The sequence below is a fragment of the Pituophis catenifer genome, unplaced genomic scaffold (genome assembly GCF_029215685.1).
Source record: "Pituophis catenifer annectens isolate HBS135680 unplaced genomic scaffold, rPitCat1.0.hap2 SCAF_3, whole genome shotgun sequence".
In the NCBI taxonomy this organism is placed as follows: domain Eukaryota; kingdom Metazoa; phylum Chordata; class Lepidosauria; order Squamata; family Colubridae; genus Pituophis; species Pituophis catenifer.
In genome coordinates, this window is record NW_027256883.1 from 31,794,798 (window position 1) to 31,938,976 (window position 144,179).

The 144,179-nt window shown below is 37.6% G+C and overlaps 1 protein-coding gene across 4 annotated transcripts; it reads right to left on the minus strand.

Moving 5' to 3' along the window:
* Positions 1–8,110: 8,110 nt before the first annotated feature.
* On the minus strand, positions 8,111–103,622 carry RALYL (RALY RNA binding protein like). Of its 4 annotated transcripts, XM_070942157.1 has the most exons (9): positions 103,352–103,622; positions 33,205–33,280; positions 29,677–29,709; positions 21,832–21,879; positions 20,267–20,430; positions 19,956–20,069; positions 17,535–17,707; positions 9,208–9,253; positions 8,111–8,199 (listed from the first exon to the last, which is right to left on the minus strand). In XM_070942157.1, exons 1-9 carry the CDS (start codon positions 103,605–103,607, stop codon positions 8,111–8,113), a joined length of 999 nt encoding a protein of 332 aa, XP_070798258.1. In that variant the 5' UTR covers positions 103,608–103,622. The 4 variants fall into 4 exon arrangements, with proteins under 4 accessions (XP_070798258.1, XP_070798259.1, XP_070798260.1 ...); XM_070942158.1 differs by lacking the exon at positions 9,208–9,253 and having other exon boundaries at positions 8,182–8,199; positions 103,352–103,607; XM_070942159.1 differs by lacking the exons at positions 9,208–9,253; positions 29,677–29,709 and having other exon boundaries at positions 8,182–8,199; positions 103,352–103,607.
* Between the last annotated feature and the right edge of the window lie 40,557 nt (positions 103,623–144,179).

A 144,179-nucleotide genomic window follows, 5' to 3' on the forward strand; every position in this document is an offset into this window, starting at 1 on the left:
AAAGGTTTTTCCATGGACTGGAGAGGGTGTGGCTTTGCGTGCTGCCTGCATCTCACGGATGGGGCTTTGCTTGCTTGCGTGGTTCGGTTGGTGGCATGCTGCAGCCTGGTGCCAGTCCATGGAGTGGGGATTGGGGATCCCTGAGGCAGAATAGAACTTCCAGTCTCCACATATATAGAGCTTGTTTTCCAGGCTTCTTGCTCTTGAACATGATGAAAAAAATCAACTAATATTTCAAAGTTACCTTTTGTAGGTCACAGGTCTTGCCAGATTTTATTTATTTATTTAATATAATTTGTTTTTACTGACAGAATTCATGGTGTTATCTCTGCAAGTCTCTGACACTTCTTCTAATGGGGGCATAGCTAACGGGAAGTATATAACCAGAAACTAAATACATATGTAAACTGGAACATTATCAATATTGCCCAATATTTTATTTGAAGTTCCTGAAGGACTTTTTGGATCAAATCATATTGCTTTTGACTATATATTTTGTTTGGGAAGAAAGACCAGGCCTTCCCAACTCTTACAACATTGCTGCTGCTTCTTTATACTGGGATTGAGATTCTTGTCAAGAAAATACTCATGGCTGCCCTGCTCACCCCACTTCCTGCCCATAATTTTATATAATTCTTACATATAAGTAGTTATTAGTAATTTATTAAGTATGTTTCTGATTTTGTATTGTTAATTGATTATCCTGGCTTGCCTGTACTTGTTACAATTCTTGCAGGCTCATGAGAGTTCTTGGTTTAGTAAACAGCAGGAAAATCTACTTCTACTCAAGTGTCTTGATTGCTCAATTAAAAAGACACAGTAACAGCCCAGGTGACGTATGGGGTTACAGTGAACTTAATCCTGTTTGAAGCAGGCTACTAGCAGGTCTATGTTTATGCTGAAATGCCTTGAAGCAAGACAGTTAAGCAGGTTTACTTGTTTTAGTAATTTACTTTCAGCAGTTTAGCTAAAATCCCTTATGCAAAATCGCTGCATTACTGTCATGCTTTAGGGATTTAATTTAGGAACTCTTAATTTTCAGCTACAGAAGCTGTGGGGAAATGGGAGCATAGAATTCAACTTTTTGTTAGAGAACTTGAACACAGTTCCAACAGTATAAAAAAATAGATTGCGCATTTACCAATTGGTACTTATAGCACTGGGATTATAATGCATATCTTTTATAGCTATCTTAGTTATTAGTGATTGGAAATGTTCATAGTTGCATTCTTAATATTCCTAGAAAATAGATTAGGGAGAAGGACTGATATAGAAGGTTTAGGGACTCACATTTTTAAGATAGATTTCACAATTCTTCATCTAACACAAACTTTTTTTTTTCTGGGATTTGAATTGTTAAAACTAAAAATTGGGTCTAAACTTAAGCATGTCTTTTTAAATTTTTGAAAATTCCTGCAGGGCAGAATAGTATTTCTGAAGGTGGGGTTTTAATGTGGATTGCCATTGCAAAGAGAGCTGCAGTTAATCAATTTCACTTGGTACATCAAACCGTCTAGAATAGGTAATATTTAAAGCCCAAGACTTTTCACACATGAAAGTGAGATATAATTTAATGCATGTCAGCCCTAATTTAACACTTTTGATCAGAACATCAAATGTTCCATTAGTGACACTTAATTTTCTCAGCCTGTTTGATGATAATAATTGCTAGAAGCCCAGCTGTTACTGACTGAAGCTCCTAACCAGTCTGCTTTAATTTCTCATCTTTAGGAATTTCTTCCATTGTCAAATTAAGTGAAGAAGTATGATTTCTTTGAACAAGAATACTAAAAATCATGTCCCACTTCAAAAAGTGATCTTCAAGAATTGGCACTACTTAGAATACCTACCATAGTCTCGACTTCAGGAAATCTAAAGTCACTACTGCTTAATTTTCAAATGTTTCTTTTTAGTTAAAAGGACATTATACATACATAGGCAAAATTCTCAAAAAAAGAGGAAGACCCTCAGCTCATATGCTATAAAGTCAATCCCTTATTTAATTTATTTGCCTACTCTTCATCATAAATTTCACTCTTTTTCTTAAATTGTGATTTCCTGTAGACTTTTAATTCATCATAAGGAGTTCATGTCAAGGGATGGGCCAAAAAGACTACACAATAGGAAGATGTTGAAGCCTACTACGGCTTAGGTAATAGAGTGGTCTCTACATCTTTAACGTTTTTATTTGAAATAAGTTATCTGATCTCCCCCGTTTTCAATTGTTAAACCCTTGGGAACTGGTAAGCCTTGCTAATGTATGGCACATCATTTCAAAGAATTGTCAACAGACTTGGATCTTCTCTTGCCTCTGGACAACTCCAAACCAGTCTTCCAGAAATGCCTATCAAAAGAAATGTCATGCTAGCAAGAAATCAGGAGTCATGGGCCACCTTGAGAGTACTAACTAGAAAAGGCACTCTAAATTCATACCATAGTATTTCTTGACTGGGTTTGCAGATTTCACTATGTCACAATATTTTTTCAAACATTGCCCTAATGTCTTGTGTTAAACAAGCCACATTGTTTTCCAAACCTTAGTTTATGAATTAATAAATGACTCTGGACAGCTCCTCAAATGCAGAAGAGCATTTTCATAAAAGCAAAGACATATCTATAAAACAACAACCTTTCAAAGAAAAAGAAACATTCATCCATACCTGACTCCAGTTTAAAGGAACAATCCATCTTAATCCAAATCCCAAATGGGGAAAGAGCCAGTTTGTAAGTACTTGAAGGCTTATACAACAGGGATATGATGGGATTTGTCTATCTAGGACGTTATGGTTGATTGAATTATGCGTACTTATAACAAAGCAGAATTTAGCAAAGTTATTGCATTTCTTTCTTTTATACAGACCACTACATAATCCTGAAAAGCTTAAAGTTTCCCACATAAGCCAGAGATTGCAGTGTCCAAATAAATCCTAGCATAGATGAATTATTTTAGATTTTTAAAATTATGTAATTAAAATATATTCAGTGATCTGGAATAACAAGCAATGGTCATATAACACAAGATTACATTGTTACCAACTGAAAATTTGCAAGAAATCAAAATATTTAACATTTAAAAAAGAAGCCCCTGGGCAAGATGCAATATTAAACCCCCATCCCCAGAGTAGGGGAGTTCTTTAGACTACAAGTTGGGATCCCTTAGTTAGCACAGTATGTAAACCTAACCATTTTTTTCTTCAATCAGTCTCTTCCACTGAAATACTACATAGGATATTTTATTGCTCCAATATTTCATTAAGTCTGCTCAGAATAGCACCAAATGATTGCAGCATGGGTTGCTCTAGTCTAGTTATATTGTGCTAGCTCAATTTTTTTTACTGAAGTCAAAGTTTGCTAGACTAAACAAAGCAAATAATACACAATTCTTTATATTGTGAAAATAAGCCCACAAATCTGTCCTCCACTTCTGCTCCAAGTAAGAGATGGCAACTATATACTGTACATTTCAAATTTTTTTTTGTTTCACTTTGGCATTAGAATGATTCATTCTGCTTGGATGAATTGCGTGTTTTTTTTTTTTTTAAATTGCCGTTCAAGAGCTGGTGAACTTTCCATCTGACAGAACTATTGGGTAGAATTTTCTTGTCAAAACTATCCATGTGCAATTACATGACTACTTTTCTTCCATCTCATTTCTTCTCAAGTTATTGATCTGCCGCTCTTATATACCCTGTTAGAAATCCAGGATCAAAACAAAACAAAACAAAAACTCCTAATAAATTTGCCCACAAGACCAGAATCAAACTGTCGACAAGGGAGGTATGCCACTTTTCTGCAGGGTGGACTTTGTACTTAAAAAGAAAGTGAAATTTTGACATAAATGTGTATATAATCAGAGGAAGAAACAGCCAGCTAGTCTAAAAGGCGACTCATGCTTGAAATCAGCGTAACTGATTTTATCAAGTTTGCTTTCAAAACCTATCGTAGATTTCCAAAACCCTTGATCTCTGAAATGTTTCCTTAAATAACAATGCTTTTGGACCTACCATCTTCTTGATATGGTATATTGATTATAAGATTCATGTATTTGGAATATCTGTATCTATATATTTGTTTCTTATGCAGAACATGAAAAATATATAATCAATTTGAAGCCTTATATCACAGTGAGAAATTATTGCTACTAATCAGGGCAACAGTGCAGTATTTTGGCTTCAGAGGCTAAAAGATATTTTGGAGCTATCAGATCATGAGACATTTAGGATCTCTCTGCAATTTCTAAAAGCAGCTGTGATTTTCCTGGGATTTTATAATTCTAGCAGAATTTGGCTAGAATTTAGGATTACAGCTCATGCCTCTTAACTAATAAAAGCCTTTTAAACTGTTTTAATTATCTAACAGAATACCCTTATCAGCATTATTAGAGGGGGAAAAAACCCTCTATTCACTCTTGCTTTCTCAAGACAATTATCAGGATATTTTTCCTTATATATTCAGTTTTCTGAGTAGAGCCACCAGGACCTCATTTTCTTCCCTTTTATTTTCAAGAATTGCCATCCTGCTTAAAGGAACATTTTATATGGAAGGTCAGTCTCATATTCAAAAACACCTATTTCCATTTAACTTCAGTTACATGGTATTGTTTAGAGATCACATTCACAGAATTTGTAGTACCAAGGTGACATGAAAAGTCAATCTTATTTGAAATTGCAATGGTTTATAGTGCTGAAGATTTTTAGTATCGTCTTATTGCTGCGGTTGTGACTATTTTTTAACTTGCTGAAATAATACAGCCTTTTGAAAGATGTGTTGAGATGTCCTGCCTATGAATTACTTTCAATATTGCCGATAGCCATTGAAGGTCTATCATGATAAATGATTATCAGAAAAGTTGTTTTCTAATTTAGATAGCACCTCAGATGTTAGCACAGATCTGCAGTCACTTTTCAACTGATTTACAGCCTGGAGATAATTCAACCATTTTGATAATTAGCAATTCCCCCCCAACTCAAGTTTCAGAAACAATGGATGGAAACTAAGCAAGGAAAGCAGCAACCTGGAAATAAGGAGAACGTTCCTAACAGTGAGGATAATTAACCAGTGGAACAGCTTGCCTTCAGAGGTTTTAGGGGCTTCATCACTGGAGGTTTTAAAGAAAAGACTGGACAGTCACCTATCTAAAATGGTAAAGGGAGTGGTGGGATTCAGCCAGTTCACAACTATTCGGGAGAACCGGTTGTTAACTTTCTAAGCAGTTCGGAGAACTGGTTGTTGGAAGAAATCTTATTTTATTTTTTTCCACTTTACAGGGTTAATCCTGTAAGGAAGGCAGGAAGGAAACATTCTGGTGTTGTTTCTAGCCTAATCTTTATTGCACTGCTTACAGAAACTGCCTCTCTGATTAACCCTTATTACATTGTAACAGCTAAGGCGAAGTGCCCATTGACGTGATGTTGAGTTGGCCATGCCCACACGGTCACATGACCACCAAGCCACGCCTACCCAGTTGGTCATTAGGGCAGAGAACTGGTTGTTAAATTATTTGAATCCCACCACTGGGTACAGGGTCTCCTGCTTGAGCAAGGCATTGGATTGGAAGACGTCCAAGGTTCCTTCTAGCTCTATTTTGAGTGATTGATTGAAACCATAGCATAAATTTAAAGATGTTTACTTAAGAATAAAGTTTTGAGTTTACACAGTATGTATATTGGATGTCAGCCTGATTTTTTTTCTGGACCCCCTGTTAATTTCCACTAGTATTTTTACAGAGGAACTACTGAAGAGAATTAGTCCATTAATCAGAGGAAAATATTTATTTACAGGAATGTAAAATTTATGTTACAGCATTTGAAATAAAATTGTATTGAATGTTGACACAAAACCAAAATGTTAAGAAGATGAATGCAAATAAACATTCTGTCCTATTATTGAAAACCTCCATGGCTTTTAAAAATGGCTGTAGAGTTCCCTTATGGATGTGTCATGTTTTAGATTTAATTCAAATGAAGTGTTCTGAAATTTGTAGGAGCTGAAACTATTTCCTTTCTGCAACTCATTAAAGCAGCTCCCTCATGTTCTGAAAAACCCCTTCCAAATTGTATTGTTCAATTCTATATTTTATCAAGTAATAATACTTTCCATGGTCTTTAAGATTTTTTTTCTCATTTCATAGAAGAATTGTTCTAAACCAAAATGCGATACAATTTAATGCATATGTTTAAAAAAGAAGGGGAAACATCCTTATGACAATAGAATCAACATTCCATCTCTTTTTCTGGATTCATTTGACTTGCATGCAAGGATATTTGGCAAAGAGATGCAGAAAGCAACCTTGCACATTCTCTTCTTTCTCTTGGTACTTTTATAATCACTGCATGGAGTGAGAAAAAAATAATTTATACAGAAAATAGCTTTTATGGGAACATTGTAATAATGCAACAGACAGAAGGTCAGGGTGAAGGAGCTCTCAGTTCAAGTAAAACATGTGTTCTACCTACAGAAAATTCCAGCTTGAGTCTCTGGCATCTGAACTAATGCTTAGATTTAGCAGATGGCAGCTTCACATTTTATTCGCAGGTTTAATTGAGCAACAGGCTGTTCCTTTCCCATAGCTTTTAATCTGGAGATACAATGCTGCATTTAGAGATGCTTTACAGATAGCATACTGCATATTCCTGCCTGAATCCTTATGTATGGACATTGTAAGAGTCACATTCAAGCATTGTGAAATCTATAATGCCCAACTGAGGCAATGTACAATTGACATCTAAATCTGGATAATTCATGAATTGTATGCGTAAAATGATGCAGCAATGAATTCATGGAAGCCGGATTTCCAAAAATGAAGACTGAAGAAATATTTGTGAAAATACTAATTGAAGCCTTTGAAGAGGTTTGGGGGAAAGATCATATACCCAGTCAGTGAACACTTACCACAATCAAACACATCTTCTATTTAATTATCAATGTAGACACGATTGAAGTTTTGATGGTTCCTTTGGGTCCTCAGAAAAGTGCTTGCATTTGGTAATGACGTCCTATTAATTAAGTTGACAAACTACATTTATCCTATTCTTATACAGATTAATATGAATTATGATCATAGAAACAATCTAGTTTCAAGCCTCGTTCTCTAAGCAAAACTGAAAAAACAGGACAATGGCATTAATTAACACTTTTTGTATGTTACTGAGAAGAGAGAGATGATGTTTCTGTGGTAAGTCACACATATACAGTATATATGTATACTGTATAGTGTACGATATGGTCTATTCAGTATGATGCACTCATTTTGCAATTCAACTCCAGAGAAACCAATGTATCTATCTACCTGTCTGGCTAAAATAGGTTAAAATTAGAGTCTCCAGTCACCTGAGTGAAGAGCTAAAAAAAAAAAGATAGGCATCAAACATGCCAACATGGCAACACTCATAAAAGTATTAAGAGATTTTTGAACCATACTGATCTATAGTTTATCCAAAATGTGCTTATCTGAAGCTAAGGGTAGCAACATAGAGGTTGGGGCATATTGACATTAATAATAGTTTTCTACTGATACCACAGAAAATGGTTTACAGAATATATTCAAATTATATCCATTTTAGTGTAATGATGCATTGAAAATCTTCAAAGACAAATATTGATTTGTTCTTTTCTAAAACCCACTAATGTATGTATTTGCCTTAAAGCAGGAATAAAAAATAATTTATATATATATATATATATATATATATATATATATATATATATATATATATATATATATTGGCTCATAAATTTTTGATGATCTCATCATTATGCTGTAAACATTTAAGTGCAATATCACTTGACTGTAAATATGATGAACATAAATCATGCTAATCATAAAAATAGCTTTTACAAATATACATTTGTATACAGTATTTCTTTTGCTTTAAATATGTCCTTCATATTATCATACAAGTCATTGGCTATCTGACATCAAAATAAAAAAAAAATACCAATGATTAGCCAGGAGAAACACATTTACAGTCTAAACCATAAAAGTATGACAATCGCATAGTTTTAAACATATGTTTTAAAATTTTGAATGGCAGTCTCCATTTCCAAAAGTAAATTCAGTTCTTCATACAAATTGAGTCAAAGATGTTACGAGCTGACAATAAACTGTAGTTTACATTTTCACACAGGGAAGTCTATGAATTATCTTCTCAGCTTCCAAAAGGGTTGTGTAAGGGTCCCAATTCATTTGATCTGTAGAAACTATAACATAAAATATAGTTGTGTTTTAAAACATTTCGAAGAATAGATAATAACATATGTAATTAATAGGAAAATTTTTATTTTATAGAAAGCAATTGATTTGGATCAGTTTTGTGGAATGACAAATATTAATCTTTTCTCCAATTCAAATTTACTCACCCGAATTGATATGACATGTGCAAGAACCTACAATTCTCTAGTTTTCAGCACCGACTACCTAACCAAGTGCTCTTAATGAGGCAAAAGTAATTCTGAAGTTTCTTATTCTTTTTCCAAGTTAAAAGCAGGAGTGAAATCCAAATTTTTTTACTATCGGTTCTGTGGGCATGGTGTGGCTTGGTGGGCGTGGCAGTGGGAAGGATACTGCAAATCCCCATTCCCTCCCCACTCTGGGGCCAGCTAGAGGTGGTATTTGCTGGTTCTCCGAACTACTTAAAATTTCCACTACCGGTTCTCTAGAACCTGTGAGAACCTGCTGGATTTCACTCCTGGTTAAAAGTAAATTAAAAATTGACCTATTTCCTAATTTGGTTCATCCACACAATGGCACTAAACTTGGGTAAAAAACATTTGACATTCATTATTAATGCCGATGTACTTAAAGTTTGACAGCTATACAAAAACTTTCTGCTTCTCAAAGTAATGTACTACCGGTATATGAAGAACAAAATGAAGTGCTGAAAGTAGGTTCCTGTGAAATCAATTAACAGACTGATCAAGTAATCTTTCAAGGGTAGAGATAGAGTTATGAAATTAGAGGCATTAACATTTTCCACATATTGTATGAAGGTCAACTAGTCTGTAGAGCTACTATTATACAATTCCTATTAATGAAGTCACTTTGAAAACTCTTATCTGCAAGCTCTTTCTATTATTTGTAGTACCAAATTGACAGAACAGCTGAACAGAAGAGGTCTATTTTGTCCTCCTTCAGTTTCTTTCCTGTATCAGAGGCAGCCCTGAAGATAGTTGAAGAGCTCTGTTGCTCTTCTTAGAATAAAAGCTCACCTTGCAGTTTTTGTTTGTTTTTCTTTGTTTTCTTGCTTGTCTTTTTCTATTATATAAAAGTCAAAAGCCAGGTATTACTGAAGATACATTTTTAGCTTGTTATAAGTACTAAAATGCTTCCTTATGCTTAAGAGCATTGTAAATAATCTATTTTTTTTTTAAAAAAAAAACCCTGCTTTGCTGTTGCTTAAGACCTTAAGAGATGGGCACCGGCAATCTCAATAACTAGCAGAAAGTACATAAGGATATTTGCAACAAACAGGTTTATTTTAATGAAATGGGAAGGAAATCCATCTCAGAAGTTCACAAAGAATTAGCAATGTAAATTGATAATGCCATTATTACCAACATTCTCAATCTACAGTAGAGGTCTCTAATATATTCATATTACGACTCCTAGCAAAATCAACTATACAAATGATAGGAGCAGCACTTTAACACATCTGGAGGCACTCATATTGGATAAAGCTACTTTATTAGATTTATGCTTAGATTTCACCACTGTATGCCAGTCTCCAACTTTTCTGGTAAAGAAAGAACTACTTTACTGGGTCCCTGAAAATCTGGCCCCTGAAACCTAACTAGGAGTTTTTGGTAATACATGTCCTGGGATTTTGCTTGCAATTTTTATGCAAAACATGAAGTACCGTATTTTTTTTTAATCCAGGAAAAGCTGCTCTTGAGTGAAAAGTTAAGCATTCATATGAGAACAGAAAGATTTTACAATAGAAAGTTTCATTATATTCATTAAAAAAAAATAGATGGGATTTGAACATGAGAGGAAAGCAATTAAGTCTAGCACCATGCCTAAGAAGTTTTTTTCCAGAATAATGGACAGTTGAAATAAATGAATTGAACATTCATTTGTTAGTTCATTTATACAGAATGGAGCAGTAATCTAGTTGAGTGCAATGCTAGCTATATTAAGCACAGAACGTCTGATTTTCACTTTTTGTAACGTAATTTTTTAACAGTTATAGTTTATTAGAAATATAATATGTTTAGAAAGTCTGACACAACAATACTTTCCAAGTGATCAAAAACTTATTTTTAAAAATTAGTTCTATTGATATTTATCTAGAGAACCACAAGCTTGAATTATTCTATAATAGTTCCACACATGGATGGCAAATTCATTTAGTTCACAGTTGAACACATTTTCAGAACAACATACAAAGAAAATCATTCAACCTTTATAGTTCTACAAATTGTGTATGGCAATTGCATTTTGTCTGCACCTACCATACAATTCTGGGAAAAGATATGCTTTTACTTTCTCTCTCTCTCTCTCTTCCCCCCCTCCCTCTATCTACTATCTATCTATCTATCTATCTATCTATCTATCTATCTATCTATCTATCTATCTATCATCTATCTATCTATCCATCCATCCATCCATCCATCCATCCATCCATCCATCCATCCACGTGCTTTCGAACTGCTAGGTTGGCAGAAGCTGGGAAAAGTAACAGGAGCTCACCCCGTAATGTGGTACTTAGGAATTCGAACCGCTGAACTGCCGACCTTTCAATCAATAAGGTCAGCATCTTAGCCACTGAGCCATGTTTACTTCATCATTAAATGTTTACTTCATCATAAAAAAAACATCATTAAAAATGTTTACTTCATCATTAAAAGGTACTATCAAAAGTGCTGGAGATGTAGTTTTAACCAGCCAGTGGAACACACTGAATCTGAAATGGAAGAATTGGGGTGAACTACATTTTGCATCTTATAAGATAGTCTGTGGTATTTATATATAAGTTTGTTTATTTATTTATTTATTGTTCCAATTTATATACTGCCCTTCTCCCGAAGGATTCAGGGCGGTGAACAGCCGAAGATAAAAATACATAGAATACAAAATTTAAAAATAGTTTAAAACAAATTAAATAGTATTGGCCCACGACAATTAAAACACCCCCAATTTAAAATCAAATTAAGAACTAAATTACTCAATTAAAAGAGTTAGGCCAGCCCGGCTTGTTGGAATAGAAAGGTCTTGAGGGTGCGGCGGAAGGTGCGTAGATCTGGAATCCTCCTTATCTCCGGGGGCAATTTGTTCCATAGGGCAGGTGCCCCCACAGAGAAAGCTCTCCCACTGGAGGCCGCCAGCCGATACTGTTTGACCGATGGCACCCCGAGGAGCCCCTCTCTGTGGGACCGTACTAGCCGGCGGGAGGCTCTTGGTGGCAGAAGGTGGTCTCAAAGATACCTGGGTCCTAAGCCATGGACTGCTCTAAAGGTGGTAACCAGCACCTTGAATCGCACCCGGAAGACTACCGGAAGCCAGTGCAGCTCACGCAGGAGAGATGTTACATGGGAGTGCATGTTGCTCCCACAATCACCCGCGCGGTTGCATTCTGGACCAGTTGGAGCCTCCGGGTGCTCTTCAAGGGGAGCCCCATGTAGAGAGCATTGCAGTAGTCCAGACGAGAGGTGACGAGGGCATGAGTGACCATACATAAGGAGTCCCGATCCAGAAACGGCCGCAACTGGCGGATCAGGCAAACCTGATAAAACGCCCCCCTGGCCATGGCCGCCACATGTTCTTCCAAGGACAGCCATGCGTCCAGGAGGACACCCAGGTTGCGAGCCCTCTCTGTGGGGGGCAACGACTCACCCCCAATAGTCAGTGATGGCACCTGCTGACTATATCGGGACGCCGGTAGCCACAGCCACTCGGTCTTGGAAGGGTTGAGTCTGAGCCTGTTCCTCCCCATCCAGACCCGCACGGCCTCCAGGCAGCGAGACATCACATCAAGGGCATCGTTGGGGTGGTCTGGGGTGGAGATGTACAGCTGAGTGTCATCAGCGTACTGATGGAACTGCACCCCAAAACCACGGATGATCTCACCCAGCGGCTTCACAAAAATGTTGAACAGGAGGGGCCTCGAGGTCAACCTCTGTCCCACTGTCAACACAAACTGCGACCGGTCAGAGAGAAAGGAGAACCACCGCAGCACGGTGCCCCCCACCCCCAACCCCTCTAACTGGCGCAGCATGACACCATGGTCGATGGTATCAAAAGCCGCTGAGAGATCTAAAAGGACTAGGACAGAGGAACAACCCCTGTCCCGAGCCCTCCAGAGATCATCAACCAATGTGACCAATGCCGTTTCTGTGCTGTAGCCAGGCCTGAAACCCGACTGGAGCGGATCTAGATAGATCGCTGGTACTGGGGAAGTTGTCGCGCCACCACACTCTCAACAACCTTCGCCAACCTTATTATTTATAAAGTAATAATAAACATTTCACCAGGCGCTGATATCCACTGATGTAATTCATAGTTATTGCAATAATACATAAATATTACCTATTACATTAATCATTTCAATATGATTGTGGCTCTGATTGAAAATATCCTAATGTCAAATAATTCATCAGATGTCCTTTTTATTTTACAAAAAGGCATGGCATCAATTATCTGCAGTGACTAATCCTCAGGCATAATAGCCTTTCAAAAGAAAATCCATGATAGACAGAACTACAATCACACCTAATAAGAATTATTATTACAGTATTAATAATATTCTGTTGGTATCATTCCAAAGAATAACTTTAAAAATCCTAAAAATGTTTTATTGACATCATTTCTATTTATTAAAAAAATATAAAACAGCACTTTAGAACATGCTACTATTATAGTTGAATACTGCACTGCCTTTTAAGTTGTGTTCATGTTGGGTACCTAGGATATATTCTTGCCCTCTCTAATCACAAAGGCAAAGTCCTGAATTCCATGAAGAATTTATCTAGTTTCATTTCATTATTTTGCTCAGGGCAAGATGGAAACTCGAGAAATGTTTGTTTTCGGGGTAACTTAGGCTAAAGGAAGACTAATAATCAGCAGCAAGACATCATGGAAGAAAGTTCCGTTTTTGGAAAGCAGGGCAAAACTAAGGAATTGCATTATATAATCTAAATTGTTCAAATTAATATTTCTAAGAAATAACTTCCATTACAGAAACCTTTAACTTTTCCATGTTTTCTTGAATTTTGTAGGGCATAATGCAATCTGCAATATTAATATAAGGCTGTTAAGAACCTGACATTTGACCTTTAAATGCTTTGTGATTCCAATCTGAGGTTGCCCCAAACCTCTGTTCTCTGAAGAGGCCAACTAAACAGCCATCCAATATGTTGGGAGCTTATTGTGACTGTGCAAATCTTTTGTTGGAAGAAGCTTTGCAACGTTCAGGAAGGCGCAGGCATATAAAGTAGTCACCTCTTTTCCCTGGTTCACCCAGCTGCTTTGCAAACTCTACTTTCTGATTCGGCTTGCAAGAAAAGTGAACCTAAATAGTGGTGCACATACACAGATGAGAAGCAGCTAAGAGCAGTTGTTTCCAAATAAGCCACAGCAATTTTGAAAAAAAACAACAACACAGCTGCATTACTGATTCAAAGAAAAGTGCCTTGTAAGATTTCCCATGCATTGCAAAGTACCTTTTTAAAAGAGAGCTTGCATATTATCACCATGAATATGCCTTATTCCTAAATGTCTTCTGATACGTTACTGACCCAGTGTGTGTGTGTCTATAATGACACAATCTTTTTGAGGTAGCTAGATAAGAAGCAGCTCCGAGTATCTTACTGAAATTATACTTATGACTACTGAATTTCAAAACATCTGTTTTAGTATCCAAGGGTTTTAGAAGGTCTCTGTCTGAGTTATATATTTTTAAAAAATAGCTCAGTTTATTTTTAACAACCTGCATTTTCCAGATGTGTTGGACTCAATTACCCAGCCACTAGGCAGTTAAAGTTAAGATATACCTGGAAGATGTCAAGCTATGAACAGAACTATCTCTACACAACACCGATTCCACTCCCTAGGAAGGGATAGAAACAGGAGTGAAAAAAAGTCAATCTTGAGAGAAAGAAAGAGAAATAAATAACCTTGTTATAGGGACAACAAGTATATGTCTCTGTTAAAAAAAAAGTACAGAGAAGATTTGTGTTGGAGACAGAGAGCACATCTCTTGAAATGTTTTTTTTATTAAATAATGAAAAGAAAACAATTCTAAGTAAACATAGCTTCCTTCCTTTAAAAAAAAAAGATTAAATACTTGCATGGCAATCTCTTTTACTGCTTTGTTTCTTAATTTCAGTTAGCCCTCTTGTTTTATAAGTATAGGAACAGAAATCTTTTCAGGCAGTGCAATATTTTGCTGCAGGAGAGAAGCCCAGCTCTCTTGCTTAAAAAATAATAATAAATCAGATGCTGAGAAATGAGGATGTCATCCAGTTTTCATCCCTTTCTAGGAGTGGAATTAGTATTGCACTGGTGTCAGTTCAAATCTTTCTCCCTCCAGCATTTTTGTGTGTGCTTACGTCTATGTACTAGATAGGGTTGAGAAGGGAGATATCTTTATATTTTAATTCAGAATGGCTGCAAGATAAAAGAAATAACAAGGCCACACATTTTCTTCAAGGTTAGCTTCAAAAACATAGGGACACTTGAAATTTGAAATCACAGTAGCCTATATACTTTTATATATTAAATCAAACATTTCATTCATTTCAAATTTAATCCACCATCTTCAGGAAATAATCTGTGGTACATTCCAACTGGCTAGAAACCCTTTCAGCAGCTGTCAGTCGAACACATTAATTGAAAGCGAATTCCACCACAATCCAGAAGAGCTATGCCCAAGCAATTAGGTCTATTGCTTTGCATTAATAACTTGACAAAAAAGTCATTATGCTTTAATTTGCCCTGTCTAAAATATGCAATTGAAATGCTTTCAAGCTAGTTTCAGTAGGGGAGATGTGATGGATATTAAATTTGCTATTAACGTTACTGCAAGCATTGAAATAATAGTATTCATAAAACATTGCTTCTCTCTAACAAGTCAGCAAAGAGAGTGCAGGGCAAAGAAAAGGCATTATTGGTGTAGGTGACAATGATAGTGATGCAAATGGCAGCAGTCCCTTGTTACAGATTCTGTCATTGATAGCTAAATAGGAGCAGAAGGTACATCCATCCCCCATACCGTCTTCACATTTTCCAGGGCAATTTAAACGCTTCCCAAAGGTTCTTTCACAATTGCAGCAGATTGACTCTGCACCCCTGGAAAAAAAATATCTTGACAAAACCACTTTGCGTAGTTGTTTGTTCAGTTGATCTTTAAGTCTTTTTCTATGCAACAATTTGCTCCTGAAAAACTCTTTAAAGAGAATCTTTTTGCTTTTTTCAGAATCACATTAACAATGCATAGGCATAGTGCACATCACAGATTACAAAATCTGATGACTCTTGTGTTTTACTTCTCCTACAGCTATAAAATAGTTCCAGCTATTCACGGAGGTAAGAGATGACCTTGCTGAACTCTTTTATGCTGCTGATTTTTGCTGTCAGCAATAATTCACAAGAGAAAAGGAACGTAGCTCTATCCTTATTCGGAAGCAGAAGCCATATGACTGCTATTCCATAGGCTAATTGTAGTTCTGCTTATGACAGCCTTATACATTTAAGATGCACAAATGAGGAACAGATTCCACCATCTCCTTCTGTGCTTTGGTGCCTCCTTAATTATTGCCACTAAGTGTTGATGTGCCACTAAATCACATTATCAATAAAGAAGATTGCTTAGGACGGATGTGAGATGCTCCCCTGTTTAGTTCTTTGTCCAGCTCACTCTATTAATTCCTCTCATTGGCCCGCTCCAGCTTTTGGCACCTTGTGAACATTATTTAGAAGGCAAGATCAGTGTGATAGGAAAGTATCACCCCTTTATCACTTCCTTTTGGCCAATTTGCTTTCTTGTCTTGTTAAAAAGGTTTGCAAATTTGGAGAGTTCCATAAAATGCCTTTGTTGGAGAAGACAGTTTAAAGGAAAAAAATGCAGACATTTGATTGGAAGTAATAAGTACGATGTGACTAAACACATTATTCTCAAACATACACTCAACCACAACCCCCAAATCTCTATATGTAATTTTCCTTTATTCCCAGATATTGACTACACTGCAGGCTTTCTTTTGCCATCAATAAGAGATGAGTCAATACTATTTTGGCAACGTGTGTTGGATTTGACTGAACCTAAATTTTGAGTAGAGGCAAATCTGTAGTTTAATGAGGCAAAGCAGGATCTACAGGAAATAGCATAAAATCAGACCTCAGTGCTTTGTGAATGATTCAGGATGCTGAAGATAATGAACTATAAAACACTGAGGTAGAATGAGAAGGTGGGAGAAGAATGTAATGATTTGTAACTGCAAATCTTTCTTCTACTTAAAAACATTTTATGGGGAGCTCTATACTCATCCCCTCTTTTGTTGCAGATGACTCAGAATTCCTCTTGAGCATTTTGGATAAGAAATATGTGATTGCAATAAATATATTTTGAAAGTTAATTTATATTTTGAGAAGTTCACCAAATTTATTCCATCATTATTTTTTAAAATTAATTTTCAGGTTTGACAACACATCTAGAGAGTATATTGGATACATAAGTATCAGCTGACAAATGTGCATTTGATTTTTGACATTTTTCAGATTTATCACTAATAATAATATTTTAAGTTAATATGTTGCCTAACTCCCAGTGCCTCTGGGTGGTTTATGCTAGTTTTGGACAGTTTTGGAATAAGACACTTAGAACTTAACTCATTTTAGCTCCTCAGTTCAAGAGATATTAGTGACTTCACTGAAATCCTGGTTATTTGAATGGTTGTTTCCACAGGGATCAGATTCAAAGCTCACTTTTAATTTTGCAGGACACATACAATATATAAAATATGTTTTCATAGCAGAAAACCTCCGCTATGGGATAATCTCAATTTAAAAATAAATTTGGTATAAACTAGACCTGATACAAGGTTACTTTGGTTCAATTTACATCTAAGGAAGCCATTTTAAAATAACACAGAATTTAAAAATTAGTTTGATTTAGCCCAAAATACTTACTGGCATTATAGTCAACTTAAGCACTTGTTATTTGATTTATTCAGTAGAGGTGCAATTGCTGCGTTACGTTAAAGGTTTTAGAAGAATTATCCATACAGTGACCTTTTTTAAAGGAAGATTATATTAATTATTTACTTAACCTTTGGAATAATGCTTGAAAACCCTATCCTGGTAAGCAATAAAGAGTTGCATTAAAGGTATAAAATTCATTTCCTATTATCTTAAAATGGAGACTATAAAGCAACAAAAAAGTGCTTTTATGTATTCTGGATATATCAGATAATATTTATTAACAGTGGTTATAATCACTCTGCTACTGTAGATTAAATTGGAAGATGGAACATGGTAGCCACCTCTTGTTATTCTGTTTCCCCTTTTCTTTACTGTACATAGGACACTTGTAATTTCTTACCAGCTCATTACTACCATCCTCATCAAAATCTTCCTCTATCCCATCTGTCATTTCTTCTCCGTCCCCATCCAGCCCTCCTTCAATAGGCTCTTCTGTAGAGTTGTCGGCATTCTCTGATGTGCATTCTTCTTGGATCAACTCTACACAGTCTTCTATTTGTTTCTTTTGAATTTCTGGAATATACAAATTACCATATAATTCCACTTGCATGGAATTATCACATTTATAGATTATTAAAAATTATCAGAATAAAGGACTATTCATATAATTAATAGCACATTTATCAATTAAACCACATACCATATTTTTCGGAGTATAAGACGCTGCAGACTATAAGATACACCTACCTTTTTTGGGGGGGAAAACAAGGAAAAAAAAAACTGCCTCTGCCTCCAGCATCCATGCTGGTTTGCCGCAGCCCATTTGCTGCTGCCGCAGCCCATTCACCACCACCCATTCGCCACCGCAGTCCATTCGCCACAGCGTGTTTGGTGCAGTGCGTTTGGTGCTGCCGCGGCCCATTTTCCACCATCACAGTTTATTTAGCGCAGCCCGTTCACCACTGCCGCGGCTCATTTGCCGCCATGGTGGCCTGTTCATCACTGGCCTGTTTGGCATGGCCCATTCGCCGCCACCGCGGCCCACTCTAGAACAGCTGATCAGAGCCACACCAACTCCCTTCTCCCGCAACACTTGCTGTATTAAGACATATCAAAATTTTCACCCACTTTTGGGAGGGTGAAGTGTGTCTTATATTCCAAAAAATATGATAGTTAATTAACTTATAGACATTGATTTAATAGAAGGGAGTAGTCTATATATTAGTATAGAGGTCCATTCTCTATCTTCTGAAGACGATGAAAGTTGAGATAACAAGTGGATAATAGTTCATATCAATATGAACAGTGATAACAGAGAACCAGAGATGAGTTTTGAAGAAAAAATGTATAATAGTCTAATTAAATCTAGTCCAAAGGAAAACAATTCTGTGAACTGCCATGAGTAAATGATTGGGAAGAAAATAAGATAGTACAAAAGAAAGTTATTGAGCAATTTGGTATCCTAAGAATGAGAATGGTGACTTCAGAGTAACTTCTTAGAAAAGGTCTATTTTAAATATGCTCTATAAGCATGAGCTTATTCTATTATAAAGGAATTTTGCCATTTTATTTGCTCTGAAATTTTTGTTTTAAAATTACTTTTTTATTTTGGAGCAATTCAAAATTTTTGAATAGCTATTGCAAAAAATAAAAAAATAAAGTCTTCTTGTCCACAACAGCTGTTGCCATTGCTAATAGTGGCATTGATTTTTTAAGAGATACTGAGTTACAGATTTCATTAAAGGATGCATAAAACTTATTTAGTTTTAATTGTGAACTGTTTCACTTTTGGATATTTCTTTAATTCTTTCTTTAATTCCATTTTATTGTATTTTATACTGTTGAATTATTTAGCCAATTTGTTCCCATTTTTTAAATTCAACTGAACAACAGAAGATTTTTTTTGCATTGTCTTGCAAACAGTCCAATAGGGATTAATCCCAAATTGTATAAGACATTGTATGGAGGGTTTTTTTTGGCAAAGAGGGGAGTCTCATTAACATTACATGTGTGTCTAACTAGATATGAACTCCAGTGAATCAAGATTTAATTTCAAATAAGAAGAAACAGCCAAATGTTTTGGAGAAACCCTATTAAAGGACTGGCCTATCTTTTCTTCTTGACTCAATAAGTTTCAAGAATCAGTTTAAATATTGTATTCTCTATTCAGGAGAATACTCAATAAAAGCAGTTTTCCTATAATGTAGATTATAAATACATCCAATCTGTGTCGGTCACAAGGACCAGAGGTTTAGTCTGCCAAACTGGAGTAATTGGATTCGTACTGGAGCCCATCCTGGGCTCCAGTACGAATGGGCTCCAGTTTGGTGAGAAAGAAATCCAATTTCTTTCTCACCAAAACATTCTCGTCTTGGAGCATTCTGGTGAGAGAGAAGTTCCCTGAGGATGGGCTCCAACGTCTGAAGATTCCAGCTTGGAAGACTAAACCTCTGGTACTGGCGGCCAACCCAGATTAGATATACTGTAATATAATCTGCGTCACAGGAAAATTGTGATTTTATTGTTACTTGTCTCTCACCAGAGAGAATAAATTGCCTTTTGAATTTAATTTTAACTGGTGGATCATGATAGAATTTTTAAAATTTACTTCAATTTTTAGGTTTACATCTAAATCTAAAATTGAGGAAAACTTAAACACCTTAACTTAAACTCAAAATTTTAAAACAAACACCTTAATTTAAACACCTCCAAATTTTCACTGGTACCTACCTCCAACCTCGAATGACAATATAATTGATTTTACAGTGGATTAATTCATGTTTTAATGAGTTACTAAGAGTTATAGGCAATTTTGTTCTACCTGTTTGAGCTTTCTGCTGCTTTTCAATCTTCTCCAGTCTCCCTAGCAAAGAATCAATTTTTGTTTTGATCTGCGTTAATTCCTTCTTGATTGTCTGCAATTCATCTGATTTCACTAAAAGTGAAAAAAGAATAGAACAGCAATAATAAAATGGTATAATATTATTTCTTTTAAGATTAACATTATACTAAAGAATACACTGCTAATAAAGCAAACATTTTTGGAAGGGAGTAGAGACACCTAAACATCTAATTACCCTTAGTTATTTTTAAAACTAAAGAAGTTAGTTCACAATGTATGCATGAACTCACATTTTGATCCTGCTGAAGAAGCTCCACTTGATATAGACCTTGATGTCCCTTTCATGGAGAAGACTCCTTTTCCTCTGCGAGTTGCTGTGACTGTTACTCGTGGGCGTTTCAATGGAATCACAGCACGAGGTGGGGCAGGAACCCGGGTGTGATAATCAAATAACCTTCAGAGAAATAGAAACAGAGGCTTCGGAATGTTCAATTGTAATTTTATGTTAGGTAGATTTTGCATACTAGGTTCTGCTCTTTCATATGAGAAAGCTGACCTCCAATATTTCAAAAGGTTTAATCAGAGTTAAATTACCGTGTTTCACCAAAAATAAGACCCTGTCTTAAATTTTTTTGAACCCTGAAATAAGCGCTTGGCCTTATTGCCATGCACTCAAAAGCCCGATTGGGCTTATTATCAGATGTCTTATTTTGGGAGAAACAGGGTAGATTTCAAGAGTTCATCAATAACAATATTTATATTTCATTATAGTCAGTGTGTAGCTGTTTTTTTTCCACGAAGAACATCATTACAAACTGACTTTGCCGTAATGTGAACATTTTTATCTATATAATTTTATTTCAGTCAATTAATTATGAAACTATTAAAAGCAATTCCACTTTCCTTTGCAGATGTGTTTGGATTACAGTTCCCTGTACTCTCAGAAATCATGGCCTTCCATAATATCTATACATATAAAGAGCACATAGCTAAGCTGACACATCAGATAAACTGAAGTACTTCTAACTCACAAAGAGAATGATAAGAACTTCAAGTGTTTTGGAGAATGATAAATGTCTTTCCTTGATACAGTCCTATTAACTTCTCATCAAATTTTAACTGTTTATAGGAATGAAAAACATTATTTGCACTGATATCATACTACCAACTTCAAATCATATTGGTTTTAAATATATGATTGTCATTAGATAAACATGCATAATTATGTGCATACTTTCCTGGAACAAGTTAGAATTGCTTATGGGTAAATATGCCCCCAAATGATCTACATATATATGATAATCAACAGGAGATGCCAATACAGAAATACTGTATTTCTGATTTGTAGTTTATGTGTTTGAAAATTTTTGCAATATATCTAAGCAGTCTGGCTTGTCTTTTTCCATAATGGTACTAATATTCTGTACTAATATTTATATGCATACAGAGTTCCCAGCACAACTACCAGCAAAGCTCTGTAGCTCTATTCATGGCTAGGAGAGCTTGACTGAGTGAAAACCTTGTCCAAAAGGAAAACAACAACAGCTGACATCTTATTAAACTGAGAAAAAAATATTTTACATATAAGTAACTAACTATAAGTATTTAATTTATTTAAGGATATTTAAACTTAACTGTAATGAACATCATTACATTTGTACATCAACATATAAATCGAAGGAAGGTTATCCTTTTATCTAAAGGATCTATCTAAAAAGCCTTTCCCATAGACCCAGTTCAACTCTAACACAATTCCTGATGATTTCCTGAGAAAATTAATGCTCTCTTCCCAATCTCTTATAATAAATAAAAATGCAGTTCATATATGCAAAGGCAGGAAGAAAGGTACACATACCGATTGTAGAAATCATCTCTGTAATAATCGTAATCAAAGACATAACCACTGCAAGAAGAGCAAAGAAAAGTCCCATGAAGAGATGAGGCAAATTATATTAGTTAATAATAATTTGTAAGGCATGAATCACAATAAGAATTTTTATCTAAGTTTGGTCTATGGTTAAGGCACCAGGCTAGAAATTAGGAGACTATGAACTCTAATCTCATCTCAGGCATGAAAGCTTCGTGGGTGACTTTGGGCCAGTCACTCGCTTTCAACTCACCTGACCTCACAGGTGGGGGAAATAGGAGGAAGAAAGGAGTATTAGATATGTTTGCCACCTTGAGATAATTATTAAAAAATAATAAAAGCAGGGCAAAAAAAATAATCTAATTTTTAAAGTAAAAATAAAAGTAATATCCTATATTTTGTTCATATATAGTACTAAAACTTGTTGGCATAATCTTTAATTGGATGAAATGGTATATCATAGGACAATAATTTTTTGAACCAAAAAAATGGTTCATATGGTCTAATATATAGAATATGTCCAAAATCTGAGACCCATGCCTCCGAAGAAAATGACCTTTTGGAAAGTTGTGGTTATGGTCATGTGAGCTTTATTTTTAATGTTTTTAATGTTTCATGACAGTGTCCCAGCCAGAGGAAGCTTTTGGATATGTGTTTCTTTATCCTCTGCTAGACAGAATCCAATTATGAGTTCAAATAGAGTTGTAAAAATCAAATTTAAGTTAAGGTGCATGTAAGCTTGAGTTGTATCATGTCCCCCCTCCATCCCATGAAAACAACATTTGTGACTCATGCAAAAATATTTGCCTCAATTCTCTCCCTCGCCTACCACATTTAAAAAGTTGTTCTTGAAAGCCTGTCACTTTCCTTGATATGAATGTCTAGGCATCAAATGATCACTTACTTTTATACCAAATAAAAATATTTATTGTGTGATTTTGATATACCATATTTTTCGGAGTATAAGACACACCGGTGTATAAGACGCACCTTAGTTTTTAGGGAGGAAAATAAGAAAAAAGCTGATTGGTAGGTGGATCAGTCTCCCAGAATACCCCCAATCAGCTGTTCCCAGAGGTGAATTTTAGCAACAGGTTCGTTGGTTGTGAGTTCTGTGCCTTGCTTTTTTTCCTGCTTCTGAAGCTCTGTTTCAGAAAAAAACTTTTCTGCCTCTGAAAGTCTCCGAAACAGAGCTTCAGAAAGAAAGGCTTTTTTTCTTGAAGCTCTGTTTGGAGGCTTTTTTTCTGAAGCACTATCTATACTCTGTTCAATCTTCTTTCTTTGGTATTGGCATGTAGATTAACCTCTTCCAATCTGTTGGTTATTGTGTCATTCTCCAGATTTGTTAGCATAATTTGGTTAGAACCTTTACTGATTCTTCTTTTGTTGCTTGCCATATTATTTTAGATAAAAGCCTTTCAGAGGCTTTTTTTCTGAAGCTCTGTTTGGAGGCTTTTTTTCTGAAGCTTTTTTTCTGAGGCTTTTTTCAGCCTCTGAAATCTCTGTTTGCGAGGCTGGGCAGGGCTACATTCGGAGTATAAGACGCACCCAGATTTTCATCCTCTTTTTTGGGGGGAAAAGGTGCGTTTTATATTCTGAAAAATACGGTATATATAAGCCAAATGGTAAACATATGAATAACAAAAACAAGCTAATAGCATGAACTTCCAGAATGAATCATTTTCTTTTCTTTTGAAAAATCCTGTTGAATCACTCACATCCCCTCCCCTCTCGCTATGGTAATGAAAATAGAAAATAAGAAAGAAGTAGATGAAAACATAAAGTTGAAAACTGAAGATGGTAATTTTTCTGAATCATAATAGATAATGACTGTCTCACTGGCAGTTACTGACAAGCATAATAGGCATTATTTGCCTAATTCACATCCATATGCAATTTACAGTCTATGTTATTATATATAACAAGAGACACATGCAACCTCCTTATTTCTTATAGAGTGATTACCGTATTGAATTGTTTTAGATTTAAAAATGTTGAGTTCCTCAGGCTATCGCTATGTGGAATTGTCCCGTTTATTTGTAGACATGATGATGTGTAGCTGGCGACATCAGCACACAAATGCCACAATTATGTGCTTACAACTTGACATCAGATACAAGTATGCAAGTCACAGCATTTTTATTATGACATAGATTTTGTCTGTTGTCTTCATACCCTCTCAGCCCTACAGATGTCCATGTTTTAATTCACTCATGCAGTAGGAATTAGAATTTTTATCTCTTTTCTTCAATACCAATTTTGGCCAAGTAGAAAACTTGTAGAAGAATGACTTGATTGGATTAAAATTGTTTTTTTTTTCTGATTTGCCGAACTATTGCTATTTTTTTAAATATGGAATAATCTTTTTAAAAAGACATTTGTTTTATGCAGATTCAAGTGGAAGCTTTCTTGTACACAGAAAAAGTTACTTAGAATAAGTTTGCTTTAATGCACATAGAGTAAGTTCACAAATATAATGACAATATTTTCTATTTTCTATAGTACCAGAAAATGGTATTTATCCCACCTCATCCACAGCAGTCATCTCTTTTTAGCTAATTTTCCTGTCCTAAACTCTGGCAACCTTAAAATCATAAAATGAGAAATAGTATAAGCATAGGCAAACAAGGATGGGGAAAAAAGTTCTAATACAGCCAGCAACTGGCTAACATGAGTCTTTTCTCCTATTATTACTGTAAAGCAAGGTAATATAATAATATTCATTAAAGTCTCCTTTAGGTTGGGCTCAGCTCCTGGTGACTTCAGAAACACATCCATGCACCAAGGTGCTTTGTCACTGCCTTCTTCTAGAATGTTTTCTGTCTTTCTAGTCTAACCTATACTCCAGGATTTCTTGGATTTCCACCCAAATGTTAACTAGTCCTGACCTGGTTGACCAGTGCATGGCACAAACTTCTTTTGTTGCACTAGGATGACAGGTTTCTATCAATAAATACACAAAACTGCCTTTAGCTGTATATCTTAGCAGATGTTGTTTTATATTTTACTGAACTCTTCTGAATTATTTTTAGCTGTGAACAAAATTCATAAACATTTCTGTAAAAAACGGATAGTGTCTACATCTGTGTCTACATCCAGTGGCTGGATGTGAGGTGTTCTAGGTGGAGTTGGCAGATAGAAGCAAGTTAGAGATTTTGCTGGTGTAGCAACCTCCCGTTACTTAGCTAGTTCCTTTCCTGAGCTTTTTCAACTTTGAACTGGCCAAGTGGTAACTCCTAGCTCTGTATGTTGGTGGATTTCTACCTTCATAACTTTAGATTGGGGAGAAAACAGTTGGCATGGAGTTGCAATGGAGGAAAGGAGAAATGCAACAAATGAAATCCAATAATGTGCTATCAGTCTTCCTTTTATATAGTAGAACTTTTCTTTTCTTTCTTTCCCTGTGCCATTTCCAGTCCCTTCTCAATCTAGATAGTCCCCAATTTCCTACCCTGCATGTAAAAGGACTATAGAGAGATGCACAAATCATCCTAATGAAAAATGTTCTCTTAGGACAAAAATTAATTGGATGCAGTCTTACATGTGTGTGTGTGTGTGTGTGTGTGTGTGTGTGTGTGTGTGTGTGTGTGTGTGTGTGTGATGAATTTATTAAGTCACTCATATATAATATTGATTGTTTTTGCTGCCAATGATAAACAGCATTTAATCTGCAAGAAGCAAATAGTAGTTATAATGAATTGACATATTATAAAATGAGACATAATGATTCTTTCCAAACGTAAGTAAAGTCTCACTTGTTTTGCCCTATTTAGTTCTTGTACATGATTAAACATTCACATAAAGAATTCCATGAGGATCAGAGACATGAAAATTATTAATTCATCTACAATCATGCAATGTACTGCTCATTGTATTATTTTGCTCATGATGAAGAGCTGCAATTACCCCATATTGAATTTTGCAGAATTGTACATTTCTATTTCAAGCAGGGAAAAGATAATATTCTCATACTATGGCATAAAAACTGTTTTAAGATAATTCAGAGAAAATGGACTGCATCAAGATTATAACTAGGATGTTTGAATCTGAAGCCACAGTAAAGCCCAAGGATGTCTAATGCATGAGTTGTTACAATTGACAGAAAGAGAAAATAGAAATGTGCAACACTGACTACAATAATTGATGAAGCTGTTTATTCCTGGTATAAAAAGTATGTGCCTGGCATCCCATCGTTCTGGCTCCTTGAGTAAGGTTGGGCTAAGTTTCTCTCACTCCATGGGGCTAGAACTGAGAACAGGCTGGCAGCTATCTGTGAAAGATGCTTGGTTATAACTTCTGAACATCCACCCATAGTAAATTTAGGATTTTGAGGATGGAGGCTGCTGTTGCAGAAGTTCCTTCCTCTAGGCCCCCAACCTTTTGGGCACCAGGACTAATTCCGTGGATAGAGGATTTCCCGTGGACTGTAGGGGGCATTGTTTAGCATGCTGCCTGCATCCTGTGGATGTGGCTTAGCTTGTTTGCATGCCGCAGCCTGATAGGGGACTCCTGTTCTAGATCAAATCAGTTTCTTCTTCTTCCAAAGCATAAAGATTTCAGACAAAGGTTGCACTGCAGGATTTCCATCATCTTGACCTCTGGGTCTTTGAGGTTTTCCCCGTCTTCATTTTTATAGGCCTAAAATGTGCTATAATGGGATTTTCAGCATGTCCTAGGCTTCTTGAGGCAAAGTATACAGTTTGGCAGCTTGTTTGTCACTCTTTGCTTCTCCTAATTGGCCTTAAGGATTCGGTTTCTGGGAAATATAGGCAGGATGGGAGGTTACTAGATATCAGAAAGGCTTTGCCACCAGTAGGGAAGCCCTGAGGTCTTTGAGACTTAAGATCTTAGAATTTCATGTTATAGGAAAGCAAGACTTTTTTCTGAAAACAATTAGCTTTTTGCTATTGCCTTTGATCCTTGGTAGGACACTTTAATCACTTGGAGATGCAGTTCCTGGAATTCCAATTTTTCCTTAATTGGAAAATTAAGTCTCCTCTCAGCTGGAGGGATGCTACCTAATGACATAAAAGGTAAATGAACATATTTATAAGAAAATTATATGAAGGGTGTTTAAGAGTAGCAGCTGTTTTCCAAGAAATACACCAATGATACTATGAGTTGGCATAGTATAATTATTATTTCATATTGATGGCATTATTACTACTATAACCTTACATGTTATATTACTGTTTCTCCAAATGATATATATTGGACAGTTCTCCCAATACAATTAATTATCCCTCCCGCTGACATAATCAAAGAAAAAATTATACTATGTCTGCACTCGGGTGGGGGAAAGCTGATGTGAAATTTTACAATGAATTTGCTGAAACTCCTAAACAACAGAATCTGAGCTCTGTCTGAAAATCTGCAATTTAGTGCATCTCTATTCCTGAACCACTCTGCACCAGACCAGGAGAACTTGTCATATTCTTTCCTGTTACAGCGTTCCAACCAGTGGTGGGATTCAGCCAGTTCGCACCACTTCGGGAGAACCGGTTGTTAACTTTCTGAACAGTTTGGCACGCTGGTTGTTGTAAAAAATCATTAGGGCAGAGAACCGGTTGTTAAATTACCTGAATCCCACCACTGGTTCCAACGTTGTGTCCTCCAGGTGTGTTGAATTTCAAATGCCATAAATCTCAGTTAGCTAGCATGGCCTTTGGGAGCTGAAATCCATTACATCTGGATAGCACTTGATTACAAAAGGCTACTCTAAAATGAAGATTCAATTCTCTTAGTGGTTTAGGATTAAAGCTGAAACCCATTCAAAATGCAACACTGATTTTCAAATACACAAAATGGACTAGTCTTATTCTGACTATGTACACTTTATAACCAAATCCTAACGGGATATTTCTTTTTACCCACAAGAAGGTAAAGATGTCAACTTGGAGAAGGCTGATTTACATAATAAAAATTAAGTGGTATAAAGTTGCAGATTCTTCTAGAACCATTTCATTCCAAAAGTTAAAGTGTCCATTTGATGACAATTATCTTGTTAAGGAAAGGAAAGAATAAAATTGGAAGTGATGGAAAATGTTTTTAACTTGTATGTTAGCTCACTTCAATTTAACTTAGTGTATTTTTATCTGTCTGACTGTTGTTTGTTCATTCTTAAGCATAGTTATTTTGAGGTCTACATCAGAAGCAGTTAAAATATATGTGTAAAAGAAAACCCTAAAAACCACCCACTCTACCTCTGCTGGTAATTACAGACTTCCTATATCATTAACAGGTTTGACAATCTGCTTTTTACAAAACTAAATTGGAAGATTATTTTTAGTGAATTTTGGTCAGCTTTTTCACTGAAAAGTTGTCTTTGAAATGTTTGTTGTTCAGAGGATCATCTGCAAGGAAAGAGCTGTTATATGTCTTAGGACTTCTGTTCAAGGAACGAGGAGAATACAGGTTCACAAAGATCCATACTCCATATCCATAGACCAGGGGTGTCAAATGCACGTTGTCACATGACCCTCCATTAAACTGGGCATGGGTGTGGCCAGTGCGTGATGCATCTGGCCTGTGGGCCAGCCGTTTGACAGCCCTGCCATAGACTATCTATATAAAACCACTACAGGTAGGCCTCAACTTAAGACCATACATTTAGTGACTGTTCAAAGTTACAAGGGTGCTGAAAAACTGACTTAAGATCAGCCCTTGCGCTTACAAGTGCTGCAGTGCTCCCTCCTCATGTGATTGGGTACTTGACAATGAGCATTTATTTATGATGGCAGCAGTGTCCTGAGAACATCTGATTACCTTTTGTGATCTTCCCAGCCAGCTTCTGATAAGCAAAGTTAATGGGGGAGGCCAGATTCACTTAACAACCACAGCAAAGGTAGTGAAATCAGGTGCAGTCACATGATGACTCACTTAACAATTGCTAAGAGATGGAAATTCCAATCCCAATTATCATAATAAGTTGAGGACATCATCTATCTCCAGTCTACAACACAGTCCTTTCAACAGTTCCAAGAAGGCTCCACACCCATTTGCACTACTCAAGTTGACCCTGATGACACAGATAAACCTCTAGGTGGCCTCAACGATTCTCTAAAATAATGCAAATGATGAGGTATCTGCAAGGAGCATAAATCCTTCCATTCCCCAGCATCCAGTCAGAGCTGAAAAAGCTTCTTGAATGAGAAGCAAAACAACTTCAAAGAAAAGTTGCCTCTTGAAAAAACACCTTTGGGACCATGACCTGGATGACTGAGAATCTCCATAGACATCTGGTATTTATGTTATTTAAGTTGTGATAGCAATACTGATAAATAATCAGGATCTCTGTTGATTCTTTGATAGGACTATTCTTTAGACAAGAAAGCAATTGGAAATGATATTGTAGTGACAGGTATTCCTCGACATACAACTCCAATTGGGACAGAAATTTTTATCATAAATCATAGTTGTTACAAGTCAAGGCACTTGACTGGACCCTATTTTATGACTCTGTTTATGGTGGTCATTAAGTGAATCAGTTGCAGCAATTGCAATTTGCTGTCATATGACCATAGAATGCTGCAACCAGTCGTAAATACAAGCTAATCGCCAAGTGTCCAAAATGCAGACATGTGACTGTGGACGGGGCCCACAGTTTTACAATGGCTATATGTGTGTTTTATGGGTTGTTAAACATCAGGTCATAAGTCAAGGATTGAAAACGTCTGAAAAAGATATGCTTCCCCAAATACTATATTTTTCTATTCATTACTGAAGATCTCCAAAAGTAAATGAAATATTCCTTTTGAGTAGCTGAAAGCTACTGAAAGATATAATTAATGCAGTTATTTTTTTCTAAAATTAAACCAAAATGTTCTTACTCACCCAACAGAAAGGAAAGGTTCTTTTGATTCAAGTCTGTTAAATAAAATAACAAAAATAGTTACATTTGCTGAAAAAATAATGCATGGTACAAGGTTTATATTGTATGCTGTAGCTACACAAAATAAAGACCTTATATTTTCCAGGATTCAAGGTCTCACAAAGGCTCAGTACCCCAACAATTCAAGTTAACATTCTGCAATGCATGAGTGCCTTTCCTCATTCATTCTGCATTTCAGAACCATGATTTTGAAAGGACCAGCTTGTGTCTGGTTCCCTCACAAGAGATAAATCATTACCATTGCTAGATCTGCCACTTCCCAGATCAGCTTACTGAATCAGCAGATAGGTCTTCTCCAACACACTCTGCTAGCCCTTGCTTGTCTACGGTGCCATCTCAGCTGCAGCTTGTGAAGTCCGTCCTTCCTTCCTTCCTTCCTTCCTTCCTTCCTTCCTTCCTTCCTTCCTTCCTTCCTTCCTTCCTTCCTTCCTTCCCTCCCTCCCTCCCTGAAGGACATTGCTTTCTTCCACAGAATGATAATTTAATCCCTATCTTCTTGCTAGCAGATAATAACCAGCAGATAAAAAGGTACAAATAACCTTTTCTGTTGACTTGTTCCCTATGACCCAGAAAATCCAGGAACTTGTCATTAATTTCAAAGGTACTTTGAAACAGTCCAATATTCTAATTTATCTCTTTGGGCTACTGTGAGGGTCAAAGAGGTTGGAGAGATCTTGAACTCTGGTGGAAAACGAAATATAAATACATAGCTGTTCCAGAAGATAATCAAACCAATGATATGTAATGAATTTAAATCGTTAAGATTTCACTAGGTTGCTAATAAATGCAACTGGGTATGTGTTTCCCTGGGAAAAAAAGAAGAGATACTTTATGTATGGTGGCCTGTGGATAAAACACTAATTAAAAACAATTTAAAATCCATTCTGATGAACTGAGATTCAATTTGCTCAAAATATGGCTGCCCTCAGTTTGACCCTCTTTCAGTGTAAATGGTTTCAAGAGATTTGTGGTGATACAGTAAATTATTTAAAAAAAAAATCTTAGGCAAGAGACGAACACAATTATCTATTGGCCTTTCATTTAAATTGATCTTTAAATTAGTAACTTGGTGCTATGAAGCTAAAATCAAAATGAAGTCAAATTGGTATATGAAAGATTATATACTCTTAGGATATTTATGCATGTAGTATCCATGGTAATTCAGCAACTCAACTTTATCAGAATTCTTCATAAACACCAAAACTATATAAGTTTCATGCTATTGGTACCCATCCCCTAAATCTAGACCAGTGTTTCTCAACCTCAGCAACTTTAAACTCTGTCAACTTCAACTCCCAGAATTCCCCAGTAAGCATTACAATTGGATTGAGAAACTGCACTAAACCATTAATTGCTAGAGCCTGCTTCTGGTTTCTTTTGCTGTTTCTTTTGGAACCTGATCTATAATTGCTTCTGGCCTCGAAACACATTTGCCTCTCCTTTTCTGGAGGAGAGAAACATGTTCATTTGCTGTTTTAGCTTGGCTCGATTCAGATCTGACCTCTGACTTTTTCAATTAACCATCTTCAGACCTGATCTTGCAGGGCTCTGGTAGCATCTCAGGGTGCAGCCCAGCAGAATTGGGCAGAAACTGGGTGAGCTGTAATTTAACCATCAGTCTCTTTCCCTGTTTTGTTCTCCTCTCCTTTATCTATGTAATGGATCATCTTTATCAACCAATCCTCTGCCATACTTTCAGTTTGGAACAATAATAACTGATTTAATAGACGTGTCAATAATAATTATAAGCATAATTACTATAAGCATAATATAAGCATAATTATAAGGCCAGCATCCCTGTAGTTATTTAGGGCATATGAGAAGACTATATTGAAAATAATATATCAGGAGAATTATATAAATACCTTATTTTATTTTTCCCCCTCCACTGCATGAATTAGTTTGTCTTAATTATCAGTGCCAAATCCAATCTGTAAATCAGATGGAAATGGATCCAGATATTCAATATGTCTGGGATGACATGGTGAGCATCTGCTGAAGCAGCTTCATTATTGTTTTATTGCAAAAGATGGAAGGGTTTATTTAGAATACAAACTCATGTGAGAAATGATCTGATGCTAGGATGTTTATTGTGTTATAAGCTAACAGATGCGCTCCTGAAAGTTTAATAGAATAGCTGCCCAGAAGACTCTTTTGAAATACCCCTGACCACAGAGGCCCATTGGTCAGCAGAGGTCTTCTTTGTATATTGTTCTAAACTGTGGAACTTTTTTTAATGTAAAATTGCATTGAAATAAATTGTTTCTGAGACTCAGTAACCCTGGGAGCTTTGGGCAAATAGTACCTGTACTAAAAGCAGTTGTCTAGAGATCCAATAATTCATATGAGCTCTCAAATATTCTTTCTTCTAAAATGAAGAGTGCAAAAGAGAGGTCTAGAAGGTGAAAGAAGTAGCTACTGGCAGCTGGTCACTATTTCTTCCCTAGTTAGCAAGTTGTCTAACACGTCTGAGCCACTCCTACCAGTGGTGGGTTTCACTTACCTTTGCTACCGGTTCGCGTTTGTGCACGCCACTTCTGCACATATGCAGAACATATTTGATGACATCCAGGGTGGGTGGGCGGAGCCTCCTGCCACCGTTACTACTGGTTCGCCTGAACCAGGGCAAACCAGTAGCAACCCACTACTGACTCCTACTCATGAGTAGGGTAAAATAGATAATAGTCTCCTATCAGGCAGTTCAAACTTATGTAGAATTGACCTATCTCATAAAATGTTTGGAGTGCTGAGTAATTAACTGAAATTGCATTGCCTCAAATAGCTGAGGAACTCTATGTGTGGCCGCAACTCTGATAAATCTATCACACATGGAGATTTGTTCAGGTGACAAGAAGCTGAAGCTTTAGATAAGAGTCATGGTGTGCAGTGGTTGGAATGCAGTATTGCAGGCTAACTCTGCCCCTCCCAGGAGTTCGATCCTGACCGGCTCAAGGTTTTACTCAGCCTTCCATTCTTCCAAGCTCAGTAAAATGAGGATCAAGATTTTGGGGGCAATTTGCTGACTTTGTAAACTGCTTAGAAAGGGCTGTAAAGCATTATGAAGCAATATATAAGTCTAAATGCTATTGCTATTATTTAATTTGTGAAACATATCTTTACTGCTTGAAACCAGCCAAACTCTAGTTAGTTTACAGAAATGTCAATCTTATTGCTTAATAGGGGCGCTAAGGGAATGGTGCCAGTGGGTATCCCTGTATATACGATTTAGGTGGAGAAGTCCTGAAAAAGGCTGAAAGAAACATGGAAGAGAGGTTTTGGATTGAAACCAAGCTGCAAGTTCTAAAAAAATGAATGCTAAGAGTTGGCACCATTTATTTCCAGCAAGACTTCTCTGCCAAGGGGCAGCCGAATGGTCAGATATTCAAGCAAGGTTGAATATTTTACCAAGAAACATTCACTAAAAACTTCAAAAACACTTCATAGATTCTTTAATCAATCGGACAGCTTACCTGTAGAGAGCAGAAAGTGGTCGCTTAGTTCCCAGTTTAGGTCTGTATGGTTTTGGCTCTCCTGCCATGTTAATGTCTGAAAATAAGCATGGTGAATTAAAATGCAGTATTGAGAGAGAGACAGGGAGATCATATGTAATAATGTATAACATTGGAGGGAGTATTATAGGAACAAGTTGGCTATTTGTCTGCAGATTATTGCATCAGTCTTTCACACTCTATATTCGGATTTATGCATAGATCAGACCTTAAGATTTACTTCTTCAGGCCTAAAAAACAACATGGTTTTTGGTTTCCAGGAGAAAGTGATGCTGTAGATATTTCATCTGACTGCCAACATTGTCAACTTTTTCAAAAGCACACACAAAATTCACTGCTAGAAACAGAAATATCTTTGATAAACATTCAGAAGAAGCAACCTATTAGATAAGGATCTCTATTTTTCACTTTATAAGCAATGATATAAACTTTATATCATAAAATTGTACCTGTCAATAATTTTGACCTAAATTGTGTGATTATTATCTTGCTTCCTTTTAATAGTTCAGTTCAGGCACATATTTTTGGCAAAGAGAAAATATTACCCTCAAATGGAGGAAAGATAAAGAACCACATACAGGAGAATAAGCACTGTCCACTTGCTTATAAAACATCACAGCATAATAAATCACCCACAATAATTTTCTTACAAGCAGGAACTTTTAAAGGGAGTTCCCAAAATTAACAAATGGAAGATTATAATATCTATTTTTCTGATATTATTCTAACCATAAATTTCTATAATTATTTTTTTAAAAAAGGGGGGGTGGAATAAAGATATGGAGATGGTGCTTAATTTCCTTCTATGTCACTTTGAATAATGAGGTGGACAGCATAACAACAAAAAAACAAACAAACAAATAATATAAAATTCATTTCGACCTAATATTTGTTGAGTTTGTGGTTGCATTCTCAGATTCCTTTAGAACTTGGGGCAGTATATGATTTCACATGAATCTAGTTAATAAGTTATAATATCTATATACATTACCATGTGAAGAGTTTAAATTAGTTGAGGGTATATTTACTAACTGAATTCATTTAAGGTTTTTTTTTTTTTTTTTAAATGGCTACAAATGGAATTTTACATTGAATAACTCTATTCTCTTATTCTGTTCAATAAGAACTTGTTCATCCATGCAGAAGTACCCAGATTAGTGGGTGTTTCTCTACTAGCTGGTGATATGAATAAAGAGACAAAGGCATTACTAGACGAACAAAACAATTATTTTCTTGGCTATTATGAATGTCACATTCCTATGCAGCAGCAATAACTTGGAAAAGATTTAAGTAGCAGATTTAAATCAGCACGGTTTAGGTCAGGTCAGGAATAGATAGATAGCATCTTAACTCAATAGCGGATAAAATCTTTCAATCTCATTTTCTGCAGTTTCTAGGCGTTAGAAGACTGAGACTTCATTTATATCATCTGACAAACATATGAATCTGAGTCTTTATTCAGCTTTCTGTATAGATTTATTCTTTGTGTATAAGAACTATAATGTTTTGATTCTCATTACAAATCACTGGAAAACATTGGCGGACAGTAAGAGATTGCTATATTTAAATTTATTCTTGCATTCACTGTTCTAAAAGAAAACATTTCATTTGAATTTTCTCTTTCTGAACTCCTTCATTTTTCATTTATCTAATTTTGATTCTTTACATTTCTATTGTTAATATATACAACTACTTTGCATATTAGTTATTGTTATCCCTGATATTAGAGGCTTAGTCTCATTCTGTTAGATTGGACCAATGTCCTAATTTGCAGTACATAAGATATTGCTTTATGTTATTGTCTACTGATTGACATCCTCAGTCGCCAATTTGTTTGGTTTGTCTTTGATATGCCCTGTTTATATTGTTTTTTATTTGATTGCAAAGTGCGCAAAGTCATTTGTGAGTTGGGTGGGCATACAGGTGAATAAATTAATAATGTAGAACTTTTTATTTTGTATGTTCCATGTATATTCTGATATGTGGATTGAAGAATTGGATGTAAGAAAAATGTAGGTATGATTTCTAAATAGAGAACTAACATTTGACTTCTAAAAGACATTTTGCCTCATCAAAATATGCTTTTTAAAAATTATGTGGGGGATTTGTTTAAAGTCACACAGTAATGAGATCTTTGCAGGGTAAATTTAATTAGCTATATGATATACTGCATTTTTAACAGGTTAACAAAAGATTAGATCTTCTTCTCAGATATATCTGTGAGGGTTTTAAAGCTATGTCTTTTAAAAAAATAAAAAAAATCTAATAATTCTCTCAATATTACAAGAAATGATAGTGGAATGTTTTTACCTATGCCAAGACATATATATGGAGTTTGTGTACTATAATTACAATGGAAATTTCATCCAGTGACCTTTTATTATAATAGGGCCCTTCCACAGGTTTTTAATATGGCAGCTTTAAGGTCACTTATTCCCAGTATACAAACTTACGACTCAGTAATATGTTGGAAACATGCAATATTTATGAAATTCTAAGGAAAACTACTTTAGACATAGCATTAATCTCTGTATTTTTTTTCTCACATCAATCATTGTTTTCTAGTAAATATTTGATTATATTTTTATATTCTTAGGTATTAAGGATTTACATTAAGGATTTTCCAGAATTCACAGGTCTTCTGGAAAACATAAAATCTTCATTTCCCCCGCTCCACTTTTGATGGCTCAATATGAAGCAAACTGTTAATAGATTTCAACATATCTTTGATTTTATTCCTGAATTAGTCAAATAAAATTTAACAATTTTTTTCAGAGTTTCGATGTCTACCATCATAACACTGAACTCACCAGATGAGCGATTGAAAAACACTGACATTGAGAACATAACACATTTTATAAAATATAGTGAGGATGAAAAACTATAAGCCTGGGAATTGTTTTTAGAGTTGTTTAAAATTTAAACTATTTCACCCACACTAGTATCACCCTTTTGAAGTGTAGAAGGCCAACAAGACCTATGGTAACTCTGCAAATAACATGGAACACATAGGTGATGCCTGGAGAATTTTGCTCAGTGACAATGCCTTCTTTTTTGGGTCTTCCTTTCAACTTTCATAAAATCTGGGCATATGGCACAACAAAGCTTCACTCATGTTGATTTCTTGAGACCTCTCATCTTTGTTCTGTAACGTATTTAACTCCTATTTTTTTTTCACAATGTTGACTCCATTCAGTTCTTTGTCCTGCTGTCCAGTTTTAGCAATGCTACCTACACCTGAGTTTGGAATAACTTAAGTGTTGGCCTACCACTGTGGTGTTAAATTCTTTCTAAGAAGGGAGTCTTCTGCAGTTTAGATCGTGGACTGGAGTATATGTTTCTGCATGATATGAAATAAAACAATATATGTAATCCTTTTATCCCCAAAATATTTAAAAATATCTGGTTTTTAACTGGTTTTTAACAAAGTACCTGGTTTGTTGTGCTGATATTTTTTTGGATTTTTATTATCTCTATTTAAATGAATACTATTGGACTATTTGGTCAAATATTTATGTATTATTTCTCTAATTATCAATAACCTTTCAAATCCTATCAGAAAAAACATTAAAATATATTCCAGTAACAACAACAAAAAATTAAACAAACAATGCAAACATCAAGTAATTCCTCATTTAATTCCTCATTTAAAGATATGACTGGTGCAATACACATACAAAACATCTAATCTTACATAAAATTATGGCCCAGCATTGTGGGCATTCTTTTTAACATATATAGACGTTCTCACCATACTGAAACTAACTTTAACTAATACTAACTGACTTACTGTAGATTGCCTGCTTTTAAGACCTTCTACTTTCAATTTTTGCACCATGTAATTTAACTTGAATTAAAGATGTACATATTTTTGTACTTGTACAAGATACTTGTTTTTGAAATACTAAATAATAAAAGATATCAGATTATCTTCCACAATATTTCTGATATCTATATAACAGAACTGCATGAATTTTCTACTGTAACCATAAGAGCTTAAATTCAAATGGTTATTACAATTTGATCCAACAGGTTCCAATTTAAAAATTTAGAAAATAGAAAAGTGTATCAATATATTCAGTTATAAACCTCACCAGAATTACCCTTTCACATGGAAAATTTATGCCTGCTTTTCCCCATTAGAGAAAGACACGATGGGTATAATATAGTTGCTTTAAGAAGTGACTAAAAAGTGACTAAGTCTTAGTGATCTACAGCAACTCCTAGTAATACTCACAAAATTCTCTCCAAATTCTGATCATCCTTGCCAAACATCTGTGTCATCTCAACCTAGTTATTAAATATTATCTGTGCTTAACTGGTGAAATAATACATTGTGCAAGGAAATGGAAAAGAATGAAGACTTTTTCTGAAATACATGTTGTAATTCTCATTACTAATTTCTTTATGGATAGTTCCCTTTTTGTAAATATGATTGAAGCAGTATATCTAGTGGAAAGACTGGCTTATGTTCTCCCAGATATATTCTGTGATAATGTTCTGCTTATAGGGCAGGATGGGAGAGTCACAAAAAAAGTGCTTATGTGTGAAGGAGGCAATCTTACCCAAGTCTTATAATGATACATCTCTGCCCAAAGTAATTTACAATCCTGTCAGTCTAAATCTTTGGGGCATTGTTTGAAGAATACAGCACTATTAATCCTAAAGTTACATTTATCTGTAGTTAGAGTAGCTTTACTCTTATTCTAAATTGTCAAGAGAACTTAGTAGCAGCTGACCGTTCCACTCCACTTTCATGGATTTAAGTCCAATTATTGTTTTCTGCAAATGCTAAAGTTACCTTAACTCTCTAAAAAGCAATTCAGGAATAATTTCTGATGAAAAAAAAATCTCTGAGATATATTATTGTCTCTATTATTTAAGATTTCCAATTCTGCTAATCTGTTAGTTCCAATTTCCTTGCTTGATAAGCTTACATATTCAAAAGTTTATGATTTATGTGCTATTATGAATTAATCAATCAACCTTCTGTCAGTTATACCATGTTATATAAACATATTTGTAATTTACTTTTAAACAATAAAAAGGAAATTAGTAAATCATAGGGTCTGTTGGGCACAAGACTGTCTTTGCTGATTTCTAAATACTGGGCCTTGAGAAGCTGCTGATGTACCAGTTACACCACTAATGAAGAAAGTACAGGTTTTTGTGCACTTCTAATATGTTTTTTGTGTGATCCCCCTCAATTTAAGGTTATTATGTTTTATTATCCATTTATGACAGAGGACATATATATTGTAATTGGTCCCTTTTTGGTCCATAACATCCTTTCTCCCCTCTATCCTCAGGAAGAAAATCTGAAGTAGGGAATCTGCCTAATGCAAACAAACTCTTTCTTTGATTTAGAATTCTTTATATCCTCCCTGGAGAAAAATCCAGTTGATAGGTGCACATTCCCATGGCTTGATAGGGTTCAAATGCATCCCAACAATTCTATAGCTTCTGTAACTAAATTTGGTTGGCACTAATCCATTATTAAAATTAATCACGTACATTTTCTATTTCTATCAATTAGCAACTACAACTCTTCCTCTTTCAGGTGCCACTTACATAGGAAATGTTATTCAGATATAGGAAATTATTTAAAAGCATGCTGCAAAGAACAGCTTTAGCGCTTAGGGATTTAGATTCAAAGCTCAGCCATTTTTAGTCACACAGGTGTCCGTTTATTAAAGGCAATTGTTTTGGAAAAGCCAATTATCTTGAGTGCTTTATATTTTAGCTCTCACTATCTATTTGCATACAGCTGCAATAATTCATACTTAGTTGAAATTTAAGGATGTTTTTTCTCTGATTACTGCCAGGAGAGCTTTAAACCAGATTACATGGAATATTTATCGATGAACTAAATACAACTTAATTTCTTCTGTTGAAGGAGGTAACAATTTCTATTTGAGAAATCATAGCTACTGGATTAATTCAGTATCCGAATTATCCTATTGCATTAACTCAGCTTCAAGGAAAAGCACATGGTCCTGGAAATAAAGCAGATGAAGTCTAGCCCAGCATCTATTTTTCAGAAGAGACAATGGGGCTACACAAGAAGGGGTCTCTATTCAAATTAAGATTCAGTTCCTGAAACGAGTATACTCATCAATATATAGATCTAATTAATTCCTGTAGTAGCAGTGATTTGAACCTAAATACACTATGATTTTCAACACACACACTATGATTTTCAACCCAAGAATTATGCAAATATTTTTGGTTTTCTTACTCTTTCCAATTTATGAAGCTATTGATTTCATTGGAATCTATCTATTTATCTATGAAAAATGTACAGAAGACACAATGAAAGATGACAATGAGAGTTCAAATGAACTTTTTAATGATAACCCTACAAATGTGTTGAACTTTAATTCCTAAAAAACCAACTGTGTATCAATAGTTTTGAGAGACTAACAATGTAATGTAGTGGTTAAGTTGTTGAATTAAGACTAAGGAATCAAATTCATCTTTACCTAGGGGAAAAAATATACTTGGCTAATCCCTCACTCTCAGTGCATCCTAGCTCACAGAGTGGAAACAAAATGAAGATCTGTATAAGCTGCTTTATGCACCATAGCTCTTGAGATATGGTGAGATATAGGTTACTGCTATAAAAATGACTAGTAGTTACCATTTTCTGTAAGTAAAAAATTGATACTGAAACTCCCATTCCTAATGATTGGGTGCATTCATAGTTGTCTACTTTTGGATGGTTAAAATGTTTCCTGAAATAACTTTAAAACGTTATTTTGGAAAAAAAATAACAATTATAATTAATGTAATACATAAAGAACAATGACAGCTTTTGGCATTTCTCATCTCTTGTAAATATTGTGGAAAATTTTATCCCTTTCCAATATTCAGGAATTCTCTTGTATATAGGTGAAACCTGAAAGTGTTGAATTCCAATTTGCATGAAAATCTGAAATAGGGAATCTGCCTAATGAAAATAAACTCTTCCTTTGATTTAGAACTCTTTATCTCCACCCTGGAAAAAAAATCCAGTTGATAGGTGCACATTTCCATGGCTTGATAGGGTTCAAACGCATCCCAACAATTCTATAGCTTCTGTAACTAAATTTGGTTGGCACTAATCCAACTGGAGTTGTCTTTTATGTGGATTGGGAAATATGGCAGCGAATTGGGGAATAACTGCAGGAGATGTCAAATCATGTCAAATGCCAGTTTCCACCTCCTTCCTTAAAATCTAACCATAGCTGGCTATACTGCTTATCTCTTACTATCTGTTACTTTTTCTTCAGGAAAGATGACCACCAGAAATACAAAATACAGGAAACATGTAAGATGTCAGCAGCCAACTCTTTCGTTTTGGAAAACTGCATTACAATCTTTGTTCTATTGTCCAGCATTTAAAAAAAAAGCCATTTAGTATATTTTTATTTATAGGAATACTTGGTTTATAGATGAATTTCTACTTTGGATTCTGAATGCTGACTTTTCCATTTTAACTTCAATAGTGCACTTTGGTTTCTGATTGTTTTTATTGATTTCTTTTTACATTTTTAGTCCCTAATTTTCAGCTGCAATGGCAAACATATGTTGGGCTGATCTGGCAGAGTAGAAATTAGAATAGAAGCAATCAATAGTATTAAAACTCAATGGGTCTAGCATTCAAGCAATTTGCATAATGTCAGGATCTACTGTAAGTATTCCACATTATCTGGATTGCATCCGAGGTTATCTTTGACAAGTTTATTTTTAAAATGTTGTAGAATTGCATTTCCAATATAGTAAAAGTAAAAAAAAAATGAAGATAAAAATATAGCAAATAAGAAAAGACGTGAATAAAGAAAAGAGAATTTTGATTTCTGCCCTTCTGTTGACTAATTGCCATCTTACTCTTTCACTTCCCTTTTTAACTCTTTCAAATCCCCAACTGACAAAGAAATTCAAATCTACAACATACTGTAAATTCTAATGTCCTTGGAGAATTTTTAAAATGGTTTATCAGCCTAGCCTTGGCTGAGTTCCAGGATGGAAGCTTCATTACCAGTTTCTTGGCACAGCTGTCTAGAGAAATTCTTCTAAACTTGGGCAACTCTTAAAATTAGCAGAAACGACCATGGTGACTGAGGAATTCTGGGAACCAAAATTCATCTATCAGGAACTTAGTCAGGATGAGTAAAACTGATCTGGAGGAAAAACCACACCAAAAGGGTTTACATGGATGACTGTAGTGAGATAAGGGTAACATATGTTTATTACAAACATGGGATTATTATCCCATGACATACAATGTCCTGAAAGGGAAGCAAATAATTCCTCAAAAGTAAACTGTTTTATATGAAAATAAATAACAGATAGTCCCCTCCCAACTCCTCCATGGAATAGCACTATGCAAGCAAATTAACAAAGGAGATTGGCTACATCATTTTCACCTTTGGCAAAACACAAATTGTGACATTTAAAGAAAATTGGCAGAATGTTCTTAATGCTTAGGAGGAAAAAAATCATAAGATTTCAATGTTTTAGGCAAAAAAAGGCTTGGCAATCCATTATTTATTTATTATTAAAGTTAGGATAAACAAATGAATTCTTTAATGAAACTATACTATCCAAAACAATAAATGCAGAAGACCATTTCATAGAATGTGCAAATAATGGGAAGCATCTGGCCCAGTTTAATCTTAAGGACTAGGAAAGTATAGGAAAATTTGATCCTACATCCTACTTGCAAATCAACTTATGGAAATAAAAATTGATTGAGAACAAAATAACCGGCATGAAGCTGTAATCCATTGCTCTTCCAAAGAGGAAACTTGGATTTCTCAAAGTGACCACAGCCAAATTTCAAATGAATCGTGGAAGAGAAAGGTTGACTACTTCAGTTACTTGAAGACAAGAAAAATCATAAGAAGAGGGAAAAGGGAAAAAGAGACAAGTGGACATAAACAGATTAGACTGCCACAATGAATACATACGCTGCCTGAAGATAGTTTGCAAACTGGGTTGATTAAGAATATGGCCGAAAGGTGATCAGCTGGAAAATTCTGGCACAAACACATTTTATCTTTCTCTCTCTCTTTCTTTCTCTCCCTCCCTCCCTCCCTCCCTCCCTCCCTCCCTCTCTCTCTCTGTCTCGGTTTGGTATTTATATTTACCAACATCTGTCTGAGCACAAGTTTAGATAATGTTTTTGATAAAAATATAATCTCATGTTCATGAAGTGAAATGAGGAGATGTAAAGAAAAATATTCTATTCTACAAGGCTGTAAATCTTCCATAATTTGCTTGGAAGATCTTCCCTCAAATGCCCTCTTGCAATGAGTCTGAAACTGAGATGCCCACATTTGTCCCCCAGTAGGAGCTACATCTTTAAAATAGGCTGCAATCAGGCAGATCTATATAACAGCATACAGTGGTACCTTCCAGGTGTCATTAAGGATTCACTTTATAAGGGAGATGGGTGGCATGAAAATTTAATAAATATTTTAAAATATGTACATCCAAGAGACTATTGTGCTGTCTGCTTTTATCCACCAACATCATTTTCCTCGACCGTCTTCAGTGGGAAAACTATGCTACCTCCAATCTTTAACCAAAAAGGGTGGCTTTTTTGTATTTTTTTTAAAAGTAAGAAGACTAAGACAGAATGAACTAAATTTCCGAAGGTCATTTCAAATGACAAAGAATAGTCTGATCATAATTTTATCTTCCCCCATATTGTGGCAGGTGTACAAATAGGCTATATCTTACTATTTTCAGTGCTGTCACCTTTGAATTCTTACAATTTCTGTAAGAAAGGTACTGCCTTCCAGTAACCGTGAAAAATGCTAAGAATATCCACAAGGCAGACTATTTAAACAAAATCTACATTAATGAACATTTACCTTGCAAACTATGGGATCCAGACTTATTCATACTTACAATAGATCCCTTAATTAATTTGAAAGATGGCTACAAGATGAATTTTTACCAATGATAAATCCCCATTTAATTATCTTTTCATGGGTATATTCCTGGAGTCTGCATTGCTTTTTCATGCCAAAGATAAATGCTTAAATGGTGATAATTTTATTGCTATTACTCCAACTATTTTATCTGTTAAATTTTCAGTATGCTGTTATGTTTGCTATTTTTATTGAACAAACCGCAGTGAGATCATTTACATTGATGGGTGGCACTGAAAATTAAAAGATTGGCCTGACAAAATTATATCATCACATTTCAAATTTTATTAATTAATTATTTTTCATTGAATTAAATTAATTATGTATTTTTAAAAAGGTCTAATTTTCTGTTCTTTAAAGAAGCTACAGTACCTGTGCAAATCTCTTTAGCTTATCTACTCTAACAGATAGTGATACATTTCCCATCTTTCTTATTATGTTCTGTGAATAAAATGCACCTTTGAAAATATATATGGCAGACAAACAATACATTATTTTAAGTGCATCTTAAAATATGCAGAAAGTGTCTCAAAAAAATATTAAAACGTTAGAGTTAATAGTCATTTAAAAAAGAAACAGGAAGTTATCAGTCAACATTAAAAGATATTTAAGGAATCCCAGTGATTAGTAAAAGTTCCTAAATGCTTTCCATTCTCACAGGCACACACACTCATTGCCCAAGCATAGCTCTCTAGTTATTTTAGACTGTAGCTCCAATAAACATAGTTACAATGGCCACCATTGTCAAGTATTGCATGAATTGCAGTCCAAAATATCTCTGTGTATGAAGATTTATGATAAGAGCAAGAAATCAAGAATTTTGAGCTTGTATTGTGTGGGAATGTATTAGCAGGAATGTCAACCTGAAAGATGAAAGTTGGACCAGAAATTAAGAACATACTGATTATGATTACTAAGTTATTCAACTAAACTGATGCTAACATGTTGGTTTGCCATTCCAATACAAACCATGAAAGTAAATAACAATGAACTAATCAACAACAGTATAGAGAAGCTCGGCAATTGTGTATCTTGCTTATGTTCCCCATTTCTGAACATTTTTAGTAGGCTACCAATTTCTGCTTGAGAACTAGAAATGCAAGTTTGATGAAAAGTAGCCATAATGTTCATATTACTGAGAATTTTTACAATTTAATTTCTGCTGCATCTATTGGATGCCAGAGATTTTTAACCCAAGTTTACTAAGATCAGCCTCTTTAATCAATGACATTTCAATAGCAATCTGTTTATTTATTTATTGGTTCAATTTAAGGGTTTAAGGGTTTGTAGTCCCTTACTTGTTATTCATGCAAGGAGATCATTCGTTGCATTCCATTTAAGCAATCTGCTATATGATGCCCTGATAACCCACATCTATATTCATAACATCTGCTTTCATTTTATCTTTCAGTTGTGTCCTGGACCTAAATCAGCAGGTCAGTTCCACAGAAGTTTTTTGCCCTCATTTTAATACCAGTTTGGGTTTCTAGCTCTAATTTTTTCTTGTGTGAAGCCTGACTATATGACTGATTTTAGTGTATAGCTTTTGTCAAATATACCCTGATAAAGTTTCTATATCTATATACCCATGTTCCTGCTAAGATTGATCTAACATTATGATTCAATGATGCCAAATGAGTCCTAAACGGCTTTCTTCCAATAGTCCCATAATTTCTTTCCAAAATAAGCTAGCCCTTAAGAGTGAACAAATGAAGAAAATAAAGCACTTGTACCAAATAAACATATATGTAAGTCAAAATTGTCTTTGCAGGATTTTCATTCCATTCCACTTTCAGCATCTAGGTTCTCTTTGGGTGGTACAATAACATTTTAAGATATATACTGCAGAAAAAGCTTGGTATTATTCAGTGCAAAGACAGGGATCAGTGTGGCCAGTCTCAAAGTTTAAGCTACTGCTGGCAATGTGGAAAAGATTAATGGTCTTTAAAAGTGCGTGATTTTCCCACAAGAGTCCTTTTGTTGTTGAATGGAGCAGAAAAATGCATTTTTTTAATGATCAGAAGCACTTTCTGCTACCAGGAAAAGCATTTATAACAATAAACGATTAAAAACTAGACAATTTTTAGACGGAAGATGCTCTACTTGTCTTTCAGTCTAAAATTTCTGTTTACTTTTTAACCATTTACAAAACAATCCCACTTCAGTTACATCATTTCTGTAAGAGTCAATGAAGGGACATCCCGTTGAACTCAATGGCAAAACTTGATTTGATAACACAACTGACTTTAATTTTAGCAATATTAGTTTCAGATTTGAATCTGACTCAGATATGCAAAAGTAACTGGGTAGAGCTGGCTTTTTAGTTGTGGCATTATTTTCTTGAATCATAAAATCACAAACCAAGCCAAACTGATAATGAAATGAATTATTTACATCAATTTCTTTTTGAACGTTGAGTTCTTCCCCCCCACCCTTGTCTCAGTGTGTTTCCTTCAGAAGTAATGCATAAAAATGAAGACTTGAACTTCTACCATTTCTAGCTTTCTTAAGTCAATTTGCTTAACATAACAGATGGAAGAAAAAATCATCCCGCCTTTTTTAAAGGGCAAAACTCTACCAAATCATTATGTTCTGAATAATAAACACTGAACTAGTATGAACTTGCATTTGATCTCTAATTCCTTGTGGCTTTTATAAAGCAATCACTTGCTGATGGTTTCCATAGAAACAAGGGAGCGTATTTTTTATTATTATTATTACTCCTCTTAGGATTTCTCCTTCACCTAACCATATTGATAATATAGGGTCTAAGCTCTGAAAATTCTACTTATCTCAGTACAAAAGAAACTAAGGCATAGTTTTCAAATTAGGGAACATTTCCCTTCTGTTCATGTGCATTCTTTCTCTCTCTCTCCCTCCCCCCCTCTCTTTCTCTCTCTCACATAAACACACACAAATCCAAGCTACTTACATCTTTGGTGTCTTCGCTTGCTCTTGTACATAGTCATTCTGAAAAAAAAGGCTGCTATTCAGGAAGCAATTCTCTCCAACACCGAGACAAAAGAGACACCCTGTGCTTTGCAGTGAGGCAGTTGCTCATTCAGACAAGGTAACCAGCATCTCTTACTGAATGCCAGGGTAATACCATTCTCCTCAAAGCTTGGGGAGATATTGTTGCTCTCCTACCTTGTATAGCAACTTGGGGTTAAAAGGAACCTTCTCCTACCCACCCCTGTTCCTGTAAATTTAGTGCTTCATTTGAAAACCCATGTAATGTAAAGAAACACATATTAAACTGAATTCCTTTTAATATTGCAACACTGGCCTCGCATAGGACGACTTCAGTGTTTTTTCTTGGAAGTCATGTTTGTAAAAGGAGAAATAATAGACTAAATAAACACACATCTAATTAATAGCTGATTTTTTTTTCAAAGAAAGAGAAAAACATAATCTCTCAAAACAAAAACAACTGAGATTAACTATGTATTTGCCTTCGAAAGACTATTGTTTCACAACAGCATTCTTCTTGAATTCAAGAACTGATACTTCTTGAAATATCAGTAATACACAATGCTAATGTAAAATATCATTGCTCATATGAAATCAAAGCAAATAAAAGCCCACAGCTGTACGACTGAATATACAGAATCAGGAACATATGTTCATTAATTCCTATTCATTTCTGTACACTTCATTCCTGAAGTTAAAAATATTATTATTATATGGTTGGTGGCACTGTGAACCTTATGCTTATACCTTATGCTAAATCCTTATGCTTGGATTTGGTATTTTTAGCCACCTATTTTGGCCTTCCCAAGGACCTGGGATAGACAAATATTGTTTGATAGTGTTAAAACTATCATCACAGGAGGTAAGCTGTTCCAAGTAAAGCTGCCTTTTGCAATTGACATTTGCAATACCAATAGTGTTCAGGTCATGTTCCAGATGTTTTGGGATTGCAGACAAGGCACCCATTACTATTGGTATTATCTTTATTTTCTTTTGCAACAGACATTCTTTTTATTTGCAGGTCTTTATGTTTTGTGATTTTATCCAGTTCTTTCTCTTCTATTCTTCTGTCACATACATTTACTTTACTGTCCTTCAGATATTCTTCCAATGCCCTTTTTTTCTTCTTCAGCTACCTGGTTGGTATATTTTCAACAGTCCATGGCCACTTATGTGCCTTAGTAAATAAAGTCTGTCAACATCACTGCATGGATTAAGGACATGATTCATTTTCTGATTTTCCTAACCAGGGCTTTTAGAACTGCTTGGATTTAGTTCACTATTCCAACTGTGTATCTAATGACTAGAATTTCCCTGATTTAATTGTCTTTAAATTTCCCACACTGAATTTGGACTTTAAAGTTTTCTTCGCTCCCGTAATGTATCCATTACTAAACCTGACTTCAGTGTGCTTGATATTGTCAGCTTGAAGTTTGCCCAGGTATCTGTAGGTATCCTTGATGTTATTTCTATAGAACATATTATTCCTTCAGTTTCACTATTTTTCTGCTGTTGATGGTAAGAGTGGCACATCTGTCTAGTTCAAATTCTACTGCAATATTTTGGCTATACACATGGATACTGTTGAGCAGTGATTCCATTTGAAAATGATGGTGTTTTTCCAGACAGTTTCAGATTGTCCATATATAGCTGGTATAGGTTGCAGATATTTTTGATATTTGATAGCCATCGCCTGAATTGTTCATTATTATTTTTTTTTATGAGGAATGAATGCAATGACAAACCGTAGGGGTGATAGTGAGTCTCCTTGAAAGATTTCTCTCTTGATATTAACCTCTTCCAGTCTGTCATCATTGTCCTGCAATTCTGTTTTCTATTATGTCACTGGTCTTTGCACAAAGCTTCTAACATTTCTACTCTTATTTCTAGGCACTTGATTTTCCAATCATTTGCAAGGGAGTCAAATGCATTCTTGTAATCAATCAGAACTATATTCAAGCTGGTCTTCCTCATCTTGCAGTTTTCCAAATCAACTTATTAATTAGGGGCTGATTTTTTTTTTGGTCCTCTGCTGTTGGGCAGTTTCCTGGATGGAGTTTATTTTCAACTTGATGTTGTTGGACTGCCTCCGCCACCACACCCAGTTAGCAATTTGAAAGTTGTTGGTGAGCAGGCAATGGCCTGTATTTGCCTGGGTCTACCCCTTTAGTTGGATCTTTCATTATCAAGTAGATTTTGCTAAATGTTAACCAATCTTCAGTTTCACCCTCTTGCAATATGTTGTTAAACTACTTGGCAGGCACTAAATTCAAACCAGTCAGATGCTTCAACTCAAACCATGCAGTTCAAATACACATGCTGCTGGCCAAGTCTTGATCTTCCTTGGCCCTTTCTCCACCATTTCTGCTGTTATTAAAAGTACTTTCATTTCAGCTTCTTTTTTATTCTTATCTACCTCAGTTATTCAAGCTGCATTCTTGTTGTACAGTACATCTTTGGTTTGTTCCATAGCTGTGTCAGGAACTGTTGACAAGCATTGTTTTTTCTTTGTCAAGTGGTTGGTTCATTGCAGTCTCTCCATCCATAGGTTGGTAGAAATTTACTTATTTGAATGAAATTGGAGATTCTACCTATAGTGTCCAATTTCAGCTAATCTTCAATGCATAGTTGTTATTTTTTTGCTTTATTATTTCCAATGCTTCCTTGAGATCCCGTGTTTCTAGGTGATATTTCTTGATCAGGTATTCTTTGGTCTTCTTGTTCTTCAGCTTCAACTACATTAGTTATTTTGTTTCTTGAAGTGAGCTGGTACTTATATTTGACATTACAGTATTGGTATATTTAAATACTTGTGCTTTTGTGTAAAAAGCTTCATTGCAAACAATTTTATTTTGTTGTTTTTGTGGTCTTCTAGCTGCTCAATTATTCTTGGTTCAATTCATCTTATTTTTTTTAGTTTTAGAAGGCTTTGTTTTTTCTGAGGACAAGGTGTCTGGTTTGGGAATGAAAATGATTCAATAACTATTCTAGCTTTTTCTACTGCTGACTCCCTCTGGTTTGCTTCTAAGGTCTGAACTACTTCTGACAAGACTTCAATTTCTTTGTCCTGGGAAGACCTTTGCAGTTATTCCAGTTCTGCTTCTTTCAATATTTTATTTTGTATTATAAATTGATGTTGATCTGCTATCCTCTGTTATTTCTGATTCTGGATGTTGTTGATCTCCGAACTGATCCATTCTTCTTGGACTTGATTTGAAATAATAAAAAAAATATTTTTTGTTTTAGGATTCAGTATATTTGCAACAGGCAAACAACTTTTCTTCCAGTAGCCATATAGCTGTTGGCCTTTGTTGCACAACCAACAGTCCCAAGTCCCATTGTTCAATTGTCATCAAATATCCAGGAACTCCAACACTTAGAACATTCCTTATTGATTTGGATGATGACCAATATGGTCATAAATTACATCCCATCATATTGTTTATAGAAGAGGCACTCTTCACCTGACTTCTCTGATGAAATCTGTCCAGTATTGTTGATCCTCTGGCATAATTCCCATCCTCCTCAGAACACGCATGTCCTACAAAAATATCAAAGCAGTGCCTCATTGGGGATTATTGTTGTTATTGTTATTAAAACCAGTTTGATATAGTGGTTATGTTTTCAGGCTAGAAACTAGGTGACTGTGAATTTTAGTCCTGCCTTAGCCACAAGCCCAACTAGTGAGCTTGGGACAATCACGTTCTCTCAGCCCTAGGAAGGAGGCAAAGGGAATGGCCTAGGTAGTGTCCAAGAAATAGACACAATTCAGCAGCAGAAAAAAAAGTTATGATGATTATTTATACTTTATACTTTAGCTTCTGTTATCAGCTAATTAATTGTGAAAGAGTCAATAGTTCATGAGTACTACTAGTGTACATTTTGTGCCTTTAGCTAGGTCTTCAGCTGATTACTTAAGTCTACAGTGGTAATTTTGTCTTTATAACTCCATTACTGTCATGAGGTTCCAGCAGCTAACAGTGATTGTATCTGACTGCCAGGAAAGTCTCTTTTTTACAAGAGAGTTGAGCATCTCAGCATCTTTTCACTTTGTTCACTTTTGTTTTTTGTTAACGCTTATCTCCAACTAAATCAAAACTACTGGATCTACTACAAAGGGATACTATGCATTTGGTAGCTGAAGCAGTGTCTTCAACTTAACTGGAGAAAAATTCTCGAGAATTATAACAGCAATTTGGAGAAAACCATGTACATTTTATTGTACCCTGCAAACACAGTGAAGCAATTTTTTTTAAAAGGCCACTTATTATTTTCCCCTTGATACTATGAAAGCAGAGGTGCTAATGTCAACAAAGACATTTCTTGTTGCTTGCATCAAAAACCAATACAGCAAGGACCAGCCTCAGAGGCTTTGATAGGATTGATGAGGACTTTTCAGCTAGCCATAATGATGCCAAAATGGGTCATCATGACACAAGCTCCATCCTTTTTAATATGCACTGTGATATTATAGCAAGTACATAAGGAGTAGAATTTGCATTACAACTTACGTACCCTTTGCTACCCATATAAACTTGTTATTGCCCTGCAAGCTAGAATTAACAATTAAATTCTTTATTGCTTTCAAAACTGAGACTTTAGCCAGTTTGGGAAATTGACTTAACTTTTTTTTTATTCCTAACACTGACACACAAAATACAAAGCAAGAGCAGCTAAAGCAAAAAGGACGACTCGGGAGTAAGGCCAAGAGATGATTAACTCCTTCCATAAGGCTTAAAAGACCAACAACGGCTCTTGGGCTCTTTGTCGGAAAACAACGTTGATAGATTTGTTTCTTGTCTTGCTGCATTTATTTCTTGTCGGTGTCTTCTGCTTCTGAACTTTTGCCAAGAAAGGCCTTCGGCAGTTTGCCATAGTAGACCAAGGTTGGTGATAAGGCTGTGAATTGTGTTATGAAGAATTTGTTTTGAATTAGTTTGGACTACGCTGAGAATGAGTTAATTCTCAGCTGTTCTAATAAAGTCTGTTTGTTTAGAACTTATTGCATCTGATAATACCTACTAAGGCCTGGGTCACAATAGGCTCACTCTTAACAATTTGGAAAAAAAGTAGTTTTTATAAATATATGTTTAGGGATATTGATAAATTATAAAGCCGCAGAATATGGTGTGTTTTTATAGGATGTTCTCCTTTTTGATGGCTTTAGAAAAATTAACAAATATTGTAAGAGGAGACAGGATTTGGTTTATAACATTTTCATAAGACTGACTACATATGTCTGAAGGGCATGAATATTTCTGAAATTTCTGAATCTAGCATCTTCATCTTTTTTTCCACAAGTGATTGTGCCCTACATGGTATAATCCCTGAGAGACAATTTGTTCAATTTTTCCTAGTTACCATTTCCAAATAAATTAATGGACTTCATACTTTTTCAGAACTCATTAAGTGAATCCATTCTTCTGACACTGAAAACTTGCAAAAAAAGATCACAAATCTATAACCAGTTGTAAATATGACTGTTCCCAAGCACCTGAAAAGGACCAGGGAGATGGGGCCGTTGTAACTTTGGGTCATAATTAGCTTTAAAAAGTCTATTACAACTTTAAACTGTTGTTAAACCATCGGTCATAATTGAGAACTACCTGTACTTTAACTACTGTTTTTGAATTTGAAATACCCTCTTAGCTACAATAGTTGCTTTAAAATCAGAACACTTTTAAACTAAAAAAAAAATAGGGAAAAAATCAAAACATTTGTAAATTGAAAACAGTTGTTTTGCACAAGTCTTTGAAAGATGAAACCAGATTTAAAATGATTTGGAATATAGTGTCCTTACTTACCTGGAATTTCTCACATCTGCTAATTTACTCAATTTTCACCCAGCACTTTAAGTAGTATATAGCAGTATTGGCATTTAACAGAGTTTATGTTTATTTATTTATTTGATTTAATGTATGTTTCATCTTTTTATTCACTTGCATATTTAAAGTTTTTTGGGTTTACTAACAGTAAACCCAAATTGGCCCAGTGAAAAAATCTTTTCTCCTCTTACTTCATTAATTTTTAAATTAATCCTTTAAAAGATATTTAAGCTTATAATGAAATCCCAGCCATTTAAACTGAATATTGAGTTCATAATGAAACAGCAAGTAATTTCCAGGTTAATCAAATAAGAAAATGCTGATGCAAGATAAGTTGGAATATATTGACTTTCACTGTCCTTCTTGAATATAATGGAGGTTGAACCTAGAATCTTCTATATGCTATTACTGTTATACCATTCCTTAATATAAAATGACTGTAATTACTAGATTATTAAAGTTAGATAAGGATCTACATAGATATTTTCTTTGAGAAGATTCAGATAATCACTTTTGTTGAATTTCTAAAAACCAATTAAAAAAAATTAGCATCCTATAAACACATCTATAAGTTTAGCATGTTCAAAGTAATAAACATAGATTACTCTTAGAAATGCTTACAATAAATTTAGGAAACAGTGTGGTCTTATTTTCCACATGCTGCAGAGTAACAGTTAAGCTCAGAGAAATTGATTTATATCATTGCATTTGACCTTCTAAACTGAATTGGAAGCTTAGCTGCAGACTATCTGGATCACAGCTTTATAGGTCAATGTTCATGCAAATATTCTATCAAACCTACTAGGACATTTGCAAATAGTCCTATCAGTAAAGGATGAAGTTTCCAGGCTATATAGAATTAATTAAGGTTGACTCAGCCTTCCATCCTTTCAAAGATAGGTGAAATGAGGACCCAGATTGTGGGGGCAATAAGATGACTTTGTATAAATATACAAAAGTATGAAGGCTATTGCTTAATGCATTATAAGCCGCCCTGAGTCTCCGGAGGAGGGTGGCATATAAATTAAAGAAAAAAAAAAGTGAACATATTGCAGCTGCCCAAGGCCATCAAGCAAACCAGCAGGTACTTTTTAATCTGGAAAAGTAGTGTTGGAAGAAATGTCCATCTGGGTTCAGTTCCAAGTGGGGAGAAAGACACTGGAAACATGGAAGCTGTTTGGAAAGATGGTTTAATGGTGGGCAGGACCACATGGCTTGAGGTCCTGGGCAATCAAGCACATAGGTGTGTGTGAGAGAGATTTATACCCTCTCTTGGGCTCCGGCTTGGAGCTTCCTGTTCCTGTGTAAGAAATGTATTCTGATTGGTTGTCAGACTCCCATGGGGTCATGCAGGGGTAACTTTATAGGTTGCCTTGAGTCCTAGGCTTGGTTGAATCTTGTGATGTAATGACATCACAACCATTATGGCTTAATGGTTTTGTCCTGGTTTGGATCTTGAGTGAGGGCTAATCCTATCAACCTGGAGCTGAAGGTCTTTTGTAGATAAAATGGCCCAGTTTTTTGTCTTGTAGATAGGTTGGCACATGTCTTTCTGGGGCTATTAACAAAGGTGGGGGCTGCTTTCCAAGAGCATGTCTCTCCTTTTCTCATCCAGGGAGGTATAATATTCTGCCTTTTTAATATTTCCTAGAATATTTCATTTTTCTAGGAGAGGTGGGTGCTAACTTCCTACAGTAGAAAGAACTCTAAAGCTCAAACTCTGGAGTACAAATACTGAATATAAAGACTCTCATTTCCTAACACTATATCAGGTAATCAATGTTTGTGTTTGAGACTTCATTTTTGTTTGCAATAAACATTCTGATCTACCTAAGCCATGCCAAATGGTGAATAAGGGTTTGTGAATTTGGAGAGATCCAATTTACTGTGGAATCCTGGTATGAAGCCTGACAGTTTGATTTTACCCTCCTATGTCCATTGCAATGGAAAGGCATCTTTGCCTATAGACTTCTACCAATTCACTAATCATTGACCCAAATTGCTAAAGTCTTGCTACAGTATCACACTCAAAGAGAAACCCTGTTAACACAATAAATTAGCTAGGCCAGCAGGTGGGACAGAATCCAAAACACCCGGTGTTTCTGAACGAATACTACTTGATAAATCCAATGGATATTCTACAGATGTATTGCCTCCCTCAATGTGAACCATATATCTTCCTGAGATCAGATGTCCCTCCTCCCCAATGACTGAAGGAAAGTAAGTTGTGCAGTTGCCCTACTGATTAAAGAAGCTGTAAAATAACAGATTCCCCTACTGATTCAGAACAGTCCCGATCCGGACAATTATGCTAACTGTGGCATGCCTGATAGCTAACTTCAAGAGTCTGGTGAAGCAAGTGATTGCCAACTGTGAAATCCATTGCCTACAAGAAACTAAGTTACTGGTGCAGAAGTATATGACTGACTTTCAGCTATTAGCTCAGAATGGGGGCTGGAATGAAAGAGGCTTAATGACCATTTCAGAGGAGGAGTATCAGATGAAATATGAGATGAACTCATTTTTCAAGTCATCCCAGGGGCTATGACAGCATTGTTCCAGATCTGCTTAGAAATTGATGGAACATCTAAAGAACTGAAGCAAAGCATGGTCAGGAAGGAAAAATGCTGCTGTATTATTTCCCTCTTCTTTCTCTGATATTCTAACATAAATTTTGATCTAAGTTTGCTGATATATATATTTCAATGTGTCCGTGTGAGGGTTTGCTTCATTATATATCTAAGCAGGAACCAAGTAAGAGATAACAATAAAAAGCAAATATATTTAAAAACATGCTACTGATTTGATTTAAACTTACTTTTCATCTTGTACTTTATTTAGTAACAAACTGAATTTCACTTCTTCATTGTGTCATGGTTCCTGTGTCTTTTCAGAATAATCCTTTAATAATGTGACTCTCAAAAAGACTCAAATGTTGATGATTGAAAACTGAAACTAAAATAGTATAACTCTGGAAGACTTTTAGAGTGCAAGCATTTTGTGTCTAGAGATTTAAATTCCCATATTGGTGAAAAATACTTTTGGATGTAAATGTTGTTTTACAACTCTGAATACATTAATGTTGAATTACGTATTTTTCAAACAAAATGACTGCTGAAAAGTGCTACCATTTCCAAATAGCAAAAAGTGCTATTTGCCTATAATTCTTGCCTAATATGAAATTCAAGCTCAACTTTTCAATGATGGTAGTTGACCAGAAACTGTGATTTTATGTTCAAAAGAGATAGAAAAAAAAGAACAAGTCACAATAGTATTTTAAAAATAGAAAAAGAAGTTTGGGGAGTGGAGGTGGGAGACATTGTATGGCATGTAGGAATACATTTTTTTCAGTGCTACGCATCAAGACTACTAAATCTGTTAACAATTAATTTATTAAATTTACAGTATATTTTGCCTTTCATCCAAGAGCTCAAGGTGGTATGCAGAGCCCTGCCTTCAATAATTTTCTCTCACAAGAACTTATGAGATAAAAATATGTACTTTTCATCAACTGAGGTTTCCTAGAGAGCCCATAATGCATATATACATGAGAAACTCCAAAACACCCTCTACTTAACAACCAAAGCGTGAAGGCCAATCAAATGTATCATTTTCAAGAGCCTGATTCTGACACTTAGAATTAATGATCAATTCTGCAGTTGGCTTCTAATTAGAAAAGTGAGCAATCTAGTTCGACATGAGTGATGGAGAAATTCTGAAGCAATTTTAAAGAGCTCAATAGGCTTCAACCTGAGCTCAGTATGCAAAACATTTTGATTTTCCCCTGGTTCCTGATTGGTTTGCTTCCTGGAAAATATTTCTTTAAATGGAGAGCCTGGTTCTATGTTCTTCTCTGATGCTATATTTTTCATACAAGATTCGTAAAGTCCATCTACATGGGCCTTCAAGGCTATAGTAATATCATCAGTTATTTCTTATACAGCATCTTTATGGACCAGGTGTTTAAAGGAGCTCCAAACGTAGGCCATAGAAAGTGGTATTATGTATTTTGTTTAACAATGTTAAAATCCACTATGAAATAAGCAGTTTTTTCCTAATTGCTATAGCACATTTAATCAGATACTTCATTGTTCAGAGTAGATTATTAGGGAGTGAACACCTTGATATGCAAGTTGCATATAAAAAAATAACACTACATCTTTGCAGCCAGGAAGGGTATAACGTTAACAGGTGTTAAATCACTTTCCCCAATTTATTTAAGCTAACTGTACTTAGCAATTACAGCATGGGCCCATAAAATCAAATAGGCTTCATGCATCAGGCAAAATGAACATATGTCAACAACAGTATGAAGATATAATGCTGCTTAAAACTCAAAAATAAAACAACCAGAACTCCTTTTCAGGACAATCGTTCATTTTATCATTCCACTATGTATCAAAGATAGTGATTTTCAAATTAAATAAATATTGAAATTAGTAAACAACGGAGATATCATAAAATTAATAAAATTTTGCACTGTGTAAATAAAAAGATATGCTTTTCTTTGTTAGTATCAGAAGTCTAACTTAAGCATGACTTTTGAGACTACATGAATATCCAGGTCATTTTCTTGACATGACTTGCAAAATAATTTGTCACTGCTGTCCTTTAGGTTTCCCCTCCCCCTCTCCACTTTTTCTACTTCCCAAATTAGCCCTAAGGTTTTCCTGAAGGTTTACTATCCAAGTTCTAAACCTTCTGACACTTCTTGGCTTTACTTAGATCAACCATGGTTGTCTATGTCATTTGTATGATATTCTTGAAAAGATGATGAAAACTCTGAGTTGAAAGAACACGTCTATAGTTAATAAATTAATGTTGATTCATGAGTCTGTCTTTAGACTCTGTGAGTCTAATATGGTAACACCAAAGTTGCAAGGAACTCTGGTCAAATGGTACCAGTATTGAAAGAGGAATTTGTTTTGCGACATTTATAACTGAATCCTAAAGTGGAAAAGAAGAGAAACAATTTAGGAAATCAGCTATTCAGTAAGATGGTAAAACTGCTAGCTAGGAACAAAGAAAATAAAGAGCTGCTTAATTTCTTTGGTCCAGTCTTCTTCAACAAGAAGGAATGAGTTTGACCAGGAAGTTATAAGAAACAGAATGAAAAGGGCAATTGAAGCTTGAATTGATAGAAATACGGTTTGTATCAAGTATGATACTATGACTGAGTATCTAAATCTCCAGCGTCACAAAGAATTACATCGTATGATACTGAATTTGTTTAGGTTTCATGTAATATCAGCAATCCAAAATTAAATATTCTGAGAAGCTATCTCATTAAAACTGCATTTTGAAATTTCCTATATAAATTTGGTTTCCAAGTGATTGTTAGAAGGAACATTTTTTTAAAAAATATTCTTTTAGACCTCACCAGGAGTTTACAAATTTCATTTTCTGGTCTACCCTATTTTCTGTATAATTGCTTTCATGTACTTTGCCTACATGCTTAGATTATATACTTTAGCAGTCATTTTAAATTAAATGTTTCTTAATTCTTACCATACTTTCATTGGGAAAGGACTTTTCAATTATTTTAGAGATGCTTACTGTGATGTTTCTGTTTCAGAGATGACATTAATAAATAATAGTTTAGTAAATCTGATATTGCAGCAATCATTTTAGGCATGCAATACATTTGATCCCTAAATGTATGTAAAACACCAAGGTTCAGTATTTGGATATAATCCCAACAGGAAAGACCACTTCCGTATTGTTACCATATATCCATTTGATAACGAAGAGGAAAAAGGGGGGCAAATCTTAATTTCTTGCATCTGTCATGGGGACAGAAATATGAAAGGGCAGGGTTTGTGATGTCTCCATGCATGTGTCATTATTATACTTAATTATATTATTATCCTGGTTTTTCACCTTTTAAACTGATAACATTTGATTTTCTTTCCTCTCTTCTGTTCTATTTTATTTAATCAAATTTATTTATTTTATTTAATCAATTTATTTATTTTATTTAATCAATTAAATAATCAAGTTTTATTTGCTTGATTTTAACCTAGCGTAATGTCCAAATCCAGTCACTCTACTCCTAATGATTTATAGTTGATATGATCAATATATGTAACCATTGCAGCTTACTCAACTGACTATGGTTAAACAAATAATGATCTACTGTAATGCATGAACCCAGCTAGTGTGAGTGGGCTTAAGTCACCTAGTATGTTTCCTTCAGAACTGAACTGAACTGAGCTTTCTAGTCCTTTCTAGTATATCACTTTTACACTAAATACAAATAATTATATTTGAGAGGTGCACCCATGCCATGCCATGCCAATATTGCAGGAAGTTCTGTTATGTATTGATAACTATCCTAAATGATTATGGACAAAATCAAGAATGGGTTTTTAATCATGTATGTAACTTTTCTGCCATCTAGTGGGGATACTCCCTTATATTCAAATTTTTGAAAAAGTGTAGAGCATCTGTAAATGGATATAGTTTTGATTGGGTGGGGGGGGAGGAAGCTTTCATTTCTCTAGACTGCTTCTCATTTCAGCACAGAGCTGAAGAAACGTCTTGGATGAGAAGCGAAATGTCTTCAAAGAAAAACCGGAAAGTCCAGTTGCTTGTTGAAAAAGCACCTTTGGGACAACCACGACCTGGATAACTGAGACTCTCCATAGACATTCAGCACCAGATGTTAACACCAGTCACATTCAAACACATTTTAAATATGAGTTTTTTTGTCTTATCTACCCCTGAGGAATATTTGTAGAACTTTATTTTTTATTTTCTTCTGTTCAATCATGTACGATTCTGGGAAATTGTGTAGACAAGTTCCTCAAGTTTTCTTGGCAAAGTTTTTTTAGAAGTCGTTTGCCATTGTTTTCTTCCTGAAGTTTTCTAGGGCAAATTTCTTGACACATGACTATTACCTATTTTATTTATAATTGTGATTTTTAGCTACAATGACATCTGAGATAAAAAAAATGAAATAAAAAATACACCAATGCTAAACTGATCTCTGAAAACAAAGAGCAGAAACAAGAACCATCAGTACATAACACCGATAATAAACACTGATTTGTTTTATTAGCAATGAAATCCCACCTGTTGGTTATTAAATTAGTTATTAGATTTCTTTGGTTTCATCCGCTCCCACAAAATTCCAATACTAGCTATGAAATATTTGCCTTTCTACATTAAGAATTCTAGTTTTTTCCTGTTTACTTCCCATACTATGAATTCCAGTGATTATAGAATCACTGGAATCCTTGGATTACATGGCTTAGGCCCGGGGTACTTGCAGGACCATCTTCTGCCATCTCCCATCGTCCTGTGCGCTCTCACAGAGCGGGCCTCCTCAGGGTGCTGTCAAACAATGTCGGCTGGCAGCTCCCAGGGCGAGAGCGTTCTCTGTGGGAGCACCGACCCTCTGAAACGGTTTGCCCACCGGGCTTAGGACAGCCCCCGACCTCCTCTCCTTCCGCCGCGAACTGAAGACGTGGCTTTTTCATCGAATGGACTGACCCGTTGAGGGGGGTTTTTACATTGTAATAATTTTAATTAATTTTAATTGGATTTTAATTTATATTTAATTCATATTGTTGAATTTTTATCTTGTAAGCCACCCTGAGTCCTTCTGGAGAAGGGTGGCATATAAATTGCAATAAAATAAATAAATAAACTAAATAAATTACATAATTTAACCTATTATTTTCTAGATTTAAGAGCTTTTTATTGAGTGCCTCCATGTCCTGCATTCCATTCCCAATCCTAGTCCTTGGCATCATGCTATTTTCTGGCCTTCTTTCTTGCCATGTGCTCAAAAGCCCAATTGGGCTTATTATCAGGGGATGTCTTAGTTTGGGGGAAACAGGGTAGACACCCAGTTCCTGCAACCGTTCTTCATATGTTTTAGCTTCCAGTCCCCTAATCATCTTTGTTGCTCTTCTCTGCACTCTTTCTAGAGTCTCAACATCTTTTTTACATAGTGGCAACCAAAACTGAATGCAGTATTCCAAGTGTGGCCTTACCAAGGCATTATAAAGTGGTATTAACACTTCATGTGATCTTGATTTTATTCCTCTGTTTATGCAGCCTAGAACTGTGTTGGCTTTTTGGCAGTTGCTGCACACTGCTGGCTCATATTTAAATGTTGTCCACTAGGACTCCAAGATCCCTCTCACAGTTACTACACAGTTATAGTTAGTTTACTAAGAACCTGAGCAGAACACTCAGATCCCCAGGCTTTGGTAGACAACCCAAGATTTAGGAAGACATACCACCATACTGGTGGGAAAGTGTATATCTGTGTTTGTGTGTCTGCATGTCTCCCTGGCTTCCTCTTAGATATTTACAAACGCACATACATAGTCTTTATACTAGCTAGCTTATAAGGAAAAAGTGAGATTAGGAATCAGTTTCTCATAGAAAGAGGTTCCTAAAGGACTTGAACAACCATACTGAGCCACTGAAACTGTAAATGTCAACATTACTATAACTAAATGTCATTGTTGATTTATGGATTATCCTCCATAAGCACTATTTTTTCTAAAATAGTGTTACTTGTGTGAAGAAACTGCCATCTAGCGGGCCAATGCAAATATTACATTAAAAGTCATCAATCTAATTCAAAACAATTGAAATTTTACTAATAATGTTACAGCTTCTGTAACCACACCAAGGACACCTGCTTTTACTTTAGGCTTTTTAACAATTTAATCTCAGTTAAAGTTGTGGTTGGGCAGTAATTAAGCCATGTTATGGCTGCCGCTTGGTGGTAAAGTTCCCAGTCTGGGAGTCCAAATCCTCCCTTACTTCTACTATCCTGTAAGAGTTTTATTCGGGCTTTCTTCCCTAACCAAATAAATTTTAAGATTGTTTTATTAAGTTCTATAAAATATTTTTCCCCCAGTTTCATTGGTACGGTTTGAAATAGAAATAAAATTTTAGGTAAAATATTCATTTTTATTGTCGCAATTCTTCCAATTAATGAATTTATAATTTTGCTCAATTTTCCAAATCCTTTTGTATTTGTCGTAATAATTTGATATAATTATCCTCCTTTATAGAAGAACATTTTGATGTCAGCCAAAGTCCGAGATATTTCAGTTTCTTTACTATTCCCAGTATCCAATAGTAAAAGTTTCTCTCCAGTTTCTCATTCTGATTGTGTATAAGATTTTTGGTTATTATCTTTGTTTTCTCCTTCTTTATTTTTAGACCTGCTACATTGCCAAAATCCTCTATATCCTGCAATAATACGGTTCCTGTTTCTAATGGTTCTTCTATAAAAAAAGACCAGATCGTCTGCAAATGCCTGTGTTTCATATTCTTCTTTTTTAATTCTTAATCCTTTTATCTCCTGTTTCTGTCTAATTTGTATTAACAGCACTTCTAATGATAAAATAAATAGAAGAGGGGACAGTGGATATCCTTGTCTGACCCCTTTATTTATATTGACTTTCTCTGTTAATTCTCCATTTACTATTATTTTGGCAATTTGATTGGAATATATTGCTTTAATCATCCCTATGAATTTTTCTCCAAAGTTCATACTGATTAGTTGGGAAATGAGAAACTGCCAATTTAAATTGCCAAAAACTTTTTGTGAGTCTACGAATATCAACGCTATCTGTTTCTCGGGATGGACTTCATAGTATTCTAAAACATTCATAATCATTCTTGTGTTATTTCTTAATTGTCTTTTTGGGAGGAACCGGTTTTGGCCGGGTTGAATAATTTCGTTCAATATTTTAAAAAAATCTTTCTGCTATAATCATGACAAATATTTTATAATCAGCATTTAACACTGAAATTGTTCTGTAATTTTTAATCTTTTTGATATCAGTATCTTCTTTGGGTATTAGTGTTATGAATGCCTCAATCCATGAAGTTGGTAGTCTGTCTTGCTCTACACTTCATTGTACAATTCCAGCATTATTCCCTCCAGTGGCTATTGAAATTTTTTATATAATTCTGCCAGAATCCCATCTGGTCCTGGTGTTTTGTTATTTTTTTGCTTCTTAATTGCCTCCTTCATCTCTGTTAAGGTTATTTTATCATTTAACATTTTCCTAGTTTCCTCCGATATTTTCGGCAGGTCCCTTTTTTCTAAATATTTCTTAATGTTCTGGGATATCCTCTTGGCTATATAATTTTTTTAAGAAATTTTGGATAATCCTTTTTTCCCCCTCTGATCAGTAATGAAGGTTCCCATTTTCATCTTGTAATTGTTGTATTAATTTTTTCGTTCTCTCTTTTTTCAGTTTATGTGACTTATGGCAGAACTACTAGTGGATATATTTAATTTATAAACATATTAAAAATGTTATAATCCCAAATTGTATTTAATGTAATAACTTTATTCCAATACTGAACTATTTTAGTGGCTATAATCATGCATTATAGATAACTGCACTAAGTTATCTATATATATATAAAAGCCAAATACCAATCACTCATCATGAAATCTCCAGAACGGTAAAGCCTACAAACTTGACATTTGGCATGTATGTTTCTCTTGGCTTCTAGGTGCTCGCTAAGAAAGGATTTTTCGAAATGACCATCAGATCATTAGTATTTCATATACAATACTATCTTCACATGCTCTGATGCTAAGGAGTTAGGAGTTACTCCCCCTCCCCACCTGAAGGGAACTCTGTCCCAACTGCCAATTTCCTTAAATTAACACACTCTGATGCTACCCCTTCCCTAAACCAGGTGTGGGCATGTTCAGCATGTGATTCATCCAGCCTGTGGGTTGGGACATTCTATTCCCCCTCCCCCTCTGTTCCAACTGCCAGTTGCCTTATATTAACACGTTCTGATGCTACAGAGTTACACATTCTATATTAAGTTTCAGGCTTTAAATGTCAATTTATCACGCCCGATCACATAGTTTCGTAGCGAAGCATGGGTGTCCAGCTAGTAGTTTATACAAATCTGTATTTGTAAAAAAGTCATAGGAACCTGGTTCAAATGTAATTATAAATATGATTGCATTCACACAACAAATTAATGGTAAATTAATTGTTTGAAGATATATTTGATGTTCTTAACATTACTTTTCTCTGATCTTCTTTAGTTTTACAAGCAAAATCCAGCTTCAGAAAGATGCAAGTTAGAGATGAACAGGAAGGACCAGGAGAGAGTAAGTAAGGTTATATTCCTGCTCATCTAACAGGAGAGTCATTTAATTTGGTGTTTTTTTTTTCTAAATAGAGATGGCTAGAATTTTGCTTATATAATACTGGAAATCCTGGAAACTAGGACAAATCTTTAATTGACCAACTGATCTCATTAAGAGAGGAATGCATTAAAATTTTTAAAATTAAAAATCCTATTTTTTCCAATTATATTGTAAAAATAAAAACTTACTTTTCAGTATGCTCTAAGTTAGATATTTTTGGTTCCAGGCCAACAAAGTGCTGATAACAGTCAAAACAACCTGGATCCCAGTAAAATAGGTGGGATTTTGTTTGACAGAAAAAGTAATATGCAGTAGAGATATTCAAAGAGAAGAAAGAGAGAATGGAAAAAGGAACAAAATAATATCCTAATATTTTTTGTGTTAGAAGATTGCTTTATAGCAACAGTGGCCAAATCAGGGTTAATATACCATATCTGGCTCCCGAATGTTTTTGTGGTCCCCAAAGTCAGCTGAGATTGTATTAACAAACCGGTTTTCTGATAGATTGTATTAACAAAGCAGTTTTCAGATAGTTTTATTTTACTATACTTATTAAATGTATTTACACGAATAATTTATAATACAAAACATTTAAAAATAATTTAAAGGGTTGGAGAAGAGTAAAATAAGACAAAATAGAACTATTCATCCGAGATTTATTCAGGGAAGGCTGGGTTAAAAGATATGTCTTCAACAGCTGCCTAAAATGACCTGTGCTTTTTGGCATATGCAGTAGGAATTGTGATTGGCAATTGTATCACAGCAATTAGCCAATGTGGTTTTTCAGATATTCTAAGTTGTTTAGGCCCTTACATGTGGCAAGCACAGCCTTGAATCATACGTGGTATTAATTGGGTAATTGATACAGTTGTTTTGGCCAAATTCAACACTTGCATGGCCAGATGCCTACACAACAAGCTACCTCTTGCAATCTGGACCAGCTGCTGCTTCTGGATTCAACGCAAGCCGGATCTCCAGCATGGGTTTTTTCTCTGATGCTTGCTTGCTATCGGGTGCCATAGTAACAGGGAGGGGGGGTATGGCATTGGGGTTGGGGAAGTGAGCTGGTGTGAAGACAGCCCATGTGAATAAAAAGAGAGGTTTGCTCACACGAGTTACTGTGCTGCTGAACGGAATTGTTTACATCTTGTCAAGGCCAGCCGGCCAGGATCTCCAGATGGTCGAAAACACCTGAAGATGTGCCCCACATGACACTATGTGGGACAGAGATTGGACATTCAGTCTGGGAATCTTTCAATATGTAACTTTCGTGCCTTTTGGCCCAGATCTTGCTTTTCTTTCGCTGCTATCATTTCAAACTCAGTAAAAGTATCTCTTCTCTAATTCAATGGAGTCGGGGGTTTTCTTTCTTGGGATCTGAATGGAGGCAGACCTAACATAGCTGTACAAACATTTTGCAACATCTAAGACACTGTAGACAACATATGAGGAGTTGTAGTTAGGCCATCTCTATCCCAGAAATGGTATAATTGTTATATTAATTATGGTATAATATTTAATTTAATTTAATTTAATTTCCAATTTATATACCGCCCTTCTCCCTGAGGATTCAGGGCGGTGTACAGCCAAGATAAGAACACAGAATACAAATATTAAAAACAGTTAAAAATATATATAAATTTGGCCCGAAAGTTAAGAAGTCACAAACTGATTAAAAAAATTTAAAAATTTCTTCTTAAGCCAGCCCGGCTTGCTAGAAAAGATGGGTTTTAAGGGCACGACGAAAGGCATTGAGGTCATGGATTCTCCTTATCTCAGGGGGCAACTGATTCCAGAGGGTAGGCGCCCCCACAGAGAAGGCTCTCCCCCTGGGGGTCACCAGCCTACATTGTTTGGCTGATGGCACCCTGAGGAGGCCCTCTCTGTGGGAGCGCACGGGTCGATGGGAGGTCGTCGGTAGCAGCAGGCGGTCTCGCAGATAGCTAGGCCCTATGCCATGGAGTGCTTTAAAGGTGATAACCAACACCTTGAAGCGCACCCGGAAGACCATCGGGAGCCAATGCAGGTCGCGCAGGAGCAGTGTTACATGGGAGCGCCATGTTGCTCCCATCACTACTCGCACTGCTGCATTCTGGACCAGTTGGAGCCTCCGGGTGCTCTTCAAGGGGAGCCCCATGTAGAGAGCATTGCAGTAGTCAAGGCGAGAGGTGACGAGGGCGTGAGTGACTGTGCACAAGGAATCCCGATCGAGAAAGGGCCGCAACTGGCGAATCAGGCGAACCTGACAGAAGGTTCCCCTGGTAACAGCCGTCAAATGTTCCTCCAAAGACAGCTGCCTATCCAGGAGGACTCCCAGATTGCGAGCCCTTTCAGTGGGGGCCAAAGACTCGCCCCCAATAGTCAGTGATGGAGTCAACTGACTATATCGGGATGGCGGGAGCCACAGCCACTCAGTCTTGGAAGGATTGAGCTTGAGCCTGTTCCTCCCCATCCAGATCCGCACATCCTCCAGGCACTGGGACATCACTTCAAGGGCATCGTTGGGGTGGCCTGGGGTGGAGATGTACAGCTGGGTGTCATCAGCGTACTGGTGGTATCTCACCCCAAAGCCACGGATGATCTCACCCAGCGGCTTCACATAAATGTTGAACAGAAGGGGCGAGAGAACCGATCCCTGCAGCACTCCACAGATGAGAGGCCTCGAGGTCGACCTCTGCCCCCCTGCCAACACAAACTGCGACCGGTCGGAGAGAAAGGAGGAGAACCACCGCAACACAGTGCCTCCCACCCCCAACTCTTCCAGCCGGTGCAGCATGATACCATGGTCGATGGTATCAAAAGCCGCTGAGAGATCTAACAGGATCTAATATGAACTGGGGCTGCTAATTAGTGCTCTTGACCATAGAGTCACTAGTGTCTCCAATGATAGTGATGACTGTAGGAGCATCTTCCATCTCCCTTTTCTTTCTGAGAATCTGCAGTCCATTCAAAATGAGCAATCCCAATTCCAAAGGGTCTTCACCTAGGAAATATGTCACTTCCTAACTCTTCCTAAATTTGACAGGAGAAGTAATTATTAGTGTACAGACAGATGAGAAATAGATGACAAGAATAGTTCAAGATGCTTTGAATTCCTAACATATTTGGGGATTCCAAATACTGTGATTGCAACTTTTAGAACCAGGAGAATCTCTGTTAGCTACAGAATTACGTCACATTCTTGAAAGCGCCATCATAAAGTTGCAGCCTTTGAATAAATCTGAATGAATATTAAACACTTCCATGTAAAATATCCTGATGTGTATTTTAACAGCTTTAAGAATTTAAATTTAAATGTAAGATACAGTCCATTATCCATTTGGTAACCCAAATGTACAGTATGCTTGTATTCATCTGCATGTCTTGAACACCATATTTAGCTTGAAAATTGAGCAAATGGAATCACTCTATCCATTTTTTGTATCTCTATTGATTTCCTCTGGAATACAGAACAATCAAACATTATTCTTGAAATAAAATTGCTTTACAATAGGTATACATTTTTGACTTAATATCCATTAATCAACTGTGACAAAAAGCTAGATATATATCCTGGCTTATTATTTTGATTATTGATTGATATTAAGCCAAATTTTCTATGGTTTATGATAGAAATATGCAATACTGTACCTTCTGGGTGTTTTTGCTACTAGTCCACAATCTCTTTTTCTAGGAGCACAGAATGTTTTCTATCACCTTACTTTTCAATCAACTGAGCTGTCAAGCTTTTTCTTTGCAGATCAGAACATTTTCAGTCAGAAGCTCTGGATTGCATCCACCCATTATTTTATTTTCTAGAAAATAGACACTAAAGCAGACATTGGCTAGCTTGTGGCCTCTAAGCAACCTAATTTCCCCTGATAACTGTATTTATTTATTTAAGATAATTTATATGGCCATCCAATTCACTCTTAGTGACTCTGTGTGGCTTACAAAGATAAAAATCCAATATAAAACAATAAAAAGCAATAACACACTATCCCCTGGTGACAACCACTAGATAAGCCATTTTATGGGCTCCATCTCACTCTGAGATCCTCAGGCTTGTTGGAAAAACCAGGCCTTCATGGCCTTGCAAACGAGTGTCGGGTGGGGGGGCAATCTTGTCTCTGTGGGGATGATGTTCCACAGGGAGGAAGACACCTCTTGGTCCTACTAATCAGGGGTGTCAAACTTGCGGTGTCATGTTGTCGTCGCATGATGTATGGTGATTTCTCCCTCTTGCTAAACTGGGGGTGGGCATGGTGAGCGCATGATGCATCCGGCCCACGAGTTTGACACCCATGCGCTAGATGAACCTCCTTAGAAGGGACCCATAAAATTCCCTGCCTCCCTGCTCTGGTGGGTTGGGCAGGTGTGACTACAAAAGACAGCCTTTCAAATAACCTGGCTACAACCCACGTAGGCCTAACCAGTACCTTAAATTGGACCTGGAAACAAACAAAGAGCCAATGCAGCTCTTGCAAGGAGAGATGACACATGTATGCATCAAGCAGCCCACAAAACCATGTGGGCTGCTGCATTTTGAACACAAATTTATCTGAACCAACAATCTGTTTCAACAACTATATAATTGTGTTATATAAGAGACTCACACAGCAATAAAAAAGCACTTCTCTGACCAACAGGTTTTATGTCACAAACTGTATTCTATTAAAGCAAAAAGAAGGTGAGGGGAAGTAACTGGAAATTATTTCCCACTGCCCACATTCATTTATAGGTCTACATAACTTTGCCACTTTACTCTGCCTATAAGCTGGCAGCACATCAGTGACTACAGGGGATCTCAAAAATTTAAACAGATTCAGACATGGGTAGGATTAGGATGAGAGACCATCAGAAATTCCAAGGATGTAGTTTAGACTTGAAAATCATAAAAACATTGAGGAAGAAAGTATAGCAATCTGCTTATGTACTAGTTCCAAGAAAACTGCTGGACTTTGCTTCGATGAGGGCTCCAGATGTAAGGTAAACTTGCAAGATAGCTACTGTTTTATACTGCAGTGAAGAGCTCACATTTGGAATACTGCATCCAATTTTGGTCACCACAATACAAAAAAGATATTGAAACCTAGAAACAATGCAGAGAAGAGCAACAAAGATGATAAGCAGTCTGGATATTATGCCATATGATGAATGACTGAGGGAACTTTGTATGACTAGTCTAATAAAGAGAAGGACTACAGGTTTTAGAGAAGAGAGGATCAATCTATTCTTCAAAGCACCAGAGGGCAGGATGAAAAGTAATGAGTAGAACATTAAAGAGAGATCCAACCTATAACTACAGAGAAATTTCCTGACAGTTAGAATAATTAATCAGCGGAAGGGCTTGCCTCTAGAAGGTGTGGATGCTCTATCACTGGAGGTTTTCAAGAATACATAGGATTCATAAAATCAAGATTTCATAACATAATTATTGGTATCATTATTACTAATATACTGTCTTCTAGAGTATTAAATAGTATTTTCCGACATAAGAAGGATGGTATAAAGTCTCCTGCCTGGATTAGGGGATTGGACTAGAAAACTCCAAGATTTCTTCCAACTCTATTATTCTATGTTCTACATTTTAGTGTTATTGATCTCACATTTAAGTGAGGGCAACACCAATATCAATATTTCATGTACTTTATGGCACCATCAGCACCAAAGAACAGTCTCCTTCCTTCCTATTTTGAAACATTTTAATGTTACAAGGGACTTTTTTTGGAGAATGTTGTCCTGATTCTACTACGCTGTCTTAATTTTCTCTATTTAGTTGTTGTTGTACTGTTAATATATCAGTTATATTGTAAATGTTTTCCTGGTTTTACATTTTGTAGAGCCTTAGAAGTCTCCGGGGTGCGGTAGATAAAAATTTAGAAAATAAATGAGTAACTAAATAAACAAAGCCATGTCATGATTTTATCTTGCTTTATTTCTGAGCAAAAGAAGCCCCCAAAGCTGCAGATTTGCCCCAGTGCAGTTTTCTAGCTCATTATGATCATCCTTCCGCATTATTTAATCTACAATTTTTATCAAAACCCTAGCATGTAGTTCAACTTTTATACAGCAGCCATACTTTGATCTGACATTTTCACTTATAATTGGATCACTCTGTTGTGTATTTCAACAGGTCAATTCCATGAAATATATCCATTTATGTAAAATTTCCGGCTTCCTATTTCTGTATTTCTACACTCTTAGGAAGCATAGACATTAAATATATGAAGAAGAACAGATATCTAATTCTGTTGTTTGTGAGTTTATCAAATTTATCCATGGCTGGAAGCCTCAGACCATGTTGAAAGAAGTTACAGATCTTACTTCAAGATATGAATCACAGGTTGTAATTTTTGCCTTTTTCTTGTTACTTCAATATTTAGCTCTCTTGAGAATTTTAAAAAAATCTGTTGATAAGACTAATTTCTTGAAAGTAAATAGGACTTCTATATCTTCCAAATTTCTTTCATTTTTGCCCAGTCCAATTATGATAACACAACTGGTCATAAGTTAGAAGTGAAAGAACATGTAAAGAGATCAATAGCAGAGCACTTTCTTATATCGGAAAATGCTATTTAATATTCTAGAAGACAGTATATTAGTAATAATTATGAAATCTTGATTTTATGAATCCTATGCAAGCTCGCTTATAAATAAGTTCCACTGAACTCATTGGACTTTTCTTCAAAGGAAAAAAGATTGATATAATTAACACTTCTATACAAAATATAAGGCAGTACATTTCTTATGCCACATGGTGGCACCAAAGGATTTTGTTGAAGGTTCTTTCAGATTTTACCAGTCACAGCATGTTTTGCTTTAAAACATAAAACCAAAATTACAGTTTAACACTCTTTTTTTTCCCCCAGCAAGAAACAAATGGTATAGTTGACATCTCAGATCCTTTAAAACATATTCATCACAGAATGAACCAAATAATTGTGCTGAAAGCATACATAATCAAGAGAGTTAAGAAGACATTACTATATTGGTGTATTATAAGCTATCATTCATAAATGTTCTCCTTATTTAGATTATACATCCTGTGATTATATATATTATGAAAGAGATACCTATGAGGTTTTAGATCCAGAAACAGACAGGAATATTCCCACCTGTAAAATTTAAGTGAGAACTATTATTGAAATGAATTAAATTTGATTGCTCTTTAGTATGTTACATTCTAAAAAAAGAGATCATACTTTTTATTCAGCTGTGCATCTGAACTTTTAATATATTTTTTAATCTCCTTAATGTTATCTTAACATATGCATTATGCATGATTGACATTTCATATGTATCAGATCAAAGCCCAATCAGTTTTAATTTACCACTTCAACAGCCACTAAGCTGTCTGGAAGTTGGCATTTTAATGCCTCTACATTGAATTATAGTGAATCCATAAAGCAGATGAATTCTGAAACATTGTAACACTTTGAATTAAGTGCAGGAACAGCTAGTTTCTTAATCTTTGAATGGGAGGCTTATAAAGCTTATGTCCGTGCTGACATTATTTCATCATATAAGAAGAAACTTATATATGACACAAATTTGAAAAAAAAAGAAAGAAAACTCAAAGATGATTAGAAGATATCTTATTACCAGCCTACCAATACCAAGGACAGACAGTAAATTAAATCTGAGCTGAATAATATTACAATGATGCCATTTTACATTGACATATTTATGTCAAAAGTATTGAGAAAATACTGAAATATCTAACCAGATCTTGGCAAAGTGAATGAAGGAAAAACAGACATAGGCATCAACTATAGGTATGTTAAAAGTATAAAGTACTTGTGAGGTTATAAATGTTCAGTGTTTAAATGTTTATTTTAATCTGAATAGCAAATCTGGAGATCTATTTTCTAGTTTAATGCCCTATCCACAACATCAATTGGTCTAATAATACTTAGCCTAGAATTATTCTGCCTAAATTTATATATATTATATATATATAATAATGATATAATATTATATAATAATATAATATATTATATAATAAAATTATATATATATATATATATATATATATATATATATATATATATATATATTCTCTTGCCTTAGGAAACCAAGCGAATATAAAATTTCTTTTCTTAGCATCAAAAGACAACAAACCACTCAGCAAGGAAAAAAAAACAATCAAAGAAGCACACCACTTGAGAGGTACCCATCATAGTCCGACACTTCGTCAAACTTGATTAATGGTCTCTTTAGAGGATCTCATGAGAAACAAAACTATGCTCCAGTAAACTGTGTTATACTCAGTAAGCATACTTTCAAGTATGTATTTAAAACATAGGTCAGAAGTATAGTAAACTTAAATAAAACTACAATACACGGTATATGGTAGTAATGATATCACATAGAAGTTCAAGTTTTATTTTTTTGAGATATTTGCTGTATGATGTGATCAGTCTAGAGAGAAAGGGTATACACAAAGATATACACACAGTGGGAGAGGGAGAGAAAAATGTGCAGAATTTTGCAAGACCAAGACAATTATTAAATTTCATCAGAGATTTATTATATCATAAAGGTTTGCCTATCCTGCTAAAGGGTTTTGTAGAAAGCAGGTAAGAACCAACTGCAACCCAAAAGAAACAAAGGGAGTAGAGAAAAATACTTCCTTTTGTAAAAATATAGTTAAGGGTTTCAAGAAAAATCATCTGGTGAAGACTGAATGACTCTTGTTTCTAAGCTCACTCCTTATTACTGCTGAATCAATACCAAAGTGATTTGATAGGAATGGAAAGATCTATTTGTTTCTGAGAATACAGAACATTGTACAGTTCAGAAAATACAGAACACACAGAGCAACAAAAATGATTATGGGACTGGAGGCTAAAATATACAAAGAACAGATACAGGAATTGGGTATGTCTAGTCTAATGAAAAGAAGGACTGGGAGGGGGCATGATAGCACTGCCCCAATATTTGAGGGGCTCCTACAAAAATGAGGGGTTCAAACTATTTTCCAAAGCACCAAAAAGCAAGATAAGCAACAAAGGTTGGAAACTAACAAAGGACAAAAGCACTAAGAACTAAGAAAAATTTCCTAACAATGAGAGCAATGAAATAGCTTGCCTTCAGAAATTTTGGGTGCTTCATCACTGAAGGCTTTCAAAAAGAGACTGGACAACTATTTGTCCGAAATGATAACAATGAAATGATAACATGATTCGTCCTGCTCGAGGGGGTTGGACTAGAAGACTTCTGAGGTCCCTTCCAACTCTATTATTTTATATTCTATTTATTTATTTAGTGCATGACATATTATATATCGGCTAGCAATATATTAACATTTCACCTAGATTAGTAAAACACAAATTTACTATAGAACATTGTAACCTGGGAACTGAAGCTTTCATATCCTTGTTAAAGACTTGGGACAGCCAAATACTGTTTAGAATAACTTCTAACACCTTTATGTATATAATATTCATGTACTTCTCATAGCAACTTGCATTAGGAAAAAACTAGCTCTTATAGCAAAGATGCTTTGGTTCCAGAAGATATTTAATATTCTAAAGTAGAGTGACACCCATATAAAGTTTGCCGTATTTTGTTTATAATGTTTAAAAGTTTAATTCATTCCATCCCATTTTGTATCTATCAACAAATATTAAAAATACTTTATATATTCATTATTAGTCATGGTCCACACATACACAAACATAAATACATTGTTCCTTATATACATAAATTGTTACCAATGTCTTTCTATTGTGCCTTGAGCACTTATCCACAATACATTTATCAGTTGTACATTATATAATATTCATCAAAGTGCATTATGGTACGGTGACCCATATTTATAGAAGTGAGAACTGATGTCTGATTTATTTTGCATAAAAATTAACATCTACCAATTTCTTCCTATTTTATGTACTAACCTATTACCCCAATATGCTTTGAGGAGTAAGAAAGATGACATACTTCATATTTCAAGTTCTTCCCACTCAAAATCTCACTCTACCTATAATTGCACAGTCCTATTTTTGTGTTATATCATGCTAATTTCACCCTGCATCTGCTAATGAAAGCTGCAGCTAGCAGAGAAACATTTAACCAAATGCTGTGCAATAGTTCAGATCACTACAAGACATCATCCTTTCAACCTGATATGCTATAAGATTCCACCCTTTCAATCTGATACAATACACTTATATACAGACATTTACCCAATCAGGCCATAAAAGATATATAGTAGATTGTCACAGAGGTAAAAGGTGCTGAACCATGTCTGATTAAGTATGATAAATCATGTTCATAGCCAAATGACCAGAACTCCAGTAACTGAACATGTGGTGAAGAGTTGGACTTCATCCAGGTTACTTGATTAGGACTCAATTGGCATTAATCCCAGATTCTTCCCATAAATACCTGATGGACTGATCTCCAATTTACGCATACTGCCACTTATTTAGCACTGCAATACAAGCAATGTGAAGGATACATGCACATCTTGATGATGAACATATTTAATATATGGTATTAAATAAATGGGCACTACAATTCATGAGTATTTTTCTTATACCTACAAGAGAAGTTCTTACATTAAGTGTTCTTGTTATTTAATAAGTGTGTGTGATGCCATTCTTGAAAAGTTATTGGAAATATCTGACTTCTAGATGAAGAAGATGGTGAACTAAAAGTCTCAGAAAGAGCAGAGACAAACCTCAATGAAAACCAACTAACAGATGCAAACTTAGTTCAATGGAACCCCTCCAGGTAAGTAGAGGGTAAGAGACTGCCTGCTTATATTCCAGACAGCTGCTCCTCACAATGAGACCACAGGATAGTGATCAGCTTCTGGCAGGAAAAGTAAAAGTAAAATCTGCAAAAAGACAAAGAAAAGTATGACATTTCAGACATTTAAAAGGATTTTTGAAGAGGTGGGGGAAAAACTTATAATCAATCTGATAGCAATAATCTCTGTATTTGTAAATGTATTTTTTGAAAAAAAATTAAAGAAGTAAAAGATGTGACAGACAAAATAGGAAAGAATATGAAAGAAGAAGAGATATAAATTTAGCTGATGGAGAAATATTGGAAAATAAATGTTATAAAATAGGAATGACAATCAAAATGGAAAAACAAATCACAAATTAAGAGGTGAAAAAGGACATGGGCAAGGATTTAAGTTTTGAATGTACAAAAGAAGATTTCTGAAACCTTGAAAATATTTTTGAAATGAGAGACAGAAAGTTTGCATGGAGATTCAATCCTACAAAGGAACTTGGTGAACTAAAGATTGTTAGAAAAAAAGAGAAAGGAACTTAAAATAAATTACTTATTACAGGCTACCACTCAATATTTTGCAAAAGGGCCTTGGTAGTACATTGTTCTAAGGCACCCTGTTATTAACACAGCTGCCTGCAATTACTGCAGGTTCAAATCTTATCAGGCTCAAGGTTGACTCAGCCTTCCATCCTTTCTAAGGTAGGTTAAATGAGGACTCAGTTTGTGGGGGCCATAAGCTGACTTTGTATGAATATACAAAAGTATGAAGGCTATTGCTTAACACATTGTAAGCCGCCCTGAGTCTCCGGAGAAGGGCGGCATATAAATCAAATAAAAAAAAAACCCCACCAATTTAATTTTTTATGTATCTTAAATTAAATTAAATAAAATTTCATATCTTTCTGTCTCTTAGGATACATTTCAGTAACTCTTATTCAACAACTGCATACATTTTTAGGGCTATTTTATTTTATTGACATGAATGCAAGATGCAATCCCAATATGCACTGGAACTGGGAAAGGAATTGACTTGATAACTTTCAAATTGTTTACATATCAGAAATCTGCCAAGGAAGACAAACAATGGAATAGATGAAAATTAGGAGGAGTCTGATAACATCTTTTTACTTAACACTTAACACTTTTTAATTACACTTAAGCTTCTTAATAAAATGTGTTAGTCTGAAAGGTGTAATGAAATTTAAAACCAAACAGATTTATTACTGACTCAACATCATTTGTGTTTCCAAGTATAGTGATTCTGTATGAACTTTTCTACATATTATCAGTTTTTGATTAATAGGAACCATTGCAGAGCATAAATTTATATATCACTATTTTCAGCTATATAAATTCTACACTATCAGTTCAACTGATAAGCAAACTGTACTCAGGAACTGCCAAATAATATTTGGTCTCCCAGTTTATTAGCTGAAGGAAGCTTCCCACTCTTGAATGAAAGTAATAGCAATAGCATTTAGACTTATATCCCACTTCACAGTGCTTTACAGTCCTCTCTAAGTTGTTTACAGAGTCAGCATATTGCCCCCAACAATCTGAGCCCCCATTTTACTGACCTTGGAAGGATAGAAAGCTGAGTCAACCTTGAGCCTGGTGAGATTTGAACTGCCAAATTGCAGGCAGTCAGAAGAAGCCTGCAGTACTGCATTCTAACCACTGCTCTTTCATTCATAAACCATAAATGGAGTACATATATTCCTTTGTTTCTTTCTAATTCTGGGCCAGTGAGAACTGTATCAAGATATCCAACTACAGATTGTGGGACTCAGCAGAACTCATGGAAATATCAACTGAGGAAAGGATGTGCGGTTGCTGGGATAGAACTGTACTTATGCGGTACTACTTACAGCATTTAACAGCTTTGTTTCTTGATAAAACTTTATACTTGGAATTGTTACAAACCATATTGGAAGGGATGGATGGATATGGAAGACTAATTTAGGTGATCTACATCTCAGTTTGAAATACTGATTTATTTGAATGAGGTTGAATCTAAAGATCAACATTAATATAAAAAGGTTATGCAGGCAAATAAGACAAGTCATGAGGTTAATTCTTCCTAATGACCTGGACATCTCATTAATGTCAAATTCCCATAATTGTATTACTATAAATGGCTACAGAGCTATTTTTTCAGTTCACAGTATTATTATTATTATTATTATTATTATTATTATTATTATTATTATTATTATTATTTTTACCTTCAAACTCTGCCAAATTACTGTTAGCTATTATCAGTCGGGCTGCTTTGCTATTACTCTTGACAATAGAATTTCTTTGTCATTTATCTTCAGATAGCTCAACTAAGTCTCTGGCTTGTATTTCACTTAAGGCTTTCCAACACGTGACATGCAGTGGTGGGTTCTAACCGGCTTTACTACCAGTTCTCTTTGTGCACACGCTTCGTGCGTGATTGCCTCTTCGGTGTCTTCACTAGTGACATGGCACCATTAGGTAAGAATCTTTTTTTTTTTTTTTTAATTTTGATTTATATGCCGCCCTTCTCCGGAGACTCAGGGCAGCTTACAATGCGTTAAGCAATAGCCTTCATACTTTTGTATATTTTATACAAAGTCAGCTTATTGCCCCCACAAACTGGGTCCTCATTTTACCTACCTTAGAAAGGATGGAAGGCTCAGTCAACCTTGAGCCTGGTGAGAATTGAACTCGCAGTAATTACAGGCAGCTAGAAGCTAAATACTACCTTTAACAGTAGCATTAGTCTGCTGCGCCACTCAGGCTCCCATAATGCTCCTTAGCATTATGACACATGCTAAGAAGAAAACACCAAAATAGTTGACTGTTCTCTGACAGTCAACTATTTGACTGTTATCCAGTGAAATTTAAGTCCAGTACTTCTTTCTCCCATGCTTTCTATGATTTAATGCACCTTTTGCCCATATTACTATATCTTACAGATAAACTGGGTTAGTTTGGTTGTTGACATAACTGACGTCACTATCTTGATAAACTGGCTCTCAACTCCCAGTGATAAAGAGATGAAGTAAATTATGCTAGAAAATTTGCTGAAAGCCATAAATAATATAGCACCCAAAATAAAAACTAAATAATTGAAATAATCACCTTGCTTTCTGCAACATTCAGACCAGAAAGTAAAATGTTTCCAAATATTTTACTGTATTGAACTCTGGAAAATTTTTTAAAATCATCAATTGTTAGCATAACAAATTATTAGTGCTATTTTCAGGAATATTTCAAATTGCATAGCATATTTTGGTGGTTACTATGCAAGTAATAGTAATCAAATGTTTACTTAATTTATTAGTAAGATTAATCCCCACCTTTTTATACAAACAGTAATTGTAAAATAGATTTTTATTCCCAGTTTGTAACTGTTAAAATGTGGCAGAGTCAGAACATACTGTATATCAGTGGTCTCCAACCTTTCTGGCTCTACGGGCCAGCAGTGGCGATGGCGGGGGGGGGGGGGGGGGCAGGCAGGGGGAGATGATTTTACGCATGCGGAGTCCACTTGTGCAAATGCAGTTTCGCACCTTTGTGCACTCACCCACCACTTGTGTGGCCCAGTTCCCAACAGGCTACGGACCGGGACCTCTGCTGTTTATGATGATTAACAAAAGGGATTTTCCTTCCACAACTACAACTGCTTCATAAATTTCTTTTTTATAACATTTAAGTTTACCTTTTTTGAGGATTTGATCATCTTATCCAAGTAAAACTATTTCCATCTTCCAATTTTGTTCCATTCTCAAATCCATTTATTTTTCTTTCATGATATATTTTATATAACTAATTCATCTCAACACATTTATTTTATATTCAATCTCTATTTTTCCAGCACATCATTCTTAACTTTACATATTCCCACAGCATGATTACTCAATTTTTATTTCCATAAAATGAAGTGGACAGAAACATGCTCTTATATTTAGCAATTTTTGCTTTTTTGAGCAAATATCCATTCATTGCAGCAAACAACATAGCTATATTTTTATGAATATTTGCATGTTAAATTACTTCATTTCCTCTTCTTTTATAAACTATCAAGGTTTTTTGGCATGCATGTGTAAATATATAAACTTCCTAATTGATGGGATATGCAACCAACTGTATATTGGCTTGCATGAGTCTCTAGATTAAGAGACCCTAAACCAAGTAGAATAATGTTAAGTATGACTAGGATAAAACTGGACTTTGGTTGTACGTAATGTTCCAAGTAACTGTCCTTGTCATTAACAAGGAATGCAATATATAGCATGTGTACAATTAAGGCTGATAATCTAAGCTATACCTTCTTGATCATACTAAAAAAAAAAGCATTATATCTTTGACTTATTAGATAAACCCCATTAAGTGTTTCTGAATGACTTTGCATGTGGGAGGAACACTTAATGGTGCAGAAAAATCCTATTAAACTGCCACTCCAATTATAGTCAAGATCTACCGGACAAAATACTTTAAGGGGATAGAGAAGACAGAGAAGTAGGGTGCAAAATAAAGGATTAGTACAGTTATATCTATGGACTGAAACAAACTATTCTAGCTCAATAGAATTAGTCAGGGTTTTAAATAGCACCTTGTATCTTGGTTTTATTCTGATAACTCAATAAGAAAGTTAGGAACACCAGGACTAGTACCAGAAGTAATTAAGATTATTTGGTTGTTTGTCTGTGGGTGACTTTACAGATAGGCAGAACTACCAACTGGGTATAAATATTACCAGAATTTACCCAAGTAAATTTAAAATGTACCTAAATAGACAAGAATAAATTAAGAAGCAATGATATAATAGAACCATAGTGACAGTGGTTAGAATGCAGTATTGCAGGCTAATTTTGTTGACTGGCGATTGCCAGCAGTTCGGCAGTTGGATTCTCACCTGCTCAAGGCTCAGCTTTCCATCCTTTAGAGGTTAGTAAAATGAGGACCCAGATTGTTGGGAGCAATATGCTGACTCTGTATAACACTTAGAGAGGGCTGTAAAGCACTGTGAAGTCTGAGTGTTATTGCTACCTTCCTGTAAAATAATCTTCCATACTTTCAAAGAGATGCTGCAGGGATATGCCTAAAATGAGGCACAAAATGAAACAGTTATCTCACTCAATTGTGAAATTTTATACAGGGCAACATAAGCAAACCTGAGTTTTATCACGAATTGCCTTTTAAAACTACATTCCTAAAATGTAGCCCCTTTGTTAAACTTGACTGCTTTCAGAAAAATTGTCTTGGTTTTGACCTTTCCTATGTACATACAAACGAATGGTATTGTTCTAGAAGGGTGGTTAGATGTATTTATAATGACTAATGCTTCTGCAGATGAAGCATTTGTATTATTTGCCCTCTTCAGTTCTCTGTGTGATTAAATTCTCTCATTACAATGAAGACCATTTATCATTCTCAATGTACAGATAATATGATGATTGATAGCCTTGCATCCAACTGTATAATATGCAAATATAGCCTTCTTTTTCTTTAGCAAAACATTATTCTTTCATTTTTAAATCTCCTTAAACATGAATACATTACATTTCTTATGCAATACGATATTACAGGGTTTGAACTCCCCTTGACCTACCCCTTAGACAACAAAAAAGATGATTTAATAGCTATTAAACTGAGCTAGCATTCCCATATTAAATTTATGCACCAAGGAAGTCATTTGGCTTTTTAAAGCTATCTGAATATACTGTAAATACTGCCTTCATTTATAAGTGAAATATTGAAAACTGAAAGCATCTGAAGCCTTCTTCAGCCTTTTAGAAAGTATATACAGTGGATGAGAGTCGGGATGGCCAATTTAGAAGTCTAGTTTGAAGAAATACCACAGAGTGGGCATTCCTCTGCAGGCTGTTATCGCTTCCAATAGAAAGTGTTTAGAGGAATTATGGAATGAGAAAAGATACAGCTAGTGCACCAAGCCGAGCCTTGTTCTATGCAACAGTGCCACATTTTACAAATAAGAAAAGCCTGAATGAAAATGATTAAAATGCTGATACTATTTTTTCGTTCCCAATGAATAAATTCAGACCCCACAGTTAGTGACCACACAACCAGAAGTAAAGCCAGCAGGTACTGTTCTTGATAATGACCTTCCCCAATCGACAAAGGACATGCTCTAAGTAGCTGGGAGGCTTCCTTAGATTTTATCATGGCTTATTTTACAAACCTAAAATGATTTTATAAAAACCAGTCACAATGTACAATTGCATTATCATGCCATTATGCTTAGCACAATAGGAGGGAAAAGATTCAGTGTAATACATACTGAAAAAAAAATCTCTGTGCATTACTTTAAAGAGTGCTTTTTTTGTCAAACATTCTCGTTTTTTGAACAAGTAAATTGCTTGTAAGAATAATAAACTCATTCTGGAAACATGTCAAAACTATTCACTGTCTTTGGACTCTGAAAGAGTACAAAATCTATAGGTGTTTATCTAATACATGGTAGAAATATCACCGTAAAACATGTTTTATTCACCAGAGTCAATTCTACTGCATAATGAATATAATCTGGTACCCTGAATTCTACATAGTTATAAGTTTCATGTTTACGCCTTTCAAAAGCGCAAAAGTAAATGAAACTGGAATGGTTATTCAAATATGTCTAGTTAAGCAGCAAGTGGAATGCTGTACACATAATTCAACTATGGTAATCCTTGCTTAGTGACCACAATTGGGACTGGCAACATGGTTGCTAAGCAAATCATCATGCAATAAAGTTACAATTTCACTTCCCATTCAGTTGTTAAGCAAGACACCGAAGGTTATTAAATGAGACATCACATGACTGCAACTTATGATTTTACTGCTGGCTTCTCCATTGACTATGCTTGTTGGAAGATAATTGTGAAGTGCACAAATAGCAATCATGTGAATGTAGGAATCAGGATGCTGTGATAGTTGTAAATATCCACTGGTTGCCAATGCCCAAATGTCAATCATATGACTCCAGGACATTGTGACAGTTGTAAACATAAGGAATGGTTGTAAAGTTAGTATCGCAACTTAAAACAGTTACTAAACAGGGCAATTAGTGAGGTCTACCTGTAGTGGCTAAGACACCAGGATAGAAACTGCAAAACTGTGAGTTCTAGTCCTACCTTAGGCATGAAGCCAGTTCTCAGCTCTAGGGAAGAGGCAATGGCAAGACTCTTCTTAAAACTTGCCAATAAAATCCCAGATTAGTCATCAGGAGTCAACACTGACTTGAAGGATAGATAGATAGATAGATAGATAGATAGATAGATAGATGGATGGATGGATGGATGGATGGATGGATGGATGGATGGATGGATGTATTGATTAACCTATAGGCCATATCAAAGCACAAGGTTCAAACACATATCACCAATAAAATCCTATACAAACAATTTAAAATAAGAGTAGGGTAAAATACAATAGTTATAGGACAAGATACATAAATATCATAAATATGTAAAATAGAATAAAATGACATAAAATTATTTTTCGGTGTCATCTTTACAATCTACCCCAATCAGTCCCACGTATGGAGATCTCAACCGTTTTGTTTAAGTACTCTGCTGTGTTAAATGTTATTTTCAGGTTCTGGCCGCACATACAGTAAATTGTTTTGATATGGGGACCGAATGGGTCATTCGTTTGATATATAGACCAAGGTACCTGTCTCACCCCCTTATACAGGCGACAGTCAAATAGGATGTGAGCCAGGTCTTCTACCTCTGTTGCTCTGCAAATGCAGAGACGCTCATTGTAGGGTATAGAATGGAACTGGCTTGAAGGAACAAACACAAAACCCACAAACTAATTTAGCAGAGACAATTACAAATACTAATACATGATAAACATAACTGAAATAATTCATTTGCTTTGAATCAGTAATCAGTCAATTTATTCTTATTTATTCAATAAGTAAATGCTATCTCTTTTTCTGATCTAATCATTATAGGAGTCATTTTATGCACCATAATTATAAATATTATGGATACAAAAAGTAATCCTGTTAAATATATAAAGCAGCCATTCATTTTCTCCACCTATAGCTCTTATGTCAGTCTTCATTCTGGATGCTACTTCATCTGTCAGCCTATGGCAGAGGACACAAGTTTAGACCCGAAAGACTGACATTTAGCCTTTCCTTAGCTGTAGTCAATCAACACATTCCTGTCTGAACTTTGGAGTACATTTTGCAAAATAGTTGGATAGTGTCAGTCAGATTCCTGTTTAAAAACTGCTCCTTTTCCCTTTTCCCTCTAGGAAATGAAGTCATGTGTGCAAGTTGTTTTGCTGGCTTGTCTGACAGCCTTTCCATCATAAGCTCTGTAGGGGGGAACCTTAACACTATCAGATAATAGCTGTGTGTGATGGAGATTGTACCTCCTTCAAGAAAAATGCTTGTCACTTATAAGGTTCAACCCCCAAATAAAAATGTAAAAACTACAACTAAAGGGAAAGAATTCAAAGAATATAACTGCATTTTGACTATTTTGAATATGATCGGTAAAATATTATTATTGTGTGTCAATCAGTATCTTAGCTGATTGGCAACATCGACTAAGATAAATCTTGACATGCTCCGGTAAGTTTTTCTGGAATGACATGTCTTTGGTCAATATATGCACTATTCTGAAAATTGAGCCATTTTCAAAATGTTGCTGAACACTTGTTTAGGAATTTAAAGATTCCATTTACACAAAGGCCTACCTAATGCTGCTTTGCTATCTTGCTGATTAGGAAAAAATTAGGGAAAAAAAGCCTGCAGACATTCATCTGAAATGAAGTTGTGGGTGCTCTCTATTACGCAACATGGCCATTTACTATGTGTTATAAAATCCTTTGGAGATTAATTGGTGGGAAAAATTGCCTTCATTTTTTTTCAACCATCACGGTCTTTCCAATAACTTTTATTTTCATATATTTAAGTTTCAAATTCATTGTGGCTTCCAATGACTAGTCTAGTTATGCTTTATCTAGTATTTAATGATTTCTTGATTTTAACTATTACTAAATTTAGACCCAACTCTAGACATTTTCAGAATGATTCATCCTTTACGGAGTGATGTGCCATATTAACTTACATGATAAGCAGTTATTCATCTAAGCAATTTTGGCATGGACAGTCCTTAAGAACACATATTAATCAAGTAAGGGAATATTGCTTTCTTACAATACCATAATTTACCAATAATAACATTTTATCATTTCGTTGTGATAGATGGCTATAGAAATAAATTGAATAAATAAATAAATACATCTTAAAATAAGCATTTGGAAATTATGCATTTATAAGAATCCTGTGAAATTAAACAATGCAACATCAAGGAGAAATAATGTTTGGTGTGACTAGAGCCAAATCCTTAAGCTATCACTAGTTACCCAGGATAACGTGAGCTGTTACACTGATTACTTTTCAGGATTCATATTTAGTCTCTATATCAAGGCACAGATGGTTTTTGATTCTGATGGATGTTATATAGACAGTAAGGAAGATTACCTAGATAGAGATATGCAAGTTTTGTTACCAAAACAGAAAGACATAAGTTCACAACAGGGAGATTTGTAAAGGCCTTAGACAAGACACCTGTAATTCACAAGAATATAATAAAGGGTAGAGCACAGATTCACAAGATTTCGTTATTATAGTCAATCTCAGTAAAAGTAGTTTTAGCAGTCCTGTGGACTTGAATTAATTAATTAATTAGTTAATTAGTTAATTAATTAATTAATTTCTCTATCTCTCTTTCTTTACTTACTGACTGCCTGCCTGCCTTTATTATTTTTACATATAACTCAAAGCAGCAAACATATCCAACATACCTTCCTCCTCCTATTTCCCCCATAACAACATCCCTGTGAAGTGAGTTGGGCAGATAGAGATTGACTGGCTCAAGGTCATCCAGTTGGCTTTCAAGGCTAAGGCAGGACTGAAACTCAAGGTCTTCCACTTTCTAGTCTGGTGCCTTGGTCTGATTTCTTGGTCTACTCTATGTAGAAGAGCTGATAGATATGCAGCCATGAATATTAAAGAATCATGTAGATGACAACCTGGCAAATTTCCCTTCTTAACTAAAATTATCCTTAAAAAATCGGAATATTATTTTTTTCTAGCATATTAGAAAAACCAATATATGAAACAGTGCACAACAGAATATTGCAGAGTAAGTTAATATTGCAAAAAATCAGACTAGACATGGGTAAAGTGGTCTTCATATGAGAACAAGCATATTTTAAATATGGCCCTATTTTCTTTTGAAAAATAATGGACAGCATGTAGATCTGACTTAGAATATTGATTTCCCTGAACTGAAAAAATGCACGTTTGCAATGTAAAAACATAACAAAATAAAATAAGTTTATTAAAGCTTCATTTTCAAATGTTTCCAATTTTTTTCAGTGGGGAACAAATTTTGTATGACAATGTTTTGCAAAGCTTTCTCACTGAAAACTGATGCAGTAGAATCACAAGTAAGAAAAATTGGCAGTATCAACATTGGGAAATTGGACAAGAAGCAATACTGAACTGACTAGCTTTGAAAATTGAACCTGTAAACCACTTCCGCTCATCCCTCTGTAAAGCTCTGATAAATATCAATAAATGTTTGAATTAGAGTTATAGTTTAAAATGAAAGCATATCAGAATCTTGCACCTGGGTCCTTGATATTCAACCTGTTCCAAATTAGGAGAAGGCAGTATTATTGAACTTATTCTCACACACACGCACACACACAAACAGAGGGGGAAGAGAGAGAGAGAGAGAGAGAGAGAGAGAGAAAGAGAGAGTGAGTGTGTTCCTGGCAGTAGATATTGTTCTTGTTAGATGTATTCTCACCCAAGAGTTTTTCTTGTCACTTTGTGATAACTTCTTGTGTAAGAGTAGAGCTTTGTTTTCACAGTTGCCCATTAGCAATGAAAAAGAACAGATTGAACCAGCAAGCAAAGCAAACACATCTTCTAGTCTCAGTTTCAGTGCTGTTTTGCAACTAGCAGCACCTTGTCTTTTCCAAATGAGAATTAATCATTATGTAAAACTAGTGTAAATATGTATCTTTGTCATCTTGGTCTATCTGAAGAGCTAAACTCTAGTATGTCTCGGGAGAGTTTAGAAACTGTTATGATAGAATAATATAACCTACCCAGTACCTTATGATACCCCAAATACTGTTCTTGAAATTGAAAATCAAGGAATTATAAAGAGTCATTTTATAGTGAAACAGGAGAACAGAGACTAAAAGGTAAATGTTTCCCTGTCCAGTTGTGTCTGACTCTGATGACAATGCTCATCTCAGTTTCTTGGCCGAGGAAGTCAGTGTTGTCCAAAGACAATTTCCATGGGCATGTGACCAGCATGGCTGTATGCCAAAGGCTCACGGAATGCTGTTACCTTGCCACTGAAATGGTACTTATTTATCTACTTGCATTTGCATGATTTCGAACTGCTAGGTGAGCAAGAGCTGGATCAAGTAACAGAAGCTCACTCCGTTGTGTGGAGCTTGGGTCTCGAACCCAGGCTGTCAGTTTTCCAGCTGACAAATTCAGTGTCCTTAATTGCTGAGTCATCGCACCCCCATATTGTCATATTAATTAGATTATAAACACATGACTTTCAATTTCATATCTAACAACAGCTTTTCTTAGTGGCCACTATCTATAAATAATTTTCACTATTTTTTACTTTCCCCTTTTTTTTGTCCCCATCAATTGTTGTGAATGCATATTTGTATATTTATACAATCTATACCTCTATATAATATAGGACAGAACTCTATTAATTTGATGTGAATTGTGAGCCACAAAAAAGTATGCAACAATAAATCTGATATAAGATGATACAAGACTTTGCATGGCCTTATTTCAGTAGATCCGGGTGTCAAACTCACATCATCATGGCAGTGTCACATGACATATTGGGACTTCCCCCCCCTTTGCTAAAACGGGTGTGGCGTGGCCAGTGTGTGATGCATCCGGCCTGCGGGTCAGGAATTTGACAGCCCTGCAGTAGATAAACACGACTATTTTATGCATACAAGTTATGGATTCCAATTGGTAATATCCTTCATGTTGATTGCATCTTTATTTGATGGGTGTGATAGTTGAAACAATGGATATTTCCATGGGGTAGGCTTCAGCTGGAGGAAATTATGAACTATCAAGGAGAAAACCATACCCTCACCAATAATAGCAGGGCAAGCTATTGTACATAAACAGAGAGCAAACCTGACAGTCACTAGCACTGATGATGCTATTTAGTCAGATAATGAAACATTCAAGCAAACAATCAATCTCAGAAAGCATCAAGGCTTTTAAAATAATATGCAGAGATCACTTAATTCTTCCTTATCTAAAATGTAACAACTACAGATTCTCTCCCCCCACCCATTTCCCCAAACCTGCAAGTTTGAGGAATCTCTGCCATATTTGCCATGGCACAGGAGTCCCATTGTAATTTACCTGCATGTTATGAGCAGATCTTCTTATGTGAGACAGCCAAGATTGGAAATAATGGCTCTTTATTGATTAAACTGCCCATCAACATCTGTGCCTAGACAGGGTAACATCAGAACAACAAATGTGATTTAGAATCTATTGATAGATTGATACTAGTGTCTGAAAATGTAAGCACTTGGAAAGTTCACAAGGCTTCAGAAGAATTCCAGATCAGAAGTCTATAATATGAAAGGATAGTGAATGCAGAATGTTTAGAGGGGCTGTATTTGCATTTACAAAGTAAAAGGAGTAGCACTGAGAGATGGAAAATAAATGAGGAGATGAATTGAACAACATAATTCAGGTGAATCTAATAGTAAAACAGATTATCTAAGAGAGGGGTCTCTAATCTTTTCAGCTCATATTATTTTCATTAAGTTTCAGATTTGTTTATTGATACCCACATGTTATATTAAAATAATTTAATATTAACTAATAGCTGTGAATAATAGCAACAGCAATAATGAATGGGCCCGCTAATCCGAGATGGATACTTACTATATTGGGGAACCCCTGATCTATGACATCACAGCAACACATAATTTTATTTCTCACATGAGTTTGACCTTCATGTAGAATCAGTGGTGGGTTGCAAAATTTTTTACTACCGGTTCTGTGGGTGTGGCATGGCTTGGTGGGCGTGGCAGGAGAAGGATACTGTAAAATCCTCATTCCCTCCCCACTCCAGGGAAAGGATACTGTAAAATCTCCATTCCCACCCACTCCAGGGGAAGGTTACTGCAAAATCACCATTTCTTCCCGATCAGCTGGGACTCGGGAGGCAGAGAATAGATGGGGACAGGGCCAGTCTGAGGTGGTATTTACCGATTCTCTGAACTACTCAAAATTTCCGCTACGGGTTTTCCAGAACTGCTCAGAACCTGCTGAAACCCACCTCTGTGTAGAATGCAAAAATGCTAACTAGGGATAGAAGAAAATTAGTTAAATTGATAGACAAAACATTCTCCAATTGGGTAGAAAGGTTAAGAGCTTTCCTCTGAAATGTTTTCTCTTGTTTTACTAAGATATCCAGCAACAATGTCTCTAGATAAGTAAAACTATTAAATATGCAGGACTAACCCAATTGTTTCTTATTTAGTTAGAGCTTTTCATTTTGAAAGTATGTTGTATGAAGCTTACAAAAACTGCATATTTAAATATCCAATTATTAGTCTGGTTCAGTGGTGGTATTCAGCCAGTTATATCCGGATTGGGCAAACTGGTAGCAGCGGCTGCTGGAGGCTCCGCCCACCCACCTGGATGTCATCACATCCCGTTTTTGACGCTGTGCGCATGTGCAGAAGGTCGTGCACATGCACAAGGTGACACGTGCATGCAAAGCGCGCGCGCATGCTCACATTTGCGAACCGGTAGCGAAGGCAAGTCAATACCACCTCTGGTCTGGTTCAAATAGTAATACATTTTCATCATAAAATTATCATTATAGTTGTGAATCATTCTGTTTTCATGCTCAGACCCCTGTAGCTATGGTCATTTCATGGGCAGTGGAAAATAGGAGTAAAAATGTTCTAAACAGTACCTGACTCATCTGTGCCAATCAAGATCTTCTCTGGTTCAAGACATATTTTTCAGAAATTCGCAAATGCATAGCCATTTAATTGGTAATAGGATGCCATTGACTTTCCATTTTACTTATTTGAATCCCCAATTGGAAATATAGAACTTCCACTAGTGATGGGTTGATTATTAGCCTGGCCAAAGAAGCCACAGAATTAGAATTGTAGGACATGTAATATATCTGTGCTACAAAGCAGAACCTATAATTTGTTTCAGCAATGGCACATTTTCTGCCCAATTACCTTTTCCTAGGCCAAGAATTGCATTTGGTCTTTGAGTGGCAAGCCAGAGGCCATAGTTTTAAAAATAGCAGCTTGCAGGAGTGTTAAAAAGGACTATATTTACATATATTTAATTAATTTAAATATTGTCCATAGAATTATTCCCTGTATTTAATCACATTCTCTTTTCTATTGTTTTCAAAATTAGAATTGGTAATTTTGAAGATCTCTCCCCCCCACCCTTTGTGGTGTGTTCTGTAACCTGAAATAGTGCAATCGAATCTAAAGAAGCAACCATGATAATAATATAGGAGAACACAGACATCTGCATTTATGTCAGGCACAATGAATCAGGACCATTTGTAAGATTGCAGCATAGACAATTTATTGAAGTTTATACACAAGAATCTAGTCAACTTACAGTCAGCACTAAATTAGTGTTAGATAAGGGTTAAAGGAATTCACAGGGAGCTGGACTTGGCTCTCTTGAGGCAATGCAAGGATTCTACACTGATGACACATTTAAGTCTCTCCCCCTCCACTCTGCCTGCTCTTCGCCTACATCTTATCTGCCATGATAACCCCCAAATAATCTTCACCCATTTATAAATAGTTTGAACAACATGAACTGCAGTCAGATTCCAATTATGAGAATTTGTTTTTCAGATTCTCATGAGTTAATAAAATATTCTGATAATTCATTAATAAAATAAAAGAGTTCCAATCTCATCCAGAAATCCTATGAAAGAAATGGACAATCATAAAGCACTCATGTGATTTTTAGAGTTAACATTAATTTTAATGAATTAATGCACATTATAGTTAGTGGGTATGATGTGCAATTTATGAGAATTACTCTCTAATTTAGCAATTAAAATACAATTATCTTAAAATGATCCTAACCATCTAATTCTACTTTCCATTACTTATGTCATTTTAGCATAAATTATAGAGATTTGCAACTTTCTTAGCTCAAAAACACTACACAAGTAGAAGTACAAATAAATGTTAATTAGTTTCTAGGGAACTGTATGTTTTATTAAAAATTCAAACAAACTTGTGTCAGTATAAAAGCATTAAGCAGCAAAAAAAAAGCATTAAGTAGCAAGAACACATAAAATATGCTAATCTACATCACAGGTACACCAAATGTATCACTTACATACCTCTTTTTGAAGGTGACATTCATCATTTTTTCTCCAACAGAAATAAAATAATAATTGAACTCAAATTATGATATGATAGTTAAGGAAAACTGAAGACATCTGTAGGAAATAAATTTTAACTTGTATTGAGGTACTATTTTTAGCCTGTTCCTTTTTTCAGTTTTTCTTGTCACATACTATTCCCATCACAATAGCTGTATGGATAACTCATGCAGATGCAGATAATAATTATATGGATATATGAGTCATACTTGTAGGTCTAAGAAATAGGAGTTCAATTTAGTATAGTTGTACAAAGAAAGTAAGCTCTTTTGAATTAATTCTAAAGGGAATCTATTATGTTCTATGGAATGAATGAAATGGACAGCAATCTAGATTTTTGGTTAAAATGAGAAGTCTAATGGCAGATTTGGACTCGCTTCAGAATGAATTATTTAATTAATGTTTTCACATTCTTCATTCTCAATGTATATGGCTGGTCTTTGTTGGATGGGATACTACATAAAATATAGTCTGAGCATTCAACTATTTTCACTAAGAAAAGGTAAACTCTACAGATTGTATAAATTTACTATTTAAATGAATGGATGAGTTTCCATATTAAATGCTGCACCAAGATGCACATTCTTTAAGGCCACATGCTCTAACTCTCAAGGAATATAGGAATTTATTTACTGTCTATTCCATTTGATAGCAATTTTTCTGGAGACGTTTGTAATACCTCCTGCTACCTGAATCCTAGTAATTGAACCTGGGATCTTTTATATGCAAAACATGTGTTTGCCTATTGAAATATGGTCCTATTGCGTCACATTCTTAATTTTGTAGTGAGATTTTATGAACACCGAAGTTGTTACATTAGCAAAGCACATGTCTGCATGCAATATGTACAGACTCAGTCCCTGGCATCTCCACGTTCAGCTGGAAAAGCTACTGCCTGAAGCCATGTCAGTTAGCATTGACAAACCTGGACTACACAAAGAGCCTGATTCAAATAATATAAATTCTCATATCTCTGTGTATATCTTGTCAAGGGTGTAGACTAAAACCTATTTCCAAAACTAGAGTACATATTGTTCCTTGTTACCACGAGGCACTTATTTGTCAGCTACTGCATGAATGCAAATAATTTTTCTACAATATCAGGCAATCTGTGAGTAATTATTGTAAAACATTTGGGCTGATAAAATAACAATGAAATAAAGAATGAACTGCAAATCACAACCTCAAGAATAAATCCATTGAAAGAAACTTGAGATTGCGATCAAGATCTTTTCAAGGAAGCAAAGTTCTCCCACACAGAATGTCAAATAGATCTCTAAAGAACTGTTGCTCATTGTGAAAACATGAATTGTTCACTAATGCTACACAATTGAAAATCTGTTTTGTTCTGTATAAAGATTGCAGTCATACGCAACAATGTCATATCAGTACAATTTGTATGAGATTTTCTAGGCTATGAATATAAGTAAGTATGAAAACCTTAAAGATGAATAATTACATAGAGGTTGCTGACATCCGAAACAAGTTACCATGCTTCTTCTTTCAACTGCATAGAACTAACAAGACAAAAGATTCAGAAGAGCTAGATTCTGTATCATTTCAGCAAAGCTGAATAAAGTAGGGCAAAGTTTCTGATGTTCTAGAAATTCTAGAACAGAAAGAAAATGCCTTGTATAATTTGTCCAAATGTTACATAAACTGGATTTACTGTAAAAGCTGGAGCTGTCTACGGTCAAACATTTTAGTTTCACAATTTTATTTTCACTGGTTTTATTTTGTGTATGACTTACTGGAATCCCAAAGACAATCTATCCAGGTATTATGTAAGAAATAGAAAAAGACACCATATGGAAAAGCCCAGGAGTCAAATACATAGAAAGCAACCAGTCACTTACGAAGTCACTGACTTCGATCACTACAAAGACTGCAAGGAAAAAGAGGTTAATTAGGAGACAATGTATAATTCTACTTTGTATAATCACCCAACTGTTTTTCAAAAGTAGATGTGGTCTTGTAAAATTAATTTCAGATTATTTCCTTAAATAGAATTTGTAGAAACACATAGAATGAGCCTTGCATTGAAGGTTACACTATAAGGACACAATCTATCCAGGTTTTGCAACAATCCACAGTGGGTAATGAAGGTACCAGTAGCAAGCTGGATTCTGCCAAGATACAGTTCTTTTTGTTCCATGATTTCAATTTTAGCACAAAACACAGGAGTGTACTTGATTCACAGAACTGTGCCTTTTGTTCACGCTCTAGAAACTTCAGCCAATACTTCTAGTTTTAGATGACAAACTGTTGTGTGCTAAACTAATATTAAGAATGAGCAAGTGAGTAAAACAGAATGACCTTGTCACCTGACAAAATTTCCACTTCCCCTACTCTGTGGCGAGTTCTATTATGGTCATTGTCTCTTAAAATTTCAGCAGTATCCTTCATAGAGTTTCTCCTCTGGAGATGCCATATCTGTCTAGACTCCAGGATGATATAAAACTTCATCCCATTCTACTTTGAATATTATAATGCATTTTATAGCAATCTGCCTTTGAAAAGTTTTCAGAAGTGCAGTACTTTAAATCTCAGTTTAAGAGGCCTTAGATTTGCAGGCTTTGAACAAATGACATAGGTGTCTATGTACTGAATGTTTCTGCCCATGCATAAAGTATGAATAATGTCCATATAAAATTTTAATCATCTTCTTCTCCTTCTCCTCTCCTCCTCCTCCCCCCCCACCCCCAGGTGCAGGGTCTGCTTTTCAGATCATTGAACACCACTTTGCACAGTTGGCTGCATCTCCAAGGCACAGGCCTGCGGCTTGCATATCTTTGTTGATGGTCTCTTGCCATCTCTGTTTTGGACGCCTGCAAGGTCGCCGGCCATTGACTTCTAATTGGTAGGCAGTCTTGGCAACGATGGAAAATGCTGCTCTCTGGACATGTCCATATCAGTGGAGCCGGCCTTCTATCATCTCTATAATTGGTGCCACAGAAAAATGCTGTCAAATGGTGTCATTTTGTGATGTGGTCAAGAAGGCAGATGATCGATATAGATGTCCATGTAAAATGTCTTTTTCAGCACAAAATATACGAAGTACCACCACATGAAATCCTTTATGGAAGTATATGCCCTTGTAAAAGTAACAAAATCACTTCTTAAAATTACAGTGCAATTATACAGGCATCTATTCTGAAGCAAGCCCTGAGAAACCATTTTAAGGTAACTTTATATACAGTAATGAGGACTGAAGCTTTGAATGCTATTTCATAATTCTAACCTCTCAGATGAGCTTATCAAGAAAATTCTGCAGAATTGGTTGCAAGGGAAGATACTACAAAGCACTTTCATCCCTTCTGCTTCTGATTTATCTGGGTTCTTCTTTATTGACTAACCCTCTGGGATGTCTGTGAGTTGGAACTACAATGTAGAAGTTGCAAAGTACTAACAGTACTTTAGATGCAAAACCTTAAGTTCTGACTGGGGTCAGTCTGCTCGTGCGTCCGTGCGTATGTGTGTGCTAAGCCATTTCCCCTTGCTCACACTATTGAAATCAAACAATTACTGTTTCCAAAGCAAATACAAGAAATAAATAAAGCCCATAAGTGGCATTTCAGGAAGCATTTTTCTCCATACAGCCTGGCAAATAGCTGCTTGGCATGCTTTAAATGTAAACCCTGCAGAGTAACAGCTTTTAGCATGGAAGGAAAATGCTGAACAGCGATCAATTTCCAGACTAAATGAGACAGAAAGGTCATGAGGAATGGGAAAATAGTAAAGCTGCTTTATTTAAATAAATAAGGATCTGAATCAACCATAATCAAGGGACATGTTGTATGGTTGTTCAGTTGGATAAAGGATTTCCTGGAAGAATTACACTAGAATATTTTCTCCTGGAACTCTAAGGATTGTCATTATTTCCTTGTAAAATCAGGTCTCTCTTGACCCGCTAAGTTTATGAAGTTCCTGCTGTTATTCAACAGAGAACAGTAAATTTCAAAGTTGCTTCAATACAGAGTGGACAAAACAAGGCATGTCTATATTAGCTATATTGACGTATCTGCAAATTTTGGAAAGAACAGTTTTTTATTTTATTAAGTTCTTTATTCTTCACCCAAGAACAATGACATTACATTGTTAGGTGGGCAGCACTCAGGACTCGCCTTCCCATTTACAGCACCTTATATACCATATTTTACGCACTATAAGACGCACCAGACCATAAGATGCACATTAGCTTTAGAGGAGGAAAATAAGAAAAAAAATCTGCCACTGCCTCCCAGCATCCATCCGGTATTCATCTGGCTAGCATCCTTGCAGCAAACAGCATACAGCCTGGTCAGCTTCAGCATGTCATCGCAGGCCCAGCACGTGGCTCATCAGGGCTTCACTCCATTGTGCCCACCACCAGTCAACTGAGCTGAGCTGCCGCCGCTGCCGGGAAACGCTGGAGCCTTTGCTGCTGAGCAGCTGATTGGTGGTTGGATCAGCCTCCCGGAATACAACTGATCAGCTGTTCTAGGCAGTTGGTATCACCATTTGCCACCGCCAATCACCGCCACAAAATGTGACTTATGACCGTTTTTCACAATTACTACTTTTGCAGCATCCCCATAGTCATGTGATCAAAATTCCGATGCTTGGCAACTGGTTCATATTAATGACCGTTACAATGTCCCAGGGTCCTTTTGCGACCTTCTGGCAAGCAAAGTCAATGGGAAACTAGATTCACTTATTAACCTGATCACTAACTTATCAACTTCAGTGATAACTCACTCACTTCAGTGTTAACTCCACTTAACAACTGTGACAAGAAAAGTTGTAAAATGGGGCAAAACTCACTTAACAAATGTCTCACTGAACAACAGAAATTTTGGCCTCTATTTTGGTTGTAAATTGAGGACTACCTGTAGCAACGAACCCAAAACCAATGCCCTTGTAAAAAATATTAGTCGTCCCATATAGCTTACATATATACAAGTGCTCCAATAAATTAACATCATGGTCCAATACTTGGGGGATGAGTCAGATCTTCATAGCTTTCTAAAAAACAAACATGATGTGGGTCATCTATATCTCTGGGAAAGGCTAATCCAAAGGCCAAGCACCATAACAGAGAAGGCATGCTTCCTAGGGCCCACCAGGTGACACTGTTTCATGGAGGGGACCCAAACCATCCTCACTCTACTTTGAATGGTCTCACATGTACTTTGGTCTCATGCCATGTACGTTTTAAAGGTGACAAACAATACCTAGACGCCTAGTGGAAACCAATATATATCACATGGCAGTGCTGTTATATGCCTCAAACTACATGAACCATTGACTTCTGGAACAGCTGAAATGTCTGAATACGTTTCAAGGACAGCCCCATCAAGAGAGACTCAATAGTCCAAGCAGGGGATGACCAGGGCATCAATGATCAGGACCAGTTCCTCCCAGTCCTGAATTGGGTGCAGCTGGCACAGTTATTGATTATGAATCTTGTCAGGATTAGATTTTTTTCTATTGTGAATATTAGAGTAGTTACCTGAAATGGTTTTCAGTGTGTGCTATCTTTGTTGTTTCTGTTCTACCATTTTTACCTCTCCTCTGGTCTTGCTCATAGACATAAACAGTGATATAGGATTATACTGCCATTTAATTCAACATTGTAGACCTATATGCAAAACTAATAATTCTTTAGAGGGCACAACAATATTTTGTAGCCAGTTTTTAGAATGATCCAGATTGGGTACTTTCAAATTTCTAAAGCATTTGACAAACCATCCAATATGGTATAATATAAATGTATGTTGACTTAAAACTTTTTGGTTTTAGTTTTTACAGGTGGGTATGAAAGTTAATTAAACTTCTATCCAGAAGCCTCCATATTCTCTGCCATCATTGCAGCACCAAATGAAGAACAGTAATGAAAAAGCATATCAGAAGAAGAATATGGCTTCATAATGCCACAGCGTTAACTAAATTAATGACTGTGTTGGAAGAAGACTTGGAAATCACATTCATGGAGAAGCTATACTTAGCGCAGAGCTTAAATTGAAGAGTCTATTTCTGTTATAACTCATATTCAATTAATTGGAGCAGTGCCGAAGTTTAGGAAAATGCAGCATCATTTTTTTATTGTAATTTCATGCTTGTTCCTTCTGAAATTGCACACAGTGTGGGAAGGAATACAAATATAAAATGCCAGATCAAGAGCTAAACAGTCAGTTGAAGCCAGCACTTTAATCTATCTGTGAAAGTCTTATTGACGTCAATGGGATGTTTACCTGAATAAAATTATGTAGGAGTTACGTTTTCGCAAGTCGTGTCTATCAGTAAAATGTTCTCAAAATAGCTTGTACTTCATCCAGTTTTGACAAAGCTTATGCTCAAGTAAATTCAAATAAGCCTTTTGATCTTAAAAGGGAAACATCAAAATATGAATTAAATAAAAGGCCTGATTTTACCCTGTCGGTTTTTCTTTCAGTACTGTGAAAGCGGTAATAAATTGATCCATATTTCACCATTTATAGTTCAATATTTGAATACTATTTAATCTTTCCTTTTCCACATTATTTATTTGAATGCTTATATGCCAACCCAGCAGTTCGAAAGCATGCAACTGCTAGTAGATGAATAGATACCACTTCAGCAGGAAAGGTTATTGTGTTCCATATTTTCATGCTGGCCATCTGATGTTGGAAACATCTCTCAAACAATGCAACCTCCCTCGACTGAGAATCAGAGAGGAGCAATACCCACTCAAGTTGGTCGCAACTGGACTGGGGAAATCTTTACATCTGTTATGATACCATTATTTATCTTTTACATTAGTCTAATATTAGTCTAATATTTTACAATAGTCTAATATTGTTTTTGTTTTTTTAAAAAGAATAACTGTGGCTTTTAAACCTCCTAATCTCAGGAAACTTGTTCCACATCAACTGTTTGGCCTGCAAACGTTGCACGCTAGAGAAGATTTTGGGACAACGTTGAACATGTGGTTTATACTGAGTCAGGGTTGTCTGCAGAAGGAGATCAAAAAGTCAACATGGTGACTATGACTTTATGATCAAGCACTGGTCTGTTTTTAAAGTGCAAGCCACATTACAGTTCTGATTGCTCCTTTATGCCTGCCATCTTGACTTCTGCAGACACCCCTGCACAGAGCAGTTACGACAGTAGGATATAAATTCTGGAAATAAATAAATATTCATTAGAAATATTGCCATAATTTATGCAACATTTCTTCTCAATAGGAAACAAATCTGCTCAAGGCTCATGTGTAGCAAACAAATGAAGGAGAAATTAAAGAATGGTCTATTATAATTTCCACAAATTCCCTTTGCACTTCTTGCAACATAGTCACCCAGCTCTACTTTCTCAAGGCCTATTTTCAGAGATGGAGAATTGAACTAAAAGGACAGGGATAAAAAGAGATGTTTTTGGAGCTATTGCAGCAGTCCCCAACTTTTGCAGCTGGGGGAGGGACAGGGGAACCGGGCTGGCATGCATGCGCAGCTCAACTTGCACAAGCAGTGGGGCAGCTTGCACTCGCATGCACATGCAGTTCGACTACTTGAGCTGCATGCATGCGTGTGCACTGCCCATCACTTGCGCCAACCTGCTGCTCACACGAGGCAAGCTGTGCATGTGCTGGCCCACTGCTCATGTGAGTTGTGCTGCGTATACACGCCAGGCCACCATTCACATGTTGAGTGGTGGCCCAGTCCAGTCACGAATAGGCCATGGTCCGGTAGTAGGCCATGGCCCAGGTGTAGGGACCTCTGAGCTACTGCACAAGTATTCACTTCATCATTCAATATTTCAGGTTTATTTCTACTATTTTGTTTTGCCGAACTTTTGCTATTTTTAACATTTGATTAAATATCAAATGTTTTATTAACATAATAATATGTAAGCAACCATTAATCAATATAGTGATTTAAAAAGATTACCTAACCATAAAGTTTCATTTTCCAACTCTTTATTGAAACTGTAAGACAATATTATGTTATCTTGGATATCCCCTCCCTGAAAAATGGCAGGCAATTTAAATAACATTCTGAAGACCAAAACACGAGCAGATGAAATCTACACCATATTCCTTTGATGCAGCTAGATCAGTAATATTTTTCTGTGATGAGCCCAAGGCCAATTAATGAAGCTTGGAGGAAAGTAGAGCAGATGGTAAACTTCAAAGTAGGCTTAATTCTATACACCTCTCTTTGCTAGAATCACAAATGTTTCTTAGAGGATAAAGAGTAAACCACTTTATAATGAAAACTAAATTTATTTTTACTTAGGGCAAACTATTCTAAAAGATTTTACACAGCAATGTTTGCATGCTTAGCTACATATATACAGGACTTGCCTAATGTAATACATTCCATACAGACTGTGGGATTATACTGGCTCTCTGTTTCAGTTCATACATAATTTCTATGCTACCCTAAGCGCTGGCTAAGATGCATTGTGACGTAAATAGAGAAAATAAAAGTCAAGGCAAGAAAGGTAAGAAAACACAACTCTAGTAGCTCCAAAGCAGAACTGAAAACATGTATTAGGTAAAAAATGGTATCATATTGGAAATATGATGATACTAGCATCTATATAGGCAACATTGAGGGTCATAAGTTGTTGCATAAAATCTCCTCCTATTTGCTGGCTCTCCGTCTTGAGCAACATTGCACCACTAGCTCTACGAAGGCAGGAAGCCTTAGTGAAGGAGTACAACAAAATTTTGAGAAATCCACTTCTTCCTGGGCACGCTGATCTTCTTCATCTATCAATTGGCAGGCTTAAATCCAGGAAGCCTTCTCTGGCACTTGCTCAACAGCTGTCTAACAACTTTGACATCAACACACAGTGGAAAGCCAAATGGGCTGATGAATGTCTAGATACAGGCAGTTACATAGATGACCCTACACAAAAGGTGCCAGGTTTTGACCTTTCTCACCAGCACTGGTCAACTCTGAACAGGATCTGTACCCAACATGGCATCTGTCAGGACTCATTGTTTAAGTAGGGTCTTGTCTCTTATCCTCAGTGTGACTGTGGTGCTCCTCAACAAAATATCTATCACATTGTGTCCAAATGTCCATAGAGAACTTACACCGGCTCAGTGTCTGATTTTTTCAACATAGACCACCCTGTCCTTGAATGGCTGGGCGGACTGTACATTAACATTTGAACCACTATAAGTCCATGTATTTGCCATACGCTAAATAAATAAAAAATAGGCAACATTATGATTAATTACTATAAATGGAGTAGATCTCAAGAGTAGATGTAGACTGCATTTAGATCCAAAATGGGCAAATGGGAATTGGATTTAAAAGAGAACCTTGTTCTCATTGTTAGCTCTCCCTATAAGACTTACACCTTTTTCTGAGATATAGTGATATAGTGGCATGACCCAGGAAAGTAAACATTTAAATTAAAGGAGTGTAAGGAGAACCATGTCCAATATGATATGCTACCTGGATGTGTAAGGATCTAGATAAAATGGCTGAACTGGGTCCAAGTAAGACAGCATGTTATTTGTCCTCAAATCAGCTGTCTCTATGTATACTATGCACTCTGGATAGAGTTGTACTTCTTATAAAAAGAGGTCCAAGATTTGGGTCTCCTAGTTTAATGTTTCCTGCTAGAGAAGCAGATAGGAACCATGGCTATGAAGACTTTGGCGAGTTTTAGTTGCTACACCAATAGCAACTTTTTTTTTTAGTGGAAGGTTTTTAGTGACAGTCATTATTACACCGTTGAAGCTGGATTACTGTAACTTTGAAGCTGGACTACTGTAACATGTTATACTTGGAGCTGCCCTTGAAGACTACCTGAGAACATCATTTGATGAAAAATGCAGTGACTCATATCCTGATGGGTGAGGACTGCTGTAATAATATTATTGGAACTATACTTTTATTTTCAGTGAAATTCAATCAACATGGCTTAATACACATAAAACCATCTCTTCCATAGAGAAATTTGCCACCCCATTCAACTAATCATGCATTTTTTCTCTTGATAAATTGGGAAGGGGATGAACTCAAAAAGAGGTCTTTTCAAGGCTATCCCATCTCTGTAGAATATTTTTCTACAGTCCTACCTTTTCATAGAACAATGAAATTCTGGATCTTTAAGAGACCATTTGGAGCATTAGAGTTGCAGTGAATTATATATGCAGTAATTCTTTCTTTATATTTATGCTATGATGGTGCACTTTTTAATCAGTTTTATTTGGATGTTAGGTAAAGGTAAAGATACCCCTCACACAAATGTGTTAGTTGTTCCCGACTCTAGGGGGTGGTGCTCATCTCTATTTCAAAGCCGAAGAGCCCGCGCTGTCTGAAGTCATCTCTGTGGACATGTGGCCGGCATGACTAAATACCAAAGGTGCACGGAATGCTGTTACCTTCCCACCAAAGGTGGTCCCTATTTTTCTACTTGCATTTTTTACGTGCTGTTGAACTTCTAGGTTGGCAGAAGCTGGGACAAGTAACGGGAACTCACCCCATTACGAGGCACTAGGGATTTGAACCGCTGAACTGACAACTTTTCTATCGACAAGCTCAGCATCTTAGCCGCTGAGCCATCGCATCCCTTATTTGAATGTTACAGGACCAGAATTTCTAGAGCTAGGTGGAATAGATCAACAAACTACTAAATGAATAATCAATGGCTATAATGTCTCTGTTTTGTAAAAAGCATAAAACATCTTGGATTGTTTTTCTCACATTTTGTAACCGTGTTCTGCATTATCTAAAAAATAAAATATAAATACTTGGCCTTCTTGATGGAATGGAAACTGTTTTACATTAAAGGGTTATCTTTTAGAAATGAGAAAGAGTAGTCATAAAAGGTAACATCACTCATAGTCTAGAAGTCTGCATTTGCTGTGATTAATTCATTTGCCCTGAAGTTTACAAGCTCTGGAAGTTGAAATGTTACATATCGGTAAGTCACGACAAGCAGTGAGACTCAAAGAGATTTGATGGCCAAGGCATATGTGATGAAAAGGAAAAAAAAATGTCTCTCTTGCCAATTGCCACATTAATCTAATATACAACAGAGATATATAAACAGTCTGTTTTGTTAAAGACATTATTTATTGCCTATACCATATGTTGTATTGTTATTAGAGTTGTGATTTAAAAACCTCCTGGAGGGCTACACTACTTTCAAAGACAAGTAAGAGAGCATGTTGTCCAAAATAATTATCTGTGTCCACTAGTTTACTTCGAGCTATATGTCGCTGAGTGCCAGGAAATCTGTGCATTTTCTTGGTGGAGACAGTGTCTAATTTATATCTGAAGAGAGGCAAGCTTTTAATAATATTTATAGGGACTACACAGAATGGAAATTTACTTATCAAAGAAGCTGTATTTAGTCTTTTGTTATACTCACTAAACACAGACCCTTTTGTGAGATTTCTTAATCTTTGTTTAATCATTTGATTCTTCTAGAAATTATTATGAATATATATGTTCATTTTATTTTTAATTGGAGTTATAGCTTGCTTTCATTCAGGAGCTCAAGACAGCATAGATATTCCTTCTTTCTATTTTTTTGCACAACAGTATCCCTTTGAGGTAGATTGGGGCTGAAAGTATGGCTAGCCTCAAGTTACCTAGTCAACTTCCGTGGCCAAGAGTAGATTAATAGTAGAAAATACTGTTTATAGTCAATGGCCCTAGGTAGATTAGAACATGAGTCTTCTTTCCACACTTAATCCAACACCTTAACTATTATGCCATATTAGTTCCTCACACAGGAAGGAAGGAAGGAAGGAAGGAAGGAAGGAAGGAAGGAAGGAGGGAGGGAGGGAGGGAGGGAAGGAAGGAAGGAAGGAAGGAAGGAAGGAAGGAAGGAAGGAAGGAAGGAAGGGTTTTTTTGCTGACAAAAATGTAATAGTTGTTCAGCTCAAGAAGTCGATCAAATCTTGTTTGAATAGCTGTTTTATTTTCTTAAAAATAAACATAAATACAAATATGTTTGATTCCAGGATATAGACAAATTGACTCCATCAATCTTGTACTTTTGTTATTAAATCAAGTGACTAAATAACCTAAGTTCTTATTAAAAACTATTCAGCACAACTATTGGATGCAGTATTAATGCACCCAAAGAGCTATCCTCCAATAATTTTAATGGAAGACAGCAAATATAGACATATCATGGAAATAAATGCATATTCGGGGGGGGGGGACCCAACTCATGTGAGGGAAAGGAAAGAAAAAAGAGAATATAGGGGAATTTCAGAAGAACAGAGTAAAAAATCAGCATTTTGAATAAGAACAATTAATTATAAACATGCCACTGAAACTTGATTTGTCAAAATCTCAGGAATGAATCCTACAGAATATTTTCGCCCTTTATGGTGTATGATACAATTATCCTCCAAATTTTATCTTCAGGGTTATTGCTAGAAATTTTGCAAGATGTTGAAACCTTTTTCTGTTTTAATAAACCTTCATTGCAGAGGGTGGCCTTGGGCTACTGTTAAAATATTTTCTTCCTAAAAGTGATGCTTGTTATTTATGGCTTATATTTTTAATAAACCAGCCTGAGTCTTTTGAAGCAGAATAGAGAGATATGAATGTGTGTTTATGTATGTATAGCAGAGCAGCAGAGAACAAATGGCTTAAGCAAGGTGGCAGTAAATTTTTACAGGAGAAGAATGTCTAGTGCATGTTCATAATCTTTCTCCAGAAAATCTAATTGAACTATGTTGGCTTGTGTTTTTCTCCTATTTATTTTAAAGATTACTCCAAACAAGTTTCTATACATCTAAAGACAAATAACAAAACATATCTTATTAATTTCTATACAATACAGTCAATGCATAAAAATGATGGTTTCTGGGCAGTATACCAACTCACTAATAATTCAAAATTCCTCAATAACTTCTACAGGGCAGCAGACTGGATAAAGCTTTTTTTGAATCAACCTATTGCTGACCTTATGTCATTTTCTATAATTATACCATGCCTTATATATTATTTGCTAGCTACTAAATATACCCTTAAATATTAAGATGAAAGTTGTATCAGCAACTTATGTTAGGAAAGCCTATAATGAGCATGACTTCCAGTCTACTGGTGCAGCTGTCAAAGGCCAAATTTGGTTATAATTAACAAGAAGCTCCTATCTGCACTTCAAAACACATCCTGAGCACTGTAATTTAATTACAGGTAGTTCTCGACTTACAACAGTTCATTTAGTGACCATTTGAAGTTAAAACAGCACTGAAAAAAGTGACTTATGTTGTTTTTCACACTTACAACCATTGCAACATCTCTATGGTCACATGATCAACATTTAGATGCTTGGCAGCTGACTCATCTTTATGACGGTTGCAGTGTCCCGGGGTCATGTGATCACATTTTGTGACCTCCTGACAAGCGAAGTCGATGGGGAAGCCAGATTCACTTAACAACCATGTTACTAACTTAACAACTGCAGTGTTTCACTTAACAACTGTAGCAAGAAAGGTCGTAAAATGGGGCAAAGCTCACTTAATAAATGTTTCACTTAGCAGCAGAAATTTGGGGCTCATAAGCCGAGGAGTACCTATATATCTTAAAAGGCCAAAAGAGCTCCATTCTTTCACGATGCCATCATTTAGAATTTCATGAATCAAACACAGCAAACATTAGACTCGCACTCTTCTTTTTTATAGACATAAGGAGTGTGGAAGTTTTCATTCCAATTACAGCAGTTACGCTTGCTGTCAAAATCTCTGGTTCATGTTAAGTATGGCACATTAAAACAAGGTCATAATTCATGCTGAAGGGCTGACCTTTGGATTTGTGGGTCTAAGAAATACTCACAGTTGAAAGTGCCCATGGTATTCTTCCACAAGAGTTATACGCACATATCTATTTATGTAGTTCTAAACTTCCTTTATCATGTAAAAAATACTAAGTGCATTGTAATTTTTGCTCACTACTAGAATGCATACAAAATACAGTTAATTTAATTCCTGTGGATTCAGGCTGGATATAAAAGAAATGAATCTAGAAACTAAAAAGGTAAAAAAAAAAAATTGAACATATGAGGGACCATGCAGACACTCACCCAATGGTTGTCCTGCAATGATCCTGGCATTTTCCCCTGCCACTGCAGCTCTTGCGTGCCTCTCACTCATGTATTGTACAAATGCATAACCTTTGTGCACTGAACAGCCAACTATTTTTCCATACTTTGCAAAGATTGCTTCTATATCTCCTTTTTTGACAATGGCTGTATTAAGATTACCAATGAAGACTCTAGAGTTGATGGATTTGGGATCATTCTTATTGGTGACATTACTGGTCTGTGTTTTGCCGGTCATGGTTGACTCACTTGACTTCAGCCCTTGAAAAAAGATGACAAAGGATTTGATTTAGTTGCATAAAAACATGGCTAGATTAATGTAAGAATTATAACCTAATAAGGGGAATAATAACATTTAAATTAATATAAAGAAAAATTATGAGGAAGTTATCATATAATGCTGATCAATATTAAGAAAAATGTAGAATTACTAAATACCCATTTTTAAATATTTTTATTTTTTTATGAACTTGAAATGTATAAACCAACCTGCTAAAATCAGCACTTCAACAATATTCACTTATTTTAGATTGAATGTTCAGTCTCTGGCTTATTAAATATTCATTTGCCTTCATCATGTAAAATAATAAAAGGTTTAGATACTACAGATATCACTTAATGATCACAGTGGTGATCAGCAATTCCATCGCTAAACAATATGATCATTAACATCACATAATGCAATGGATTTATGACCTCAACTTCCACCATGGTTAACCAAATCATGGTTTGGTTATGGTTAAGTGAGATATCACATTGACCACGATTTGCAATTTGTAATTTTATTGCCAGCTTATCTATTGACATGCTTGTGAGAAGCCAGCTGTGAAGATGCAAATTGGTACATGAATTTCAATCATGTGATTATAGGGGCATTGCAATGGTTGTAAGTGCAAAGAATGTTTGTAAAGTTACTTTTTCAGGACTGTTTTCAACAGTTGCTAAGCAGGGCATTCATTAAGTGAGAATGATTTATGGAAAACTATCTGTATTGATGAACTAAAAAGTAAGGCTAGTCTTGGAGCAAATCTGAACTATGATGATTCTTTACATGGTTCACCTGAATATGTTGTATTTTCCAATTAATATTATTGAGTAAATACTACTAATATTATAGATTACTCTAAAAAATTTAGATCATATTGAATACAAATGCTCTAATATTTCCATTGGTTTCCTCACATAATAGCTTTCAACATTAAATAAAGAAAAGTATTAGCAGTTGGAATAAATGCTCATTTTCATCAAATCGCAAAGCAGTCTCTTGTCTAGAGTTGAACCTGATTGAAGTCCTTGTAAATAAACAGATAAAATGTACATGGTATGGCTACTCTGAGATGATGTGGTTTATCACAAAGAGTCTATTTTTCAACTGTGATTTATCCTGAAATTAATATTCAGATAATACATTAACTATGGTGATCTCATCTTTATCATTTTATTTCTTAAAAAACTAGGAAGGATGTCATGTATTTTGTTTTAAGAAGTAGAAATGTCATGCACAAGTAACCAGGAGCAGGAGCTGAGTTCAAAGCATTAAAAGTTAGTTACATGCTACCTATACATAAAAATCTGATCTACTAATGATCAAAATCTGATCTACTAATGATCAAAATTGGCTCTATGTAAGAGTCAATGGAATTAGATCTCTTGTGGCTGCGTAAGGATTCCAAACTGATGATGCATTTGACCCAGCCTTTGGGCTTTGCCTAGTCATCTCCTACAGAACAACTGTTACTTCTTAAGTTATTATCCTAAGATTGCTAAACACATTCTAATGATTAGAAAATACTTCTGAGTACTTATGGATATATCAGTATATGATATTTTATTTTTTGTCATCTTCTTTCTTTCTTTCTTTCTTTCTTTCTTCTTTCTTTCTTTATTTTTATACATTAAGCTATATGCTAAGAATTAAAAAGACAATGACTCACTGATCCACCAGACATGGATCTACAGGAAAGACACTGGGATGTTATTTGGATTGGAGAAGTGTGGCCAAATGGTAGTAAAGAGAAGGTCTGATGGGGTGGAACTACCAGTGAATCACATAACAGACATACAGACTGGCTACAAGTATCTTGGTATTCTACAGTCACATGGAAATCATATGAGGTAAGGAAGGCAGGAACATTCAAGTACCTCCAAAGGATAGGACAGATCCTGAAGAACTAGCTCAATAAGAAGAACAAGAGTCACGCCATTACCACGTATGTACTGCCAGTCATTAGATACCCTGCTGGTATAATGAGTTAGACAAAGAAGGGCATAAGACTGCCAAAGCAAGACCCAGAAGTTCCTCGCAATTACTGAGGCTCCTAAGGTGGGAAAGTGGCTCCTAAGGTGGGAAACATATCCCAGGTGCAACATTAGAGTTCTCTGTCCAGAAATGTGTAGTGCTAGGAACCACTAAGATCCAATTCCAGTACTTTTCATAATCATTGATTATGGATGAATATCAGTGACAAGTCTCTCCAAAACTTTGTCAAAAACCCTGTAGAGATTATACCAGGCAAGTGCCAGGAATCACCAGTGATGCAAAGATACCAGAAAAACATAGATGTGACATATAGATGTGAAAAGACACAAAGGGTGGGTGAAATCTTCAACATCTTTTAAGTTAACGGTAAATTATCATGGGGCACAAATTCGCCAGCACCATCTTTTTACTTTGGAAGGATCATTTTCTTTTAAATCAGAAATTATATAGAACTAACAGGATAACATTTTCTGTCCTAACTGTTCCTGATAGTTTCCATTCCATAACCAAGGGAGAAAACACACTTGTTAACATGGTAGGCAGGGCAATAATCCAAACCTTGAGAAAAATTTAAAAATGAAAAAAAAAAAAGATAAATTCCAAAAACAAATTGTAATATCCTCAGCATACACAAATAAGCACAAAGCAAACTGTTATAAAAGAAACATTAAAAAAGAACTTCTTACTTCTTAAATATTGGCTTGATTCAGATTAAGTAAAAAAACTGAATGCTGGAGGGCCATATGAAACTCTTTGTGGCCTCCACTGACTTATCTTCATCCAGAATAAATTCTAAAAATTGGTTCACATTCAGGAACATTTAAGCAGCCTTAAGAAATGTACAGCATAATTCTACAAACTTCCACTGACATATAAGTCTTGTTGAATTAAATGGGGCTTATTTGAAGATAGATATGATTTCAGATTAACATAAATAAGTGAACCATATACAATTCAAGTTTTTATATACTATCAAAAACTGAAGATAATCCTTGATTTAAATCTTCCAGTGTTATGACTCATACAGATTAGGGATTTATAGAGCATTTTCTTTGTTTTATGTCAAAACAATGTCACATTTTAAATTCAGTATCTTTTATGAAGGCTTCAACAAATATTAATAGGATTCTGTGTTATAAGCAAGCATTAGAATAGCGAAGTGCGGAGAGTATTAATCAGAAAGAAAAGAATTTATCCAATGGTTATTTTCATATTATTAAAATATGCCTTGTAGAAATTTGGTAAAGTAAGAAAAATATTGATGTTTGCATAATTAAAATTCAATTGACTGCAATTTGATTGCCTTTGATGTGAAAAAATAATCTCTGTTGTTTAAATTTCTATATAAGAAAAGTCAAGAATTTCCCTAGCAATAAATAAAAAAAAACTTACGTACTACTTTTCAACCTGGAGTTACTGTTTTACCTATAAAATCAGCAATAAAAAATGTGTTTGTGATACATATAATCCTTACAGTATTAGATTTGTACATACACAATTGATCTTTATTGCAATGATAACTATTTGTAACATTTGACTTCAGAAATTCAGAAAATTCCCAGGCTATTGGAACAAGTAAAAATAAGTAAGATAGACGTCATAAACACCTCTTCTTCCTTGATTCCAAGCATTTCAAGTATGCAAAGCATATTGTAGATAGTACATATGGACCTAATTTACATAAGAGTTTAACTATATTATGGTTTGTTTATTTTTAGCTCATTGCACTTACAATCCCACCCATTGTGGTATCTCCAATGTGGCATGTTTAAAGAAATCATTTATTAATAAGTAAACATAATCATTGTCTTCTTTTCTAGTTTGTAACTTGGCCTATAGAGATCTGGATAAGCAAATGAAAAGAAATAGAAAACCTAGTTTTTTGCTTCTCTCTGTTAATTATCTGGAACATGCAGTCCAGACAGGGTGTTGTCATTATAGATGAACACTTAACTGGTTATCACCTTTAAAGCGCTCCATGGCATCGGGCCTAGCTATCTTCGAGACCGCCTGCTGCTACCGACGACCTCCCATCGTCCCGTGCGCTCCCACAGAGAGGGCCTCCTCAGGGTGCCATCAGCCAATCAATGTAGGCTGGTGACCCCCAGGGGGAGGGCCTTCTCTTTGGGGGCACTTACCCTCTGGAATCAGTTGCCCCCAGAGATAAGGAGAATCCAAGACCTTAGTGCCTTCCGCCGTGCCCTTAAAACCCACTTTTTCCAGCAAGCCGGGCTGGCTTAAGAAGAAATTTTAAATGTTTTAATTGGTTTGTATTTTTAATTTTGGGCCAAATTTATATATATTTTAATTGTTTTTTAATATTTGTATTTTATGTTTTTTAATTCTGGCTGTACACCGCCCTGAGTCCTCAGGGAGAAGGGCAGTATATAAATTTAAAATAAAATAAAATAAATAAAAATAAATTATTTCTCTCCATTAATTTTTATTGAAGGCCAGATACCCTTATTTGATCTCTGCATCTCAGATAGTGGACTGATAGAATAATTCAAACAAAGCTATGCCAATTTCAGTATGCTGAATTACTGGCAGTAAATTTCAACTGAAAACAAGGTTTTCCCAGTTTCCTTCAACAAGGCTTGACAACAAATGGAATAAGGTTACAGATTGCTTTCACTGTAGAAATGGGTTTGGCTCAACTTGCTAAGACAGAGCTTTTTTCAGTTTTTTACTTTTACTTTTATGGACAAAGAAGCAATTTGCTTTCCTGAAAGCTAAGAAATGTGAAAGTAGCCAGGATAAGACTCCCAGGTCCGGAACACAATATCATTTGGCACCAGCCTATCTATTAAAGATCCTACACTTGCTTTTTATTGTAATTTCTTCCTGGATCATTGGCCTTCCTTTGCTACAGAATCTGAAATGGCTGAGTTGATATGAATATGTGAGTAAGTAATTGGGGGAAAAGCTTTGGAAATGCCTAGCTCTCGCTGATGGCTTCTATGTCTTTCACTAGCTATTTGTCTAACTATGACTTAAAGATACCATGGTGTTGTTGAATTATGTTCCAAAAATATCACATTCATTTAAGAACTTTGGTAGTCCATATGGAAAAATACTATGATAGCTTTTTAGTTATCTGGCTGTGCCTTTTGGCCCTTGCCAATGACTGATTTATGGTTTCCATGCATAATTTCAGTGTGCACATTAAGTCACTTAACAATTAACTATCTGACCTAATTTCACCTCAGCTAAAGTGAGATCAAGATGTGACCTAGTAAAAATGGCTGAAATAAAAGAAGGCAACCACATTCAGCTTTGAAAAAGAAATGTATATTATTACAGATGCCTTAGAAAGTTTGCATAGTTACTGTTGTTTCAAATTGGTTTTCTGAGTATGAATATCTAAAGTAAAAATTACCCAGGTCAATTTATTTTACTTATTTACCATTTATATGCCAAAAGAGACACTTTCTTCGACACAACTATGGAAAATACAAAACCAAGTGTGAATTCAAACACAAGTGCAGCAGTCTAAATTTGCTTAAACCACATATAAGCAGTTCAAAGAGACAGCAAGAAATGAACATTGATACTGAATTGTCCTTGAATATAACAGTTCTCTCAACAAACATCTGTGGCAATTGCTTCTGATCACTCTCTTTCAGAATGCTTTCCAATGAAGCCTTTTTCTGTACCCAATTACCCTACTGTATTCATGGAATTTTACAAGATGTTTTCCTTTTTTAGCCTTCAACTATTTTTCTTCCACTTTTTCAATCACCCCCTCCCCCAGGCATCTGGGGTACGGCATGCATTTCCTAATTGGAGTCCAAAACCAGTATACATGAGAAAACGGAAAAGCACAAGCTAGTCTGTGTTTGGTTACTCATAATCAGAAAAAAACTGATCACACCAGAGAATGCAAATGGCAATGCCAAAACTGGAAAAGTGAAAGGACTCATCTGCTCTGATAAGACCTAATTGATATCCAAACTGCTTTTGTCTCATTTAAACACTGCCCCCCCCCCAAAAAAAGAGGGACTAAAATTAAAAACCTGTGTGGTCCTGTCTGTTATCAGAACCTGGAACCAATGTCTATGTACCCCATTAAAGTCACCAGGGAGACACGAAAAACATTTGAAGCTCATTTGAAAGAGAAGGAAGCATAATTTCTGAAGATAGCATCAGGATCATGAAGAGTACCAAAAGATGGAACATTTTTTTTAAAACAATGAAGTCTCTTAAAGTACCAAAATCCTCAACTGGATTCCCTAGTCTTCTATGATAGATTTGGGTTTGGGGGGGAATGGAAATTGGTGGATATTCTGATTCCAGAGATTTTTTGGTTTATGTAAAATTTGTATATATGTATATATGTGTGCTTTTCACACAAAATGAAGTGTCCATGTATGTAATGAACTTACATAGATTTTTTTTACTTGCAGGAGAATTCTTTGCTCCATTAATTCATAGGAAATTAGCTTCAACTTTCATTCATAATTTAAAGGCTGGGAAACAATATTGTCAGTGCATTCAGAAAGAATGATCTCAAATGTGTATTAAGTATTAAGTGTCAAACTGAGAGTTAATGTGACTGATTATTTAGTTTTACAGCTAAAATCATGGTTCTGCTTCTATGCTTATGCTCTAGGACATAAATTATAAGTATGGTGACCATATTTTCTTGGAAAATAATAAAAGGATAAACCATAAAAAGGAGCAAATCTGAAGTAGGTTCATAAGGATAGAAAATTTTAATTGTTTATATGTTTATAATTTATTATAAAGTTTTTGAAAAGAGACTGAATATTTTAGGAGGCAGCAGAATGTTATTTAAAACAGATAACTCTACAGTTGATTTTGTTTATGTTTATTTGTCATGACTAATTGGAAAGGTCTGATCACTTAGTTCAAATGAAATATTGCTGAATTTTCTCTCCACTGAGCCACAAATGTCAGTCTCCAGTGTCTTTTTAGGAAGCTTTTTTGATTATCACAAATAAAATTCTAATTAAAAAAGAATAAAATCATTCCATTATTCATTATTTTAAAATATCCAATGAGTTTATACTTGCTGATTTTAAAAGAAACTAGTCTACTTGTCTTTGTTCATGGACTAATGACAAAGAATTAAATCAAGGAAGCATGAATGGTATTTGATTTAATAAGTGCACAGAGGTAGAGAAGAGCCTAGTATTTTGTAAGCTGCAAAACAAGAGCAGCAAAGATGAGTAGAATAATCATCCAAGAATAATCCTCTAAGTATTAATGGAATGCTTAGCAGCATAAAAGATTTAATTTCTGAAATTGGTAAGTGGGTGCATTTCAATTTGTTTGAAATGTCTGGCATCGACACTTGCTTCCAACACTCTTTTTTTCTAACTTCACAACATCTGGCAAATGTTAGTTATAATCAAGAGTAAGCTTCTCTGAAGAACATCTGCAATCAGCACATAATCAATTCAGTGAAAACATCGTCACTTGCACATAATGCAATTCAAGTGAGTTTCAGGATGAGAAGTAAGGGGAAGTACCAATGCTATTAAGCATGGACGAAGTCAGCATATCAACGTTGCCATGTTACTGTTTTAAATTGGGAGCTCATGCCTTCACTATCTCAAACATAAAGCTAGATGTTGACCTTATTAAAGAATCCTGTTTTCTATTGAGCAAAATGTGCTTCTAGTAAGCTCAGAACAGACATGAAGGCAACAACTTTTTCCTAGAATTAGCCTGGCCTTATTTTCTCATTTTTCAGTAGCCAGCATATAATAAATAACATGCTATTTCCGAACTTGACACATACAATTGTGTCTAAAAATTCTTAATGCTATATGATTCTAATCAATTTTGAAGTCACCAACACTAAGATAGATATTTATATTTTTATTAAGGGGAACTCTCAAATATTAATAAGCCATAAACATTAACCATGACACCAATCAGGAAAATAGTGTATAAAGACACTACATTAGTGCATATTGCATTGTTCATATTGCTACAAGCATGTGGGCAAAATCAGAGCCAAAGCGAGCAACTGGGCATATAGGACAAGAGATCTCTCATAAATCCATATAAGATGCAAATAAGTTATCTATTAACACCATGCTATTGTTGGAATCAGGTTGAAGTATGATTATAATATGGGGTTGTCAATTACAGACATATTTATCTCCCAAGATGTACCTACCGCCTTAATAGTTGAATAGTAGTAGTAGTAGTAGTAGTAGTAGTAGTAATAATAATAATAATAATAATAATAATAATAATAATAATAATAATAATAATAATAATAATAATAATAATAATTTTATTTCTATACTGCCCTTCTCCCGAAGGACTCAGCCTGATTAAAAGCACAAAGACAGACAAAATTTAAAAATAATTAAAATTATTAAATAATTGGCTCAATTATAAAACCCCTAATTTAAAATCCCACATTTAAAACCTTTACATTGATAGCCTAGCCTGGCGGAACAACAAGGTTTTGAGGGCACAGCGAAATACACGAAGGTCGGAGATCTTACGCATTTCTGGGGGCAGTTCATTCCAAAGGGCAGGGGCTCCCACAGAGAAGGCCCTCCTCCTGGGTGTCGCCAGCCGACATAATTTGGCCGATGGCACCCTGAGGAGACCCTCTCTGTGGGAGTGGACTGGCCGGTGGGAGGCTACTGGTGGCAGAAGATGGTCTCGAAGGTACCCAGGTCCAATGCCATGGAGCACTTTAAAGGTGGTAACCAACACCTTGAATTGCACCCGGAAGACCACTGGGAGCCAGTGCAGCTCGCGCAGGAGGGGTGTCACGTGAGTGCAACGAGTTGCGCCCATAACCACCCGCGTGGCCGTATTCTGCACCAGTTGGAGCCTCCAGGTGCTTTTCAAGGGGAGCCCCATGTAGAGAGCATTACAGTAGTCCAGTCGGGAGGTGACAAGGGCGTGAGTGACCGTGCGCAAGGCATCGCGATCCAGAAAGGGCTGCAACTGGCGAATCAGGCGAACCTGATAGAAAGCCCCCCTGGCCACGGCCGATTAGATGATTAGGGAGCTGGAGGCTAAAACATACGTAGAACAGTTGCAGGAATTTGGTTTGCCTAGCTTAGTGAAAAGGACTAGGGAAGACATGATAGCAGTGTTCCAATATTTGAGGGGCTGCCACAAAGAAGAGGGGGAGGGCGAATCAACTATTTTCCAAAGCACCAGAAGGAAAAACAAGAAACTAATCAAGGAGAGAAACAACTTAGAAGTAAGGAGAATTTTCCTAACAATAAGAACAATTTAACCAGTGGAACTTCAGAGGTTCCTTCAGAAGTTGTGGAGGCTTTTAAGAAGAGACTAGACAGCCAGTCAAAGTCCCTTCCAAGTCTATTATTCTGTTGGTTATCATGGCCAAAATAGTAGTAAGCAGTGGTATCTCAGTGAAGGAAGGTGAGCATTTAGCAAGGAAGGAAGATGGGTGGTTAATGGTTCTTCCAAAAGGACTGCTACTGATATTCAAATATTGAATGACAGTGACTATGCCCAGGTGTGGCTGTTATACAGCTGCTTCCAACCACAGCATTGCTGATAAGGCCAATAGCAATGGTGACAGGTACAACACTAGGGGTATAATGAATGCAACTGGATAGGAATTGATGTTCTAGCCTTTCCACTATTGTTAAATTTCGGGGGGCAGGGGGAATGTTCATATGGGAATTCCTGTTTTTGACTTTATAAGAATGAGTGTATAGCAGTGAATCCATATTATATCAGTACAGTAATTACAATGTACATCTGTAGCAAAAAGACCATTGAGTTAAATTGCATATATTTTAAATCTATATAATGTATTTTATATCTAGCAAGTGTATTAATACAAAAGTTTTACTGAATTTGTGAATACAATTAAAATTTCATATTATTCCTGTGAACAGCAACTAAAGACATAATAAACCCCTATTCCAAATTTAGCAATGTTAAAATTTAACCTGAAATCTTAACTGTATCTCAGTAGCATTGACTAGTATGCTATGTTTTGTTTAATGTACTTTTGCTTTCTCTTTACTCTTTAATTTGCTTTATTGTTCTACATGTGAGTATTTTCTGATGAAGATGCAATATAGCCATGATGGCGAAACTATGGCATGCGTGCCAGAGGTGACATGCAGAGTCCTCTCTGCTGGCACGCGTACCATTGCCCCAGGTCAGATCTCCGTGGCATTTCTTTCATGAGCTTCTGTTTCCCTGCAAACGACGAAACAGAAGCTCAAGAAAGAAAAAGATCTTACCTACTGTTCTGCCCCAGCTACGGTCCACAAAGAACGCAGCACACACAAAGTCCGTACAAACCTTAATTAAGACTACTAATGAGCTTTCTTAGTAGTTGTTCGAACACAACTACAATAAATGTCTTTCCTGAACAAGGGCTATTAATTTAACTTCATTAACAGCCGACAAGAATTCAAATAATAATAACTAAGTTCTGAGGCACAGTATTTCAGATAACCATAATCTTACTATAGTTGGCAAAATGCCCAGAAGCAATTTGCAGGAAAACTGATAAGAGAGAAACAAGAGTCAAATCAAATGTTTTCTGTAATCAAGATCGATGGAATTTGAATGAAGTTGTTTCCTGCAAATTGCATCAGTTGTCCTTCCTTAAATAGGTCAATTAGCCCCAAGCCTTACTCTTGAGGAGACCTCCTCCTGAGGAGCCACTCCTGCCTTTTCGCAGCTCTGCGCGCTCATGCATTGAGAAGAGGCGCCTCCTTTTCTTCCTCTTCACTTATGGGAGCTTCTGGAGGTTCTGAAAGCCCTGGCTGAATCCCCGCCTCTGGCACCACATCTTCTCCAGCCTCCTCATTGTCCGACTCGAGTGCCAACTGCACAGGCTGCTGGCACAGCACCACACCAGCCTCCTTGCTGTCGGAATCAGCTACTAACTGCACAGGCCGCTGACGGGCCACAACACCTCTTCTGCGCTGCTGGTGTTGGGATGCCCCGCCTCCCAGTTGGTCTTCGGGTCCCTGCTGCGCATGCACATGTTGGCTTATTAAGAACGCTCTTAGCTCTCTAGGAGTCTAAGCTCCTCAAATGACAGCTCCAAAGGAAAAAGATCCAATTCCTCTATGCCGTTCCCAACCGCTAAATCAAATTCGGGAATGTGAAGCTCCTGTCAGTGGCGATGCAACAATCTGTGAAGCGCAAGGCTCCTGTCAGCAGTGGGGCGGCAGTCTAATGAGTGTGAGGCTCCAGAGAAGGAAACGGCGATATATCTCTTTAATTCCTTCCAGCCACCGTTTCCTAATGCGGGGGGAATGCAGGGTGACTGTCAAGAGATGCAGGCTGGCAAACTGGGGGCGCAGAGCTCCACCAGTAAAAGTATTTAAAGCGTTGTGGCAAGTGTTCTGATCTTAGAAATAGCCACCCGACTTGCCCAATCCGGGAGCATGAGGCTCCACCAAACTCGCTTCCCCTTTGACAACTGGGAGTGTGGAGCTCCTCTGCCCGGCTATTCCTGCTGTAAATGGGAGCGCTAGACTCCATGGCCTGTCCGGAGCGCCTGCAGCTCAAAGGACAGCAGACCAAATAAATGACAGGAGACTGTCACCAGCGTGACACCAGCGAAGCCCTTCCAACGGCTGGAGCCGAAGCCCTCGCCGTTGGGAAATTTCCAGCGACTCTACCATGAATGGGAGTCTGCTGTTTAAACTCACGATGATATGTGGACTGGAAGAAATTGTCAAGAAACTTCTATTCAGTAGTGAAGAAGCATCCAGGAATACTTCTAGTCAGAAGAGAAACCTTTGACACGTCTGTCCAGGCTGAAGAACTGAGTCAAAAGCTGGGAAGCCCTAGCAACAAAGGTGTGGCATTACAACTTTGACAAGACTCAGTCCAATCAACTGAACAGATGAGGACAACCCATTCCTGGATGCTATCTCCACCACTATGGAGAAAGATGAAATCACTTGAAAGACAAAATAATTCTACTAGCTAAAATAATTTTCTTCAAGTTGAAATCATTTTCAGTTGACTACTAAGGTCTGCCTGGAAAATACAAAGATATGCCTGCAGAAAGCTCTCTTAAAAAAAGGAGAAATAAATCATAGGATTCCATGAAGTTACGCAGCATTAGAATAGTAAACAAAAAGCAATCCAAAATGATCAAGGACAGATTAATGAGACACACAAATGCCATCTGAGGGTAGTATAATATAATATAGCATACACTATATTATACACTTTTTAGTATAGTATACACTATATTGAGCCAGGCTAAGATTCGATATTGGGATAAAACTCAAATATTAGAAATCCAAATCTTTGGTTAAGACAGAAGTGCCTCTTCCGTGCCAAGGTGCTGAATTGACAAACGGTATTTGACGTAGGTACAGAATTGTAAAAGGGCAAACTGACCCTAAACAGATACATCTGGTGTTTAATGTTTATTGCACCCCAAATGTCATGTAGATTTCAGAGAGAAAATACTGTTTCCCTTACTGTCCTCTCTACTGCTTGTGAGGCGTCTTCTAGCCTCTTATCTCCTTTTGTTATGTCTTGAGCTCCGGAGCTGAAAGCCTGAGCCTGTGGGAACAGGGCTGTTATGTCTTTCCTAGAGATAGATTAAAGGGTAGCTTCTACGTGTGAAATGCATCACTCTCTGTAATACTTTTGTCTTTAAACTGTATAAATACATGGCCAGAAGAAGCCATCGGCGTTCAGACTTTTTCGTGGTCTTCGGACTGTTTGAACCTTGCGCAAATAAAAACTCTTTCCTGCACTGAAGAGCTTGTCCTAGTCCGTCATTTTTCCTGCAACAGCTGGCGACTCCGTCGGGACTGGGGGCAAGGCGATATTTCGCTGAGGACCGTTTTGACCCCTCGGGACCATTGGGAGGTCGCTCCTGAACATTCTCCAGGCGCCACGGAGATACGTCTCCGGGAGACAGCCGCGATAACCCTATGGCCCCGACGGTGCTCTGATCGAGTCCAAGAACCCTGCGGTGCAGGAAAGGTGGTCTGAACAAATTCCTGGCCAGGAATCTATGGAGTGGGAGCGTTTTAAGTGAGTATATTGTAAAAGAATTGTACCTGCCTCATTTGAAGGCAGACGGAGGGACCTGATCACTCCCTCGGACTCGGGGTGGCTACCCTAATGAAGTCCATGTCAGGTTGTGTGGGTGGTTAAGCCATCGCATTTCTCATTAGTGGCCGTGAGTTCTCATTAGTGGCCGTGAGTGGGCAAAGGTTGACAAAATATCAGGTAATTAGGAGTGAGAATCCACAGGTGTGTCTGGTGGTGTCTAACCGATTAAATCCAGCAACTTTGTTGCCTACGGAGTCTGTTTCTGAGCATGATTGTTTACAGGTATTGGAGGTTTATTCCACCCGACCGTGTAAAAAAAAAAAAAGGTAAAATAAGGTAAATATGTATGTTAGGTGGCCTGATTTAGGTCGTAAAGGGGGGGGGGTTGGAATATGGAGATGGTACAAGAACTTAATAAGCAAATTGAGAGATTCCAACAATATGTGATGGAATAGGTACCCCCTAGATTAGTAACTTAATGTCACTCATTTGAACCTGGGGACCAAGTGGAAGATGGAAGGGATCTTTTATTGGTATTATGACTTCTCCACTTGCTATTAAGATTGCAGAATCAAAATCATGGATCTATCGGACATGAGTCAAGGCAGCAGCTGACACCGGCTGGAAAGTGTCCGTGGTCAAACAACATCCAACAAAACTGACATTTGAATGTGCTTAAAGAAAGCTTTTGTATTCTATATATAGGTTACCTTGATGTATATCTGCTGATGTAACCCGCTGTAAGCTAAAAAGAGGATGGAGCACCTGCTCTCTTGAATTGGTCCGGAACTTGGATCCTGACAAGAGATTGAAGATCATTGCGGATCCATGTGGGAGGAAAATTGGGTGTGGGCACTTTGAGTAATTGGGGTAGTAGCTTTATTGATTATTGTGTTTTACAGATATAAGCAATGGTTTTGTGGACAACCAGGGCCCATTTGATTTCTCAGTCGTTCCGATTCCTAATATTTCCCCAACCGGCTGTGGAGTGTGAACCTCTTACAGATGAAAGAAGTCCCTGCTTAGGACACCCTGGAAGCTGCCTTTTGATGCAAAGGAACAGAAAAAAAGATTTTTTTAATTGTATTGGTTTTGTAATTGTGGGTGTGAGTGTTGTTGTTGCACTCACTGTATTGATTGTGTTTTATGTATAAGCTGTAAGGTAGAGTGGGACGTGAAAATTATAGAGGAGGTGCTAGTACATTATTTGGTAATAAATCCTGAAGAAGTTCCCTTGTAATATTATCTGAAAAGGGGAAAGCTGAATATACCCGAAATCCCTAGCTATGTAACAAATGCCTTTGTCAAATTGGCAGGAGACATAGCCCACACTCTGAATGTATCGGATTGTTTTGTATGTGGAGGAACTAACATGGGAGAAAAATGGCCATGGGAAGCCCAGGAATTAAATTGTTCCAAAGTTTTAGAAATGGATTATAAGGGTAATCTGTCATATAATAAGGGTAAGGATGGAGACTGGACTTTGACTGCTAGTTTGGTAGGGAATGTTTGTTTCCAGAGAAAAATTGTGGCAGGCTGTCGTCAGGTAGGAAACCTTATATGTACAGGAAAATGGGAAAGTAAGGTATGGTGGTCAGGAGGTGCTGCCACAGAGGGTACTGATAAAAGGGCCCTGTTTAAGGTAAACGGGTTCTCTTTTTTTTAAAAGATCCAGATAATCAGACCCTTGAATGGCTGGCTCCTGATGGACTATACTGGATATGTGGTAAGATGGCATGTGGGGTTCTACCTAAATCCTGGTGTGGAGCTTGTGTCCTGGGAATAATTGGACCAGGATTCTTTTTGCTTCCCCTTAAAACTCGACAGGTTTTAGGTGTCCCGGTATATGATGAGGTGGGAAACTTAAGACAAAGAAGACATGTAGACACATCTGCAATAGGGAACGTTAGGGTCGGAGGTAACCAACGTAGTTGGGGAAGTGTAGAATGGCCTGCAGAGCGAATTATTGAGGTTTATGGACCGGCTACATGGGCGGAGGACGGCATGTATGGCTATCGGACCCGTTTCTGAACCGTTTAATTCGTCTGCAAGCTGTGGTTGAAATCATCACCAACGAAACTGTACAAGGTCTTACTCAATTAGCTAGGGAAAGTGTCAAATCAAGGACATATATTATGCAGAATAGGTTAGCTTTAGATTATTTGTTAGCCAAGGAAGGAGGGGTATGTGGAAAGTTTAATTTGACTAACTGCTGTGTAGAAGTTGATGAAAGCGGAAAGGTTATTAACGAAATAACAGACAAAATGGTTAAAATAGCTCATGTGCCAATCCAGACTTGGAAAGGTCTTAATTTATAGGATATGTTTTCAGGATGGTGGTCAAGGTTACCTGGCCTGCAGGCCATCTTTGGCCTGGTAGGATTAATAGCTGCGGGGTGTATTTTTCTCCCATGTATTTTACCTCTGTTTGTTAAAACTATCTCTAAAAGTCTATCCTTGCTGGTGGAACGTAAGACAACTGCTCAGGTGATGGCTATGTGGGATTACAAACGGCTCCAGCAGGAAGAGGACCTATGGTGTGACTCGTCTGGATAAACAGATGAGTCACAAAGGGGGGTATGAGCCAGGCTAAGATTCGATATTGGGATAAAACTCAAATATTAGAAATCCAAATCTTTGGTTAAGACAGAAGTGCCTCTTCCGTGCCAAGGTGCTGAATTGACAAACGGTATTTGACGTAGGTACAGAATTGTAAAAGGGCAAACTGACCCTAAACAGATACATCTGGTGTTTAATGTTTATTGCACCCCAAATGTCATGTAGATTTCAGAGAGAAAATACTGTTTCCCTTACTGTCCTCTTTACTGCTTGTGAGGCGTCTTCTAGCCTCTTATCTCCTTTTGTTATGTCTTGAGCTCCGGAGCTGAAAGCCTGAGCCTGTGGGAACAGGGCTGTTATGTCTTTCCTAGAGATAGATTAAAGGGTAGCTTCTACGTGTGAAATACATCACTCTCTGTAATACTTTTGTCTTTAAACTGTATAAATACATGGCCAGAAGAAGCCATCGGCGTTCAGACTTTTTCGTGGTCTTCGGACTGTTTGAACCTTGCGCAAATAAAAACTCTTTCCTGCACTGAAGAGCTTGTCCTAGTCCGTCATTTTTCCTGCAACAATATTATACAATAAATATAATAAGTGAATAAAGTGGAAACAAAAAAAATCTATCTTGTCCTCAATCACTACACCCAAAATATGGCCATCTCAACCTAATACTGGACTGTGACTTTGAAAACCAATTTGTTGAATATATTCCAAATGTAAAAACTCAGAATAGGAAATTAATCAAGCAGAGAACCAAAGTAGAACTAAGAAGAAATTTCCTGACAGTTAGAATAATTAACCAGTGGAACAGTTTGCCTCCAGAAGTTGTGGGTGCTCCATCGCTGGAGGTTTTTAAGAGGAGATTGGACAACCATTTGCCTGAAATGTTATAGGCTTTCCTGCTTGAGCAGGGCTTTGGACTAGAAGACCTTCAAGATCCCTTCCAATTCTGTTATTCTGAAATAATTGTTTGATAATTATTGGATCTGTGGAATAATACAATTAAAAATGGACTGTCTTGTTTAACTGTATTTATTGGATTCGTAAACTATCAGAGAATATTTGGCTTTCATTAAAAAAAAACAGCAATGCTAATACTGTTGCCAAAATTGGAAACTGATTTGAGAATATGAATTTCTGCAGCTTCTAAAACCTTAACTGTATTATCTCCCACAGAGATTCTCTGCCTAGGTGTATAAATTAGATTTTGCAAAATTCTGCTCACATTCTAGGCAAACCACACGTTGACTCTTACTTCTTTCTACTTCTCTACTTCTACCTTTTGCTTTTGGTTAAGCTCTCACTGAATGTTGTGAATGATACCAACATATATATAACTGAACTGTTTTTTTAACGTGTATACTTTCAAACATACAGTTTGTTATTCAAGTATTTTATGGTTGCAATCTCACATACAAAGTTATGTCTCATTTTATAAATCTACTTGTGTTGGGAATGACAATTACCAAGAGGTGATTGTAAAAAAAAAAAAACATGCATAGAGCACCATTAAAGTGATTTTGAACAGGAATAGAACTTTACAAAGTCTTTTTTCCTGAATTGTAGCCAACAAAGCACATAATTACTAAACTAAGCTGACAGGTGCTTGGCCATCATTACTCAAAATATGGATGCTTCGTTGGTTTAATTAGTGGCAATATGATATATTGTTTTACTTCTGCTTTTTAATAATTTGCTACATTCTATTTTGTCTTTTCACTGAATTTCATGTAATAGACTGCTGTTCCAAAGTCACTATCAGTTATGATATATTATTACTGTCAGAGCAGATGTTTTTCAGATTCAATTCTTTGTATTTTCAGTTAAAAGAAAAAGGGAGAAGCAGCAAACTGTTACTAATAGTGCTATATAAGATAGCACTAGATGGACAAATACCATCATAGTAATATATACTACTACTACCAGACCTCCCATGACCTGTTGTGTCATTGTTTAAGTGATATTTGCTTACCTAAACAGAGAAATAGAATGACCAGGAACAAAGAAGCAATATGAGTGGGAGCTACTTCCAACATATTGTTGGTTTGATTGTAGCTGATGACCTCTGGAACCCATTGGCGAGACTCGTCTATCTGGCGTCTTTAGGTGAAAAATAACCTAAATGAGCCGCAGTGGCACAGTGGTTAGAGTGCAGGCTCCAGGCTACTTCTGCTGATCACTGGCTGCCAGCAGTATGGCAGATCAAATTTCACCAGGCTCAAGATTGACTCAGCCTTCCATCGTTCCGAGGTTGGTAAAATGAGGACCTAGATCCGTGATGGCGAATCTATGGCACGTGTGCCACAGGTGGCATGCAGAGCCATATTAGTGGGCACACCAGCTCAGTTCTGGGGCGCATGCGCACGCCGGCCAGCTGATTTTCGGGCCTTCTGGGCCCACCAGAAGTAGGGAAACAGGCTGTTTCCTGCCTCTGGAGGGCCTGGGGGAGGTGGGGAAGGCCCGTTTTTTTTTCTTACCTGGCTCCAGATCCTCTCTGTGTATCTGGGAATGGCGAAAACAGCCTTTCCCACTTCCTTGGAGGCCCTATGGAGGCTCAAAGGGCCCATTTCCCCACTCCCGGTGGGACAGGAAGTGACTTTTTTCCTGTCCCCAGCCTCCAGAGACTCCTAGAGAGGCTCCTACAGACTCCTAGAGAGGCTCCTAGAGACTCCTAGAAAGGTTCTGGAGGCTGGGGACAGCAAAAAATGTCACTTCCTGTCCCACCGGGAGTTGGGAAATGGGCTTTTTCAGCCTCTGTAGGGCCTCTAAGGAAGTGAGAAAGGCTGTTTTCGCCATTCCCAGATACACAGAGAGGATCTGGAACCAGGTAAGAAAGAAAAACGGGCCTACCAGGCCATCATGTGCCAGGAGCAGGGGGGGAGGGGGTTGCGCACACATGCGCGTGGGCACGTGCGTGCGCGACCCTCCCTCGCCCCCCCTCTCCTGGCACGCGATGGCAAAATGGTTAGCCATCACTGACCTAGATTGTTGGGGGCAATATGCTGACTCTGTAAACCGCTTAGAGAGAGCTGTAAAGCACTTTGAAGCGGTATATAAATCTAAGTGCAGTCTATCTGATCAACTTAAGGAGGGGCTAGTCTGCCCAATCTCCAGAGGATCAGAGCAGGACCAGTCTACAAATTTGTGGCTGCATGGTAGCACAGCTGCAGCCACAAATTTGCCAAATTCAATCCCATGGGAGTCTTGAGTACTGAATATTGTATGCATTCTTGTGGATATGTGTCACCTGTAATGACAGCTATAAGAACTCTTCAAGTAAGATTTATTTTTGTTTAATTTTACTGGCACTCTGCCCTGGTATTAAATTTTTAGCTTAATACAACCAACTAATAAAAATTAATGAAAATAAAAATTTAGATGGGAGGGCTACTTGCTACTTGTAAAGATTGTCTGAGTTATTTGAGATTTATAATAATATCAAAACAGATAAACCAGCATTGCTAGTAAACAAAGCACTACCTGTAAACTAATTTTTATTAAAATGACATGTACAGAATCCGCTGAGCCTTTCAACTAATGACATTTTGGTAGAGATATATTTCCCTAACATTCTAAAATGCCCTAGGGATTTCACAACCTTCTGTTTAAAAACAAATCATTAAAAAAATAATGAAGCTGAAGTTTCATTAAAGCTTAGTTTTATCTCACTGAAAATACTTGAATAAACAGAATATCTTAAACACAAGAGAAAAGAATATCATAATAAATCAATTTAACAGAAAGGAAACATGTAAAGTATGGAAATTAATTCAAAAAAGGCCAATTATATGAAAAAAATAAACTAATTCAATCTACATTTGAAATCACATTTTATTGTCCTTTCAGTTCAAACTATTTGGCTTTTTTTATTTATGTGTTTGTCAAATATATATATAGCTTTCCATCTCACCAAACAAGTGATACTAGGCGGTGTACAATAAAGCTAAAACAATCAATATCTAAAAGCATTATGATTATAAGTAAAAACATTAAAAACTATGTCACCAGCAAAATTAATCTGCTATTTTAGTGCTGTTTATTTTATTAGTAATTGAAAATTATTATCAAAGAACTATTTAATTTAAAGAAACTAGAGTCTAGATTTCATAATAGTTAAAGAAGATCCGCTGGGATCCCTTAAAATACATTATTGTGTTTAAGATGATTGTTTGCTTTAAAACTGAGTATGGCTCTAACCTACATATACTTACATCTGAAATTCATTTTCTTTTGCATGGAGTCAACCTCCAAACTCTTGCTATTTTTTCCATACAGTTTGGAAAATCAACTAATTAAGTCTCCTAATTAAATTTTGGAAGTGGGAACTGGTAGTGTGTGTGTGAGGGAATTATTCAAATTTATCCTTCCTTTCTTATTAGCATGTTACATCCATATTCTTCAATTAGATCTTTAGAAATAATCCCATATGTGTGCCTTCTTAAAAAACAAAATAAAACAAAAGCTGTGAATTATCTCCCATTCTGGGCAAAGTAGAACATATTAGCTCAGTCTTGAAATACTTTTATAACTTTTCAAGGATAGATACACATATTAATGGTGGTCTTTTCAATACATTAAGCCTTTGGTATTACAAAGCTAGTCAAGTCCATTTGTTTTTACTTGTGAATAACAACAACTTGGAGGATTATGCTTAAAAAGTCTGGAGCAATGTTCGAATCAGATGTTTTTATATTTAGTAGTTTTACATTTTTATTGAGTTACCGAATATTGTAAAATACAAAAGTAAATAGAAAAGCCATGCAGGGGAAAAGGGGGAAGAGAAGTGAGGAAAGATAAGAAAAAGAAGCATTGACTTCCAACTCTCTCTGTTACAGTAAAATAAGGCTTTAATATCAAATCACAACTTTTTGCTTTTTCATAATAATATGAACAAGCCATTTATGTAAAGATCTATAAATCTACTCGGTAAAACCCAAAATCAAAGTTTCATTCTTTGCCACATCAAGCACTAAGTTCAAAAGCGGTCTCCATGTGGAAATAAAAGTACTCATGTTCTTTTCTTTAATCAAAGTAGTCAATTTTGCCATTTCAGCCAACTCTATCAACTTCTGCAACCATTCATCCATAGTAGGAATAGAACTGTCCTTCCATTTTTGTGCATACAATAGTCTTGTTGCTGTCAACACATATAATAATACAGTTCCAAATTTTTTTCTCCAGTTCTTTTTCTATTAGGAAAAGTAGATGTTTTCATATTTAAAACTGTAGTTACCAGATCTCTCTCTATTCCAACCTGGGATAAATGCAGAAATTAGTATAAAAGGAATGCTGTGCTACTGCCTAAAAGCCTCATGACAAAATAAAAAAATTTAGACCTGTAAAATGAATTTCATTCATGGGTATTAGCCTTGTATTTTGGCATTAATGAAACTGGCCACCTAGCCACAAGGGAAGAAAAATATCAGCACAAATTAACAGTAGCTAACAATACTTAGCATGACAGCCAATCCCAAGCAAACAAAGGCTTAACTAAATAAAATTGGGATACATGAAAAGTACAAAAATCTCAGGGCTAAGCTCTGGATCACACTCAAGCAATTCTAGGATTGGAACTCAAATTATTCCCAAAGAACAATGTTGTCTATATATCATTCATCTGTAGGTGCAGCAATACATCCATATATGCTTCTCTTTTCCTAACATGCAAAATTATAGATTATGGTAAAGTACTGTGTATTTCCTCATACTTTTTATCTTTGTCCAAAGGCTTCATGCTGATGCATTTAACATACAAAAGGCTGATTTTATTGGGAGACTAATAATAGAATGGATGTTGGACTTACCTGATACGCCCCTTCTCTATCCCGCTGTCACAGCAGTCAGGCGTGGGTGAGACATCGTCTGTTGTCCAATAGGACCGAGTCTACTGGAAATCTAAGCTCCGCCCCTTCCTGCTTGGATCCAGTTTTGAGGCGAAGGTATCCAGTAGACTGGCGTGTCTATAGAGATGAAATGGTAGAAGTGAAAGGACCACCCTCCCCGAGACACCATTCCCCCGTTACCGACCAGGATGGGGCTGACTGCCGTGACAGCGGGATAGAGAGGGGGCGTATCAGGTAAGTCCAACGCCCATTCTCCTATTGGCTGTCACGGCAGTCAGGCGTGGGACATACCAAAACAAATGTCCTATAGGGAGGGATCAGGTCGGACTCTTTGAAGCACTCTCCTGCTGAAGGCGGCGTCTGCGGAAGCATAAGCATCCAACCGGTAATGCTGAATGAAGGGGGTCACCGAAGTCCAAGTTGCTGCCCGGCTGACTTCCTCCAGCGGAGCTTGAGTAGCCCAAGCCGCGGACGTGGCAGCGCTTCTGGTGGAATGTGCTGTGATACGTCAGGGAACCGGCAAGGATTGTGCCTCGTAAGCAGTGGAGATAGTAGCTCTCAGCCAGCGACCAATGGTGGTAGCCGTGATTCATGCCCCCATAGACGACAGCTAGAAGGAAATGAATAGGGCCTCGGTCCTCCGGAAAGATGAGGTACAGGATAAATATATCTTTAGAGCTCTGTGGATGTCCAGGGTGTGACAGACCTTTTCCAAGTGATGATGTGGAGAAGGACAAAAGTTGGGAAGTATGAGTTCTTGAGACCTGTGAAAGGTGGAGTTGATTTTTGGAATGAATGCAGGATCCAAACGGAGCATCATATGCAGAGATCGGAGCGAACTGAAAGAGAAGCGAGTTCCGATATACATCTTGCGAGGTAATAGCCACCAGAAAGGAGACTTTGAAGGATAAGAATTTCAGATTGACCTCTCTGAGAGGCTTGAAGGGTGGCTTGGTGAGAGCTGTAAGAACCTTGTTAAGATCCCAGGTGGGGAACTGGTGAATGACCAGAGGACAGAGATTGGTGGCACCTCTCAAGAAGGCTCGAATAAGAGGCTCCTTGGAGAGAGGAGTCCCGGGCCGCAACTTGATGGCGTAGAGTGTTGGGTGAAAGACCGGAGGCGAAACCGTCCTGCAGGAAATCCACAAGTTGAACAACAGAAACGGATGAAGGATCCAAACTGTGCCTAGAACACCAACAAAGAAAGGACTTCCATGTTGAGTCATAAATACGGGCAGTTGTGGGCCGACAAGCCGTCAGAATGGTGGAGATCGCGGCTGGTGAAACGTTGGAGCTAATCAAATGTAGCCGCTCAACCTCCAGGCGGTCAGATGATAAGACTGAGGGTCTGGATGGGACAGCTTGCCCTACCGTAATACGATCTGATTCTCTGGAATCTGCCATGGAAGGGCCACCGAAAGGGATACGAGATCCGCAAACCATGGCCGGCGGCGCCAGTAAGGAGCAAGAAGGATGAGTTCCACCTTTTCCTGTAACAGTTTGCGAATCACCTTGGCTATCAGAAGGAGAGGAGGAAATGCATAAAGCAGAAGGCCCTGAGGCCAAGGACTGCGCAAAGCGTCCACCGCCTCTGCTCTGGTCGAAGGAAAGCGGGAGAAAAAGCGAGGCAACAGGTGGTTGTCGCTGGAGGCAAAAAGGTCCACATGTAGGAGGCCGAACCATGTTGTCAGTTGTTCGAAGAGACAGCGAGGAATGCTCCATTCCGTGTGATCTATTTGGGAGCGGCTGAGAGCGTCAGCCTGAATGTTGTCCTTCCCAGAAATTTAATCCGCCCGAAGGGAGATCAAGTGAGCCTTGGCCCACAGTCCCAGACGAAGAGCCTCTTGCATAAGTACCTTTGATCGAGTTCCTCCCAGTCTGTTTATATGTGCCTTGGCCGACATGTTGTCCGTGAGGACCAGGACATCCCGACCCAGGACTTGAGTTTCAAAACTCAGGAGTGCTAGGTAGATGGGTCGAAGCTCGAGAACATTGATGCAGAGGGATCTCTCCTGTGTGGACCAAAGTCCCTGTGCTGTGCGAGAGCCGAGATGGGCTCCCCAGCTGAGGAGACTCGCGTCGGTAGTGATGACTATCTGCTGGGGCTCGAGAAACTTGCAGCCCTTGGACACCGTCGGTGACGTCCATCAGAGTAGAGAAGCAACCACAGATGGAGGAAGCTGCACCCGCAGGGTGGTTGGAGACGAGGAACTTCGTTGAAAGGGAAGCAGTAGCCATTGAAGCTCCCTGCTGTGGAGGCGAGACCAAGGAACGATCCCATAACATGACACCATTTTCCCCAGCAAAGTGGAAAGATCTAATAGAGAAGCAGCCCGGCGGAGCTGAAAACGACTAGCAAGAGTGGATAGAATGCGTTGGCAGTCCTGGGACAAGGAGACCTCAACAGTGACAATGTCAATGACTGCCCCCAAATGTTGTATGCGGGTGGAAGGGACTAAATGGCTTTTAGCCCAATTTATGGAAAAGCCATGGGCCTGCAAAATTTGAATGGTCATATTGATATTGAGAAGTGCCTGGGCCGGAGAGCGGGAAAGGATGACAATGTCATTCAGGTAGAATATGGTTCTAATCGGGATGGAACTAATATGAGCCATAAGGGAAGCCATTACCTTAGTGAAAACGCTAGAAGCAGAGGATAGACCAAAGGGAAGGGCAGCATACTGAAAGTGACGTCCATTATGACAAAAACGAAGAAATTTGCGATGAGCAGGCCGAATTGGAATCTGGAGGTAGGCTTCTGTTAAATGAATCGATGCCCTTGCCTAATACTCAGAAGAATAGTTTGAAGGGATTGCATCTTAAACTGGCGATAAACTATGTGCCGGTTTAAGGACTTTAAATCAAGAATCGCTTTCCAGCCCCCCAAAGCTTTGGGAACTAGAAATAGACGGGAATAGAACCCTCACCCCACTGGTTGAGAGGTACAGGCTGAATGGCTTTGATATCCAAAAGGTGTTGTATGGCCGAATTAACTCGAGCATTTTTGATGCGATCCTGAGAGGAAGAGCATCGCAAGAAGAGCTTCGGGGGAGTGGAGCGAAACTCTAGAGAAAGGCCAAAACGTATGGTAGACCTGACCCAGGCGTCTGAAACTGTAATGTCCCATTGATCAGCAAATTGGGATAGGCGACCCCCGATAGATTGATCTGGAAGGGAATCAATGGGACATCCGGAAGGGACAGCCCCTGCCCCCTCGAAAGGGCCGCTTGAAACCAAATCTGGAACCCTGCCTAACCTGGGGGTCCTGATGAGCCAGACTTTTGGAAGAGAAGGGACGCTGCGACTGCTGAGCTGGGAAGGACATCTCCGAGCCTCGAAAGGAAGGACGAAAGAAGGGCTGAGGTCGGTTATCAGGGCGACGATGTAGAGAAGGCAACACCTTGCGGTGATCTTTCGTTTCAATAAGGAGAGGATCTAGTTGAGAGCCAAAGATCTTTTCCCCGGAGAATGGGGAAGAAGCTAGGCGCCACTTGCTTCTGATGTCAGCCTGCCAATTACGGAGCCATAGAAGCCGACAGGAAGTGACCAAGGTTCCTATGGCTTTGGCAGAAAAATGGGCCACATTGAGGGTGGGGTCTGCAGAAAATTCCACTGCCACTAAAATCTTATTCAGATCCTGATGAGAACGATGATCCGATGGAGCTAAGCATGCTTGTAGTTGCCTCAGCCAGAGAATCGTGGCCCTGTTAAAAAAGGATGCTGCAGAAGAAACCTGCACAGACCAGGCCGACGCCTGATGCCCTTTGATCAAGGTCCTTTCGGCTTTCTTTTCCTCCGGGCGTAAAAACTCCTCAGGTGGACCTGTGAGGGGAGAGGAAGAAGACAGAGCCAGCACAGGTGAGTCAACAGAAGGAACTTGAAGTAGATGGGAGAAATCAGGAGCCATTTTATAGAACCGTTTGTCCAAATTATTAGGAATAGGGCCTGAACTTGGAAAGGCCCATTGTCTGAGAACCACATCAGAAAATAATTTGGGGGCAGGAACCACTTCCTTTTGTACAGAAGGCTCCTGGAATAAAGAAGTGGTAGGATCCGTAGCCATAGAGGCAGATGCCGCTGCAGAAGTCCCTCCAAGACCAGTGACATTTTGAGCTTTATAGAGTAATGAGCGAAACATTTGGGGGCGGAAAAGACCAATAAAGGCAGGTTGGTCCGGTTCTAGGCCTTCATCATCCGAGAGGTCATGATCAGCTACAATTTCCCCTTCTGAAAGGGAATCCTGGCTGGCTGAATCTACAGCTTCACAGACCTCCCTGACATCCTCCACTTCATCCTGGTAGGATGGGACTCTGGAATGATGTTGAATACTAGAATGTACAGAAACCTCAGAAGAAGGAGAAGGCCTTTGCTGGAGGCCTTGAGAAATGCCCTGGCGTATAGTCTCTGAAATGAGCACAGCTAAGGCCGGTGGTATATCAGGTAAGGTTTGAGGAACCTGACTGGGCATATGAACAGCAGGGTTCTGCAAAGGATGCTGCTCGGGAGCAGGAGAATGAGGGGCCTCATGAGCCACAGGAAACACAGATTCTGCCTCTGTATCACAAGCATTTTCCTCAAGGACCAATCTGTCTGGAGATAAGGCTGGGGTAGGCCTTTGTAGAGGAGTAGGATTGGTAGAGGCCTTGGCTGAAGAGGAGAGGCATGGAAAAGCCTCAGGGTGGTTGGGGTTGGGCTCTAGGCCCGAAGCTGCCTGGGCCTTGTGGAAGGCCTTCTCTATGGCCTTTTGGCGTCTTTCCTCCTCCCGAGATGGTTTAGAGGCTAGAGGACGAGAAGAAGCTGCTGTGCCAACAGCCCTGGACTTGCTAGTCTGTCCTTTGGAGGTCCCCTATTCAGGATCCTCTTCCTGGAGCCGATTCCCCTTATCCCGGGTCTGGCGGGAAGAGTGTGATTTAGATGTGTCCGTCATTTTGAGCTACCAGCCACGAGGATATTAGAAAGTCTGAGAAGCCCGATTGCCAAGTTAAACTATCTGAGGGGTCCCCAGATACTTGCGATTTGCAGGAATGTTGCAGTCCTCGAATTGTAGCTCCAAATTGAAGTTGCTAGCCTGCTGGTTAAAGCGCGACTAGTAGTGCGGAAATGGCATCGCGCTAAGAAACGCTGCAGAGCTGGAAAGCTCTCAGACGCAGCACTCCTCCGATTGCCTGAAGGCGGGATAGCCCAGTGACAGACCCCTCCAAAAAATTTGAGCCACTGGATGGAAAGGGGTTCTGGTTATAGTACCTCCGCCGATAGATAGTAGTTGGCGGGAAAGCCGGGAAACGCAGCAGAGCAAGCTCGTGCGTGTGCTTGAAAGAGCTGCCAGCCGGCAGCCTAGTTTAAGGAATAGCGGCCGAAAGCTGTGAAGATTAAACAAAAGGTGAGACCGGTCTGTTCCAATTTCAAATGGCCAAGTTAAGCGATGTTGAGACAGAGAACTCTATAGACACAACCGTCCTGGCAGACCGAGTCGAAAAACTGGAGCCAAGCAGGAAGGGGCGGAGCTTCCAGTAGACTCGGTCCTATTGGACAACAGCCAATGTCTCATCCACGCCTGACTGCCGTGACAGCCAATAGGAGAAAAGGCAAGTGCTGGTTATTTCACTTTTGTATGACTCGCTGTTCATCTTTCAGTAGTAATACAGATTTCTTTCATTTATTTTATTGTATTTGGAAGACCTGAGTCAAACATGCATATTGTAATATGTTTTTAATCAAGACAACTTGTTTTCATACCTATCATACAAAGTATGTTTACAAATTATTAAAGCTTCCAATCAAACTTTATAAAAGTTGCAGCTGCTTTAAAGGACTCAATTCGTTAAAAGGTATCTGCCTTTAATGTGACTCATTAAATCAACCATGTCTTTTTTTAGGTTCATTTGGAAACCTGCAGGGAAAATCAAGGGGTGGCTGTAGAGTTTGTGAAGCCATTTATTTTGTTTGTCTTCTCTTGCATGTTGAAGCCTTCTTATAAACCACTGCACAACCCTATAATTCTGGACAGGGTGGTTAACTTTGGTCACATATACACTCTTAAAGACAACAATCATTAATGCTAAGATAACAAGATGAAAAAAATGTGTCTTTACATTCAGTACATTCACTGCTTAAATAAAGGATGGTTCAAGCTATGATTACCACCTAAGGCCCAGGAGCAAAATCACTCTATATAAAGAGAAGTGTGCTGTATATGTGCCCAAAGAATAGCTGTTTTGTCAATTTTTGTGACTTAATACACTTAGCTAACATCTTCTTTCACACAAACTGTATTTTAGCCTTTTCTTCTGATAACTCCACATTATTTCATCCAATAAGGGGACATTAACAGGAATGCAGCAATTCTATGAATGTTATTATTTTACTATTTGTGTATACTCTTAATTTTTTGAAAATAAACTATTTACTTCCTTGCATAAAGATTAGATTTTCACATTATTTCACTTTTCTAAACATGCATGAACATGCTTTATGTTTGTTCTTCAGTGAAATGATATGAAATGATATCGCTATTTTTGGTTTGTGAACTATACTTCAAATTAATATTGAGAAGTGGCCTATGCATGTTTCTTAATAGTATCTGACTTTTATTTCATTATGTTGCTTGAAGTGAACTGTGCCTGGCCAGATGGCATCTGTTGTCATCACATCTAGCTAGGAATGAGTCAAACTCTAATATGCAACCTCTTCCACATATTTCGATGAAGTAAGAAAAACGAAAGTCTTTTTGTTATGAAGGAAAGAGAAAATGCACATCATTTTTTTCAAATGAGATAATTGCAGCCATATCGTGCATCTTGAGAACAGTTGAAAAAAGATATTTTTTCTGGGGAAAAAAAAAGAATAGCATTGTCTTATCTGGGCTGTGTCAACAATGTATGATCTGAGGAATTCTAAGAGATAATAATAAACCATCTGTGTTTAGTGGGGGCTAGTTTTTGCTTAAATGATTTTGATTAACAACCAAGTTTGATTGTAGTTCTTTGGAGGGTAATCATTTCACGACTCTACAATTATAACTATGAATGCCGAGTTAGAGGCAATGGCAAAAGAAAAAAAGGATTTAAATTAGCATTTATACTCAGAAAAACACACTATGGATTGATTACGTGCTAAAGGCAACATGAATGCTATTAATATGATAGATACTATATGTAAGCCATAAAAGAAAAAGAGCTTATCATGAAATAGACATTGCCTTTTGTCACTCATGCACTACAAATGGGGCAGGTTGCAATGCTACTACAATGCCATTACACTGCCACTTATACTAATGCTGGTACAAAAATTCTTCTGCTCAATTATTTTAATTTCTGCTCATTTCCCATTGCAGAAAGAAATTATCATTCTCTCAACCTTACTTTTGCGTCCTCTTTGAACATTTTGTTGTACTATATTTTGTCTGTGGTTTAGCAATTAATGTCAACCAGTAACATTTGAAGCTGTGATTAAGATTAAACTATGAATGTGGTTTTAATGCGTAATAGATGAAAAAAGTTCCAGAAAAAAACAGAGTAAATGTGAAAGAAAAAAATAAAGTAGAATATGGAGAACTATTACTGATTTAGATTCTTTCAAGATTGAAACATAAAGGAAAGCTGCAATAATAGTGACATTTTTGAGATAGCTGCATAATGAAGAACTCTAGTCTTTTGTGACATTTTAAGATAAAAGCATAGTTCTGACATCATCGTAATTCTGTTTCCACAATTTTCTTTCCCCGTTTCCTTGTAAATTAACAGGAAGCCCCTAGGGTTGGGCCTGATTTAATCACACTTAAGAGTGTGCTCACTAATGTCAATGAGACTTGAATTAGCTGTGACTAATAGGCTTCTGTGAAGTGGCATTGCTTTGCTTTCTAGAGCTGAGTTGACAATCATGAGGTGGAATGATTTGCTTCTGAATAGTGCCACAATTTGAGGCTTCTGGCTCAGGTCCGTTAGAGCATCCATAACGCAAGGAAAGCATTGCAGTGAAATTTGCACAGACACCAGATTCTGGATGACAATTTTTTTTAAGAAATGAGAGACTAGGAGATCACCCACTTGAACTCTGGAGTGCTACTCCTTGTGAGGAGATGGTAGAAAATGAGTTTCTTGTAATTGATCATGAGTGGAGTGGATTGGGAGCGAGTATCAATACTTCCTAAACTGCTGTGCAGTCTTTATGGACATATGACCAACAAAAGCCTCACTTTCTTAAACACTAATGGATTTCATTAATTTATAACATAAGAGAGACATTCTGAATGGCCAGAAGGATAGAAGACTCTGAGTAAGTTGCCCTGGTTTTTTATTGAGTTAAGAATTATAAAAGAAGTGTTTGCTATCTTAGAGGATTTTAGTTTAAAAGCAAAATGCTTAACAAGATTGTAGTTCAAGAAAGTTTTAAATGGGTAAAGTAGACAGTAATTTTAGAAAACAGAAGGTTGTTTTCCCTCATAAAAAGCCCTTTGAAAATAACAAAATTTAATTAGACAAAGAGACTGGACCTTTCTGGGAATACTGATTGTTTATTTTTAAGAACAGGAGATAAGGGGCGTTGGTCCTACCTGATACGCTCCTTCTCGTTGAGTGGAGACAGCAGCCAGGACGGGTAGCAGCAGCCAATCAGCATGAAGGACTGGGTCTATCAATAATATTAAGTCCCGCCCTTGTTGCCGGGCAGACCCGCTTTAGGCGAAGGACTGAAGAGATAGACTCGGCGTGTGGGAGACGAAGAACCAAGGTCCAGAAGAAAAAACAAGAGGGGAGCACCACCAGACTGGCAAACAACAAAGGGAGGGTCTGGCTGCTGTCTCCACTCAACGAGAAGGAGCGTATCAGGTAGGACCAACGCCCCTTCTCCATTGAGAGTGGAGACAGCAGCCAGGATGGGACATACCCCAGTTCACTGTCCCGAAGGAAGGGCGGGGCCAGACTGGTGAGAAACATCCTCCCCCACAACCACCTGTTGCAACACCTGTCTACCAAACGCAGCCTCAGCGGAAGCAAATGTATCGATCTTGTAGTGCCGAATGAATGGGATAGGCGAAGACCACGTAGCCGCCCGGCATATTTCTAACAGCGAAGCTTGAGTAGACCAGGCCGCCGACGTGGACGCGCTGCGAGTGGAGTGTGCTGTTACATGAGCCGGTCGCGGGAGAGAGCGGAAGTCGTAGGCCGATGCGATGGTTTGCCGGATCCAACGGCCAATTGTAGATGCTGACACACGAAGACCCAGAGAAACGGGTAAGAAGGATACAAACAAGGCCTCCGAACGGCGGACCCCAGCCGTTCTCTTCAGGTAAATACGCAGTGCCCGCCGAACGTCTAAGGTGTGCCAACGACGTTCCCGAGGATGAGATGGTCTGGGGCAGAAATTAGGAAGTATGAGTTCCTGGGACCGATGAAACACTGAGTTGACCTTCGGAAGGAAGGTGGGATCCAGACGAAGCACCACACGGTCAGCATGAAAAACACACAGATCCGAGCGAATTGACAAGGCGGCTATCTCCGAGATACGTCGGGCCGAAGTTATGGCCACTAGGAAAGCGACCTTGCAGGATAACAACCGGAGGCTAGTTGTCCGCAACGGTTCATAAGGAGGGCCCATAAGAGAGTTCAACACCAACGGCAAGTCCCAGGTTGGGTAGCGATGCAAAACCGGGGGAGATATGTTAGCAGCACCCCGGAGGAATCGTCGAATCAGAGGATGCTGTGCCAAGGATGAGAGAGAACCACAGCGAAGAACAGAAGAGATAGCCGCCACCTGGCGTCTCAAGGTATTAGGAGAAAGGCCCTCCGAGAAACCCTTCCGAAGGAACACCAACACGTCCACAATAGATGCTTGAAGGGGTGAAACATCACCACTGGCACAATAAGAGCAGAAAGCCCGCCAGGTAGCCGAGTAAATCCGGTTAGTCGAAGGGCGACGAGAGGCTTGGATTATCTGGATCACATCGCCAGGAATGTTTGCGGCACTCAGACATTGCCGCTCAACCGCCAAGCGGTCAAACTGAGCCAAGGTAGGTCTGGATGAAATACGGCGCCCTGAGAGAGGACGTCCTGATCGGATGGGAGACGCCAAGGCGGGGCGATCGAAAGAGACACAAGGTCCGCAAACCAAGGCCTCCGAGGCCAGTGAGGGGCCAACAATATTACTTCCGCCCGCTCTGCCAATATCTTCCGGATGACCTTGGGAATCAGAGAGGTCGGAGGGAAGGCATACAATAGGCCCCGAGGCCAAGGGGATCGCAGGGCATCGGCGGCAACGGCTTGAGGTTCTGGGTAACGGGCGATGAAGAGAGGAAGTTGGGCATTCAGATGCGTGGCGAAGAGGTCGATCACAGGAGAGCCGAACCGAAGAACCAGAGCTCGAAAAATGCGGGGATGAAGCCGCCACTCCGCAGCATCGACTTGTTGACGGCTCAGCCAGTCCGCCTGAGTATTGTTGATCCCTGAAATGTACTCTGCACGAAGAGAGCTGAGATGACGTTCCGCCCAGAGACCTATCGCCAGAGCTACGGACAGCAGGGACTTCGACCTGGTTCCTCCTAGTTTGTTGAGGTGCGCCTTTGCAGTGACGTTGTCCGTGAGGACCAGCACGTGTGCCCCGGTTACCAGGTGGCTGAATGCCCGGAGGGCCAGGAAGACGGCCCGCAGTTCCAGCCAGTTGATCGGACGGGAAACGTCCCGACCCGTCCAGGTTCCTTGAGCTATCCGCCCTTGACAATGAGCCCCCCAACCGTGGAGACTGGCGTCCGAGGTGATCACCACCCGTTGAGGTTCGAAGAATAGGGAGCCGGCTGATAGAGCTGGAGACCTCCACCACTTGAGGGACCTGCGAACTGCTGGGGGAACAGGAATCGGCTTCGCCGAGGTGGCTCTTCCCGCTTTCTGCAAGGGTAAAAGAAACCATTGGAGCTCCCGAGTGTGGAGCTGAGCCCAGGGAACAATGGCTATGGCGGAAATCATTTTCCCTAGGAGCTGGGAAAGAACATAAGGGGACACAGTACGACACCTCTCAATCCTAACAATTAGGTCTCGCAGGCTATCCTGTCTTTCTGATGATAGAAATACCCTCCCCTGGACGGAGTCAATAAGAGCCCCTAAATGGACCAGGGAGGTACAGGGAACTAAGTGACTCTTTTCAAGGTTAATCGAAAAACCATGAGAAGCCAAAGTCTCCAGAGTTAGCTGGAGATCTCGAACAGCCTGTTCGGGAGAAGAGGACAAAACAAGAATATCGTCCAGGTAACAAAGTAACCTAACTGAACGAACCCTGAGATAGGCCGCCAAGGCCGCTAACACTTTTGTAAAGGTACGGGGAGCAGAGGAAAGTCCAAAGGGCAAGGCCCTGTACTGATAATGGACCCCCCCGTAACAAAATCTCAAATAACGTCTATGAGAACGACAAATAGGAACATGTAAATAGGCCTCCGTTAGATCAATAGAGGATAGGAGATCACCCCTCCTAACGCCGTCAAGAATTGATTTTAAAGATTGCATCTTGAATTTCCGGTATACCACATACCGATTCAACCTTTTAAGGTCCAGAATGGGTCTCCACCCCCCCGAGGATTTGGGCACCAGGAACACCCGGGAATAGAAACCCGTACCCCGTTGATCGGGGGGAACAATTTGGATAGCACGGATGGAAAGGAGATGCTGAACCGCAGAATCCATAAGGACCCGTTTCTCCGGGTTACGAGAAATCGGACAGCAAACAAAGGCACTCGGAGGAGGGGAAAGAAATTCGATGGCCAAACCTGATTTTAAAGTGGCCAGGACCCATTTATCAGAGGTTGATTTTTCCCAGGAAGTGGCAAAGAGAGCCAACCTGCCGCCAATGGGAGGATCAGAGATGCAACTAACGACGGCGTCGGTAGGGACGACCTCCTCCCCCCCGAAAGGGCCGTTTAGAGACAAAGGACCGACCCCGAACCGATCTATCCTGCGCACTCCGGAACCTATTAAGGTTAGGAGGGGGCCGAGCGGACCCAAAGGAGGAAGACCCACCCATATCGTTACCTCTAAAATGAGAACGAGGGGCATAAGGTGAAAAACGGGACTCCCCCCTGCGGAAGATAGGGGCCAAGATTTTCTTTTTATCTCTCGTTTCCGTAAGAAACGGGTCCAAGGCCTCCCCAAATAATTTGGCACCCCCAAAGGGAACGGAAGCCAGACGCCATTTATGTCTGGCATCAGCCTGCCAGTGACGCAACCACACTAAACGGCGGGCGGCTACAGAGGAGGCCAGAGCCTTGGAGGCGAAGCGGGAGGCGATTAGGGAAGAGTCCGCCGAAAATTGCAGGGCAGCAACAATTTTGTTTAGGTCCTGCTTGATCCGTGACTCCTCTGGTGATAACTTCTCCTGCAACTGCCGTAACCAGAGCAGAGTAGTCCTGTTAAAAAATGAGGCAGTAGTCGCGGCTCGAATGGCCCAGGCGGAACCTTGAAAGGCTCGTTGCAGGACTAAGTCCGATCGCCGTTCATCAGGACGTAAGGCTTCGTTCGGCTCCCCTGGAACGTTGACGTTAGGCAGCAAGGAGGCAATAGGAGAGTCGACAGAAGGAATTTGGAGGATGGAGTCCAATTCCGCAGCCACATTAAAATTGCGTCTATCGTTAGCCGAAGGCAGGACAGCCGAAGTTGGAGAGGACCACTGTCGCTTAACCGTGTCTAAGAAGAGGGGCGGAGTAGGCACCGATGTAGTTGGCCTAGCCGGTTCGGCAAACATGGGGTCCAACGTGTCAGTTGAAGAGGAATGCACGGGATCAACAACTGGAGAAGACATGCGGGCCGTGGAAACAGCCTTAAATAGCAATGACTTGAATAATGATTGCGGAAACAACCCCGTAAAGGCAGGCTGGTCCGGCGGAAGGTTGTCATCGTCGGAAAGGCCTGAATCACTGAGCTCAGCATCCGTCATAGTCGAAAAATGACTAGAGTGGGAGCAGGACGGAGAGCCAGAGGCCCTGCAATGGACTCTCTGAGAGGCAGGATGTTCAGGCGGGCCCGGAGAAACCGACCTCACTGACTCCGCACGGCTGGAAGCACAGGAACGGGTGTCCAGGGACCTCTGCACCGCAGCCTCAATCATACGTTGGATCTGCTCCGGAGAAAGTTGGCTAGGAAGCTGTCCGGGCACAAACTGAGGTTCAGAGACTGCAGGTGGAGGTGGCAATGATCGAAGCTCGGGAGCAGAGGAAGCAGGAGGGTCAGGCAAAGAAGGACTTTGTAGAGGTTCCGGTTGAGAGAAAACAGGCCGGGCAGAGACCTCAGATCCCCAGAGATCTGTAGCAGATATGGTTACAGGGCAGTCCTGGAGAGACACCTGGTCCGGAGTGATGGAACGAGGGACCGTTGCTCGACTTGAGGTCTCGCCCGTTGAAGAAGCCTGATTGCCAGCACAGGTACGTTTTGCGCAGGCCTTGTCGCACAATTTGTTTAATACTTTATCCCTCCTTTGCTCAGCTCTGGATATATGGCCATGTTTGTCAGGCCTATTACGGGCGCAAGGCGCATGTGAGACTGGGGATGGCTCCTGAGAGGCCTCCCGAGCCAAAGGTGGAGCAGCAGGCAGAGGGTCTGGGCCATGATTGTCAGAGGAACAGGCCCTGCGGCCGTGTTTTGATTTTGCAAGCGCTTTGGGCATAATGCTGGCAAAGGTCACCCTAAGTAAGCACAGATGATCTCAACAAGCCCACAAGTCCAAAGGGCGCAGGGTAACAACAATATGGGGGTGATAGCCTCCACTCAATTGCCCTTAGAAATGTCACAGTTCAAATGAGGCAGGGGGCGTGAGAGCTCCACAAAGCCTGCTGTGCTGGGTGACAAAAATCCACAATGCCTGCTGTGCTGGTGACAAAGCTCCACAATGCCCGTTGTGCTGGGAGAAGGGCAGTAAAGGCAAACTGAACAGTCAATAGGGCAAGGTGACTGGTTAAAAGGGATAGCAGTCCCAAGAGTCCTGGCACAGATCCAACAGGTAGAGGGCAATGCAGTCTGTCAGATGATATACTAAAAGGTCCAAGTTCTCAAGGCCACGGAGAAAGGACTGGATCCACGATGCAAAAAAATAAAAAAATAAAAATGGGCAAACAAAATGTCCGCCGCCCAAGAGTTGAAGCCAAAGCCTACTGAGGGCAGAGAGTTCTCCGATAGCACACGTTGAAGTAAATGGCAAATTAGTATTCAAAATGGATGCCGCCCTCACAACGAAGCCAAACCTCCTAAGGGCAGGAAAAATGGCCGCTCGTTAGTCCCAAAGCTGCCAAGGGTGGCAAGGAATCCAAAATGGAGGAAAATGGCCGACGCGACCTTAAACGGGCAATCCAAGCCGAGTTCAGCCAAAGAAGGCAAACTAAGCCGAACGAGGCAGTCTTTTGCAAAACGCTGAGCACAAAACAGCGTTTTATCGCCGCCCCCCCCCCCCCAAGGGCGAACGGAGCAAAGCAAACGGTCCGTGAATGGGAGAAGTGTTAAATATCACAATACCACCAAGAAACGTTGTAAACAGTCCGAGAGTCAGCCAACCGATCAGGGATGCAATGAATAATACGTAGTCGAGGAATCCGAAGTCAAAACCAGAAGAAACCATGCAAAAAGAGCGAAAAGGCCAAAAAGGGATAGGAGCTGAAGACCCACACGCCAGATCAAGCTGAAGGACTGAGTCTAAAGCGGGTCTGCCCGGCAACAAGGGCGGGACTTAATATTATTGATAGACCCAGTCCTTCATGCTGATTGGCTGCTGCTACCCGTCCTGGCTGCTGTCTCCACTCTCAATGGAGAATTGGTGAATTTTACAAAATAAGAAGATAAAGGTAATATGGCTATGTGACTATAACTATAGAAAAGTAATTGGGGCAAGAGTGTTAGATACAGAAAAACAAAAAAGGGCTAGGAGGAAGAATCCTGCCTTTTATTTTCATCATAGTGAATGAAGTACTTTCAGTTTCTTATAATGGCAACCACAACAAAAACTGCCAAATTAAAAGAAGGATGGAAAGGCTTAGTTGAACAACTTACAGTCAAGGGCATTTCATCCAATTTATTGCAGAAAAAGTTTGAGAAATTAGCAAAAAATTTACTGCAATGGATACCGATAATATTTTAGAAAAGATAATACTGACACTTAGTGGGAACTGAAAAGCTCTTATGGACTTTTTGCATAATGAACAACAGTGAACTTGTGATGGTTTTACTTATTAAACAAAATAGATTATACAAAGAAGGGAACCATGATGACCAGAGGGCAAATCCATGTTTTCAGGCCCCTCTGGAACATTCCTTTGTGGGCAGGACCTGTAATGTGACGTTCCTGCTGGGACAGATAAAAGCAGGTACTATAGATAAAACTGGGAAGGAATGACTGCTAAAATAATGCAAATTAAATTAATCTCCAAATTATTCCCAAAATATTTCAAATGAAATTCTCAAATCCCCTAAAAATAAAGTAGAAAATGCAAACCTATTTTTGCAGGACATAGGAATACTGTATACGAAGCAAATTTCAGCACAATTTTAATCAGGAATATAGGCAAAAAATACTTCTCACTGAATTGTTCAGCTGTGTATTTTCCCAGCTTGTATAGCTGTTTCAGAAGTGGGATTGCTGCTAAAATAAAATAAAAAACTATTTGCTAAAGTAAGATGAACAGGACATCAAAGCATCTTCACTGAGTATCTACCACAGGGGTCCTCAAACTACGGCCTGAAGGCCACATATGGCCCGCAGAAGCCATTAATCCAACCTGTGCAGGACCACAAGGCTGCCCCGCCCTTATCGCCCCGCCCACCCACTGGCCCCCACCCTTCAGCCAAGAGCAGGATTTACCTTTGCGAGCTCCGCGGACTGGAACTGAAAGGTAAGGCCAACATTTTTAGCCTGCAGGATGCTTCCGGACGCAGGGGAGGTGAAAAATGGGCCCATTTTTTGCTTCCCCCACCTCCAGTAGCCCTCTGCAGGCCAAAAACAATGCACACGGAGGTCTCCTGGGGTGTCCATGTGCCCTGTTTTTGACCTCCCCACCTCCAGAAGATAGAGGAAGAAATAGACAGAGAGAGAGAGACAGAGAGATAGACATAAAGAGAGAGAGAGAAAGAGAGGAAGTAATTTTGATTTTAAATTTTAGACAGTTTCTAGAGTTAGTGTTGTGAGAAAGGTGGTCACATAAATGATTAAAATAGAATAAAACACTGGTCTCTAAAATAACCTTCAATAAAAATTATAGAATACTTTGAACATTTGTGATCAAGCACTTTTAATAAAATGATGCAGTTAGACTTGCCATGTTCAATCTATTTTGAACTATAAATTGTGGGCAATAAATGTATTAAAAAGATAAATGGGGATTCTTCTCTCCATTACTCTTTCACTCTTCTAGTCAATTTGCTGACAGACTGACTTACTCAGAATTCTTATTCAAAGTAATAAATAATACACATTTGCTGATTTAAATTGCAGGAATACTGCAGTGATAGATCTGTAAATACAAGCTAGCAATAGCATTTAGACTTCCATTCCATAATGTTTTACAGTACTGTCTGAGTGGTTTATAATGTCAGCATATTGCCTCCAACAATCTGGGTCTTCATTTTACCAACCTCAGAAGAATGGAAGGCTGAATCAACCTTGAGCCGGTCAGGATCGAACTGCTGACTGTGGGCAGTTAGTCTGCAGTACTCTTAACATCTAACATTCTAACATTGTGCCACCATGGGTCCTAATGAACAATATTACATGTAGGACAAAATGTATTTCTAAAATTCATGGTGCCACAAGTATTCTATTTAATGATCACAATTTAATATTGGAATTTAAAAATTTTATATTAATTACTTTAATCTTTTTTTGAAGCTCAATTTTAATGCAAAAGAACAGGTGAGGAATATGCAAATCTTTTGAAACAAGTATTTCAGAATGCATGAGAACATAAACATGTCAAATCTTATAGAGTAGCTGTGTCTTCTACCAGGGTCATTTGGCTGCTTTGGAAGATGTAGTGTTATTGGGATAAAAATATCTCTTGTGAAGAAGTTTGGAGTTCCAAGAACAACTAAATAGGTTGCCTCTCCACAGTAGGGACAGAATCAAGCAGGGCAGGGGTGGGTTCCAATTTTTTTTACTACCGGTTCTGTGGGCGTGGCTTATTTGGTGGGCATGGCTTGGTGGTCATGTGACTGAATGGGCGTGGCCAACTCAAAGTCACTCACGGCAAGGTGGGGCAGCACCTTGCTGTGAGTGACATCAAGTTGGCCACGCCCACTCAGTCACATGACTGATGCTGCAGAGACAGAGAGATTTCTTATGTACCTTCCCCTGACCCTTGGGCTGATAAAATAAAAGCCTGCCTGCCTAGCAGCCCAAACTGGAAAATGAGGGGGTGGGGAAGACGCTTCATGTCTAGAAAAACAGCCTTTCTTTTAATCGCCTCATCAAACCACAAACTCCTCTGATCAGGGCTTTGGTCTCTGAGTAATGGGTCGGATGAAGAGTGGGGAAGTGACTAAAGGGGGACAAAGCCCCCTTAACGTGGATGCACGTAAAAAAAGGGTGGAATTTTGACAAACTTCTCCCCCAAGACCAAGAAGAGATTCATTTCCCACTCGCCCTCCCCCCCCCAACATTTCCAAGAGCCTCCAACATTGCAGCAGCTGCTGCTCCTCGCCTCTCCTGTCCCGGAAGTGGAACCAGGCGCCGTTTCCTCCCCCAAGTCATTGTTGGAGCATCAGAGATCTAAGGAAAAGTCTTCCAGCTCTTCATAATCAACTTTAAGAGAGGTGAGAAGCCAATGCAAAAGAAGCGGCAGCGGAGCCAACAGGTAGGTGTGTGTGTGTGTGTGTGTGTGTGTGTGTGTGTTAGTCCTTCTGTGGTCCTCTCCCGGGGGATGGCCAGGGCTTCACCACCTCCTCTTTCCTTCAGAGTGGCTGCCTCCAAGTCCTTGTGAAGGGATAAACACACACACACATACCCTGCCCTGTCACCTCCACTGCTGCTTCTTTGGCATCGGCTTTTCATCTTTCTAAGTTGATCGTGAAGAGCTGGAAGACATTTCCTTAGATCTCTGACATTGCACAATGACTTGGGGGAGATCTAAGTAAACATCTTCCAGCTCTTCACGATCAACTTTAAGAGAGGCAAGAAGCCAACGCAAAAGAAGCAGCAGTGGAGGCAACAGGGCAGGGCATGTGTGTGTGTGTATGTGTGAGTGACACAGAGAGAGAGAGACATCCAGCCACCCTCCCCCAGCACTGCCGTTGCTCCTGCCCCTCTCACCTCCAGCACAGTGGCTCCGTCTCCCTGAAGGGCCGCCCACCCACCCACTGGCGGGCTGCAAGGCAGGCAAGCATGGTAGGGCCATGGGGAAGGGAGCTAGCTAGCCGAACGGCCCCGACATGCTTGCCTGCCTTCCCGATGGTCCCCGTGGCCAGGCCGTCTTGCTTACCTTCCTCCCCCACCACCGTTTCTTTTTTCAGCTGCTTACCTTCCACAGCGGCTGATCCAGAGTCGGGAAGGCAAGCTAACCCGAGTTTCTGCTGGAAAGTTGCTAGCCAGAAAGCCTTCAAAAAGGCTTTTTTGCCAGCGACTTTCTCCGCAGGCTGCCAAAAAGCATCTGCTGTTGTTGCCATGTTCTTTGCGCATGCACATTCCATTGGACTTGCAAGGCAATAGGATGTGCATGTGCAAAGAACATGGCGGTGATGAACATGGCAGCCAGGGAACCGGTTCGGGGGTGTGGCCAGCCAGGAATTACTACCGGTTCTCTGAACGATGAGAGATTTTTACTACCGGTTCTCGAGAACCAGTGCGAACCGGGAGCAACCCACCACTGAAGCAGGGTGTGTGGGAATCAGCAGGATATCTAAATGATCTGATCTTGCCAAAACAAAGAATAGCTTTCTTCAGAGCCAAATTTAATATTCTCCCCTCAGCACTTCTCCAGGGTAGGTACAAGAGAACACCAATAGCAGAACGGGTATGTATATGTGGAAAAGGAGAAGTCGAAAATATCTCACATGTTTTATTGTAGTGTGAGTTATACAGAGTATGTAGGTCAATATATATTCTCCCCTTACTAGAGAGATTGCCAGGGAGGACAGACGACTTTTATGTAGGTTTTCTCCTCCAAGACTCAA

Excerpts from the sequence above, each read along its gene's own strand:
- RALYL (XM_070942157.1), bottom strand. The coding sequence starts at position 103,607 with ATGACCGGCAAAACACAGACCAGTAATGTCACCAATAAGAATGATCCC. Across the intron at positions 33,281-103,351 it reads CATTGCAGGACAACCATTGG|ACATTAACATGGCAGGAGAG; the intron begins GTGAGTGTCTGC and ends GCTTATTTTCAG. Across the intron at positions 21,880-29,676 it reads GAACCTTTCCTTTCTGTTGG|TGGTTATGTCTTTGATTACG; the intron begins GTGAGTAAGAAC and ends CTCTTCTTGCAG.